This window comes from Schistocerca cancellata, chromosome 2 (assembly GCF_023864275.1).
Source record: "Schistocerca cancellata isolate TAMUIC-IGC-003103 chromosome 2, iqSchCanc2.1, whole genome shotgun sequence".
Taxonomy (NCBI): Eukaryota; Metazoa; Arthropoda; class Insecta; order Orthoptera; family Acrididae; genus Schistocerca; species Schistocerca cancellata.
In genome coordinates, this window is record NC_064627.1 from 855,636,644 (window position 1) to 855,780,822 (window position 144,179).

General features: G+C 40.1%; 2 protein-coding genes across 4 annotated transcripts; one reads left to right on the plus strand and one right to left on the minus strand.

The window, feature by feature from the left end:
• Positions 1 to 18,876: 18,876 nt before the first annotated feature.
• Positions 18,877 to 36,103, minus strand: LOC126162783 (serine/threonine-protein phosphatase 2A catalytic subunit alpha isoform). 3 transcript variants are annotated; one of them, XM_049919498.1, is made up of 7 exons: positions 35,958 to 36,103; positions 35,642 to 35,752; positions 35,028 to 35,237; positions 31,665 to 31,928; positions 30,575 to 30,747; positions 30,021 to 30,128; positions 18,877 to 21,267 (listed from the first exon to the last, which is right to left on the minus strand). In XM_049919498.1, exons 2-7 carry the CDS (start codon positions 35,741 to 35,743, stop codon positions 21,195 to 21,197), a joined length of 930 nt encoding a protein of 309 aa, XP_049775455.1. In that variant the 5' UTR covers positions 35,744 to 35,752; positions 35,958 to 36,103; the 3' UTR covers positions 18,877 to 21,194. The 3 variants fall into 3 exon arrangements, with proteins under 3 accessions (XP_049775455.1, XP_049775457.1, XP_049775456.1); XM_049919500.1 differs by having other exon boundaries at positions 35,855 to 36,006; XM_049919499.1 differs by having other exon boundaries at positions 35,826 to 35,964.
• A 193-nt stretch (positions 36,104 to 36,296) lies between these two features.
• LOC126162784 (guanine nucleotide-binding protein subunit beta-2-like 1) lies at positions 36,297 to 99,264 on the plus strand. The gene is made up of 7 exons (XM_049919501.1): positions 36,297 to 36,512; positions 36,982 to 37,190; positions 58,807 to 58,917; positions 59,724 to 59,822; positions 64,544 to 64,654; positions 83,833 to 83,973; positions 98,368 to 99,264. The coding sequence occupies exons 1-7, from the start codon at positions 36,404 to 36,406 to the stop codon at positions 98,548 to 98,550; spliced, it is 963 nt and encodes a 320-aa protein (XP_049775458.1). The 5' UTR covers positions 36,297 to 36,403; the 3' UTR covers positions 98,551 to 99,264.
• The last annotated feature ends 44,915 nt before the right edge of the window (positions 99,265 to 144,179 follow it).

Below are 144,179 nucleotides of genomic sequence, written 5' to 3' on the forward strand. Positions count from 1 at the left end.
TAACTCCAGTGAAGTGATCTCATATCGCTAGTGGTGTGCGTAGTTTGACGTTAGTATTTATGACAGGCAAAGTTGAGTGTAGATAGTAATTTTTAGTGTGCAGTGTATTGTAGATAAATTAACATATTTTGGTGTGCAAGTGGCAAAACTGTCAGATCTTGTGTTCGAGTAGGTAATTTATGAATATGGTTAAATTGCGTAGTCAACGTCCGAGCAATATGGATACTGAGGAACAGCCATTAGTTAGTGCAGGAAATGTAAAAACGGGTGCATTAAGCAGTACAAGTACTCTCTTTGAGGATATACCATGCGAAAATGTGGGGCAGGGGCACAGGAAATGGTGCCACCGCCCACCAGTGCTCAAGGAGATGTAGATAAAGAAATTGCACCACCTCCAGAAAAGCAGGAACCAGAGAGTGGTAATCTGCCTGGTGGGTATTCACTTCAGGCGATATTAGAGCGCGTGCTGGATTACCAGTCAAAATTTGCACAACAAGCTGAAAAGGACGAAAAAATTGAGATCTTTCTCGCACAGCAAGCTGAGCGAGATCGCCAGCAAGCTGAGCGGGATCGCCAGTTAACAGAAAATTTCCTTGCCCAGCAAGCTGAGCGGGATCGCCAGCAAGCTGAGCGAGATCGCCAGCTAGAGGAAAAGTTTCTTGCCCAGCAGGCTGAGCGGGATCGTCAGTTAGCTGAGCGGAATCAGCAAGTTGTGCAATCGTTAGAAATTATGAAAAAAGAGATTGCCTGTATGAAACAGAATTATGAGTCGATGCCTAAGGCCGTGCAGGAGTTGACTGTACAGGTCAACAACCTGCAAGTAGCAAACACTAACATGGTAGACGAGATAGGTGTCTTGGCCAACCGATTAGAAAAGCTAGAAATAGATTCCACACAGCTTGTAGAGCAGAAGTGGAACGAACAAGCAACTAAACTTGAAACCGAATTCAACTCTTGGCTAGAAGCAAAGGAGAGCGAGATCGACACAAATATTAATTCTAAGGTACAAGCAGCCATGGCAGATAGAGATTCCGAATCGTTCAGTACCGCAGTAAATAGTCAAGTACAGAACGACGTGCAAACCATCAAACAACTACTCAGTGAGGATATTCCGCAGTGGCAAGTGAATGTTAGCAAACGGATATCCGACTTGGAAAAGGGTTTAGCACAGAGCAGCAAACATCTTGAACGTGAAAATATGTCGCCAACAGCCAATGTTTTTGGCAACGCACAAACTTATACGCGACGCAACAATGGTGAATCTTTAGGCGATAATGCGAAGAGCTGTAGCTTCGGGTCGGAGCACACAGCCTATGTCCCAGGAGCAAACCAGTATAGTCCAAAAATATTGGTTGAAGAAAGTTTGATCAAAAATAGGCAGTTTCAAACGTTTACTACTGAACGGAAGTCAGTACACCCAGTAGTATTCATAAAAAGCTTTAAAAATATCTTGCCTAGTGTGTGGAACGAAGCACAAAAAATTCAATACGTCATGTCATACATTCAGGGTGATGCAGCGTTGTGGGCTACGGAAGTAGCGGACAGCTGCATGACGTATGAACAGTTCGAAAGGGCGTTTTTGTCGAAATATTGGTCGCCTTGTATATAAGAGCGGCTAAGAAAAGAAGTATACAATCCCGAACCGTACTCACCCCGTCTTGGAAATTTGAGACGGTATTTCGAAAAGTATATAAACAAGACGCGCTACTGGGATGAGCCGATCTCACCAAGAGTCATAATAAGACTTCTGAAATCACATTTACCGATTCATATCAAAGAGAAATTAATACACGTACCAGAGAGCGACATGGAACACTTCCTGACTGTTCTAGATTCAATAGACTTAATCCAGGAAGACGTAAAAGCAGCGTGTGATCACTCATGGAACAATGGATCAGGGTGTAAACATGACAGAAATAATAGTGCACAAAGCCACAATCATGGAAATGGTGGGGGTGGTAACAAGCGGCAAGAGCATTCGCAAAATGGTAATAATGGTAGAAGTCAGAACGGGTATGGGCAGCCGTCCCATAATAAAAGGCGTCGATTTGACGTCCGGTACGATTCCGGACTGCCAGGGACCAACCGCTGGAAAAATGCGCGAGGTCAGTGGCATAGCAATTACAGCGACAGTAATCGCAATTGGAATCAGAATCGGCGACCAAGCCCAGAACGGCAAGGTAATAACCGGTACGATAACAACAGACTACCACTGCAAGACGCGCCTATTGCGCAGTCGTGGCGGCCTACAAATCAAAACGTACACATAGTAGAGGTCGCGGACAATAGCCGTCCAAATACCTCGCAAGCTAGCCATCCAACAAACTAGAATCGGCCACGATATGCTCTCCATCGCTGGCCGAGGGGTGGAGTGAGAGCAACACAAATGACAATAATATCCCTGGAATACATATGCTGCGATACAACGACGGTATCAGTATGGATAAAGATCTACTGACCGAACCGCATGAATGTAAGAAAGATAACAACGAAAATGTGCAAGCCATAATAGATGCGAAAATCAATAATGTTGCAGTGAATATAATCATCGACACAGGTGCCTCAGTGAGTGTGATGAGTACAGAATTGTTTAAAGCGCTGGGGAAGGGACGTAGCATACCGACTTTCCCGGTTAATAATTGCAAGGTGTCTGGAGCTATAAGTGCACAGAGCCAATTAGTTAAGTACCAGGTGCAGGTGGAGATTTGTAAGGAGGGCGAAGCCATAGTGAGCTCGTTCCTCATTGTTAAAGGGTTAAAGGTGGCCTGCATTCTGGGAGTAGATTTTCACCGTGAGAGGGACGCAGTGATCGACCTCTCCTCGGGAAAACTAAGCATAGTTGATAAAGTTAGGGGGATTGAGTTGTCTATAATGAAATCGAAGGAGGTACTTGTGCCATGTTGCAACCGAATAAATATCAAATGTAGGAACCCCTGGGTACTACACCTCGATGATTATTCACATGTGGCAGATCTCTATTATCCTAGTATTGAAGATAGAAATTCTGAAACAAATGTTGATGCATTTCAAACCAAAGTACAGGAGTCTGAAAGTTTAAGCAACATACAAAAGCAACAGTTGACGCAGCTGCTATTGGAATATACCATGGTATTTACCGACCGACCAGGATTAATTAAGGGGCACCACTATCACATCGAGGTGATGCCCCACAAAACATACTGTCGCGCATCTTACTCCATCCCTTGGTCGAGGAGGGAAGTAGTGGCTAAAGAGATTCGAAAGATGTTAGAGTGGAATAGTAAAATTATTTATTCAGTGACCTATCAGATGTAAATAGTAGTCATTATGAGAAGATTTCAGTTGTGTTTTAGAGTATAAGTATGTTAGCTTTAAGAAAGGATTTGTGTGTATTTAAAATTTTGAGGAACCAAAACATAAATAACTAAGCATAGCATGAAAGTAGAATCAGTAAACTGAGCAATAGCATGCAAACTGAAGACTTTGTTTACAGACAATTAGGGCCATTAAAATACTATATGCTCATCAAGCAATGAATAATCTTTTTGTTGATAAAATAATGATTAATTTCTTGAATCATTTTTCATTTGTAGTAAGTAAGTACAATTAATGATGAAATCTCATATAGTAACGTAACAGGTGTGATTGTGTTAGAATTAAGGAACCCTGAGAGAGAGTCTCTACTGGTCAAAATTTGACTTTGTAGTACGAAACAATTATGTGATGTAACGTTTACTGCCAATAGTGATCTGAGAACGACACTGGAGCAGAATTCAATCAAAGACAAACCCGTTCCATGTAACCCACGCTTTGTATGTATCAATGCTTCAATTGAAGCCCGTGTACTTGGTACACGTCCTTGAATATTAATTACGCGGTACGCGAATCAAGTCAATCGACGCGGAAACTACACTGTAGTCCTGTAGGACAGATCATTTAAAAAAACAAAAAAATACTAATACTAAATGAAGTATTTATTGAGCAATATGCCCAAGTCCAGCTGTCATGCACATGGTAAAATCTGTTTGCTAGATGGGTGATAACCTGGCAAGCTACACCAAAAAAGGAAAACTATGTACAAAAAAAAATCACACACCTGTCAATTTACCTTCTAATTACAAAGAAAAAAGCCATGTATGCCTAGTAATAATACTAAAAGTGTGTAATGACATGGTAAACACAATGGACTCAATGTAGATGAGAGTGATTATGCTAAGAACAGTTGATATGCATTAAAAATAAACTGTGCGCATAAACAATCTAGGAAAGGACGGAATATTGTGTGTAGCAGGGACAGAAAATGACTGTTGTATCTGCACCAATATATACGTCGGTATAAGTCAAGTGTTGAGTGACTAACTGTCGTAGTGCAGTGCTCAACGAACCATAAATTTACTGTGTGTAAAAACGGTAGTTAGTGATCCGTTCGCAGTCGATTCAAACAAACATCGCTCGACGGAAACGTTTACAGTGTGTGAACCGAAACATTTTCGCGTGTTGAGATACGCTCTGGCAGCGTATCGACCGTGAGAAGAAATAAAAGTGTGTAGTACAACGTGCGTGTGACGAACCCTGAATACCAGTGTCACAATGCGATTCACTTGTGAAGCCACAAGAAACCCGTTATCACGCCAAAACATCCTGTGCATACCAGCGAAACGACGGCTTACTGAATAATAAACGCTTTTAACCAAGTTGCATTTTCTTCCACAGCTAATAATCTGTATCCTTAAAGACAGTACACCGTTGTGGAATATTTGTTTCATGCGTTATGACGGGGAGCCATGCGGAGAAGCAGAGACGAGTGCCGTGCCGACAGCCAGCCGGTCGCGGGAAACAACTGCAACACGCCGACATTGGTGAATGGTTCGGCGCGGTTCGCGACTGCACGGGCGCCACCCCAACACTCCGTCGCTGTTACGGCGAGCAGGTCGTCGATCCCAGCGGTCGTTGGCACGCCGCGTTCCAGACGACGCTACACAACAATTGCTTCGCGCTGCCCGCTCCGTACATTGTCGACATTCAACCGAAAATTACCAACTACGCTGTTAATGTACTAACATGAAAATGATTTATAGGACACGAAATTTCGTGAAACACGGTTTTTCTTTAGTTTACTGTGTATAAACTCAAAACATTCACTTGTTCGATGATATATGTTATGTGTTTTCGTCATATTAGTGAAGCAAACTGACACGAATGCCATACCATGGTAGAATATTTGTCGTGAGTAAGTGTAGAGACAATCCATTACACTACTGTAAAACTGTTTAATGATTGACTTTCAGTGTGACACAGAACACAAATATTACCACGAATGTGAAAGAGTGTAGAAGGTACATTTTTAACAAGGAGACTAAAAGTTTAACATTTTGTCATAAATAACCTTTATCTATGAACATTGGATAAATTCCAATCTTTTTTGGTGAACAATCAAACTGTGTTTTAAGACAAACCAGGTGAGATGACCATGGCTCCGGCGCAGTTTTCCCAGGTTTTCTGACCGCACGTAGCCCGAATGGGGGAGCCAGAAACTGTAATGACCCTGGGACTAGGTTTACGGTCACCTCGCAAAGTGTGAAAAAACCATAAAGAGTGTAATTAAAACTATAGTGCAAAAGAGCAAAGAAGTGAACAGTGAATATTCCAAATAAGGTGAAAACAAGGGCAAAACGGACGTTAGTGGCAGGTATCGAATATATTGCTTCCCCCTACTTATACCTCCCGAGGAGATCACGAATGTAAAATTAGAGAGATTCGAGCGCGCACGGAGGCTTTCATACAGTCGTTCTTTCCGCGAACCATACGCGACTGGAACAGAAAAGGGAGGTAATGACAGTGGCACGTAGAGTGCCCTCCGCCACACACCGTTGCGTGGCTTGCGGAGTATAAATGTAGATGTAGATAGATGTACATCAGAGGAAAAGACAACGTCTTAGCTGATGCTCTTTCAAGGCTACCGAACAGAAAGAATGATGAATGCGAGGAACGAACTATTGACTTTGAAGTCATGAATTTATCAATGCAGTTGAAAACAAAATGATAAGTCACTTTAAAGAACAGTATCAGTTAAAATCTGGACTGTTATACAGAAGAAATGATGAAGATGACGTTTGGACAGTTTGTGTTCCGAGTGAATAATTGGAATCATTAATCTGGTATACTCACTTAAAATGAGGTCATTTTGGTTCCACAAAATGTACAGCCGATTAGTGCAATACTGTTATCATCCACATTTGGGACGTTTAGCTACGGGTATTCTCAAGAATTACAAGACATGTCAGAAGGCAAAACCCATAAATTATTGTCATAAGATGGAACTACACCCGACAATTCCACAGCAGCGTTTGATGTTGGTGTCCTGTGACATCTGTCGACCGTGTTCTACGACATGTGGACAGTTCAAATATGTTTTGGCATTCTATGATCTTTTTTCAAAATATGTGAAATTATATCCTTTGAGAAATCTCCACGTGCGACCAATGTTACGCAAATTTATTGACAACTAATATAACTGAGCTTGGTAAACCTATGATGATTTTGACAGATAACGCTGCATATTATATAAGTAATGTATGGATAGACACTATGAAAGAACAAGGAATCAAACATATTTACATCTCACAATTTTACCATTGTGGCAATCCTGTTGAAAGAATATTCCAAGAGCTAAATCAATTCCTACATACTGAACCAACACTATAAGTGGATCGACTGGATTTACGTATTTGAAAAGGTGTATAATGACCTCATTTATCAACAGGCTATTCACCCAACCAAATAGTATTTGGTGAAAGTAGCTTGCCAGAATGGTTGAAGGAATTACCTCAAGTGGAAGGAAATAATATCAAGAGAGAAGATATTTTGAAGAAGATTTACAAAAACCTGAAGCACCAAGCACGACTGAGAAAGGCTAGGTTTGATAAAACTGTGAAGAAAGTAGTCACATAAGAAGTAGGAGAAGAAATTTTATTGGGAAATCACTCGAAAGCATCAACTAGAAACAGATTGAATAAAAAGTGGCAATATTTGTATACAGGTCCCTATATGATAATTAAAATACCACATGAAGGGAGCTACATCCTAGCAGATTGCGACACTGATGTGATTAGGGGCTTGTTCCTGCACCTAGACATTTAGAAATATTATCAATGATGAAAGAGATATGGATATGAGAAATACAGAATAAACCAATAGGACACTGTTAGTAGAATTCGACTACATGTCAACTGTAAGCTGTGCAAGTACAATATCAGTGGAAGGAGAAAAGAAGATGCTTATTATAAGATTATTATGATTTTATGAACTATGAAAAAATGGACCTTGAAACAGAATGTCTGTTCAATTTTGTAAGAGAAGAAATTATGAAGAAAGAATATATTTTATGTATACGTGTAAATGAGAATATTAGTACATAGCATATATATATGGTTGAAAATATTAATGTGTCAAAAGCTAATTAATGGCAAAAAGACAATACTGCATATCCTCACTGAACCGTGAATTTAGTAGCAATTCATCAAGAACATTAACACATTTAATCACACTATGTGAGCGTGGGGAAGTAGTTGCCAGTGGGTAACTATACTGTTTCTCCTGAGTGGACTTGGGGTTTTAAAAAAAACATAAGCTAAATATTGCGACAAATTTTATAAATAATCGACAAGTATGCTAAAGAAGAAGAGATAGAACTACAATGGACATGTTATTCCATGGACTCTTGCGCTTCTATGTATGAAATATCTTTCCTTTGTCATTCGCTTATCTTATCTGCTTGGATTCGGAACTAAGAGGACATTCTTGTGTAAAGCTCATCTTGCTGTACCAGCTGATAATGTAAGTTGTGCTTAAAACCCAAAAAATATAATGGTTATTTTGTGAAAAGAATTTGTGCATGTGGTCAATCTATTGTAAATCTGATACCTTTATTGTCGTAAGTAGATATGGGCCTTAACAAAGAATTTTCATTGTTAGGCGCCATATTAGAAAATCTTAAACATTTTTCTTTTAGCTCATCTACGAGATGTGCCGTCAGTTATGACAATTAACTTTATTTCAGATCCCACGAGACCGGAGGGCAGCTACTAATAATTTAACAATTTTACTTACAGATTTTCTTTATATAATGAGATAACATCCCAAGCAGAAAAGGACTGGTCACAGGATTCCAGTTCCATTATAGGATTTCATTTGTAGATGCTACTCTTGTTATCTTATATTGGGGAATCGAGACGAAACCACGATGTATCAACGATTACATAACTACCCTGAGAACTCAGCTAGTTTACTGACAACGAACCTTCCCATCGCACCCCCCTCAGATTTAGTTATAAGTTGGCACAGTGGGTAGGCCTTGAAAAACTGAACACAGATCAATCGGGAAAACAGGAAGAAGTTGTGTGGAACTACGAAAAAAATAAGCAAAATATACAAACTGAGTAGTCCATGTGCGACATAGGCAACATCTAGGATATTATGAACTCAACAGCGCCATGGTCCCGTGGTTAGCATGAGCAGCTACGGAACGAGAGGTCCTTGGTTCAAGTCTTCCCTCGAGTTAAAAGTTTTTTGTTTTCAGTTTATGTGACAAACTCTTATGTTTTCATCACTTTTTTGAGACTGAGTATCACATCCACGAGAAAACCTAAATCGGGCAAGGTAGAGGAATCTTTTTAGCCATTCGCCAAGTGTACAAGTTAGGTGGGTCGACAACATATTCCTGTCATGTGACGCACATGCCGTCACCAGTGTCGTATAGAATATATCAGATGTGTTTTCCCATGGAGAAATCAGTTGACCTATGACCTTGCGATCAAATGTTTTCGGTTCCCATTGGAGAGGCACGTCCTTCCGTCTACTAATCACACGGTATTGCGGTGCACTCCCAGAACACAGACACTAAACTTATTGCAGTGAACAGAGACGTCAATGAACGAACGGACAGATAATAACTTTGTGAAAATAAAGAAAGTAAAATTTTCAGTTGAGGGAAGACTTGAACCAAGGACCTCTCGTTCTGCAGTTACTGATGCTAACCACGGGACCACGGCACTCTTGAGCTCACATTCTCCTTGATGTTGCCTATCTTGCGCATGGACTACTCAGTTTGTGTATTTTACTAATTTTTTTCACTATTCCACACAACTTCTTCCTGTTTTCTCGATTGATCTGTGTTCAGTTTTTCAAGGCCTATCCACTGTGCCAACTTATAACTAAATCTGAGGGGGGTGCGATGGGGAGGTTCCCTTGCGAGTGCTTATACTCGTCGGGCTAAATTAAACAACATATTACACTGTTAATAATATTCCTACATTAGTTATTTCTCTTTCATGCTGAGCCATTGCATTAATGTGAGTTTCTTTTTATATAAGTCATGGCTCATATTTTATTTTATTACGAGGTGCATTCAAGTTCTAAGGCCTCTGATTTTTTTTCTCCGGACTGGAAAGAGATAGAAACATGCGCATTGTTTTAAAATGAGGCCGCGTTCATTGTCAATACGTCCCAGAGATGGCAGCACCATACGGCACATGGAATTTTACCACCAGCGGCGAGAATGAGAACTGTTTTAAATACTTAAAATGGCGACGTTTTCCTTACTTGAACAGCGTGCAATAATTCGTTTTCTGAATTTGCATGGTGTGAAACCAATTTAAATTAATCGACAGTTGGAGACATGTGGTGATGGAGTTATGGATGTGTCGAAAGTGCGTTCGTGGGTGCGACAGTTTAATGAAGGCAGAACATCGTGTGACAACAAACCGAAACAACCTCGGGCTCGCACAAGCTGGTCTGACGACATGATCGAGAATGTGGAGAGAATTGTTTTGGGGGATCGCCGAATGACTGTTGAACAGATCGCCTCCAGAGTTGGCATTTCTGTGGGTTCTGTGCACACAATCCTGCATGACGACCTGAAAATGCGAAAAGTGTCATCCAGGTGGGTGCCACAAATGCTGACGGACGACCACATGGCTGCCCGTGTGGCATGTTGCCACGCAATGTTGACCCACAACGACATCATGAATGGGACTTTCTTTTTGTCGGTTGTGACAATGAACGAGACGTGGATGCCATTTTTCAATCCAGAAACAAAGCGGCAGTCAGCTCAATGGAAGCACACAGATTCACCGCCACCAAAAAAATTTCGGGTAACAGCCAGTGCTGAAAAAATGGTGTCCATGTTCTGGGACAGCAAGGGCGTAATCCTTACCAAATGCGTTCCAAAGGGCACTACGGTAACAGGTGCATCCTACGAAAATGTTTTGAAGAACAAATTCCTTCTTGCACTGCAACAAAAATGTCCGGGAAGGGCTGCGCGTGTGCTGTTTTACCAAGACAACGCACCCGCACATAGAGCTAACGTTACGCAACAGTTTCTTCGTGATAACAACTTTGAAGTGATTCCTCATGCTCCCTACTCACCTGACCTGGCTCCTAGTGACTTTAGGCTTTTTCCAACAATGAAAGACACACTCCCGGGCCGCACATTCACCAGCCGTGCTGCTATTGCCTCAGCGATTTTCCAGGGGTCAAAAGAGACTCCTAAAGAAGCCTTCGCCGCTGCCATGGAATCATGGCGTCACCGTTGTGAAAAATGTGTACGTCTGCAGGGCGATTACGTCGAGAAGTAACACCAGTTTCATCGATTTCGGGTTAGTAGTTAATGAGAAAAAAAATTGGCTGCCTTAGAACTTGAATGCACCTCGTATATTACACTTGGCGCCCAACATGGGGCTGAAATTGAAACTGGAATCCTACTACCTGTTTCCCCTGTTGTAATTGATTACCTGTATGTATACCAAAAATAGTGAATTGTAATTAATGCATAAAATGTTTCCATGTCATGTACCATACGCATGGGAACTACGACAAGCTGATAGAAAACTAAATGAGTGATCGCAGACCAACGCTGTTTCTTACATCTGACATAGACCATAAGGTAAGGAACCGAATGCATGTGACCAGGTTTCTAATTAAAGCTAGTCAGTAGCACCTGGGCGCCTGCAATTAAAACAATCTGCACACATAGCTTTCTTCTAGTTTTTCAATTGTCACTATTAGTGTACGCAGTGTTGAGTAGTTATAGTTTGAATTTTGTGTGTGAACGGTTTAGTATCAGCTAGCAAATTGGTTAGGCCAAATACTAGACGTAACCATGTAGAGGTTGAGAATTATGAAAGTGATGACCAATTAGAGAACATTCCTGGATCATTAGCAGGAGGGTCGGGAGCTAATGAAAATGAACAAGCTACGATCCCACATGATAGTGTAGTATCGCAGATTGACATTTCTCAACCGAGTATACAATTGCTGGGTTGACAAGAGAATGTTGAGACTGTGAGAGAAATCAACTGCGAGAAAGCAGACGAAAGTGTTCGCGCGCAGGTCGACTTCGCAAATCCAAGCGATATGCTTCCACAGCTATTCTGGAAATTAGAATTAATGGTACAGCAGAGGAAAAGAGCGCGCGAGGAGGATATCCAACGCCAGAATGAGTTTTTCGAAAAAGTTGAGACTAGCCTAATCGCCACAGTGGACGAGCAGTTAGTCAAACTCAAACAAGTGTTGATACAAAAACTGAATCGTGCTCTTGACGACAGGGATCAACGCATATTAGAACATGTAACAGCGAGATATAAAAGGTTGAATCTGAGGTATCGGAAGTGAAGAAAAATTTACAAGAATTATCTGATAAAGTAAATACTTTGGCCGGAGAGGTATCAGAGGTCAAAGAGGTGCAGGAATCCCTCGATACCAAAGCTAGGCAATTAACCAAAGGCATCAATGAAATCTCTTTAACTATTGAGAAATACCTGTTTGTACTAAATTGAAAAGCAAGAAACAATGAAATATGTAACAATGTAAATACTGAAACTTAATGAGAGAGCCTATGGTATTGTATTAAACGAGTATTTTACTATAAGTTTATGTTGGTTAATGACCAGAACTAATTGAAGAATGATGTGAAATAAAGACGCAAGGAAATATTGAAAGAAATCGCTATCTTCACGTAAGAAATTACAGACCTCAGCGAATGAGATAAATTGAAGAGTGTTAAAGGTCTGAAAAGGGATTTAATCGAGGTGTATTACATATGCTATCTACCTATCAACTGTTAGTGAACAGTTAACGCAATTAAACAATTGTAACAGAAAATGAATAATCCAACAGTATTGCAGAAGTCATAGAAGTTTTAGCAAACTACTGTATTGAGAGAAATTCAAATTAACAAAAGCGCCTGAGGTAACTGAACAAAAACATCATGGAAGTCAGTAATAGTGCGAAAGGTACTCACATTAAGGCCAGGAGATGATTATTTCGTAAAGCACCGAAGATTTCCATCCAATAGCTTCTTGAGGAATACTTAGCTACAGTAAACAATCGACAGCTGAGCTGTCCTCCAAAGCGCGCTCTTCGGGCGACGCAACAGATAAAGTTCATGCGTACGAAATTGTGACAAACAATATAATGTCATAAATCAACCATTACAAGTACGCTAATTCAGAATTTTAATTTTTTTGTTAATGTGAAAGGAGCTGGCGTGACAGTGTGGCCCCGGCGGTCTCGTTCATAAATCATATGACCTCTCCCTCTTTTTTTCTCCTCCTTACTAAGATGGGTTCAGATTTACAAAATACTTATTTTTTCTTTGGCGTTTGATTTGACTTATCTAGAATGGTAGACGGGATCAATTTGACACCATCATAATTCCTCTTCTGAGAGTATGTAAATATTCTAATCATCAAGTGGCAAGAAACAGCAATTATTTTTGCATCTTGGCACCTGCTCATTCCAACGTGCCACACTTTATATCATCATTCTTTGTCCACGAAAGACATTATTGAACATGTATATGGGTTTAAGACTTTCTGATGAAGAAATGTTGTCTCTTCGAGAATTCCGACACTGAATCAAAATTTGACTTTACTGATGAAAATGATTTTATACTGGCAACAAGTAAAGACGAAGGCATTGTGAATGACAAGGTATTAGTGGAGGATTCAGATGCTGATCTACGCCAATCCTTACATCATCCATCAGAGCAGAAATAGTTGAATGACACTACAAAGATGGTCACTGGCTATGGAACCGCGTGGGATATTGTCAATTTATCCATCTTCTGGATGGACATCAGCTATGGACATTTTAAAAGAGGATTGACTACTTATGCTCCAAAGAGTAGACAACTTTGTCATCAATGCCTTTTATCTAATTTTTGACAAAGCAATGATGAAACCACAAAATTAAATGCTTGAAAAGCACTAAAAAACAATGATTGGACCATGTCACTTGAGGAAATGGAAAAACTGATAGCCGTCATATACACAGAGGTGTCATTTCTACAGAAGGTATGCCTGCAGATGATCTTTGGTTACATTCTTAGGGACCTACTTTCATCAAGGACATACAGCCTGATGTTTTCCCAGTATACTTTTAGAATTCTTGATATACCTGAGAATTCTAGGATGTTAAGTCAAACGACCTATTTCAGTTCTCGGATTTCTTCATTTCATTGAAAAATCGACCTGTGTTAAATGCCTGCCAGCCGAAAAATTTGCTCTATTATCTGAAATTTGGGGAAGTTCATGGAAAACAGTATTTATTCTTACCATCCTGGAGAAAATATAACCATACACAAAGCAACTATTACCAAGTAAAATAAAATGCTGATTCACAGACCTGACAAATGCAGTCTCAAAATTCTGAATTGCTGCAATGCAGCAGTAAAGTATATATGTCATGCTTTCCAATAACTTGGAATAAAGAGGACACCAATAGAGAGAAGCAATCACTAGGAGAATATGTCATTCTGCATCTCATGCACCCAATTCAAAATAAAAGAAGAAATGTGACCATAAACTTCTTCACGGGTCTGAAACTTCAACAAGAAGCACCTCAAAGTACAGAAAACTTCATCTGATGGCACAATGAACAAGATCTATCACAAAATCCCTGATGAGATAAAGAAACCAAATACACTCCACCAGCATCCTGCGTCATGACTGTATGCCAAAGAAAGATTAATTGAAATGCCATTCTTAGTAGTCTTCATCAACATCTTTGACATGGTGGCACCAACATCTTTGACATGGTGGCACTGAATACATGGTTCATCTAAAAAATAATAATGAACAAGAAAAGCAACTAGTCCATACTTCAGCTGGCAAATGATCTCAACGACAGAGCAGGAAAACAGAGAAAAGAAGAGGATACAGAATCAACATCGATTATAAGGCAGAAGTGCCAAATCAGTTTCTGCAATGGGAGCAAAACCAATGACAACTGTGTAAAGTGACACAAATCAGAAGGTGGATACTGTGCGCATGCAACACAAATCACCTGTGTGAAGTGAGCCTGATTACAATGACAGGAGTAAAAAGTACTACAAAGCCATATGTAGAACCCATGTGAGTATAATATATATACTCTCAAAAGAAAGTGGAACTAATATACACCAAAATAAATATGAAAATATTTTATGCAAGCTCAAAACAATCCTTTTCCACTGTATTAGAAATGTCACAAACTCTGCCATTCTAGTGTTTAGAAATTGATCTACAAAGTATAGTGCAGTGGGAAGGAGACTGAGTCCTCCTTATGCCAATCATTTGAATGATTTTATGAGAAGGAAAGTTGCTTCTCATGATATAGCGGAGACACTGAGTTCACAGATAGGCAGAACAAAAAGACACTCTCAATTACAGCTTTCAGCCGTTAAGGCCATATTGTTAAATTCCATCCTGGATTTTCCATTATCCTGGATTTTCCATTGTTCAATCATCTGTAGGGGTTACCTAGTTGTAACTCCACTAGTATCCACAAACTTAAGCCCCCTTATCTGCCGCACATGTATTGGTATTTTCACCTTTTCGTTCCATGATGAGGCTGTTTAATTTCTTAATTGGCTCTGAGCACTATGGGACTCAACTGCTGAGGTCATTAGTCCCCTAGAACTTAGAACTAGTTAAACCTAACTAACCTAAGGACATCACAAACATCCATGCCCGAGGCAGGATTCGAACCTGCGACTGTAGCGGTCTTGCAGTTCCAGACTGCAGCGCCTTTAACCGCACGGCTACTTCGGCCGGCATTAATTTCTTAATTATTTTAATTCATTTCTACATAGGAGATTAACCTAGTGTGTTTGTAATCTTGTAACAATTGATTTCTGATACTATTTTCTTTCGCATTTTAACATTACCTCACCTAGTCCTTCATTCGAGTAAGTTCAGCATCTGGTTCACTACGTGAATACACCAGTCTTGCTGCTTCCTTCATTTCTCATCACTACTCTACCAGTTTTGAACACAAGCCATTTCTCTTTGCACTGTAACCGCTCCTAAATAGGCCTCAACAATGCAACTCTTTTTTACACATTGTGTTACCTTCTAACACTACCTGTGCTTTGCTTTAAGCTGGCCACTGGAATGAGAGCTGTATGAGGCACTACTCTCCCTGCGATAGCTTCCCGTTACACTTAACACCTGCACAAGCTATATACATTCCTCTTCCCATTACACTATTACATGCTTCATTCCTTGTCACTACCCAGTTGCAAACCTTGTTCTGTACACCTACAATTACTTTCTACTCCATCACCATTAAGTCCCATATCATATTCAATATACCGCATTATTACCTACCAGATGTTACAAACCCATTTCAAATACAGGAAAAGTGATACACAAGTAATGTATGAGGCAAGGTAATACACACAATGTATGAGACTAGGTAAAACTGTCTGCCGTCTTGGGAAATAATGTATCAATCATGCCTTCCACAGGTAATGTAATACCAGTGTCATCCAAGCACAGCTCACAAAACTACTACAAATTTGAAGTAGTCATCCACTTCTTTGTCTACAGTGCATCCTTTATTTTGAACATATTTGTGTGGGAGAGACGCACAGTGGAAGATCCTCTGCACAGTTGGAAGAAACGAGGAAGAGGGCATGGCAGGTTGAAGTTTTGACCCGATCCAAAAGGTTTAAGATGGAGTAACTGGTGGCACATAGCTTCTGAGAGGCACGATCTAGGTTTGAGTATCACACCGGCACACAATTTTAATGTATCACACTTATTCAATAAAGCATTACTATTAGTGCACAATTTTTCTATCCAAATACAAAGGGTACCTGAAATACTGTTTATAGAACTTGAAAAAAACTGTTTACAGAATGACCCCAGAGGACTCCTTGTGAAACTAAACTGTAATTGTTCTACTTAGGGGTGGAAAAAAATGGTAAAAATTTAATTTAAAACAAGCAGTCTTCTTTCCTTCATGAAACACATTAAAAAAATTATCACATGGGAGAGAACATTGTATTTTAATTGAAGATCAGAATAATAGTGTGGATGTAGCAATATGAACCCTTTATAAACAATGAACAAAGTATCCAAATGAATTTACCTTTGCCTAGTATTAACACTTTCCCAGGAACCTTTTGACTTAAGTTTGGACTAATTCCATACAAACAGCCCTGAGAAATAAAGTTGGACTCAACTTACATAAAAAATACTGATGAATATATATGTCAATGCTGCAGATTCAATTGGTTAGTACAATAGAGGAAAACACACAATTAAAAGACAAGCTAGGCTAGAAACTTCCGTATAATCACAAGTAGTGCTGGCTACTCCAAGCAGGCTGTTCCAGCTCATGTGCCCATCTAGGGGCAGCCAGGCAGGCACCAACAGGCAGTTGCGTGCATGCGACTAATTTGCAGGCAGTCTTGCAGCTGCTTTGCAGAATATGCGATCATACTCCATGGGCAAGTGCAAATGGGCAGGGGTGACCAAGCAATTGGCACATGCAAAGAATGCATGCACTAGGGCTGTGTGGCAGGTAGCCTAGACTATCTGTGCCTGCACGAGCAAGATAAGGGGTGCCCTAACCCTGTAGGGCAGCACTGGAACAGCCTGCCCTACATGAATAGATGCCAAAACTATAAAAGACGAGAAGGAATGAGTGTTTACTGAGCATATTAGAACCCCCTCTATTTTGCTTACTATATAATATTGTTTGTCTCTAGACACAAATTTCAACAACGTATGGAAGAACTTAATACATGAAGTTTGAAGCTAGACCTGAAATTTTGTACAAACAAGCAAGACAAAATCTATAAAAATTAACAATAAAGTCACAGAAGTATTCAAGTGCTTCATGTTTAGGACAGCTGAAGACAACTAGATGGACTACAAAATGAGAATAGAAGAATAATGGCCTAATAGAGTTTTCAAGATGACTCTTCCACTGTGTTTGGAAATGAAAGTCACGAAGATTGCACTTCCCCAGATTTGACTTTGGACAGCTACATGTTATGAAGTTTCAATGTGAAAACCCTTCAAAAGTTGAGGGATGCTTAGCACGCAAGGAAGACGCATATTTGTAAAGTAGTACGAGAGACAAGGGGGGGTGAAACAAAAATCAAATGTGTCAGCAGACAGACTTGAGTTGAAGAAAATTTATTACAACTGATGAAAATCAAATGCAGACGGAAGGGAGACACTGCTATGGGGATTGGATGGTAGATGGACCAAGGAATTTCTTAGCTGAATTCCTAAAGAACACACTGTCACGATAACCTAATGGAAGGTCAGGAAAAGACATTAGAAATCATGGAGGAGCAACATGGGTGCCTATTGCTGATGGTAATGCATGAAATATTATGAAGGTAACTTTTATTTACCAACGGATTTCAAATAGCTGATGCTGTAACTATTACTGAATTACAGACCGAATCCTGTTACCAACCAAAGTAACCACCCATTACAATCAAGATTTACTGGATTTTATCATTATATACTGATTGCTGTTTGCACTCCACTGATCGAATGCTTTCTAAAATTTTAACAAGATTCCTAACATCCTCTAACCCTACCATCCTTTCCTCAGATGAACAAAATCTGATGAACATCAGGTTACCCTTTCATTCGGCAAGTAGGTGCACTCAGCGACTGTTATGTGACAAATTATAGACTGTAGCAATCAGTTTTTTTTTCTGTTTTTTTTTTATTTATTTATTAGGCAAATGCAGGTTTCAGCTAGTAGCTAGCCATTCTCAATGCACTATTTTCTATTCTCCGGATTTGCATAATAAAATCTAAAAAAGGATGATTGCTGCACTCTATAAAATCTGATTATTTTGTGGCTGTGTGTACATACCTACAGTGCTGCTTGGTAGGCAGACATTTAGCCCATAATTTATAGGCACCTCTTTTTTTGGACTGTTTTCCTTCTAGAGAAATTAGTACCAATATCAAAATCAAATCTTAACACACTAATCAAATATGGAAATACCTCAATAAAAATAACAGCCACAAATTTATTTCAATAATCCTCTATAATCCAGGAACTAACTGTCTTGTGAACAAACTAACCCCCTTCCCTCCCCAAACACAAAAAAATTTGCCTTTTCTTTACATAAAATAGAGCTTTGCTACCTTCATAACCTTTGTATTTGGCAAAACAGGAGTGGATGGTATAATGTGTTCTGCTTATTACACATTCTAATCCCAAGGAACTATTTTGTCTGTTCTTCAAATTTTTTACTTTGAATATTAAATACTGGTTTTCATTGTTAAAATGGGCATTTTAAAATGCAGCTTGGTGTCACGGCTTTCTCATTTTTGTTTATCCAGCAAAATGGCAGTAATCATATATACGCAAGTATGACCAAATGGTATAAGAGAAAAACAGTAGAAACTGCTGTTTACAAAATAGATTCTGAAAACAGATGGCACAGAAATAACTTCCAACAGTGGTCATCTAATTTCGTAACAACTAAAGAAAGTTTCAAAATTACAGAAGCCTAAAGCAAGTGTGTACCAAAAATCAGTTTTTCGGTGTGCATTTTTTCACCAGAGATGCCAATGAAAGTCCACAAAAGAGAAATATTTTGTAACATTGTATTTCAAATATGTTTCATGTTACGAAAAGACTGCTGCCTCTCCTTGTACAATAGTTTTCTATACAAGTTACGTGTCATACTGATCAGTCATTTTCTGATATGTTACTAAAATTATGTTATTTGCACTGAGGTTTAATTATGATACTGGTGTCATGGTTATACCACATCAAAAATATTGTGAAGCATGTGAATATCAGCTTGTGTTTTGCAAACTAATGTTTGCACAAATTATCACATCACCTGTTAGTGTGCAGTCACATTTTAACAAATCCATGCAAGTTACACCACTCGTGCATGATGCTCAAATACATATAAGGTCAGAATGGCTATTATCACACATCAGCCCATATTTGTTACTCCACTGTATGGCTCACTTGCGAACACTAATAAGCACAGCAGATGCAGAAAAAGAAGAGATATGAAGGAAATAAAAATCAAAGGAAGTGCAAGCAACAACCATAGTGATAATTTAAACGGTTTGAGAAGCTGTGCAACAGGTAATCATACGGTATGCTTCATAACAATGTTAAATGAGAAATGGAAAACAACAAATAACAAAAATTGCAGAGGGAGTGAAGATCAGTAACTCCCAACAGATCACATCAATTTTCCATATATGAAATGGTATTGCCACATCGATGGATAGATTAAGACAACGTGTGAATTTTCAACAGCAAAGCAAGCATTCAGTGAGCAGAATACATCAACTGTGCCCTTCTAATAAGAATTTCACAATTTATTTCCTATAATCTCTTTACCTACTTACAAATTATCTATGAACCAGAATTACTCTCCTAAAAGGTCACATTACAGTAACATGGCAGTTCAAGGAACTTACAGGGTGAGTCTATTAGGAACAAATACGAAACATGCTTCAAAACATACATTCCCATTCTCATCAACATGTTCATTCTGGGTTTTGGTACACGATGACTAACAGGTTAGAACTGCCAAAGCAAAAAATAGTATTCTTAATCAAAATTCACATAGTATTTCAATAAAATAATACAAAGAAATGGAAACATAGGAATTCTCAAAGTCAGAAAACATTTTGGAATAGCATGTCAGCATTTACCACACTGGATACTGACTGTGACAAAGTGCAAAACTAGTGCTGCAGAATAAAATATACCACATGAATGAAAATTTGACAGACGAAGTGAAGAAGTAGAAAAGATATTGCTTTGAGTAAAGGAAACATAAGTTTACAGTTTTCAGCATATTTTATAAACATTTATAACATTCTCAGCAGAGAAGACTCTGCCTTGCCAATTAATAAAATGATAAATTAAAACAAAATTATAAAAATATGAGTTCTTACATGAGGATAATTAATTATTTTTACAAAAGTAAACAATAAAGTAGGAAAACTGAGTCAAGGACAGAAAAAAATCATTAAATTCCTTCAAGGCAGGTAATACTTACAGCCTCTTGTATATAACAATAAAAACTGTAATGTGAACAGTCTGGATGAGAATTATTTAAAATACTGTCAAAATTATTTAAACAGGCTGTATTCTCAAGAAGAAAGGCCTAGGGCAAGGGGAGTTGATGTGATCAAGACACTGTGCAAATACAATAGATTTATTATGCATCATTATGCAATTTTAAAAAGATAGATAACTCTTACGAGTCATAATAACTAATAATACAATACGCAACACAGCGTTCAGTTTACAATACAATCAATACATGGAAAGTTTGTAGAAAACAAAAGAATGTGTGTCCACTTAGAAGGACTACTCCTAAAACACATCAGACAGGCAGGGAAATCAGCATTCCGCAAGACATCCCTCAGCCATGGGCGACTCTCCAGGTTGCTCAGAATGAACACAGCAGCAAACTCACGTATTATTTACCAGTCATATTTTGCTACTGGAGACGAATAGGTACAATCCTACAATGCTATGCAGATGGCCCCCTCCTTCCAGCATGGTTCAAAAGAGGCACATCAACATAATAGAGCCTCTGTAATTGCAACAGCACAGTATGATCTCGTTACAGCATCTCTTAACAAGTCCGTCACTCCTACTTCACCAGAAGAGTCGACTGTGGAAAAATGCAGTGGAAAGGAAAGGTGGAGACCTAACAGGAATTCCTAGTCCACACACTTCCAATACGAAATATTCACACAGAAGGAACAGGAGAAAAATAATCAGGAACACCATGCAGTAACGAGATTTTACTGTACCACCAGGGACACGCACAGTATTTATTTATATATGTATATATAATATGGTATGTATGTATGTAATGTATGTGACTGGATGAGGTGAAGTGCAACAGCAGCAATAGCAGCAACCTAGAGGAAGTAATCTGGTGTCCGCCGTGTGACATGAGGCTCTCCACGTCTCGGAGCTGGGTCAAACTGCAGGCTGCAAGAAAAGCAAGTGTTACACGGTACTATTCATTTTGCAAACTGTTTTTAAATCAGGTATTTACACATACTATTTATACACTATATGAAAAAAATTTCTTAAATAGCCGAGGTATCTAATGCACTGTGCAATAAAAAAATTTGTTCTCCTGCAGCATCCATCTTTATAAGAGACACAAGATGATGCAGTTTTTTTAACAAAGAAAGAAAAAAAGCAAACAATTTGAATAAAGCCTTTATGGAAACTTGGAGCTGCAAGTTTTGTTTAACAATGAGTTCATTAAACTGAACAATATGAAGTGTGATTTCATTGTGCCTGCCACATGACAAATGAATAAAAATAAAAACCTAATAAGGATTCAAATTTGGAGTAAAGCTGCCTACTCTAAAAGTCACTTTCCTTTCTAAAAAGAGCAAATCCAGCTATGGAAGAAAAAATTGACAATTACCACCAAATTTATTTTCTGCGCAGTTCCTATCTCAGCTTCAACTAAGTTGCAACTGTTATTTGGACTTATGCTAATCATGTTTTTACGTTACGCCTCCCAGGGTTATACCACACAGATCTCTACAATCAAGATTTATTTCAGGTGGGATCAGCATTACACACTGAACAAGCAACACATTTACTGATTATAGCTTGTAATGATTTGCATGAAGGTATTTAAAATATCAGTATGTTTTCTGAGTATTATGTAAGAAATGAGTCTGGTTTCCAGTCCTAGCCTAGTACAGTCAATCTTGCAGGAAGTTTCATCATTAAATTTCTTTTTTGTGAGTTATTCTTTATGAACAGATTTTATTTAAGAAAAGCTGAAACTTGGAGCTGCAAGTTTTGTTTAACAATGAGTTCATTAAACTGAACAATATGAAGTGTGATTTCATTGTGCCTGCCACATGACAAATGAATAAAAATAAAAACCTAATAAGGATTCAAATTTGGAGTAAAGCTGCCTACTCTAAAAGTCACTTTCCTTTCTAAAAAGAGCAAATCCAGCTATGGAAGAAAAAATTGACAATTACCACCAAATTTATTTTCTGCGCAGTTCCTATCTCAGCTTCAACTAAGTTGCAACTGTTATTTGGACTTATGCTAATCATGTTTTTACGTTACGCCTCCCAGGGTTATACCACACAGATCTCTACAATCAAGATTTATTTCAGGTGGGATCAGCATTACACACTGAACAAGCAACACATTTACTGATTATAGCTTGTAATGATTTGCATGAAGGTATTTAAAATATCAGTATGTTTTCTGAGTATTATGTAAGAAATGAGTCTGGTTTCCAGTCCTAGCCTAGTACAGTCAATCTTGCAGGAAGTTTCATCATTAAATTTCTTTTTTGTGAGTTATTCTTTATGAACAGATTTTATTTAAGAAAAGCTAACCTCCAGTATGTAGCCATGACCTCTGCTCATTCTTAATTTCATAACTGCAGCAATTTGCAAAACTGTAGTGTTGAAATAAAATGAATTATCACTCTGCACTGTAAAGAGCACAGTATCTTCTCCTGCAGACTACCATTTCACCAGAGTCATTCCATGTCAAATCAACACACCTATTTTACCTCACCCTCTTAGATTTTGCTGAAAGTTGGTATACTTATAGTGGGCACTGAGACTAAGAAAAATACCAAGTTTCAATTTTTTTTCTCAAACCATACCTGAAATATGGCTATGTAAACTTTTCAAAAACCAGCCAAATATGTGTGAACGGACTTTTTTTAAAATTGTCCTAGGAGCTGCCCTAATTGAGCTAGAGAACTGGGAAAGGTGTCATTTTGCATGCTCTTTCCAGGGATATACAACAAAACATACCTTCTATTTAATAACCTTTTTCAAAATACTAATTAATATTTTGATTTAATTTTAATTTTTTTTTTTTTTTTTTTTTTACAAAAAGTACATAATTGAAAATTTTCAAAATATTTCAATAACTACTTCATACTATTGTAAATCACATGGCAAAATATAAATCTGGGATGATTATGGGTTCATTGTTAAAAAAAATGGCCCTAGTTTGATCAAACTGACCTTCAACAAACAGGAATTTCTTTAAAATATACTGAAAGTTAAGTAAAAAAAAAGTATTAGAAATATCAAAACATCACCTTAGTAAACCAAAACTAATCAGCATATTTTATAATTAAGTTGATTGCTTATTTTAATTTCATACAACTTCACTAACAGTATATTAACCGATATAACAAAAACAAGAAATTGAGCATTTAACTACAAACTGAAATGAAGTATGAATAAGTACAAGTATTTAAATAATAGTTCTGGTCCATGATGTTTGAAATGGAACTATTAAACAAATTAAATACGTAATGCTTGTTTTTGAGTAACCGGTATCTGTACATAGCTAAATTTAACACAATAGGTACTAACAATAATTTTGAAACAACTTTCTATAAAATATACATTAACACTAACCTGAGACAAAATTAAGTTTTGAGTTGAAAGCAGTTTCCCAATAAATTGCCTTGGAACTTCACATATTACATTTTAATAAAGCTGACTGGGTTTGGTTTACATCACTTTCATTAAGAATGTATGTTCTCCCTGTCGGAGTAAATGGATTCACTTTTGTGAGAACATCAACAACTGACACCCACAGGACATCTGCATGTGCAGGATAAGAGAATGACTTAGCTGGTCCACATGGGTGAAGAAAAGTTATTTTCACGTCATCAAATTCTTCATTTTTTTCTAAAATGTACCCAAGCCACCAGTTTCTGCCATATACAGTGGTGACATAGCCTGATACAGTCTGGTGATGTAGTTACTTCTCTCTCCCAACTCTGCGTATCACCTGAGACGTATTTGACTATTAATTTTGATGTCGTGTTGGGAATGAAAGTGTGAAATTGCTGTGTTCCTTTTATTGTCAATGCCTCTTCAAGTCGGCTTTTTAAGAATATTTCTGAAGCAGCGTAGTCTTCTTGAGTGGAATATGCAAAATCAACATTTGCCATTATCTACTGCCCACTCAAATAGATCTCGTGCGGTTTGGATCTGATTTTGGTATGGCCTTTGCAAACTTGCACGAGCTGCCAGTCTCTTTACTGAACCCCCTACTCCATCACAAGGCCCTCTCCCATGTGCTGTGGCTGAAAAGTGCCACTCAGCTTTTATGTTGAAGCCTTCCTCATGAAGGCAAAGGTTCAGGAAGTTTTTCTTATTTTTATACTGAGCAGCAGAACCGTCAGAATAATAGTATATATTTTTTGGAATCTTTTGAAATTTATTTGTTAGATATGAAATTAGCTTCTTTTGAAAGGTGTAAACTGCAGTTGTATTGTGCTCCAGGCAATCAGAAACAATGACAAAGCTTATATGCTCAATTTTGTCTTCCTGTTTGTAATATAAAAGGATGAATGGTAATCTGTTGTCTTGTCCAGTGAAAACTCTGAGCTTCATCCTGTAGAACTATACTATAATTTTCTGAAAAATCACATATGACAACAAATTCAGATTCCATAAGGTTTTCTCTTGTGGAGTTAAGGAATGTCCGTTGTTGCTTGGCAATAAGTCATGCCGAATCAAAGTAGACACCTTACTACAAAATAAATCTATGAATTCTTCAGAAGTTTTCTGAACAATTTCCAGATTACATCGGTCAACTGACATCCACTGTCGGAACTGAACTTGTTCAATTAAGTTTTCATAAAAAGAGTCTTAAAATTTACGTATGACAGTTTCTCCTGGGCAGTATTCAGTTTCCCATGCACTGCTTATAATTGTTTAAGCTGCTGTTTGTTACTGTATTTAGTTTGGCATTTTCTATCATTAATTTTATGTTTTGGGCGAGTTGTGCACATCCAGACAGTGAGTGTGCCACTCCGGCCAGCTAATACATAATGTTTTGGTCTCAACTCAGCAAATTTATGGAAACCTATTTTTATGTTAGGAAACTTGTCTTTAAAATGTTTGTAAGCTTCTTTAAGGTTACACAAAGTAAATCTTTTTGATATGTTTTATTTACACTTGTTTCTGTAATTGTCACACAATCTTTAATACCTGGCATTGCCCTGCTAACTTCTTCATTTTCATAAAATGAATGTACAGTTTTGACAGTTTCAACACTTCCCTGATTTTTGTTTTGGACCTTCCATGAACCCTCTCTTTCAAAATTTTTTTGGACTGCCGAACAATGTAATTAGGAGCATCAAACTCCCTCATCATTTTCCTGACACTCCACTTTTCAGGTAAACTTGTAAGAATCATTAGTTTTTTGCTCTGTTATAGAATTTTTAAAGTTTCTTCTAAGATTTTCAAGAACGGATTCATCAGTATCAGTATCTGACGAAGAATTTTCAGGAGCAACAAAAAGTTTACGTGTTATTGATGAGGTTTTTCTTCACTTTTGATTTAGCGTAATGCCTAGATGTTAGTTTTCTGTTGTCAATTGGGGACTCATCTAGTTCTTGAAGTATTGTGTTAAATGTTTTAACAGCTACTGAAGTTGGAGTGAAGTCAGGGTCTCGGATGATTATCTCTGATCCAGAAGATTCTTCTTCAACACTTTCATCACTGATGGGCTCTGGTGTATTTTTCAATTTGGTTACGTCTTTCCTACATTTATCACAAATCTTGGCAGCACTTAGTATTTGAGGAAATAATCTGGGCATCCATGTTGTGACATTTCTCAGTTTTTTTCTGTCTCTAATAAAATGATTTGACTTCTTCAATGGATTACAACACTGCACTCTTACAGCACTGCACTTTTTACTTGGTTCCATATTTATACAAAAACCACTTATAAACTGTCCTTCAATGTATAGATTTACTTGAAAATGAACTATTAAATATAATAGATACAGACTGGTCAACAGAGAAGTAACAATTGATTTGCACTAAAACAACAGTGCACAATAATGCTGTAGGCACACAAAGCCTTAGAAGGTAACAATGCAGACTACATCATCTCAACAATGGCTCCAGTCTCTGAATTATTGTACAGACATCATGCCCTACATATACGGTCCTCTACTGACGTACTCCCTTAAAGATCAGTTTGGTCAAACTAGGGCCATTAGTGAAAAATAAGTCCGGAATAATTTTCTTTTAATAATGAACCCATCATCATCCCACATTTATTTTCTGCCATGTGATTTACACCAGTATGAAGCAGTTATGGAAATATTTTGAATTTTCAATTATGAACTTTTTGTAAAAGAATTAAATCAAAATATTAATTACCATTTTGAAAAAGGTTAGAGAGAGAGAGAGAAAGAGAGAGAGGGAGAGAGGGAGAGAAGCCGATAGTTTCTTCTTAAAACAAATAAATCACTCACCAACTCAGAAAAAAAATTCTAATGTTTTGTTAGTTTTCCTGTAATCACAAGAAGTATAATATGACAACATACTGAACCAGTTTTTAACCAGTGTACTCACTGTATACCAAGGTGCAAAATTTACATGCAGAAATCTTTGTAAAAGGTAGCCAGACTGAATCATTTGCACACATTACTAGAGGCAATTGGAAGGCTCAAATATCATTCAATTTACACCTCAGGTGTAGGAGATGAAACGAAGCAAATATTGACAAATATACCGTATTTACTCGAATCTAAGCCGCACTTTTTTTTCCGGCTTTTGTAATACAAAAAACTGCCTGCGGCTTAGAATCGAGTGCAAAGTAAGCGGAAGTTCTGAAAAATGTTGGTAGGTGCTGCCACAACTGCTGTCCAATATATGTAGCTCTACACAAAAAAAAAGAAAGAATGGTGGAAGACGAGCTTTTTTCCTCTGCCCCGAGTTTCCGTATTGTTTATCTTCGAATGTAGCAGCATTTCAATGTACTATGAAAATCCGACTGGCAAGACTGTTGGGATGTTGTCAATATTGCCAACTACACGTTCTGAATTTTTTCCTACCTGTGAGAAGAGATGGTTGCTAATAGGAACTTTTATGAATTGTTTATCACATGCAGTATTCTCTTCACCATACGAATAATATGAATATAAAGATTTTGTCATGTATTCTTTCGTGTTTGCTGCTATCTCATTTAACTCCCGTCTGCATAATAAATTACAAAACTAGAGTGAGACAACAGCAAACACGGAAGAATATACATGTCATGTCATGTTTATATTCGTATTATTCTTATGCCTAATAGTGAGAGAGTCAGAAATGAAGCACAGCAATTGACTAGATTTTAAAATCTAAGATGACTCCAATTTCTGTGCAGAATGTAATGTAGTAAAGAGGTGTCTGCAAAGATTTTGAAACAGAGAAAATTTTTCGCTACAATCTCATTCAGAACAGCTATCACATGCAGTCTTATTTCGTTCTTGTTGATCATTAGCAAAGAAAGCAGCAGTGTAAGTAACAACAAATAGCAGTCTCTTGCCATTGTTTCGCTAATGAGACGATTCCTCTCTTTTTTTTAAAATTGTAAGTGGCGGTAGCGCGCACAAAAGCAAGCCATGCCGTGAGCGCCGACAGGCAGTAAACACTCATTATCAGACTGCAACAAACAATGCACGACAGTACAGTAATGCATTTTTAGCTAAGAGTGACGTAAACACCTATAACAAAGAGAACGGCACTTATCAGATCAAAGAAAAATAAGCAATCAATTCAAACCAGACGAAGCACATGAAAAAGGAAGGGTACCTGTATAAATACGGACGGAGCGCCTGACGCATAGCAATGGCTACCTGGTAAAGCTTAACTGCTAATCTTACGACTTGAACCAAACTACTGTAGCTGTATCGTCATTCATTCGACCTAAATTATGTCTCATATTACAATGGACCAACTTGGTTCCGATTTGGAGGTGCGGCCTAAAACTTTTCTCTCCCCTTTAATTTCGAGTCTCAAATTTCAGGTGCGGCTTAGATTCGAGAATTTTTTTTTTCCCCTTGATTTCGAGTCTCACTTTTCAGGTGGGGCTTAGATTCGAGTACGACTTAGATTTGAGTAAATACAGTAAGGGCAGAAACTTATCTTCACTTTGTCGAACAAGAATTGCAATGGTTGCAGCACAACCATGCTGCAGTCTGTTGCAAATGCCAGTTCCCAAGACTTTCTCAATACTGTTTCACAAAAAAGAATTCCCATTGGCAGTTTGGAAGTGCTCCGAACTCTCTGAGAATTTCTGAATTGCAAATGTCTTCCTTTAATTTGACCAGGTGGGGATACCAGACACTCAAGAATGGGTCATACAAGTGTACTGCTCTTTTGTAGATGAGCTACACTTTCCGAAAGTTCTCCAAATAAATCACCTTTCCACATCTTATGTGCTTGTTTCATTTTCTGACGTTTTCCAACATTACAACTATATATTTCACAATGTCTGTTGTCAAACAGCCCATCATCAACTCTGTGCTCCAGTATACACGAGTATTTTTTTTTTCCTTTTTTTATACTTACCTGCATTATCTTACATATTTCCACATTAGATCAAGCAGCTACTCATCATAACAAACAGAAATTCTGTTCAAGCCGTCCTGTATCCTCCAACAGTCACTTGACAATGACAGTTTGCCACTACTACAGTGTCCTTAGTAAACAGTAGGAGAAAGCTTCTCATCCTATCTGACAGATCCTTCAGGTATACAAACTGGAACAGTCCTATCACACATCCCTGTAAAAATTCTGATATTTTCTTTGCCTGTGATGACCACTTGCCATTTAGGACAGTGTGTTGTGTTCAAAGTCCTAAATCGCTCACAATCTGAAAACCTATTCCATATGCTTCGGACATTCATCAACAGCCTGCACTTTGGAACTATGTCAAATGCTTTCCGTAACTCTAGAAATACAGAATCTGCCTGCTGCGATGGTTGCCATCTTATGAGGAAACCGCAAGCAAAGTTTCACATGTATGACATTTTTGAAATCCATGCTGATCCATGGACAGAAGCTTTTCTCTCTATAGGTGTACCATGATATTTTATTCAGTACAAAATAAAAAGACACACTGTTTGTGACAGGGAACTGAGCTTTTTCAAGAATTACGGTTCCTCAAAACTTACAATATATCTAAAGGAAATATATTTTATGTTCTGTAGGAGTGACCTCTTTTCAGAACATATAAGAAGGTGCATGTGAGAGCCAATGGTAGTATTATTTACTGTAATTAAAGTTACCTTTGAGAACTATCATGTATATACTAAAGGTCACATTTATGAAAGCATCAAATCACTGAGAAACAGTCAATTTCATGTAGAAGTAATAAATGAAAATAGTGTGACCTGTTCAAGTAAAATAAGAATCAAGCTGGCTACCTGGAGTTCGAAACCTATTCTTCTCAAAGTCCAGACTCCTCACGATTGTATCATCACAAGCATCAGGCAGGCAGCACACAACATTGTTTCATTAACATAATTACCACAGTATGTTGTGTACAATGCATTCCACAAATATTCAAAAATGTATATTGGAAACATGTGCAGGACACCCAGTTTGGCAAAAGAAAGTGAAGAGTCTTGTAAATGCCAGAACTTTTATACTCTAAAATGCAAGACTGACTAGCTTCTATGTAAATCTTCCACCCTGCTCTTTAATCTATTACTTTTCTAATTCTAATACCATTTTGTTTGAGAGACGTATCACTCATTATGTGGGGACTTTTAGTGGGCCTGAGTGAATCCTACTTCAACACACCAGTCTCTTCAGACAATTTCATTTAAGCCAACAACGGTATAAAGCATAGTCACTAATTTTGTGATTATTAAACAATATACGATTTTTTCAGAATAAAATAAATTCACTGTGTAGCAGTGATATACTTACAACGAGTACTTGAGAGCATCATCCAGTTCCATTATAGCAGCTTGATTCCCGCAACGATAACAGTAATTTGGAGCAGAGAAGATTGTAACAACATTGCGATCGTGACACCTGAAACACACAACTTTGATTCAGAAAGTATGTTTTTATTTCATTAAACTTAATTTATAATCATCAAATACCATACTCAAATTTGAAAAGTCCTATGCAGTAATCATCATCTCTTATCACACCCTCCAACCTATAAAATACGGTAGATGCGCATTTCTTCATCTCTCTATTTTGATCACAGTGAGTCTGACAGCTCTGGCATTTTCATCAGCCCACAATGCAGACAACTGCTACAATATTGCAAAGTATCCTGTATCAACAGTCCCCTCTGACCATCATGCAATTTAAAACTTTATCAACCACAGTTCATCTGGTATAGTCCATTTTGCATACAATTTTAAGATTTTTATAAATTATGGAATTGCTGTATTCAATTAATTCTACACAGTCAAGTTTTTGCAACACACAACTGGTATTACAATCTCCACCAACACAAATTTTCCTACCAGTTATAGCCTTCCATTACAAGTTGATGTGCACGAGACACCAGTGTCAGGCCATTTGAGTGATTGAATGTCTCCGAAATATCCTGTCCGAAGGTGTAACCGGCTCCACGAGGTGATATGCCCCAACCACCTCTGTCATCCGGATCAGACCAAAGCAAGTCGCACATTGGACCCTGTTAAATCATAAAGGAATGACGTATCACCAAACTTTCATACATGTAACAAGAAATGAATCCTAAATTTTTGATGTTGCAAAGTGAAGAGAAAATTTCATATACGCAACAACAAGTACATTGTAGTTGAAACAAGGATGGTCTACTATACATGTTGCATAAAAGGGGGGGGGGGGGGGGGAAGAAAGAAGGATGGAAGAATAAAGAAGAGGATATTATACTCTTCACAGTAAGAAGGCCACAGTGTTCAATTTTCATTTAACCTGATACTAGAAGTGGGAGCATACAATCTGCCTATGCTGTTTTACATCATTGTCAACTTTCATACAATCACCTTAATGTCCGATATTAAGTAGCTTTTGTAACATTTATTTCCATATTATACAATTAAACAACCCTTCAAAATGATACATGGTATCAGCCTACACTGGCCACCACCAGAAACATAAAATGAAAGATGCCATAACCATTTGTTCCTTTCCTTTTTTGATTCTGATGATGGTCAGTGTAGAGGGTTATTGGTTAACATTTTATGATAGTTTCAACCGAAAACAAAGTCGACGATCACATCTCATGACAAAATATTCTTTTCAGTGGCTTTTATATTCAGCAATGTTCTCTACTACTACTACTACTACTACTACAACAACAAACACTGCCACAACAGCCACCACCACCCAAATAATGCAACTGAGAGATGTAATTTAGAACCAATACACCACAATACTGAGATTCAATTTCATATTACAAACTTCTATTCAAAAGGTTATATACTCCTACAAACAACAGTTCAGGTTATCTCAAATGACGGATAAGCAATGATACTTTTGAGTTATAGCCATTTTCTGCACCACATTTTTCCTTCACTCATTAGATACTAATTAGGTAATTTCTATATCCAAGTTAATATCACTTACCTCATGTGGAACTTCCTGAAGGCGATCAAGTGCCCGTATATGATCAAGCGTATCAATTGATGGTGAAAGGCCACCATGCAGACAAAAAATCTGCCCATCAACAAGGGCTGTCAAAGGCAGGTAATCAAACAAATCCGTGAAGAATTTCCACACATTAGCATTACCATACTTGCGCAAACACTCATCATAAAAGCCATAAACTTGCGTAATTTGCCGTGATTCATGATTGCCGCGAAGAATAGTTATTCTTTCTCGATAACGAACCTGCAAGGGAGATACAGTCATATGCATCATTCGATTCTATGGGATGATTGTTTAATGTTCTAACCACTATGCAGCTCTTAATATGTAATACCGTTATATTTAAGTATCCTTAAAGGAATGAGACATCTGTTTCAAGATCCTTTTACACACACTTTTGGATAAAAAATCAATTCAATAATTTAAATCTCATATGTTTCTGTGAACAATCATTAATAAAGACACTTGCTCGTAAAGCTGGCAAATTATTAAACTACAATAACAATGCAAAAAATATACTATAAATTTAACTTGCTCCTTTTCTACAAAGATCTGTAGTTCCTGTGATTTCAACGGTTTTGTTATTCATTACACACTTGTAAAATTAACATTTATTACCCTCAACCCAAGTAATCCCTTTAGTATGTGACTGCAGTACCTCCAGCCACTTAATCTACTGTGCACTGTAAACTACCATTTCTTCACAGCTTTATCTATACTACTATATAAAGACAATGTTTAACATTTTTCCCAAAAAATGTAACACATTTCTTGACTGATTCACTTAAATTTTTACACAATACTATAATAAATATTGAGACAGATACAGATGATATATTTTTTTGAAAAACAATGTACAAATTTAAAAATGACAGAGAGATAAAATGCTGTGCTGTGAAAATGTGTGGTTTCATTTTCTGCGTCACAGTCAGTTTTAACAGAAAATAGAGAAGTTATGGCTTAGTGGCTTATGAATACTACTATGGAATCTGTATTGTCTGTAACTTTGTAATCCTAGCCATTCGCAGATTAAAACTAAGCAGGATACTGTCACTGAAGCTAGTATCGTAGCAGATCCAGCAGCTGGAGAGGCCTCTCTCATCCCCCCGTGTACTAATGATCGCAACCGATTTAACCATTAATTTTAAGCAACTTCAATTCACAATCTAGGTATTGTTTGCAATTGTAATAAACAAGGCTCCAGGTCAGAGAGAAGGGAAGAGGAGATGAACAGAGAGGGGTCAGATGGAACCAACAGAGATGGGGAGGAGATTAACAGGAGGGGGGAAGGAGAGAGAGAGAGAGAGAGAGAGAGAGAGAGAGAGAGAGAGAGAGAGAGATATCTTGCGTTTTTTATATGTTTGAAGGTATTAATAACACTGTCCACCACCATTACATTCCCACAGAAGACCTAATATTCTGATAGTAAAAAGGGTGATACTGTGACATCATTGTGACCACACAGGTTGATAGTCCAACAGCTACTTTGCAGAACAAGTAAGAACAACTGGTACTCAAAGACATGTTACCCACTTTGGTGTCACTCTTTATAAGGCACAGTCAGCATTCATGAAGATGTGCAAGAAGGAAACCTTTTTGAGCAAAGTTAAAATCATTTCTTATTAAGAAAAGCTTCAACATAAGCGAATATGTTAACATTTAGAATTACTAGCCCCCACTTACTGCTGAACAATTTTTAATCTTTGCAAAAGAGAACGTTTCTACTGTTGGTTTTCCATTTTCGCTGTTCCAGGTGCAGTGCAATACATTTCCTCAGAGAAGATGATTTAGTGCAAGGTTAGTTGCGAAGGGTATAGCATCAGCAGGTGTGTGCTATACTTTTCAGTAGTTTTATGTAATGTGTTGTGTGTTTACTTTATCAGAAGTGTAATATAAGAAAGTATTGTGTTCTAGTGATATCACTTTTTAGACTACTTTTGAAGTTAGTAATATCTTTACAGACAAGGTATATGTGGTTCTCTTTCCTATTCATGTACCAAGGTGGCTAAGCCAGTGAAAGTACTGGACAGGGATTCTGGGGAAGCAGTGTTTGTGCACAGCCTGGCCATCCTGACTTGCATTTGCCATGGATTTCTCTAGTTGCTAACACGAATACTGGGATGGTTCCATTGATCAGGCCATGGCTGAATTTCTGTCTTATCTTTGCCTAATTCTATTCTGCTTCGTTGTTTTACATATGTATTTATTATTTATGTACTGTGTATAACATACCCAATACTGTCGTACTGAATGGTTCAATGATGAATAAGTAAGCAGTACCACTAGCCACATGAGACATGTTATACAGTATTCTTCAATCCTTCCAGGGGAGGGGAAAAAAAACCACACTACAGTGTATACATTAAGATAATTGTACATCGTTAACCAAAATTGGAATATTTACATTCAGGAAACATGTAGAACATGTATTTCCAAAAGGGTAACTGAAATTAAGTTGTGTTGCAGTTAACACCTACTTTTCAATGTTCAGTTACTTTCATAAATAAATAAATAAATAAATAAAAACTTAACATTTTGATTCTGGCATGAAATGCATAAAATGGGAACCGAAAATTTAGACAGAAATAGACCAAAGTAATTAAGATAAATTGTGGCTACTGATTACTGGGCCTACAAGTGGGAAAACAACATTCAAAAACAGATCTATGACTACAGTCCTCCTTTCAATCATTAAGTGGTCATGGACTGATCAGTATGAAGCCCGAAGTCTAGGTTTGATTGTAAGATGATAAAGTTATCATGAGTTAGTAAAGCCAATGAAAGTCACTGCACTGAAGTGTAGCCTAATGTCTGCACCATATTTGATGCACTTTTCTTTATAAAAACTGCAAGATAATTTACAAAAAGCCTAAATCATATAATAGACAAGTCTACAATGTGTACCAAGGTAGGCGTACAATACACTCTCGTACCATCAATGGTTAGCCTAATGGAAGCACATTTGCACTATATTAAACAAAAGAACACTGTTTGCAATGTGTAACTAAACTTCACAGACAACTAAAATGTGTATGAAAAATTAGATGTACAATCCACTGATGGCAATCATAAAACAGACATTTTTGCTGAAAATGTGGCACTAATTTTACAGCTTAAGACTATGGTTCACATAAATATCACTTTCATTGTAATGTGTTGGATTACTTTGATACACTAAGTATCTGAATTATTTTTTTGTTTATTACAGGCTCTTATTAATTATGCCCTTGTGTATATTCTTGTAACAATTGCTATGTGTGTTAGGGTGATATTACTATTTTATTTTCAACATAACATTAATAAATTGTGCACAGAAATTTAAAAAAAAATATTAACACGTACCTTCAAAGCAACTAAAAGTGTCACTGTCTCCACGGAGTAATAGCCACGATCAACATAATCTCCCATGAAAAGATAATTTGTGTCTGGAGAGCGGCCACCTATTCGAAACAGTTCCATCAAGTCGTGGAACTGTCCATGGACATCGCCACAAACAGTCACTGGGCATTTCACTTCTTGAACATTGGACTCTGTTGTCAATATTTCTTTCGCCTGAAATTACAGTTGAAGATCACACCAAAATACATTTTCTGCGTTACGGGCTCAAAACAGTTAACTCTACGCAAGTACTAAAAATTATAGCGCAGACACTGAAGTCTTGACCACGAATTTCTAACACTAAACTAAGATCCGAACACGTTAGCAACAAGATTTAAATGCAAGAACCGTTAACACAGTTTCTTAAAGATGTCATGTAAGCAGTATCACACCAAACTAATCAGTTACTAGTACCACACTAAACGTAGGTCTAAATGTGAATGTTGCACGAACTAACGTTTTTCGGGCTTCATGTTTCGCTCAGGCCTTTAACTCAATACAGCTACGAAATAACATTGATGTTTGAATGCATCTATTGATTTCTTTACGCAACGGCATTTATGCTTAAATTCACTTACCTTTTCGCAGAGAGTTTTTACTTGACTTTCTGTCAGTTGTTTGCATTCATTTAATTGTTCTATCCATTGGTCCAATTCTTTCAACGATGCCTTATCTTCCATTGTGCAGGCCTACAGAAACGTAATCAATGTTACTACTTATAAACACTGAAAACAAACTACAAACACAGGTTAACAATACTACCAGCACTCAAAATGGCCGATGATTAGAACCTTGGGTGACGTCACTGTTTGAATGCTGACATTCGATTTTCGCGGAAATTGCTATAATATCGAATAAATAACGTAACTAAATAGCATGCATATGCTGGCTTACTTCGCGGAAGCGATCAACATCCGCTATTTACTGTTAGTAAGCGATCTTTCTTTCTGGTAGTCTTTTTACGAGCGTTTATTTCTTCGTCCGTTCCAGCAAAATTGAACCCAAAGATTATGTAACAAAGTGATTCCATATATTAGCCTACAGTTACAAATAACTAGCCGATAAGCGGTACTGCATTTACTCGAGGTATGTTAATACTTAATTTTGATTCACATTGTCATTACTCATATTTCTACAATATTCATGGACACATTAATAAAATGAAATTGTTAATGGAATGTGAAATATCTGTGGTTGTATACTTTGCATGTCCCAGTTCCCCCCACTATTAGCTCCGCCAAGCGGCATCTGACGTTATTCGGCACACTGCAGAGGGAATTCTGAAAGGTGGTAGCGTACGTGTCGCTTGTTGTTTCTTTAATGGTACAGAGAAAACGCAAATGACTGAATCTCTTGTTCTTCGTGGGACTCTAAGAGGTCACAATGGCTGGGTTACGCAAGTTGCAACCAATACAAAATACCCTGATATGATTTTATCGTCATCTAGAGGTAATGTAAAATTTTAGGTCGTTTTATTACTGGCTTTAAATATGCTGTTTAGAGCACCCCTGTTACAGGCGTCGCCAATTTTATTGTAGACAGTAGCGGCGTGGTAGTTCCGCAACAATCAGATTCAGTTATGGGAATGACCGAATTGCAGCTGTTTCGTTCTTTCAAACATTTAATATGCGCGCCGCAAACAAGCGCGACGGTGTTGTTTAAAGGAATTTAGTTCTCTTTTAGAAAATCAGCATAAAGATGATGAGAGGAGCCATATGGGACCCTTTCATTAATGTCCTGAGTTTTCGGTGGCACCGGTCGTTTGTATACTTTGCCTTCTATTTAAAATTAGGTTCTATTTTTGTAGGAAGTATTGTATTACAATAATAATTACCTCAGCGTTTGTTGCGCCCTTGTGTGATGCACCATATGATGCAGGCATATGGTAACTTGATGTTCTCGATCTCTTCATTTTCAGACAGGTCTTTGATTCTCTGGAAGTTGACACGCGACGATACAAATTTTGGTGTACCACAGAAGAGACTACAAGGCCACAGCCACTTCGTAAGTGATATTGTAATTTCGACAGATGGACACTTCGCTCTTTCTGGGTCGTGGGACAAGACACTACGGCTGTGGGATTTGTCCAAAGGAATAAGCACTCGTCAATTTGTGGACCATACGAAGGTATTTATAAATGAATGTTGTTGTTACTACGCAACGTACTTAGTTCCCGATGAACATTGCCCATTGTTGGGCATATGTCTCATATCTACACGCAGTTAAGATTGTATGGAACCTCGCTGTTGAAATATTAGTCAATGTCAACCCACAATAGGAAGAATGATTTTTATTAGCTAACAGGAAATGTGTGTCTGACAGACACAGTATCAAATGTTGCTTTTCTGCAAAGAGTTCGCTAACTGATTAGATCAATGAACAAACAGAACAACAATTCACTAATCACCACTATCAAGTAAGGTTTCCACTATGTAATACTTTTGTGAGTACTTGTTAATGAAACTACAAAAATACATGAATTACGAAAAAAAAATTGTCAGGGATAAGCTTTAAATTAAGATATTTTAGTTAATTAATCCATTACTCTCTTAACACTTTTCTGGAATGTTCCATGCATGCAGGTACATCACAATTCACACACTTGTATGCAGGGTCCATGTTCTAGTAAGGGCAGAGACTGGACTTCCTCTTTGTACATATCAGGAGATTTGTAGGCCTAATTACTTTGCTGATGTACTTTGATCCTGTTTCTGTACTGTTCCTGTTTAATGCGCATCTGTTTTACAACTAGTTCTAAGAGTTCATCAAAACCAATTATCTTCAATCTTAGGATTATCACCTAAATTTTCAGTATCAATTTTTATATCTGGTATTATGTTATCACAAAATATTCATCTAGCTTTATTTGGTTCTTTTGATTCCCAATCAAATAAATTTTTCTCTTTGTAAACAAAAGAAACTGAAACATCGTTATCTGCTTGGTCACCTGTGCAGGATACATGAACACCTGCAACAGCTGTTCAACAGAGGAAGTAGAAACTTTGTGTGCAGCCACAGTTGTAGAACTGCATCTTAAAGAAAAAGCTGCTTCAGCTGTACAAAAAATATTTATTTATGATCCAACTAGTTTTGTGGCAATAGAGCCCCATGTTCAGGGATACATTTTTATTTCAGAACCTAGTCTAACTGTTAATCAGTAGAATGGTTAACACTTGGACTGATCTGAAATAAACATGTGTCCCTGAAGATGTGGCTCTAATGTCATGAAACTAGTTGGATCATATATACATCTTCATCATATAGCTGAAGCAGCCTTTCTCATTATGCATAAGTGAAAGACCTAGAGGTTGCTTTTCCAGGAGAAAAGCAAGGATCACAATCAGAATGGTTGGGAAATAAATTCTCTGCGTCCATTTACTCTCCATCAGCTTCTCCTGCATCATAGCAAGATTCTCTTCAAAATTTGGATCATCCCGTACCTTACTTCTTTTTCATGACATAGATGAAGCCCGCTACCCATATAACTTCCTTCCTCTTTTTTTAAATGCGAGGTCTTTTAACTTAACAGAATGTCTAAAAGACGAGGCAATTAGATGTGCTTGCTTCTACTCACCAGAAATAAAAGATCACTTTTAGGAATATTTGTCTAATAGGAACGCAACAAAACTTTTGTAACTGGAAAAATTTTTTCACAGACATTGTAATATTTGAGGAAACAGTTATTACTTAACTTTTAACTGTCACTGTTAACAAAGACTAATGCCACAATACTGGCAAAGGAATTGTATGAAGCAACAGAGGCATTCCTGCCGACAGCACAGTGTTGTCAGTCCAACAAAACAAAAACGCATGTGTGTCCCTCGTGCACGTAATTTCTTTTGGAGTTAGGAAAAGGGGGTGGGGGTGTTGAGATGTGGCTGCCTCAAGGTTGTATTATTAATATATTCCTTAGGTGAACAGATACCTGTGGATAAATGTGATCAAGATGTTGGACTCCCATTGACCATTAAACTGATTTTCCGTTCACATATGTCTTTGTCTCACAGTAATATTTTGGAATATGTTAGTTTAATATGGTTTGGAGGTAACTTAATGTGCCAGAACAAAGGCTTTGTTAAAGGAATCCACTTGTATCACTCTTTGTTCTAGACTTAATTCAGGTATTCTTGGTTGACAGGGGACCACTTTCAAGTAGTTTCATTCAACCTAATAGGCCACTAACAGCGATCTGATGGCTGACTCTTTCGCCTTTGCAGTGACTTATTATTAAATATGTGTTCAGGAAGTTAAATATTCAGCTGCAATTTATTGTTTCACGATGATCTTCAGTCTGAAGACATCTCTGCATAAGTCTGTTCTTTGTAAGCCTGATATCTGTGTAACATCCTCTTATATCTGCTCACTGTATTCAAGTTAGGCTTTTCTCTATAATACTTAGCTCCATTGCATAATTGATTAATCATTGCTGTTTCCGGATGCGTCCTATCAACTGCCCCTACTTTGTCATGTTGTACTGCAAATTTTTCCCCTTAATTCGATTCAGTGCCTTTTCAGTAGTTTAATGATCTACCCATCAGTATTCTTTGGCAACACCACATTTCAAAAACTTTGACTCTTCTCTGGATTGACTGTCTGCTCTTCATTTTCATGTGTCTACAGTCAGGACAAATATTTTCCAAAGAGTTGTTAAAATGTCATCGCAATGGTTCTTGTGCAGTAAGTCTGTGTTGTGGGAGGAAAGGGGAAGGGGAGATCAGCAAATTCATTTATTAAAACCTCAGAGAAGACTGATTATCATGATGTGAGTGGCTTTCCATATTGCTCACCTGCCTCATTTTTGTCTACTTATTTCAGTTATTACATTTGTAATGATCAAATGGACAGATTGTACAACTCTCTTTGCTAATGGTCTTAAGTCATATTCTAACTTCAGTTGTATGGATAAATAAAACTTTCAGTAGCTCTAGGGAAGGCAGATATGGCAAATGAAAGGACAAGAAGTTAACGAAGGACAAGAAGTTAACAATATGCAGGAATTTGTTATTCACAGCAGTCAGTGTACTTGCAACATCAATAATATCTGAATGAATTACAATAGTTTCCTTCAGAAATATGAGGTATCTTGGTGTAAAAAAATGGGCACTTATCCAGTTTAGGGGATACATGCGCTGATCGCAAGAAAAGTAACTACATTTTAAGGAAATGCGTATTTCTGAAGGTATAAGCATATATATGCATGGAATACCAAAAAAGTTCTTTTTTCATATGGATGCAAAAAAAGAGATAAAGCTGGAGAAAACTACAGGGAAATATGGTGAAATTTGGTGCTGCTCTGTTGGCAGGGACTGTAGAAAGAAATGTTCAATCAGGAACATGTCATTTTTTGCTGGCAGTCATTTAGACATTTCTAAAATTTTGCTGCTGTCGTACATGTGGGCTTTCGAACTCAATAAGCAAAAGTTTTTAATGAGGGAGCCCAAAATTGACAGTGAGCACGCTGTGGTCGATGGGTGCCAATTTTGTAGGGCTATCTGCCATCAGTATTTCTTAATTGAGCCAATAGTTTTGGGTGGCCCTGGCCATCCTGTTGAAATAGAAGAGAGTTGCTTCGTCAGGAGTAAGTATCACTTGAGGTCATACGGTGCGGGAGCAATGGGTCTTTGGTGGTTATGATGATGAGACAAAGCAAAGCTTTATGGTTGCTGTGCCACGACATGATGCACCCATTTGCTGCCAATTTTGCAACAGTATGTTTTGCCTGGAACCACAGTAGTTTCTGATTTGTGGCAAGCTTACAATACCATAGGTAACTTGGGCTACAATCATCTGACCCTTAATCATTCGCTTTATTTTGTCTATCCCTTTACAAACACAAACACAAATCATGTGGAGTCAGTCTGGCAAAAAGCTAAAGAAAAAAATAAAAGGCATTTCGGAACTCAGTGTGCTATGCTGAATAACTACCTGGCGGAATTTCTCTGGCGTCAAACGTTCTGGGACCCTCAGGGAACTCTGCATTTAGTTGCTGGGTACGGGCTTGGCGAACCCAGGGTCCCTGAGCTGGGGACTGGGAAGCGCCACAAGTCCTCAATATCGTAAGCTCTGAGCGTGCTTCAATGACCACCATAAGGCACGACTGTGGAACATTGTATGGTACCACAAGGTGTGCTGTGTGCTGAGGAGACGCATGGCTGTTGAGGTAGAACAGTTTCTAGCGGGTGACCTCTGGGGAACCTGCCGCCCCCTGGTTGTATTAGGCTTGCCCAGGCAAGCGGGGCTCTGTCTGGGTGGACATTCCTTTCCCTAGCTGCTCGTGGGACCACCATGAAAAGAAATACTAATAGTGTGCAAGCATGAGTCTCTAAGAAAGGAAAGTTCAATGCTTTAACGTATGACCCCAATCGTTCCCTTCCCTGCCCAGACCAAGGTAGGAACGGCAGTCTAAATTACCTGATGAGACGTATTCTCCTCGATTTCTGGTTTGCAGCCCGACAGAGGGGGACTCTTTCTGACCACAAAGCCTCAGTTTTTTGTGGAAAATTTAGAGGACAAGTTTGGAGAAGTTGAGGGCATGTCTAAAATGAGGTCTGGAGCAGTCCTCATACAGACAGCATCCCCAGCACAGTCATGGGCATTGCTTGCTTGTGACAAGCTCAGTGATTTCCTGGCAGATTAAAACTGTGTTTTAATCTGCCAGGAAGTTTCATATCAGCGCACACTCCCCTGTAGAGTGAAAATTTCATTCTAGAAGCTCGGCGAATTTGCAGTCTCCATTATGCCTCATAGGAGCCTCAATACGGTTCAGGGACTTATTTTTCATTATGACCTGTTGTTGCAGTCTGACGATGAGCTCCGTGCAAATCTGGAATGCCGCAGTGTCTACTTTGTATGACATGTCTTCAGGGGACCTAAAGATAGTAGGGTCGCCACCGGCGCCTTCATCTTGGCTTTCGAGGGTGACACCCTGCCCGAGAAGGTCAAGGTGAGGATATATTGATGTGATGTTAAGTCTTACGTCCCTCCTCCCATGCACTGCTTTAAGTGATGGAGGTTTTGGGCATATGTCATAGAGATGTGACGCCAACTCACCTGTCGGGATTGTGGACGTGCCTTCCACCCCAGTGTCCCATGTTCACCGCCCCCTGTTTGTGTCAACTGCGGACAGAAACTTCACTTTGCTCGTCAGACTGCGCGGTTTATCAAAAAGAACGGAAAATTATGGAGTATAAGACCTTGGACAGGCTCACTTACACATGAGGCTAAATGCAAGTACAACCGACTTCACCCTGTGTGCATTTCATCGACATATGCTGCAGCAGCTTCGATGTCGCCATCCCTGGCAATGAGCCCCCAAGCTCAGCAGCTTTTTGTGGGCCCTCCAGCCCGGCCGTCTATTCCTGCCCCCGTGGTAGTTGGGAACACCCTCTTTCGTTGCTCCCGTTTTCAGCATCGGGAGTAACAACCCCTCCTTCTTTGGGGACTTCATTCCCCACCTCTTGAGTCGGAGAACTGCCTGCCGCCTCTTGCTCCCCTCGCGCGGAAGGGATCGCTTGGTGCCCTCCCTTCCACGGTTGCTGCTCCTCCAGATGTCGGCCAGTGGCTGAAAAAGCCCCGTAGGGCTTCCAGGTCTTCCTCGGTCCATGAGATTGGGTCGGAAAAGCCCACCCAGCTGGATAAACCGAAGGACAAATGGGACCCTACCAAAAAGAAGAAAAAGCAAAAGGAGAAGGACATAGAGACACAGAGTTCACCACTGCACCTGAAGATGATGTGAAGCGTCTAGTGTCCACTCAGGAGCTAGATGTTGCTCGACCCGCAGCTCCTATGGAAGTTGATCAGGCTACTTTGTAATCGGTGGCGGCAAGTGCTTCTAAGCTGTGACCTGTCCCCCCACCCCCCTCCCAGGTTCTTTCATGTCTTCAGTCAGATACCATTATCCTTCAATGGAACTGCCATGGTTTTTTCCACCACCTTGCTGAGTTGAAACAGCTTTTGTGCTGCTTCCCTGCCACTTGTCTGGCCCTGCAGGAAACCTGGTTTCCTGTTCGGCGGACCCCCTCCCTCTGTGGCTACCGGTGTTACTATAAGAACCACGTAGAATACAACAGGGTGTCCGTGTTCATGTTCTTGCCACTGTTCCTAGAGCCCCAGTGCCACTTTACACGACTCTCGAGGCTGTGGCTGTTAGAATCTGGGCAGGAATGGAGCTTACCATCTGTTCCCTCTACCTTCCCCCTCATATCTCGGGCCAGGGTAGGAACGCTGAGGCTCTCTTGGCACAGCAGGATATTTGCCTCCTTAACACTGGTGCTCCCACATATTTAAGCTTGACTCATGGCACATACTCGGCCAGTGACCTCTCTTAGTAGCCCAGGTCTTTTTCCATACTGCAGTTGGAGGGTCCATGATGACCTCTGTGGTAGCGACCACTTTCCTATCTGGGTTTCTCTTCTTCAATCCCAACCCCCTGACCAGCTGCCATGATGGTCTCTTTGTGGAGCTGATTGGGCAGCCTACACCTCAGCTACTATGGCCATCACTCCGCTTCCTGGTGACATTGATTTGGCAGTGGACGAGGTCATTATGGCCATTGTTTCTGCTGCTGAGGCAACTGTCCCCTGTTTTTAAAGGACCCTAAGGCGTAAGTCAGTCCCTTGGTGGACACCAGAGATTGCAGAAGCTATCCGGGACTGCCGGCGAGCCCTGCGACACCGGCGTCATCCTTCCCTAGAGAATCTGGTTGTCTTTAAACGGCTGCGGGCCCGGGCTCAGCGGTTAATCCGGCGGAGCAAACAGGACTGCTAGGAGTGATATGTTGCCACCAGAGGCTCTCGCACCTCCCCATCTCAGGTGTGGTCGTGAGTTCGGCGCATTTTGTGGCTTTCGCCCTCATGCGTCTGTCCCTTGCCTTTCTCTTCAGGGTAGACTTCGTACGCACTCAATCGCCATTGCCGAACATCTGGCAGAGTACTTCGCTTGTAGTTCCGCGACAGCAGGCTACAGCGCCGAATTCCGCGCCATTAAAGAGCAGGCTGAGTGTACGCAGTTGTTTTGCGCGCACAGTTGGGAATGATACAATGCCCCATTTAGTGAATGGGAGTTCCAAAGTGCCCTTACAGCTTGCCCGATACTTCTCCTGGTCCAGACCGAATTCACAACCAGTTTCTTCACCATCTCTCGGTGCACTGTCAGGGTGAATTACTCGCCCTGTTTAACCGCATCTGGACGGAGAGCATTTTCCCGACTCGTTGGCAGGATAGCGTTACCATCCCAGTGCTGAAACCTGGTGCGGATCCGCTGGTGGTTGATAGCTATCGCCCTATCAGCCTTACCAACGTTATGTGCAAACTCCTGGAACGGCGAGTCGGCGGCTCATGTTGATCCTCAAAGCTCAGGGCCTCCTGGCCCAGCAACAGGAGGCCTTCCGTCAGGGCCGCTCAGCGATCGACAATTTAGTCTCGCTAGAGTCGGCTATTCGTACAGCTTTTACTTGGTGAGAACATCTAGTTGTTGTTTCTTTTGATCTTCGGAAGGCGTATGATACCACCTGGCACCATCATATCCTTCCTACGCTGCACGAATGGGGCTTACGGGGTCCACTTCCGATTTTTCTACGGAATTTTCTGTCCAATTGCTTCTTTCGGGTTAGAGTTCGCACTTATTTTAGCTCTGCTCATATTCAGGAGAACGGTGTCCCGGAGGGCTTGGTTCTCAGTGTTCCCCTCTTCTTGGTGATGATTAATGGTCTTGCGGCAGCTGTGAGCTCATCGGTCTGTTCCTCTCTATATGCCGATGACTTTTGTCTTTATTACAGTTCCCCAAGCATCTGTGTCGCTGAACGGCAGCTGCAGGGAGCTATCCGTAAGGCTTATTTTTAGGCATCCAACAATGGTTTTCAGTTCTCAGCATCTAAGACCCGAGTGATGCATTTCTGTCACCGTCAAACGGTCCACCTCCATCAAGAGCTCTACCTTGTCAGTGAACTCCTTCGTATATGATGCTCAGCTCACTTGGACACCTAATCTTCGCGAGCTTAAACAATGGTGCTGGCGGCACCTCAACATCCTTCGCTGCCTCAGCCACACCGTCTACAGCTCTATAAGGCCTTAGTCCAGTCCCGTCTTGACTACGGGAGCATGGTGTACGATTCATCAGCACCTTCAACGTTGCAGATCCTCAACCCGATTCTCCATTGTGGCATCAGACTGGCGACAGGTGCCTTCCGCACTAGTACGGTGACTAGCCTTCTTGTAGAAGCTGTAATCCCTCCTCTACGATTCCGCCGACAACAGTTGCTTGCGTCATACATCGCCTGCATCCATGCCTTGCCCGACCACCCAAGCCGCAGGCTCCTTTTTCCATCTTCTGCACTCCCCTCCCCATGACGGTGGCCTAAGTCGGGTCTCCCGATAGCGGTCTACGTTCATTCCCTTCTCTCATCACTCGAGTGCTTTCCCCTTCCTCCATCCTTCCGGCCCTCTTCTTCTACCCCTCCTTGGTCCCTCCCTCACTTGCAGCTTTGCTTGGATTTGTCCTGCGACTCAGTCCTCCGTTCCACCTGCCAGTCTTCAACAATTCCTGGCTCCTCTTGCCTCATTTTGGGATGCAGATGTAGTCTACACCAATGGTTCTGTGGTCGATGGACGCACTGGGTTGCTTTCATCCACGGCGACTACATTGAGCAAAATTCCCTGCCTTGTGGGAGCAGTGTTTTCACTGCGGAGCTGGTTGCTCTTCATCGTGCACTCGCTCACCTTTCCTCCTGCCCTGGGGAGTCATTTGTTATATGCAGTGACTTCCTGAGTGGATTGCAAGCACTTGACTAGTGTTTTTCTCGGGACCCTTTGGTGCGCAGTATTCAAGATGCTGTTTCTGCTCTCGCCGAGTGTGGTCGCTCAGCAACGTTTGTGTGGACACGGGGCCACATCAGCATTCCAGGAAACAAATGTGTCGATCGGTTGGCCAAGCAGGCCACCACTTTGCTAACCCTGGAGCTTGGTCTCGTGGAAAGAGACCTCTGGTCAGCCCTACTTTGCATGGTCCACGATGTCTGGCACTCTGAATGGTCTTTCTTCAACACACCAAATAAGCTCCGCATGGCAAAGTCGTCCACAGCCGTATGGAACTCATCCTTGAGGAGCACGCATAGGGACTCCGTTGTTGTCTGCCATCTCCAAATTGGACATACGTGGTTGACCCACAGCTATCTCCTTTGCCGTGAGAACCCGCCCAAGTGTCGCTGTGATGAAGGGCTGACAGTTGTCCATCTTCTGATGGACTGCCCCCTTTTAGCCCCTTGCGGCACTCCTTTAATTTATCAGCTGCACTTCCTTTAATTCTAGGTGACGATGCTTCTATAGATGACTCAGTTTTACGTTTTATCTGTGCAGCTGGGTTTTATCACTCACTCTAGTGTGGGCGCTCTCGCACCATTTCTCAGAATATACCCACTCCAGCGACTTTTGTGACGTGGCTACCAAAATAGTGTCTTTTATGGTAACAAGTTGTTTTGGTACCTCTATCAATGCTTTCCAGCTGGAGGTTCTTCATTTGTAGTCGAGTGGTTGACCTTTTACCTGATCCATCAACCACTGTAGTCTGTTTTACTCTAGTCAACTATTTGCTCTGCTCATTTTAAGTGTCCTCTATTTTTTGTTATTGCAGTGTTCATTTTAGCTCTGTACCCCTTGGTGTTCCCTCCCTCTGGGTGCAGAGGTTACGCTTTTACTGTATAGGCCTTTTACAAGTATGTCCATTTGGAACAGGGGACTGATGACCTCGATGTTTAGCCCCCATCAAACCCCAAAACCAACCAACGAACGTTCTGGGGAAAATCCATTCCACAATTTCATTGAGCATGTTTGAAATATCTATCCTAATGCTGCAAATTAACTTGAGGTAGCTGTTTTTATCTAATCTGTGATACATGCTTTAATATATATCTGTGCAAAATAAACAAACATGATTTTTTGAGAAAATTTTGTTATTAATTCCATCTCTTTTACAAAAAAATAAATGTTTTTGAAATTCTATGCATACATATGTAATACATCATTTTTGATAAAGAAATTTTTGAGACAGTTAATTGATCTTCTTTTACTGTAGCACACAACTTTTTATGTAAATTTTTTTTGGTATTTCGTGCATATGTATGCTTATATCTTCAGAAATACGCTGTTTCCTTCAAAAATAGGTACTTATCTGGTGATCAGTGCATGTACCACCTAAACAGCATAATTGCCCAAAAATGTTTAAGGAAATGCTCTAATCGCAGAGTATCAGAAAAAAACTACTGTGAAATACCTTAATAAAATGTCACTATACTCACAGTCTGGAATTTTGATATTTTCTTCCCAAAATGTTAAAATAGTGTTCACGTAAGGTGATGGGTGGTGGGGTGAAACAAAGTGACAAAGAACAGTGTTCCATATGTCACTTCTGCCTACAGTGCCTTTCTTCTGCTTGTGTCTATAACATGTGCTTTGTGATGCACATAGGAATTTGTAACATTTTCTTGTTAATTTAGGTATGTTGAAGGTACATGGTCACTGCAATGTTTATGGGTGGCAGAAAGCAAACAAGTCAAGCATTCAGTTTAGAAACAGTGGCAATAGTTTTCAACACACATTTGTTTTTGTAGGGAGGCGGAAGCACACTTCGACCCAGTGTGGTGCTTACTCAAATTGCCAGTTATTGGAGTAGGCAACAGCTGGAGACTGATGTGTGGTACAGAGAGACAGTACACTGGTGAGCCTGCAACGTAACGCCTTTGGCAAAAAGAACCAGTCAGACATATCTGCAATCAACTGATTTCAAGATGGCTTCTCAGCTAAAATGTATGACGAAGTCCAATATCAAACCAGGCAAAAAATTGTGGCTGTTATGCAGGAAAAATTATTTTCTTCAAAATTCTCAGTAGTTGTTAATTCTGTATCAACCACGCGATGCTGAGGAGATGCTGATTTCTTAAGAGTAAAAGCTTAACAGATTTTGGAATATTGCTATTGATATTTCAGTAAATTGGTTAAAAAGGTAAAAGAGGCTATGCAAAGTCAAAGAAATGAGCCTGTTAGCTTGAAGAAATAATTATGAAAATTGCGACAGTTGGTGGCCCATATTCCAGCAAATGGGAACAACCTAGTGTAAGCAAACAATGGCATTGTAAGCTGCAACAGGCAGAAAACATGTTTTGTTGGTGTGTAGGTTCCTGCAATTTTGACTGAGATAAACTCATGTTGTTTTATTCAGCACACTAGTGTAAAAATTGGCACAGGAATAGCTATGTAAAAAAAATCCATGCAATTTTTACATTTATTTTTATGTAAAAGCTGACTTTGGAATTTTCTTTTGTGCGAGACCGTGTGTGCAAGATTCATATGTCAATTTGAAATTCTAGATTCACATATTTTACTGTTTGCGTCACTTAAGCATAATCTTTCATTGCTTGTATCATTACCTGTATGTAATGTGAAAGTTCTACCATTTGTCATATTGGTCAATTGTAGGCTTAAAGTTGTTTGTGGTCTTTTTAAAATGTTTGAGAACAGTAGGGGTATCCTCGTTCAAAATTTATTGTATAATTATTTAAGATATAGGTTGTTTTTAGAATTTTTGTATGCATATGAAACTGTATATTTGTAAGTTACCGGTACAAGTATTTCTGATAAATTATTTCATAGAAAATCAGCATTCGTGATTCACAGTTACTACCAAAGAATAGATCACTCTAAATTTAATTGTATATCGACACAAATAAATGTGCATTTTTTAGAATTTCCGAAGTTACTGTTTTCCTGTGCATAATTTAATTTTGTAGTACTGTAAATTCGGTATTTGTGATTTAGTTACTGCAGCAGATATTGTGACGTCCAGTTTTTTCCTAGAGAAGAGTGTATATGGTCCACATTTATCACAAATTGACTCCATTTTTGAGTTGGCTAACAACTGTAATTAAGCTCAGAAAGTATTCGGGAACTAATAATTTTTAATGCAGGTTTTCTGTTGCCTTAATAGTAATCCATCCAGTCCAGATAATGATTCCTGTAGGAAATCCAGAATGATCAGTGTAAGATCAGAAGAAATCCTTCCCACAGGTGAGAGTAGTGATGTGGGCTGGGCAAATGCTCAGTGGGCAGGACATTTATAAATGGGCATTTGCCCAGGAATTTGCTCAGAACAGTTTTAAAGGCCCAAAATCTGGGCAATTATAAGAAAAGTTACTTTTTTTGAGTTTTTGGTGGTAGAATATATAATTAACCATGGCAATGGAATGATACTCCCAACATTAAGTCAGTAAAGTTTACATTTGCCTTTATTACTAAGAACTAAAGGAAATAAGGGAGAAGCCTTTTTTATTTTTTTCTTACAACTTGCTGTACCAAGGATAACGACAGCGAAGTTCCAATTTTTACACCATACAGCTTATTTCAAAGTCCAGTCTAGCCACTGGCATGAATGGATGATGACGATGAAGATGAAATGATGAAAATAACACAAAGACCCAGTCCCAGAGTACAGAAAATTCAAAACCTGGCCGGGAACTGAACCTGTGATCCAGAGGCAGCAATGCTAGCCACTAGACCACGAGCTATGGACTCTGTACCAAGGAAGGGCACATGTTGCTGGCAGCTGCTTGTCATTTGTGATGCCCTTTTTATTTTCACCAGGTCTCTCTCTCTCTCTAAATATCTATTTCCTTACCTCTTCCACTCACCAATAGAGCAAGGGAAAAATGACTATCTATAGGCCTTGTAATGGTCGCCTGGTCGTAGATATTGCTAATTGCTATAATCGCACTATTCCACTCCCATTTACGGAGCTTGTTAGCACTTGATGTTAGGTTGGCGCCATTACAATGCATTGTAGTAATCACTGCTGCTTGCTGGATCGCTGCTGTGTCTCGATGTTGATGCTGGCTCTAAAACTGGTTGTCTAGGGTTAAAAACATGAGGTCCCGTGTTTTGTTTATGTGCTTTTGATGATAAAGGATGAACGAAACCACCAAATATGTAAACTTCAAATATTTATTTCTCTGGTGGCCATCTTAATTCCACTGTCCACCAAAGACTATGACACAACACAACTTCCTTTACATGTTCTTTGCATTGTTTATCCACCTCAAACAATAACACACAAACACACTGTACCAAAGTGACATTCCGACTGCTTTTTCGACCCTTCTTGCTGCTCGTATTTATAACATTGTCAAAGAACTACTAAAAAGAGATATAGTTTACAAGTCACATGTACATCTGTTATCATAATTTGTGCAGAAAAGTTATTAATTTGCATCGAGTGACATAATTTAACATGTTATTAAAATGACAGACAGATTTGTTGACTTGACAGAATAATTCTTTGTTACAAAAAGTCCGTTTTTTAGAAGTTTGTCAATTGACTTCTCTAATTTGCATAAATAAGTAATTAACATGAATTATTAAGAAATACATTGGTTTTCGTCTAAAACAGGATTGATTTCGTGAATACTAAGTGAAACCGCTCCTAGTGAACAAATAGGTTTCACTGGGTGATTTTTATTTGAGGAGATCCAAAATACCTAAGTTGTACACTATTTTTCGTACTTCATATTAATTATTTAAGATGAACTCAGTGTTTTTACATGATGACATTTGCTGTATCAGTGATCAAGTGATATTAACTTTTGTGTGCGTTAATTATTCAGTATAATTTAATGGGTTGACTGTTTATGGATACATGTTACGCAATCATTGTTAACATACACAATAACTTTTCTATAATCATAAATACTCGTTAAACTGGTTGAATTTGGAGGGTATCGCATACTTCGGTACAGTAAAGCCTTTAATATGTTCCGTTACAGCCTCCATATTAGCCCTAATTTCTCCTGTCTTATCTTCGTGGTCCTTAAGCTGCCAGTTCTCTAAATTTTTTCAATAGCATTTCTCGAAGAGAATGTTGCCTTCCCTCCAGGGAATCCCATTTGAGTTCCTGAAGCATCAATGTAACACTTCAGTTTTGTTCGAACCTGTCAGTAACAAATCTAGCAGCCCGCTTCTGAATTGCTCCTTTTTCTTCCTTCAGTCCAACCTGGTACGGATCCCAGACACTCTAGCAGTACTCAAGAATAGGTTGCACCAACGTCCTATATGCGGTCTCTGTTACACGTGAACCATTCTTTCCTAAAATTATCCCCATAAACCAAAGTTAACCATTGGCCTTTCTTATCTCAGTTATCACGTGCTCTTTCCATTTCATATAGCTTTGTGACGTTACCCCCAGATATTTAAAAGATGTGACTGTGTCAAGCAGGACACTAGAAATACTGTATTCGAACTTTACAGTTAATCAGCTTCACTGAGGAGTGGCAGACTTTGGACCAGTGGCCAGACTTTCCACATGCAAAACATTTGGCACAGCAGAAGCAACATTACTGCCACTCTAGGCTAACAAAATGTTGACTGCAGAACTCCACAGGGAGCTCACCACTCTTTAGCGAGTTCGTGTGTGATTACCATGGACCCCCAGCCTTTGCAGCATATTTTCCCTTCCGTGCTATTCTTTATCCCATCCCTTGGGGAAGACGTCTGGGATATTTTTGGGAATGTGTTCTGCCGCATTTCAGAACAGTCCCTCCATTCTTTTTTCAGTCTCTTTTCTGTCTTCATTTCCTTTCTCCTATCCTTTCTCTGCTTTGGTGTTCGATGTTCCTCTTTTTCTTCTTCCTCTGGTCCACGTGTCTGATGCGCAACAGTGAGTGGCTCGAAGACTTCTTAAGTACTAGAACTCAGTATGTTGTCCTTGATGGTGAGTGTTCATCGGAGGTGAGGATATCATCTGAAGTGCGCAGGGAAGTGTGGTAGGTCTGCTGTTGTTTTCTATCTACATAAATGATCTTTTGGATAAGGTGGATAGCAACGTGCGGCTGTTTGCTGTTGATGCTGTGGTGTACTGGAAGGTGTCGTCGTTGAGTGATTGTAGGATGATACAAGATGACTTGGACAGGATTTATGATTGGTGTAAAGAATGGCATCTAACTCTAAATATAGATAAATGTAAATTAATGCAGATGAGTAGGAAAAGGAATCCCGTAATGTTTAAATACTCCATTAGTAGTGTAGCACTTGACACAGTCACGTTGATTAAATATTTGGGCGTAACATTGCAGAGCGATATGAAGTGGGACAAGCATGTAATGGCAGTTGTGGGAAAGGTGGATAGTAGTCTTCGGTTCTTTGGTAGAATTTTGGGAAGATGTGGTTCATCTGTAAAGGAGACCGCTTATAAGACACTAATACGACCTATTCTTGAGTACTGCTCGAGCATTTGGGATCCCTATGGGAGTACTGCTCGAGCATTTGGGATCCCTATCAGGTCAGATTGAGGGAGTATATAGAAGCAATTCAGAGGTGGGCTGCTAAATTTGTTACTGGTAGGTTTGATCATCACGCGAGTGTTACGGAAATGCTTCAGGAACTCTGGTGGGAGTCTCTGGAGGAAAGAAGGCGTTCTTTTCATGAATCGCTACTGAGGAAATTTAGGGAACCAGCATTTGAGGCTGACTGCAGTAAAATTTTACTGCCACCAACTTACATTTCGTGGAAAGACCACAAAGATAAGAGAGATTAGGGCTCGTACAGAGGCATGTAGGTAGTCATTTTTCCCTAGTTCCGTTTGGGAGTGGAACAGGGAGAGAAGATGCTAGTTGTGGTAAGAGGTACCCTCCGCCAAGCACTGTATGGTGGATTGTGGAGTATGTATGTAGATGTAGGTGACTTGGTAACATGTAATTCCCAGCCCCAGGTCGACAAGTAGGGTTCACACGTACCCCTGGTACAGGTCAGACCGAGAGAGGGGCGATTGCCTGAGCTGTTACCTTCCTAAATTGCCAGTTGGTCCCTCTTTCAGATGTTTGGGAGGTCCTGAGGTATGAACAACCACGTAAGGCAGGTCAGGCCCCTCTGAGGGTTGGCCCCAGTTGGAGGGGCGCACCATTGGAGACATTGGCAGTCGTGGGGGATTTTCTTGCAATGAGCCAAACATTTTCATCTCAGTCTACTAAACAGAAACAGATTGAGGCTAACAGTTCAAAGACCCACCTAGCTGCACCTCAGTTCATTGTTGTTCCACTTACTGAAGAGTCAGTCCTTTGCTACGGTTAATCAATTTATTATTCAGAACGGTGTTGAGGCAATTGCCGGCCCTGTGAAATCTTGCTCTCATTTACGCAATGGCTCTTTGCTTTTGGATACTACTTGTGATTCTCAAACACAACTGATTGCATTTTTGCTCCTCCAAAGCTTTCCTGTTTGTGTTGAGGCCCATCAAATGCTGAATTCTTTGCATAGTGATATTTACACTAGGCTGCTAGATGGTCTGACCGAGGCAGAAATCCAAACTTACCTCTCTGATCCCCCTGCAGGTCCGGGAGTCGGAATAGGCCTGAGGTATTCCTGCCTGTCATAAGAGGTGACAAAAAGGACTTTCACATGTTTTGGCGTTATGTGATGGTCCCCTGTAAGGTTTGACATCCTATTTTCAAAATTTTCCCCAAGAGGGAGCTAATTGGGGAAGGGTGCCTTACATGGTGCATAGTGTCCATCATGTGCTGAGACCTCGCATCGTTCATCAACGTGGCTCTGCACTTCCGTTTATTCTCCAGCTATTGGGTGAGGTCACCCTCCTGGGTACATTTTCCTCCATCCTCTGTGATGTATCCTTTTCTGTGATGTCGATGATGATGGACTTCTTAGCTCATTTGCCCCTGGATCCCATCATGGCAACCAGTCCGTTGTGGTGGGGCCTTAGCTCATTTGCACCTGATACCTATCGCGGCAACCAGTCCATTGTGGTGGGGCCGCCATGTACCCTGATGGTTGTAGCCCCCTAACCACATAGGGATCGTCTGCTGATGCCTGCCCTGTTAACTCCCCATGTATGCCAAGGAGTAGATGCTTGTCACCCTGGGGCATCGGGACCCCCGGCAATGGCCATCCTGCCAGGTGGCCTTTGTTGCGGCTGGGTGGCGCCCTTGGGGAAGCCCCCTGGTTGGAGTGAGTGGCATTAGGGCGGATGAGATGCCATGAAGTGTAGTAAGTCATCTCTTGCCGGTGGTCTAAAACCAGCAGTCTCAAAGCGGTCAAGGTCTAACTTCAGTGCTAAAAATGCAACTCCATATCGTTTCCCTCCTGCCCCTCTGGCCACACCGTGGTAGGAACACCAGGCTAAGAATGGCAGCGAAGCTTATTCACCCTAGTACCTTGTATGTTCTTGTCAGTAAAATCTAAAATTTTTGTTGAGCATTTACAGGACAAGTTTGGGGAGTGGAGGGCTTGTCCAAGATGCGGTCAGGGTCGGTCTTTATCTAAACAGCATCCTCTGCCCAGTCACGGGCACTACTCACTTGTGACAAGCTGGGGGATGTTTGTTTCCATCATGACCTATAAGAGCTTAAATATGATCCAGGGTATTATATTTCACATGGACCTTCTTTTGCAGTCTGACAATGAGCTGCGTGCCAATTTAGGTGTCCATTTCACCTGGCGCATCCACCGGGGTCTGAGGGATAGATAATCAGGTTGCCACCAGTGCCTTCATCTTCGCTTTCGACCATCAACAGCCTAGCAGCAGCTGTAGGGCTGTTGGTCTCACTTTCTCTGTATGTGGATGACTTCTGCATTTCGTACTGCTCCTCCAGTACTGGTGTCACTGAGTGGTGCCTACAGGGAGCCATTCATAAGGTGCAGTCATGAGCTCTAGCCCACAGCTTCCTGTTTTCAGTTGTGAAGTCGTGTGTTGTGCATTTCTGTCGGGATTGCACCATTCATCCAGAACCAGAACTTTACCTTAATGATGATCCACTCACTGTAGTGGAGAAATGTCAATTCTTGGGTCTAGTTTTCGACAACCGATTGACATGGCTACCTCTCCTTCGTCAGGTTAAGCAGAAGTGCTGGCAGCACCTCAATGCCCTCCGCTGCCTGAGCAACACCAACTGGGGTGTAGGTCACTCTACGCTGCTGCAGCTTTACAGAGCCCTTGTTCAATCCCTCTTTGATCATGGGAGTATCATTTATGGCTTCTGGAGATGGGCATCTCCGAAACTGATCTGCGTTCTCTTATGCCGCAGGGTTTTTCGGCTTTGGGAGACAAAATGGCATAGCAGTACACACAACAAACTGCGTGTCATTCTGGAGATTATCAATGTATGGAAGACTTCCATGCGGTCCTCTCGCAGGGAATCAGTTGTCCTCTGCCGGCTCCGCATTGGCCATATGTGGCTAATGCATGGTTACCTCCTCCATCGCGAGGACCCACTTCAGTGTCTGTGGCTCACAAATGACTGTCGTCCACATCTTGCTGGCCTGCCCACTTTTAAGTTTCTCAGCACCCTACCTTCGGTGTTGGGCAACAATGCCTCAGGAGCAGCTTTAGTTTTACATTTTATTCATGAGGGTGGATCTTATCATTTGATCTAAGTTTTAGCGCATGTCCTTTGTCCCTCTGTGTCTTCCCACCTAGTGCTTTTAGGGTGGAGGTTTTAATGTGTTGCAGAGTGGCTGGCGTCTCCTTTTTATTCTCAGGGTCAGCTAGCCATGGTAATCTGCTCTGTTGTTTTGATCTCTTCTACATGTTTCTTGTGTCTCCCTGTGGTTTTCTTGTCTGATTTTGTCCATGTTAGTATTTGTTGCCCTTGTCATTCTTGTGGTTTTCTCCTTTCTTCCAGCTGTGTTTACTCCCACCCTTGCGGATTTATTTTACTTGGAACGAGGGCCCGATGACCTAGCAGTTTGTTCCCCCGCCCCTTCTAAAACAACCAACCATTACCTGTCTGATCATGGCGTCATTGCAGTCCATTGGGTGATGAAGGTAGATGCATCCATAGTGCCCACGTGGAATCATTTTCTCACTTATCATAGAAGCCCCAGGGGGCTCGCCACTCATTGGCGGGTTCTACTTGGCTACCACAGGGCCTCAGTCTTCGCAGCATTTTTTCCCCCTTCCGTGCTGCATGTCTATCCGCAATTCTTTTTCCACTCACTTGGGAAACATGACTGGCATGTTATTGGGAATGTTCTGCATTGTCTGTCACTGATGTAATAAGTCTCACTTTCATTTTTTTCTAAAAGTGGGCCCACACGTCTGACGTGTAACAGGTGACTGTGCAATGGCGCAGTTCTTTCTGTCCCTTGACGACGAACCTGCACTTAACCTGTGAACATTGTCTCAGCATATCATCAGTAGGGAAGCAGATTGAAACCTATTGTACTTAGACGTGAACCAGGCCGCAATTAAAGTCACTAATCTACATTTCGGGAGAAAGTTTTCATACAAAATGAAGGATTCAAAATTTTTTCCTTAATATATTCGCCAGCCAGCCCTATCTGGAATAGTCACGTGAAATTCTTAAAACACCTCATTGCCAACTGAAGTGTCCCGCCATGAGGCACAGTTCCAACACAACGCCTGATAACCACAAAAAGTTGGAGAGGGGTTATCACGGAAATGTGTTTCTTGAAGAACAAGACATAATGCAGAATAAGAGCTCTACAGCGACATAAGTGGCACCCTTCCCTAGAGCATCTGATAGCCTATAAGTAGCTCCGTGCCCATGCCCATGTACGCCAGCTGAGAAAACGACGGAAACAGGAGTGTTGAGAGGTATGTGTTGACCATTGGGTGCCATACGTCACCTTCCCAAGTCTTCCTGGGTACCAGACCCAAACAGGTGACCCTGGTGTTACCATCAATAGCGTGCTATGTAACAATGCAAATGCAATTGCCGAGCAATATTCTCGTGCCTCTGCATCGGAGAACTACCCCCCTCCAGCCTTTAGCATCCTCAAACGACGGATGGAAAGGAAAGTTCTCTCGTTCACTACATGCCACAGTTTTTCCGTAATTTTTTCACGAAAAAAGATGAAGTAAATATTCCATAATTCGAAACCAGAAAAGCTGTTAACATGAGTGACAAAAGTAGATATCTTAGGTGTTGCAAAACAACTCAAATCACTTAAGAAAGGCAAGTCTTCCGGTCCAGATGGTATACCAACCAGGTTCCTTTCAGAGTATGCAGACACAATAGCACCTTTCTTAGCAATCACATACAACCGCTCACTGTTCCTAAAGACTGGAAAGTAGCACTGGTCACACCAATATTCAAGAAAGGAAATAGGAGTAACCCATTGAATTACAGAGCCATATCATTGACCTCTATTTGCAGTAGGATTTTGGAGCATATACTGTACTCTTAACATTATGAATCACCTTGGAGAAAATGACTTATTGATACATAACCAACACGGATTCAGAAAATATCATTCTTGTGCAATACAGCTAGCTCTTTATTCCCATGAAGTAATGAGTGCTGTCGACAAGAGATCTCAGATCGATTCCATATTCCTAGGTTTCCAGAAGGCTTTTGATACCGTTCCTCACAAGTTACTAGTAAGCAAATTGCGGGCATATGGATTATTGTCTCAGTTGTGTGACTGGGGGGTGGGGGTGTTTCGGATACGGTACGTCATACCGTAGTAGCGAGTGGTGAACATTTGTGGTACTGAGTCAACATTGGTCAGCTAAGTTCACAAGTGTATTCAGGTTAATTATTAGTTCTGTGTTCTGATGGTCTTACAGTTTCAGTGTGAAATTGTAACGTTGAATTGTGGCATGTGGAATGCTACTAAAACTCAGTGTAATTAGTTTGAAGTTAATAACTTGGGTATAAATTATAGTCAGTGACCCAACAGTGACTGTTATCAATTGAACCTTTCATTGCCCACGTCCTAAAAATTACCAAATAATGAAAGTATATAAATAGATCCTTGAGATGACGACAAATGAATCATCATCTGCTGATATGACACAACAGTTGGTCATGTTACACACTTGCCAAATTTCACCTGGTATCCCCATACGATCACATTAACAAATTGTTGGTGAGGTTCAGTATCAAATGCCTACTGTGTATTATATCAACACTGTCAATGTTAACAGCACACTAAGAGTTCTTTACTACAATAAATACGTAATTTATATTACTCCCTCTGTTTGGTTCCCAGACACACATACGAGCATAGAAGTAATTGGTATATCATGAGAAGGTGCATAAGGAAATAGTAACTTCACCCAAATGAGGCACAGATTACCAAGAAGAAAGAAAAGTCGCAAATAACTAAATGTCAAGTATTGGGAATAACGTATGTTCATGGTATGCTCAGTTCTGCTGTCCTCTTGAAATTCTCTGTAAAGTTGTTCCTTATTGACTTTCATGCTCTAACATAACCTGTTCCAGTACTTCCCCACAGGTCACAGGTGCCCTTCAGTTCACCCATGGACAGGCACAGATAGTATAGGCTATGTGCCTGGTGGACCTATTACACAAGCTTTGCCTGCCAGGGCAGTAGGATCATGTGGCTATGGCCCAGCTTCCGGATAGCCCTTGCATCATCTGTTTGCTGACCCATGCCCATCTGTGCTAAAGAGTACATGGCTGCCAACAGGCAGGCACTCGAACTGGAACAGCATACTTGAATGGTATAAATGAGAGCTTCAGACATAATGTCTCAACTCAAAATTCCCAGAAAAATTATCACAGATCAAAACGAAACATTGCTGAAGTGTGTAAACGAATGCATTACATACAGTGGTGTCTTAAACAAGAAAAACTTAAGCTATGGCTGCATTTTGTATTACATGGATTCTATTTCTGTTGTAGGTAATAAGTGGAATGTAGAGTATTGTTGGTAATACATGCCATTTGTGAAACTGTCGTTATGTACTAAAAATTCGTCATCTGCTCCAGGATGTTTTGAGCGTGGCTTTCTCTGCTGACAACAGACAGATAGTATCTGGTAGTCGTGACCGCAGTATAAAGCTATGGAATACTCTGGCACAGTGCAAATATACAATGAAGGTAAGACACACTCTTCAGTGTTGTATATTTATAATCTGTTAATTGAAGCTTACTATTGTTATTGTTTGGGTTTAGAGTCTGCAACAGCATTCTCATTCATGGCCATTCATAAATGTAGAAAAAGCTTTTATGTCAATTACGTAACAAAATTGAGAACAATACTAATAATAAATGACATGGCTAACAAAAAGTAAACAAGAGAAGTTACAAAAATATATTAAGGGATCCAAAATTAGAAATACTTGTTTATTCACCATGAAGGGGAGACCCCCACCCCCCAGTGCCCACCTTCATCCCCACTAGGAACTCATGAGTGTCATAAACAGATGTCCCACATCATGAGCTCAATGCATTAGTTGGTTTCCTTGCTGGAGAAGTAATCCATGCTCTATTTGGCAAGACCTAATCTGAAGGAATGTTAGTTACAGTTAATCACTTCCATGGTTCAAAGGGACTCTCATGGCCCATGGATTTAGCTTCACCGATCACAACTTCTTGTACCTCAGTTCAGCTACTAATTCTGCTAAGACGATAGATTCAAGGACCAAATGTATAAATGTAGTTTTATTATCTGATTGTGGAGTGTTTGTGTGGTGCCAGCAGTCATATGCAGGTGTGATTACCTTCCTCTCCACAGTAATCATTATGCTGTTCCTTATTCTAACTCACATACATGCATTTTACTGTGCTATTTTGACTCTTCGTGTAATTTATATATTATAACTTCTAAAATAAGTAATAAAGCACTTGTTGGAGTGCAAATAAACACTTTGACTATCTCTCTCTGTAAAAATTCTCTGTTTCAGGATGATGGTGGACACACAGACTGGGTCTCTTGTGTTCGCTTTTCGCCTAATGTGCAGAACCCAATTATTGTCTCTGGTGGTTGGGATAAGAGAGTAAAGGTAGGCTGCATATTGCAGTGTTCTGAGTTCATTGTCTCTCTCTCTCTCTCTCTCTCTCTCTCTCTCTCTCTCTCTCTAACTGTATTCGCAAACAAAATTTATCTAATAATGAGACTCAAATGAAATCCGTTTTTTCTTGTGCATTGTCTTGTGTTGCTGACTTTGTTAGCCTGCACATACTACATGTGTCCTGTTCACTATTTATGGAAAGAAGTGTGTGTATTTGTGGTTTAGTTGGTGGTTTGATTGTGCAGGAAGTCTGAATCTGTTGTTGTTTTGTGTATTTCACGCACCTCTAGTCTTTGTCCTCTCATTTCCATCCCTAAGATTTAAGTTCTGATTCATTCAAATTGTCTGCACCACATAATGTTCACAATTTACATTTATTTTAATATTCTTTTGAATGAAGTTATTCTGCTTTAGACTGTTAAAATATTATTTATTGTGATAGCAATGTCAGCACATGGTCATTGTCAAGCATTGTGGGATGTTGTAACCTACTCGATAAGATAAAGCTCAGCAATATAAAAGAAAATGCATGTGGTGCTGTAAATTTATTTTGTGTTCTGTACATCCTGCCAGCACATGTTAGAAAGCTGGTGTAATAACAGCAGAAGTGATAAACACTAAAATCAAAATTTCATTTAGCAGGTGTGGTAGATCACAATGTACTTAAGATGACAGCATGTCTACAGGTCATGAAAATGAAAAAGTGGCCATGAAAGTAGTGAAAAGTTAAAGGTAATGAAATTAAGTGTATGGTCACGAATTTTGTTTTGTACGTCAGTCAGATGAGGTCTAGAAGGGAATAGTGAGTTACAGCTACCCCCAAAAATGTTGTAATCAGCAGACCACTTAATTAAAAAAATTATATAGAAGATTCACCAAATCACTTAAGTCTTTGTTATGAGTAGGGGACTTAGGTGTCCATATGTGCAAGCCATGTTAGAAATGCCTCTGCTACTGCAGTTTGCAAACTTGAGGGGAAATTGAGAAATTTAGATGTGTGACTTCGTTTGAGTATATGTGGTGTATACACCTGTGGGAATGACGTATAAATTGTAGCTCTTTCCAAGACAGTGTTGCCATCTTGTGTTGCTGGATGATTATCAGTTTGAACAGCTGTTTCTTTAATTCTGTCCACTCTCACTTCTGTTTAAATATCTTTAATCTGGATCTTTTTTTGGAAAGGCATTTCCTTAAAAGTTTCTAATAATTAGAATAAAACCATTGTAATGTTAATCTTATTTTCAAGGTGTTACAGATGATCAAAGTAAAATAGATTTCTAGCTAGCCAAAACTTTTCGTGCCCCATATGACTAATACTCGTGGACTGTAATTTGACATCTGGCGAGCATTTTGTGCAAATGTGACTTTCCATTATTGCTAGCAGCATTTCATGTGTAAAAATACATAAAAAAGGAGAGAGATTCAGATTTGGTTCATTCATTAGTTTCAAGGCAACAAAACAAGTTGTTTTGCTGTAGTAAAAACAGTGCAGCACACTCTAAAGTTTCTTCTGCACAGAATTTGAATGGCAGTACTGAATTACAATCACCTGTTTGTGCTACAACCTCCAGAACTTCAGTTGAAGAGTGTTCCAAAACAAATTCACTGAAACATTTTTTTAGTTATTGATGAGATAGTAAAATCTGAAATTAAATGGGCTGTGAATAGTCATGTCTCATTCTTCAGTAAGAAGTGCTGGAAACACAACAGACATACCCCAAATTATGTTTCCTGACGACATGGCTGCCAAAAAAGAAAACGGTTAAACCAGAGTAAGTTGTCATATATAATTACTTATGGAGTTGGCCCTCATTTCCAGAATCTCCTTGCTAATAAAGTCAGGGAAGTTGAATTCTTTTGTGTGTCATATAATGAGAGTTTAAACAAAGTTGTCCAAAAAGGTACAGATTGATTGGTGGTCCATTTCTGGGATCAACAAAATCAGTCTGTATCTAAAAGATCTTGAACATCTACATTTTTTTAATTCTACCACATCTTCTGATTTACAGTAAAGTTTCCTGGATGTTCTGAATGGTTTGAATTTGTCATCTGTGAATGTAATTAAAATTCCAATGGATGTGCCAAATGTGAACTTGGAAGTGCGTGCTTTGCCAGCATTTATCATCAGTGAAGAAAATGATCAGCCACAAATGTTTCATTGTGGGACTTGCTCACTTCATGTAGTGAATGGAGCTTTGAAAACTGTCTATAATAAAAGTGGTTGGAATGTTCATGAATTTCTTAGACGTTATCTAGTACTTTATGAAGGATTCTCCTCCAAATATCACTGTTCCGTAAGATGGGTTGGAAATATTGAAGTCATGAAAAGAGCACTTGAAAGTACACCACATTTGAAAAATTATGTTGCTGAAGTACATAAAACACCATCAGAAAGTAGAAGTTTCGACCAAAGCATGTAGTTATAAAACAAGTCGTCATGTAGATATCAGATTCAGTGCCACTGCTGCTAGTAAGAACCATACAGAAATATTTATCCTTATTTTCAGAAAATAGTGCACAGGTATTTTGCAAAGTCTGTACCTAAAAACTACTGAAAAGAGGTCTTTAAATTAAAGATAGTCAAAGGTCGCTCATGTTTATCATTAAAATTTATGCAGAGCTCCATTTTGAGTAACAATTCGGTTGTAAGAATTTGTATCAAACATCTGACTACTCCAATAGCTGACAAAGTGGAGAGAGAATATTTTAAATTTGTGAATATACTGAAAAACAAGTAAACAATTCAATCCTATGAAGGATAAACGTGATCACCTTCCAATAAATTTAGAATTTATTTGCCTTTCAGTATGTTTTCCATGCAATTGGCATCGTCAGTGTGTTCATACGTTTTTTAAAATTACAATAATTATAAGTAATATTGATAATACAACAATTATTCATTCACAATAGTAATAATAATAATATTACATCATCATGTTAAATATACAATAGTACCAAGATATATTTATGGTACATCTTATGTATCCATGTAAAAAGCCTTTGTTGGTACGTTACTGTCACAAACATATAGGTATAATTCATATGGCATTTTTTTGTTTTGTTTCATGCAGCATCTCTCTTGTGTGTCATTGTTTAGAAACTCATCAAGTGAGTACTATGGCATACATTTGAACCACACTTCTATTCCAGAATGAGATTTTCACTCTGCAGCGGAGTGTGCGCTGATATGAAACTTCCTGGCAGATTAAAACTGTATGCCCGACCGAGACTCGAACTCGGGACCTTTGCCTTTCGCGGGCAAGTGCTCTACCATCTGAGCTACCGAAGCACGACTCACGCCCGGTACTCACAGCTTTACTTCTGCCAGTACCTCGTCTCCCACCTTCCAAACTTTACAGAAGCTCTCCTGCGAACCTTGCAGAACTAGCACTCCTGAAAGAAAGGATATTGTGGAGACATGGCTTAGCCACAGCCTGGGGGATGTTTCCAGAATGAGATTTTCACTCCGCTGCAGAGTGAAAATCTCATTCTGGAATAGAAGTGTGGTTCAAATGTATGCCATAGTACTCACTTGATGAGTTTCGAGAAATATGTTCATATCACTGTTGTAGGACGTGGTTGCTATGCAGGCAGTGTCTTTATAGCATTCTTCTATGTCCTTAGTCTTTATTTCATTTATTTTTCCGGCAATATGACACACCAAGCACATATTATTACGGTAAACGCTGAATTGTTTGCACTTTTCACACATTTTCTAGGCTTACTAACAGGAATATCACACTCGTGATGTACTTCGGCTGCCATCTTTTACTTCAAATGACTTCATACAGTTGGTGTAGAAGCTGGTTTGCATGTTTCATGGAAACACTGCAGTTAAAAGAAGCTTTTATGTTAACAAAGATGTTTTAGTTGAAAACTTAGAAGAATCTAAAATTGTTAGAAGGGTTTACAATGCAATACAATCATTAGGTGGTTTACTTGATAGTGAGAAACAACTGAATGTGGACATTACAAAATAAGTTATACTAGCTGTGAAGCATGCTTAATCAAAAAGAGTTGAAGCCTTGAAAAAAGAAATCTAATGAAAATGAACAGGTCAATTCTAAAATAACAGTTCAAGAAATAAAGCTCAAAAATAAAAAAAATATGATTATTGAAAAGGCAAAGGAAGCAGCTGAAGTTTTATATACTGAAATTTTCTGGTTTTAGCTAAGAATCTTACACATTTAGATGTTTACTGTGAAGTTTAACATTAGACATAGATTTTGTACCTTCAGAATCATTATATTGTCTTGAGAAAAATTGTAAATTTTCATTATATTGATGTGATGATAAATATATCTGAAAATAGTCATACCCCATTCTGTGTGAGAGTTAAATGTTTTTATAGCATTTGATGAATGGTATACTAAAAGTCATACATAATTAAGTTATTCATGCTGACACAAGAATTATTGCATTCAGCTTTCATTTCAAACAGTTTCCAGGCTAACAAAATAGGTGTTTGTCATTGTACTAGCTTATTTTCGAGAGATCATGAATATAACTTAAGAGGTAATGAAAAAGTCATGGAAAATGTCATGAATTTGATCCTCTGAAAATCTGTAGACACCCCGAATGACCCTGTATCAAAATTGCAGTCACAGTAAATAATATTTTAGCAGCCTAAAGCAGAATGACTTCATTTAAAAATCTGATGAAGGCTGTGGACCCAGTCGTCACCAATATTTAATATAGTGTAATTTTTGCAGGTGTGGGGACTTTCTAATTGCAAGATTAAAGCTGACCACATTGGACACACAGGCTACCTGAATTCAGTCACCATCTCACCAGATGGTTCTCTCTGTGCGTCTGGGGGCAAGGTAGAAAATCCATGAGTCATCTTAAAACTTTGTGTCCTTTTTTCATCTCCCGCCCTCTCCCTCCCTCTCCGTGCTACAGATTATATTTTTATTTTATTATACAGTATTCCATAATAAATATAAAAACTGATAGTGTGAAATATCCTGCATAACATTTACTTCAAAAAGCTACAGCTATACATTGTTTTCTTTCTCTTCAAGCACTTAATTTTGCCAGTTTCTTTTGTAACAGTACCAGAGTTGTGAACTGTCTGCTTTGCTGGCTCATCTTTTTAGATATTATTCCCATTATTTTCTTTACTCTTTCATAATACTTGGTAACGGCATATATACCTTATAGGGTATTCATAAGTATCTCCAGGGTTTCAAAGAATGACTTCAAAAACTTCAAAATTTATGCAAAAAGTACCATATCAGTGGATAGAGCATCACTGTAAGTTTGCCTGTAATTCACTCCCTGGTTTAGCAGCTTAGTTCACCATTAGGGGTAGATGTCAGAACATGGTGGTATATAATGGAGTGATGAATGTGTTTGCTATGATGTCAGCACACACATTAGTTTGGTCTGTTGGTTCCGTCTACCTGATATTTGGTATGAAATAATCACTGAACTGTCATAACTGATTCTCATTTAGTGAGCTCAAGAACACAGAAAAGGCAAGAGTTTAATATCACATTATGTGATGTGTCACAAATGCCCATATTGAGTGTGTTCAAGTTACAATCCCCTGGGGTTTGTCTATTTTCTGTGCCTTGCAGCTTTTGCACAGTTGTCTACTGAAATCCTGAAGACACTTGTGAATCACCCTGTATTAACTCAAACGAGAAGTCTTTTTGCTTAGAAGAGTAATAATCTTAAGATAATTAGTTCGTAAGAAATTGCTTCAGATGTTCGTCTTCTTGTGGATTAGCTATTCATTGTAGTGCAGGAAAAAGTTTTGAATGATACTTGTAGTAGTTTCTAGAAATTTCTCTAACAAATTGTCCTATGTATTTGAAAATTTTCCTACAAAGATCACCTAACTTTATAAGTGACAGAAATAACATTTATAATATGGAACCTAAATGTAATTGTGATTTGTAGAAATGGAACTTCTGTGTGGATGAAACAGCGAACTTAGTCCATAATTTTGGCAAATGGTGTACTTTCTACTTGACATGTTACATTACCTGCTTTCATGCCATTCCCGGATATTTAAATTGTGTAACATAGTACACTCATTCAGCAGAATCTTGTCAAACATTTCACCAAATCCAAAAGAAATTCTGGTCATATACAAAGGCTGTTAGTGGCACCAGAGTTAGTGTCTAGTCCCCAGCAAATGAGACAGGTGCTGAAATTGAGGTTAGCAAACGTAAAGCTGAAATTCTTAACTCAGTTTTCAAATGTTCATTTACAAAGGAAAACCTGCCTCGATTTAATACTCTGCCATTGAAAAGGTGAATGAAATAAGTATTAGTGTCAGTGATGGTGAGAAACAGCTGAGATTGTTAAAGTGGAACAAAGCTCCAGGCCCTGATGGAATCCCTGCTGATTCTGTACTGAATTTGTCAGTGTTAGCCCCTCTTCTAACTATAATCTGTCTAAAACAAAAAACTGTGCCAATTTCTTGGAAAAAGGCACAGGTCACACCAGACTACAAGAAGGGTAGCAGAAGTGATGCCCAAAACCACCTTCCAATGCCAACTAGCATGAATTTTGAAAACATCATGTGAAATCCAACTCGTGCTTTTTTTCTCACTTGATATACTGAAAGCTTTGGAGCAAGGTAACCAGGTAGGTGCTGTGTTTCTTGGTTTCCAAAAAGCATTTGACTCAGTACCACACAAATGCTTATTATCAAAAGTATGATCACATGGGGTACCAAGTTAAATTTGTGACTAGATTGAGGGCTTTTTGGTAGGGAGGACACATGTTATCTTGTATGGAGAGACATCGTCAAATGTGGAAGTAACTTCAGGTGTGTTCCAGGGAAGTGTGAAAGTACTGTTTGAGAGAAGCTGCATGAATGTTAAGGCATATCTTGATAGGACTTTAATATGGTGCAGAGGTTGGCAAGATGCTCTGAATGTTCAGAAATGTAAACTTTTGCGCTTCACAAAACAATGAAACATTGTCGTAAGATATTATAATATTAATGAGTTATTGTTGGAATCAGCCAACTCTTACAGATACTTGGGTGTCACACTTTGTAGGGATACGATATTGAATGATCACATAGGTTCAGTTGTTGGTAAAGCAGTTGGTAGACTTTGTTCATTGGTAGAACACTGGGAAGTACAATCAGTCTACAAAAAATATTTCTTACAAATCACTCATGTGACCCGTACTGGATAGGACTAACAGGCAACATGATCACAGGTTTGTTTAATCAATGGAGTATTGTCACGGAGATGCTGAAGGAACTGAACTGGGCAGACTCTCGAAGACAGACTTAAACTATCCCAAGAAAGTCTATTAACAAAGTTTCAAGAATTGGCTTTAAATGATTACTCTAGGGATATACAACAATCCCCTACATATATATCACTCACATAGGGGATTAGAATAATCACTGCATGTACTGAGGCACTCAATCATTCTTCCCCCACTCCACATGTGAATGGAACACGGAGGAACCCTAATAACTGGTACAATGGGATGTACCCTCTGCCATGCACCTCACAGTGGATTGCCGGGTGTAGATGTAGATTCATCGTGTTCCACAGAGGAAAGAAGTATAATAAAGTGATTGAGTTACAAAATATGTCCTTCCTGGGAATGGAATGTGTTAGTCAAGAAAAGTTTCTTTTAAAATACCGTACATTTCCCACAAGACATTAAATATGCATTGCCAAAATAGTGTGTATATTTGAACACGTAACTGACTCTTTTTCTGTACTCATGTTAAATCCTTAAGTTTTCGATTTGCCCTTTATAAAGGACATAATTGACTACATGTGTTTTGAAAAAGTTGTCAAGATCCCAACATCCTTCAGTACTCTGGTGTTGATACTAGACTTGATTACATACTTCTGTATCCTAAATCCCCCCCACACACCCCTCCAGGATCCCTGGACTAGGCCAGTCGTGGGGTGGCTTGCGTGCCTCAATGATACAGATATCGGTACTGTAGGTGCAACCTCAACAGAGGACTATCTGTTGAGAGGGTAGACAAACATATCGTTTGGTAGCAGCCTTTTCAGTAGTTGCAGGGCCAGCAGTCTGGATGATTGACTGATCTACACTTATAACTTGCTGTCATGACGAAGCAAGCTGGGATATTTTTACTTCTCCTATTGTTTTGCCATCTGCCTCCTTAAAATTCATTTTTTTCATTTTTGAATTAATTACCATTAACATGTGAGTATAATCTGTATTTTCATAATAGAGAAAGGTTGATCCTCAGTTTTAAAGAATATAACACCAGGTGTAATTTTGTGCTTAGTTTTATGTATGTAATTGATTTTCTAATTTAGACTATTTCTAGTTAATACTTCCATTGTAGGGTGAAGTCAGTAATTGTTTGAAGAGTCACAATTGTTTCATAACTTAAATTCTATTGTTGACTTACAAAGAAATATAAATTCTATACTAATTATAAACATTCGGAGGAACAACTAACAGTATTCTTAAAGGATGTATTTGACTCTTTGAAAACATGTTAGCAAAGCCAACCCTTAATTAATTCAGAAGTAATTAACAGTTTTGTCAAAGTATTGTTTGCGTAACTATATGTTAATTTCGTGATTTAAACAAAATTTGGCTTAACCCTTGTAGCAGGAGAAACTGTTAAAAAGAAGGAAGTTTTCGATGTATTCAGTTGATGTAATAAGTTAAGTTTTAATTGTGATTTCTGCAAATTAAACATCGAACAATGTGTAGTTCCAGTACCTATTATTGTGAGGATATATAAGGGCCCAATTTTTGGTCCCGAGACAGTCAGTCCAAGGCTGAGTTTGACGAGAAACCTGTATTGATTAGAACAACAATGCTTCAACTTAACTGTGAAATAAGTGTTAAACAATTAGGCCATGTGTTAAAACAATGATAGTGTCTGCTCCATATGTACCTTTCTATTCTTCAAGAACTGTGAACTTTGTGGTTAAGTTTTTACTGCTCGTAAATGTTCAGTAGTAAACTATTGTAGCAGTGTGGAGGTTTGCCTGCATACTATAAATGAGGCTTATGGAAATTGAAAAAAATAGTGCACTGGCCTTATATAAATCTTATTATGGGGGGGGGGGGGGTTGTGAACAGTGGAAGTACCGTATTTACTCGAATCTAAGCCGCACTCGAATCTAAGCCGCACCTGAAAAATGAGACTCGAAATAAAGGAAAAAAAAATTCCCAAATCTAAGCCGCACCTGAAATTTGAGACTCGAAATTTAAGGGGAGAGAAAAGTTTTAGGCCGCACCTCCAAATCAAAAGAAAGTTTGTCCATTGTAATATGAGACACAATTTAGGTCGAATGAATGACGATACAGCTACAGTAGTTTGGTTCGAGTCTAAGCTTAGCAGTTAAGCTTTACCACGTAGCCATTGCTATGCGTCAGGTGCTCCGTCCGTATTTATACGGGTGCCCTTCCTTTTTCACGTGCTTCGTCTGGTTTGAATCGATTGCTTATATTTCTTTGATCTGATAATTGCCGTTTTCTTTGTTATAGGTGTTTGCGTCACTCTTAAGCTGAAAATGCATTACTGCACTGTGTCATGCATTGTTTGTCGCATTCTGATAGTGCGTGTTTACGGCCTGTCGCGGCTCGCGGCACGGCTTGCTTTTGTGCGCGCTACCGCCGCGTACAATTAAAAAAAAAAAAAAAGAGGAATCATCTCATTAGCGAAACAATGGCAAGAGACCGCAATTTGTTGTTACTTACACTGCTGCTTTCTTTGATAATGATCAACAAGAATCAAATAATAGACTGTGTATGATAGAACATGTTCTGAACGAAAGTTAGGCGAAAATTTTTCTCCGTTTGAAAATCTTTGCGGTCGCTTCTTTATTACATCAAATTCTGCACAGAAATTAGTCATTTTAGATTTAAAAATCTAGTCACTTGCCGTGCTTCATTTCTGACTGTATCACTATTAGGCATAAGAATAATACGAATATAAACATGACACGATACGTATATTCTTCCGCGTTTGCTGTTGTCTCACTCTCGTTTCGTAGTTTATTAGGCAGACAGGATTTAAATGAGATAGCAGCAAACACGAAAGAATACATGGCAAAATGTTTATATTCGTATAATTCTTATGGTGAAGAGAATACTGTATATGATTCAAATTTCATCAGGTTCCTATTAGCAACCATCTCTTCTCACAGATAGGAAAAAATTCAGAACGTAGAGTTGGCCATATTGACAAACATCCCAAACAGTCTTGCCAGTCAGATTTCCGTAGTACACTGAAATTGCGCTACATTCGAAGATGAACAATACGGAATTTGTATTTACTTCGTTGGATAATGTATGAAAATGCAGTGGTCGAAACTCGCGGTGGAGAAAAAAAAACCTCGTCTTCCACTTTTTTTTTTTTAATTTATTTACTGACGCTGAGATTTTGGCGCCAGTATTTATCCTTGTGCCTACAAAACATGCCTGCGTAGCGCTACATATATTCGGTGACAGAAGTTTAAGTTGTGGCGGCATGTACAGACATTTTTCATAACTTCTGCTTGCTTTGCACTCAATTCTAAGCCGCAGGCGGTTTTTTGGATTACGAAAACCGGAAAACAAGTGCGGCTTAGATTCGAGTAAATACGGTAAACTACCATGAAACGCAACTGCGCACCTGTCGGCCATATTATTTAAAGTAGTCAGTGTTGTACTTCCACACCCCATTTTTCAGCCAGTATCACAACGCAGTAAGTCGACACCGAGGACAACAAACGGATAAATAAAGCGGGCAAACCATCACACTGTGCTGGTACTGCAGGTGGCTGAAAGTAAGGGTAAACTACAGTCACAGGCCCTGCCCCAAGGGCATGCTGCTGTATTGTATGGCTAAAGGATGGCATTGTCTTGGGTAAAATATTCTGGGGTAAAGTAGTCCCCCATTTGGATCTCTGGAAGAGGACTACTTAGGAGGATGACATCATCAGGAGAAACAAAACTGGTGTTCTACATATTGAAATGTGGAATACTAAGAGCCCTTAATAGGTCAGGTGGGTTTGAAAATTTGAAAAGTGGTAGTATTATTTGAAGTTGTAAATTGTGGGAATTAATGAAGTTCAGTGGTGGCAGAATGAAAAGGACTTTCAGTCAGGTGAATACAGGGTTGCAAATACAAAATCAAATAGGGGTAATGCAGGACTAGGTTTAATATTGAATAAGAAAACGGGAGTGTGAGTAAGCTTCTGTGAAGATCATAGTGAATGAATTATCATAGTAAAGATAGACACAAAGCCCACACTCACCACAGTATCAAAAGTTCATATGCTAACTTGTTCCACAAATGATGAAAAGAATGAAAAAAATGTATGATGAGATAACACACTATTCAGATAGTTAAGGGAGATGAAAATTTAAGCTGTGGGGGACTGGAATTTGATAATAGGAGAAGGAAGAGGAGAAAAATTAGTTGGTGAATGCAGACTGGGTGAAGGGAAAGAAAGGGGGAGCCACCTGATAGAATTTTGCACAGAGCATAATCAAATTATTCCTAACAGACAGTTTAAGAATCATGAAAGGAGGTTGTGTATGTGAAAGAAACCTGGAGGCACTGGACGGTTTCAGATTTATTGTATAATGGTAAGACAGCTTTTGGAACCAGATTTTAAATTGAAAAGTTTCTGGGACCAGGTGTGGACTCTGACCACAATTTATTGGTTACAGGGTGTAGGTTAAAAGTAAAGAAATTGCAAAAAGGTAGGAAATTAAGGAAGTGGGACTGAGTGAAACAGGACATAGGAATACAGTAGATGATGAATGGGTAGCTTGGAAAGAGGAAACAGTGCAGCATAAAAGGATCAGAGAGGTAAAAAAAGACAAGGCACAGTAGAAATCCTTGGATTTAACAGGGGATATTGAACATAATTGATGAAGGGAAAAACACAAAACTAAGACTGGCAGGAAGTGCAAAATGGTTAAGCAGGAATGGCTAGAGGACGAATATAAGGATTTAGAAAAGTAAAGAGGTCTTCGAAGAAAGAGACAGCTGTCTGAATGTAAAATATCTCGGGTGGATAACTTGTAGTGAGCAAAGAAGGGAAAGTTGGAAGGAATATATAGAGAAGCTGTACAAAGGAGATCAACTATAAGGCAGTATTATAGAATGGGAAGAGGACATAGATGAAGAGGAGATGGGAAATATGATACTGCGAGAAAATTGCCAGAAGACCTAAGTCGAAACGAGGTCCCTGGAGTAGACCCAAGTCTGTCAGAACTACTGATAGCCTTTGGAGGGTCAGCCATGCCAAAAAATATTTGATCTAGTGTGCAAGAAATCAGACAGGTGAAATACCCTCAGACTTTGAGAGGAAGGTTGTTGTTGTCTTCAGTCCAGAGACTGGTTTGAAGCAGCTCTCCATGCTACTCTATCCTGTGAAAGCTTCATTTCCCAGTACCTACTGCAACCTACATCCTTCTGAATCTGCTTAGTGTATTCATCTCTTGGTTCCCCTACGCTATTTTTACCCTCCACACTGCCCTCCTATACTAAATTAGTGATCCCTTCATGCCTCAGAACATGTCCTACCAACCGATCCCATCTTCCAGTCAAGTTGTGCCACAAATTCCTCTTCTCCCCAATTCTATTCAGTATCTCCTCATTAGTTACATGATCTACCCATCTAATCTCCAGCATTCTTCTGTAGCCCCACATTTCAAAAGCTTCTATTCTCTTATTGTCCAAACTAGAAATTGTCCATGTTTCACTTCCATGCATAGCTACACTCCACACACATACTTTCAGAAACAATTCCCTGACATTTAAATCTATACTCAATGTTAAGAAATTTCTCTTCAGAAATGCTATCCTTGCCATTGCGTTTACATTTTATATCTTCTCTACTTTGACCATCATCAGTTATTTTGCTCCCCAAATAGCAAAATTCGTTTACTACTTCGTCTCATTTCCTAATCTAATTACCTCAGCATAACCCGATTTAATTAGACTACATTCCATTATCCTCATTCTGCTTTTGATGATGTTAAAGACACTGCCCATTCCATTCAACTGCTCTTCCAGGTCCTTTGCTGTCTCTGACAGAATTACAATGTCATTGGTGAACCTCAAAGTTTCTACGTCTGCTCCATGGATTTTAATTCCTATTCCAAATTTTTCTTTTGTTTCCTTTACTGCTTGCTCAATATACAGATTGAATAACACCAGGGATAGGCTACAACCCTGTCTCACTCCCTTCACAACCACTGCATCCCTTTCATGCCTCTTTGACTCTTATAACTGCAGTCTGGTTTCTGTACAAATTGTAAATAGCTTTTCACTCCCTTTATTATACCCCTGCCACTGTCAGAATTTGAAAAATAGTATTCCAGTCAAAATTGTCAAAAGCTTTCTCTAAGTCTACAAATGCTAGAAACATAGGTTTGCCCTTCATTAACCTATCTTCTAAGATATGTCACAGGGTCAGTATTGCCTCACGTGTTACAACATTTCTACAGAATCCAAACTGATCTTCCCCAAGGTCGGCTTCTAATAGTTTTTCCATTCGTCTGTAAAGAATTCGTGTTAGTATTTTGCAGCCGTGACTTATTAAACTGATAGTTCGGTAATTTTCACATCTGTCAACACCTGCTTTCTTTGGTATTGGAATTATTATATTCTTCTTGAAGTCTGAGAGTATTTCGCCTGTCTCATACATCTTCCTCACCAGATGGTAGAGTTTTGTCAGGACTGGCTCTCCCAAGGCCGTCAGTAGTTCTAATGGAATGTTGTCTACTCCCAGGGCCTTCTTTCGACTCAGGTCTTTCAGTGCTCTGTCAAACTCTTCACGCAGTATCGTATCTCCCATTTCATCTTCATCTACATCCTCTTCCATTTCCGTAATATTGTCCTCAAGTACATTGCCCTTGTATAGATGCCTTATATACTCCTTCCACCTTCCTGCTTTCTCTTTTTTGCTTAGAACTAGGTTTCCATTTGAGCTCTTGATATTCATGCAAATGGTTCTCTTTTCTCCAAAGGTCTCTTTAATTTTCCTGTAGGCAGTATCTATCTTACCCCTAGTGATACATGCCTCTACATCCTTACGCTTGTCCTCTAGCCATCCGTGCTTAGCCATTTTGCACTTCCTGTCAATCTCATTTTGGAGACGTTTGTATTCCTTTTTTCCTGCTTCATTTACTGCATTTTTATATTTTCTCCTTTCATCAATTAAATTCAATATTTCTTCAGTTACCCAAGGATTTCTACTAGCCCTCATCTTTTTACCTACTTGATCCTCTGCTTCCTTCACTATTCCATCTCTCAAAGCTACCCATTCTTGTCAATCGTTCCCTTATGCTTTCCCTGAAACTCTGTACAACCTCTGATTCTGTCAGTTTATCCAGGTCCCATCTCCTTAAATTCCCCCCTTTTTGCAATTTCTTCAGCTTCAATCTAAAATTCATAACAAAAAGTTTGTGGTCAGAGTACACATGTGCCCATGGAAATGTCTTAAAATTCAAAACCTGGTTCCTAAACCTGTTTCTTACCATTATATAATCTGTCTGAAACCTTCCAGTATCTCCAGGCCTCTTCCGTGTATTCAACCTTCTTTCATGATTCTTGAACCAACTGCTATGATTAAGTTATGCTCTGTGCAAAATTCTACCAGGCGGCTTCCTCTTTTGTTTGTTAACCCCAATCTATATTCACCTACTATGTTTCCTTCTCTTCCATTTCCTACTAATGAATTCCAGTCACCCATGACTATTCAGTTTATCTCCCTTCACTATCTGAATAATTTCTTTTATCTCATCATACATTTCATCAATCTCTTCTTCATCTACGGTACTAGTTAGCATATAAACTTGTACTGCTGTGGTAGGCATGTGCTTCGTGTCTGTCTTGGCCACAGTAATGCATTCAGTATGCTATTTGTACTAGCTTACCCACACTCCTGTTTTTTTTATTCATTATTAAACCTACTCATGTAGAATCCCTATTTGAATTTGTATTTATAACCCTGTAGTCACCTGACTAGAAGTCTAGTTCCTCCTGCCACTGTATTTCACTAATTCCCCCTATATCTAACATTTACCTATCTATTTCCCTTTTAAAATTTTCTAACCTACCTGCCTGATTGAGGGATTTGTCTGACCTCTCAACAGATACCCCTCCAAGAGGAATAATTCCAATTCCAAGGAAAGCAGGTGCTGACAAATGTGAATATTACCAAATTATCAGTATAATAAGTCAGGGTTGCAAAATACTGGCACGAATTCTTGATGGAAGAATGGAAAAACTGGTAGAAGCCAACCTCAGGGCAGATCAGTTTTAATTCTGGAGAAACATAGGAAAAAGCAAGGCAGTACTGACTTTGACTTCTCTTAGCAGATAGGTTAAGGGAAAGCTTACATTTATGGTATTTGTAGAACTAAAGAGAGCTTTCAACAATGTTGTCTAGAATACTCCCTTCAAAATTCTCTATGTAATGTAGGAAGAAGACAGGGAACGTAATGCCATTTAAAACTTTGGTGCAAACTGGATGGCAGCTATGAGTTGAGGGGAATCATAAAAGGGAAGCAGTTATTGAGAAGGGAGGGAGACAGGGTTGTAACCTATCCCAGTGTTTCTCAATCTGTACATTGAGCAAGCAGTAAAGGAAACCGAAGGAAAATTTAGAATAGGAATTAAACTCCAGGGGTGAAGAAAAAAATTGAGATTTGGCGATGGCATTGTAATTCTGTAAGAGACAGCAAAAGACTTTGCAGCTGAAAGGAGTGGACAGTGTCTTGAAAGTAGGATATCAATGAAAGCAAAACAAGGGTAATGGAATGTAATCAGATTAAATAAGGAGACGATGAGGTAATGAAATTAGAAAGTGAGACACAAAAAGTAGTAGTAGATGAGTTTTGCAATTTGATCCAGCAAAGTAGCAGATGATGGGTGAAGTAGGTAGGATGTAAAATGTATACTGGCAATGGCAAGAAAAGTGTGTTAGAAGAAGAGCTGTTTAACATCGAATATAGATGTGTTACGAACTCGTTCCTAAAAGTATTTGTTTTTAGTGTAGTCATGTATGGAAGTGAAGCATGGTTGATAAATAGTTTAGACATGAGAAGAGTCTTTTGAAATGTATTTCTTTAGAAGAATTCTAAAGATAAGATGGATAGGTCACATAACTAATGAGGAGGTACTGAATAGAAAAATGTAAGTTAATGTAGAAGAGTAGGAAAAACAAACCAGTAATGTTAGGGTACAGCATTAGTAGTGTGCTGCTTCACACAGTCATGTCATTTAAATGTCAAGGCATAATGTTGCAAAGTGATACAAAATGGAACAGGCATGTAATAATTGTAGAAGGGAAGGTGAATGGTAGACTTCGGGGAGAATTTTGGGAAAGTGTGATTCTTCTGTAAAGGACACAGCAAATAGGACACTAGGGCGGCCTATTCTTAAGTACTGCTCGAGTGTCTGATATCCACATCAGGTCAGGTGAAAGCAAGACGTCAAAGCAAGTAATAGGTGGGCTATTAGATTTGTTACTGGCAGGTTTGAACAGCATGCAAGTATTGCAGAGATGCTTCAGGAACTAAAATTGGAATCCCTGGAGGGAAGGCAACGTTCTTTATGAGGAACATTATTGAGAAAATTTAGAGAACTGGCATTTGAAGCTGGCTGCAGAATGATTCTATTGCTGCTGATGTATATTTTCGCAAGGACTGCACAGATAAGAGAATCAGAGTTCGTATGGAGTCGTGTGGACGGTTATTTTCCCTTGCCTAATTTGTGAGTGGAACAGGAAAGAAAGCGACCAGTAGTGGTATGAAGTATCTTCCATCAAGACTTAGTGGTGGCTTGCAGAATATGTATTTAGATTTAGATACAGAATTAGGAAGATAAGAAATTTGTCGTAAAACTTGACTAATAGAAGGGTTTGACTGATCGGATACTTTCTGAGACAAGAAATCACCAATTTTGTATTGGAGGGAAGTTGGGGTTGGGGGGAGAAGATAGAGGGAGACTACAGCATTATTATACGCCCGAAGTTGGGGTTGGGGGGAGAAGATAGAGGGAGACTACAGCATTATTATACGCCCTAAATATGTTATGTACAAGGAACTTGCTCCAAATAAATAACTCGACAAACTTACCAAATAATATTTCTTCGAATATAATTTTAAAAATTTGTTTTCGTATTCCAGGCCATTTGCTGAATTATTGCCCTATTTCATTTTAGAATTATAAGGCATTCTTATAGTGTAAGAATAGGAAAACACCACTTAAGTAAAATCACAATATTAAAAAAAGTGAAACTTTTACTTTAGTCATGACAGTAAAAATTTGTTTAGTTCAAGTTAAATTTTGGTGAGTTGCATTTAGCCATTATCAATTTCTCACAGAAAGAGACCTCTGGTCAGCCCTACATCGCAAGGTCCGCGATTTCTAGAGCTCTGAATGGTCTGTCTTGAACACGCCAAATAAGCTCCGCATGGTAAAGTTGTCCATGGCCGTATGGAACTCATCCTTGAGGAGCACGCATAGGGACTCAGTTGTTCTCTGCCGTCTCCAAATTGGACATACGCGGTTGACTCACAGCTATCTCCTTTGCCGTGAGAACCTGCCCAAGTGTCGCTGTGATGCAGGGCTGACAGTGGTCCATCTTCTGATGGACTGCCCCCTTTTAGCCCCCTTGCGGCAGTCCTTTAATTCTAGGTGGCGATGCCTCTATAGCTGACTTAGTTTTACGTTTTATCCGTGCAACTGGTTTTTATCACTCTCTAGTGTGGGCGCTCTCGCATGATTTCTCAGGCTACACCCACTCCAGCCACTTTTGTGACGTGGCTACCAAAATAGTGTCTTTTATGGTAACAGGTTGTTTTGGTACCTCTATCAATGCTTTCCAGCTGGAGGTTCTTTGTTTGTAGTTGAGTGGTTGACCTTTTACCTGATCCATCAACCACTGTAGTTTGTTTTAGTCTAGTCACCTATTTGCTCTGCTCCTTTTAAGTGTCCTCTATTTTGTGTTATTGCGGTGTTAATTTTAGTTCTGTACCCCTTGGTATTCCCTCCCTCTGGGTGCAGAGGTTACGCTTTTACTGTATAGGCCTTTTACAAGTATATCTGTTTGGAACAGGGGACTGATGACATCGATGTTTAGCCCCCATCAAACCCCAAAACCTATATCAATTGCTTTGTGTACTCCAGTTTGCTTTGTGTTGTGCCTACTCATTGTTTCCGTTCCGTATTTAGAAATGAGTGCAGAGACCAAACTTGGTGTGTCAAAGGATTTGAATAAGACATCACACCACTAGATGGGATCAGTAATCCATATGACTATTAGATCAGTTCTGCCTCCCAGGTACGCAGAATATGGTCGTAAGTTGCCAGCCCTGTGAGAGGGAGATGTGGCTCCCCACACCCCCTCCCCCTACTCACTGCATCACACTTTTCTTCTCAACTTGCTAAAGTCCTAGTTTGTTTACATTCATGCTTAACTGCCAGAATAACATCAAATACAACATAAACCCTGTTAGCATGAGAAATAATGGAGCATGCATAAATAATTTGAACTTTTAATTACATTTTGAGAAGCAAATTAATTAAATTACCAACATTTAAAATTGAAAGCATTTTACTTGGCAAACTACATGATTTTAGGAAGACAGCTTCAAAATAATTATAATATTGGAAATCTGTTTGTCACTCCTTCTTGTTTGCAAATAAATTGATCACTGTTGAACTGAAATTTTCAATTTTACACATGAATTACTTTTCACAGGATAGCATACCCAAGGCACTCAGTTGTTCGTATTTCATAGCCTTTCATAGAAACATTTTAATTTTCTTGAGCATCGGAAAGCATTAATCAGTATCTGATGTCAGCAAAGGCATTGTGAGAAGCAATTTCAAAACTTTGTGTGTCTCGAAAGTGTCCCAAAGCCCATCATCTAGAATCAGCAAAAGAAATGTAATTGTGCCAGAAACAGCTCTCAACTCAAGCGTAGGATAGAAGACTCGAAGCTCTCTCTTCAACTTTCTTTTCTGCGGAAGTAAAGATGTGTGTGTTATTTATACATACTTATTACGTGAAATTAGTTGGCTGCAGTGAGGTGTTCCTGTACTGAAAGCAAATTTTTTTATTAGAAAGGATGGCATTACAAACTTAAAAAGCATCTCTTCTTTTATAATCATCAAAAATCCTTTGCTTCTTGGCAGGCACTATTTCATCATTTTCGAAACTAATCTCATTAATCGTGGAGACAATGCCATTCCTTGTGTTTTGCATTACTGCTTCAAAGTTCTGAATATATTGTTTTGCTTTAGTCCTTTCAGTTACCTTCTTTTGAAACTGATTTAAAGGTATGTCCACATGAGGCATTATCTTCTGGAAAATTATAGCCAGAAAATGAATTCCTTATCTTATGGTCTTCTTTTGTGTGAACTAGCTTTCTCAATAGTAGAGAATACAGTCTCCTACTGTCACTGGTTTCAGTGGCTTCCGAGACAGTAATAAGGTCTTCCCTATTTCCATAAACATCCTTTACTACTTGCAAGTGCTAATTCCATCTCATTACTGACACACGGGGCAAACTTTTCTAAATAATGCTATCCATTACTTTTGATCTCTGTGGCGAATTTGAAAAGAAAGAAGAAATACCCGAAAGATGTGCTAAAAAGATGCGGCCATTGTGATTAACAGAGGCTGCTGTAGACATAATAATGTTAAACTAGTGCACAAAACAGTGACTGTAGTTGGCATTTGAGTATTTGTCTTAGTCAATTTCTGTACCGTATGTGACTTGCCACTCATAATGTTTGCACTATCATAGTTCTGAGCTATTACTTTTATGTAGTCGCTGCCAGCTAAGAGTTAAATTGATTAACCAAAGCTCCAAAATCATTCAGCGGGTTTTCCCTAAATCTTTAAATGGTTTTTCCCTCGACAATATATCAGAAAGCAGTAATCGACTGAAATTCGTAACATGCATCTGTGGTTTCATCTAAGATTATTGCAACATAATTGGCATGTTCTATTTGTGAACTTCCTCATGGTAAAATTCCAAGATGAGTTGCAGTAGTTCATTCCAAACAATCTTAGAAATGCCTTTGAATGCTGGTACCTGACTGAGATGAACTTGAAGATCTTTGTCCAGTTCTGCACTAAATTTAATTGGCTCACAAAAATATTTTGAGAGACATCAGATTCATTGTGGCCCCAGAGAACCAGTTCCGAAGTGCCATAGAACCAAATACAGTCTACAATTAAATTCAATATATATCTGTTCTTTTCTACTTGTTTGTTGTGGCTGTCAGTTGTTTGGACAGAACCATATTATCAGACATGACAAACATAAACAGAAATACTACACTGTTGTGATGAACACACAAGTTTCTTCTTCTGTACCAATAGCCCTGCTATGGTGAAAAATGCAAATATCAAAATAAAGCCTCTTACTTTCAAAATCCAAAACCATACCTGTATTAGAGTTACATGCAGCTATTAATAATGATATTTAAGTATGTGATTTCTGTATTTGATGAATTACGCATTAATTTGTGTTTCCAAATGTATTAGCATTAACTTGCAGAAAGAGTGTAGCACTGGATTACAGAAAGTTTGAGCCTGGAATGTATTTTAACATTGTTGCTGCATGGCAGAATCGTGCTTCTGTATACTCAGGCCACTGAAACTTTGTGCTTGACAAATGGGTTTCCGGTTGGCAGTGTAGCAGTTTAACAAAAGAACGAGAAGTGCTAGGCATGGGGGGGGTGAACCAGTCCGCATGTAGCAATTGCTTCCAGTCATGATGTCAAGCCTCCCATGACTCAGACTTTTATTTGTGTGAACATAAAAAATGTGGTTGGTTTCTGCTTTGTGTTTTATTGTACTGTGATGCAGGAATTCTGATATGTGGAAAATGCAACAGAAAATAGTTCATTCGCCTAGTGACAATCCTTTGCAACGAGGTATGCCGTTAAACATTCAGGTACTGGAGTTATTATGGAGAACTCGTGGGTTTTATTTGCAGGAGAAAGAATACATTAGTATTTCCTGCCGATAAAGTAGTGGAACGTTCCTTGAAAACTCTTAGAATTAATGCAAGGACAGTAATAGGAGTGTGTTACTGCAAAAGTTGAGGGCATCTCAATCAGATAATGTATTTCTATCAACTTCTGAAAAGAAGAGAAAGCAGTCTCACTCAATCAGTGACTCAGATTCTTTCCAGACAACACAGGTTACAGGCATATTTATGCTTACTGCAGTGGGAAAGAGTATCCTACCACTGCAAAGTTGCTAGTTTTGAAAAGAAAGTGAACTTTTCAGGGTTGGGAAAATGTCACTAAAAATTATGCTGAAAAATATGGGTTTCTGTTAAAAATCGCTTGACAGACACAGTCCTGTTAGAAAAGACGCATATTGTAATGGCTCGAAGCATATTATTGCGCAGAATTGTGGACAGAGACATTCATTCAATAATGTGGATGATTAGATAAAACATGGGTTAATGCCAGGGATGGCGTCAGCAATTGCTGGATAGATGACACTCAAAGCAGTAGCAGTCTTCGTCCGTTGGTAAGAGGAGCAAGATTAATTGTGGTACTTACAGGTTCTTCCAGTGGCTTTGTTCCCGATGCACTTTGTTTTTTGGTCCAAGAAGACAGGTGATTACCATGAAGACATGGACCAAACGAGATTTGTTGAGTGGTTTAGGAACCTCTTAAAACAGTTTCTGTCTCTACAACCGTTGTAATGGGCAGTGCTCCCTCCGTATCTTTCAGTGATTCTGAACAGAGCCTGAACCACAGATAATTGTAAAGATGCAGTTTAAGTTAAAATGAACAGTCGAGATAGCAATAATATTTGTTCATTAACCAGTTTCGGCTTATGTGCATGCCATCTTCAGAATTTTTAGCCCCCTGTGACTGGTGCTGGCAGCTCTTCGGATTTTTCGTGATTCGATCGTGGTATTGCAAGAAATCAGAGGAGCCGCCAGCACCAGCCATAGGGGGCAAAAAATTCTGAAGGTGGCTTGTACACAAGCCGAAACAGGTTAATAAACAAATATTATTGCGATCTTGATCATTCATTTTAACTTAAATATAGTATCAGGCCGCTGCTCTCCGTAGACTATTGTCAAAATTTATTAGGGTGTATAGGTTACAGGTATGAAACATTGCTGTGGATATGTGCATGATGAAGTCTGTTACATTCGCTCGTTAAAGAAAATACACCCAATGTGCCTGTATGTGTATTAGACAAAATCACCAAGGAGTAGCATCACACTGTAGTAAGGCGGCCACCATATCACTGCCATTTCAACCACATTGAGACAGTATGGAGAAATGTGAAGACATCAGGAACGAGTCCTTTATAGTAACAGAGGTGGAAAGGTTGTTACGTGAAGCTCATAAGACTGGATGCAGCCTTGTGGAAGGAAAGATCAGACGGAGCAAGAAACTTATTTGAGCAGCACGAGCAATGGAAGGCATCGTCAGTGACCATGAACAGCTAATGATTTATAGTGGTGGAGGTGATGGTGATAACTGTTTTGGTGCTGATTCCATTGATGACGGAGAGCTTGATGGAATTGCACCATTGTTGCCATAAATTGGTGGTGAAAAGTTATAAATATTGCATGATTGTCATTTTAAAATCTAGAGTGCGAAGTTACATTTCGGAGCGAATGTTTTCAAAATCTTGGCGAAGAATGTGGTTCAGTTTTTGAAATACTGGGTGGTATGAATCACAATAGTACTCCTTTGTGGGCAGTGATTGTATGGTGCTCTCTCTCTCTCTCTCTCTCTCTCTCTCTCTCTCTCTCTCTCTCTCTCTCTCTCTCTGGTATTCCTTTGCCCACCAAGCCTATGTAATACCCTTGCCCCTTCGTACTTCACCTCTGCCCCCAGGTGTGCACCCCAAGGCTCATGTCCTTGCAGGAGACACAGAGAACCAACACCAGTCCCAAACATCCTTCCCACTGCCACCACCAATTAAAGGCAGGGTTTCCTGAAAAAGCAGCCATGGGATTTACAAACATAGCTGAACTACCGCGCCACTTTCTTCATCAGCATGATAACTAACAAGCTGTCTACATGAATGGCCACTGCTAAGCTGTAGCCAAGAGACATCTAGAACATTTAGTTGCTGAACATGGTGCCCAAAATGATGTGCTTTACTTTAATGACAGCTTCACAGCATGTGCCATGTGGATTCTTCCTACTGACATCAGCTTCTCTGATTACACAGATGGAAACTCTCGCTACAATATATCCTCCCGTAACCCTTCTTGGCTTCAATCTTTGCTAGTCCCCATCCTCCTCCACCTACACATGATGTACCTGCTCCCACTCCAATACTGCACATGACCTCTATCCCACCCATAAATCTACTAGTGTTGTTGTTGTTGTTGTTGTTCCCCACCTCTCCTCCTTGGCTCTGTGTGATGAGTAGCAATCTATCCTTCCATATTTTTGTAATTCCAAATGTCACTTAGGGTTTACAGTAACATGTTCCATGTAGCCTTTGTATTTATGTCACAATGGTGTACTTAAATATTGTTGCTTTCTGACTAAACAAGTGAATTCGCCCAATCCAAAATTTATCATTGGTGTAGCATCCTTTTATGTCGAAAGTTAAATATGCTTCCTATATAGAAATGTTAATTGCAGAAAAGAAAATAATTTTTTAACCACATTACTAACTATATCATATGTTGCTGTATGTGTTCTGGGATCAATACTTCTATTACATGCATAAATAACTAATTTTGCCTTGTGTATGAAATGGAAGGTCATTTATGTATAAGAAATGACAGTAGTCTTAGGATTGGACATTGTGAGGCTTTATTATCTTTTTCATTGATCATAAAACTATCCCCTTTTCTACAGTTGGTTAATTATTTGACTATTGAGTTAGGAATGTACTGTAGAGAAACAGAATATTGTCAGAAAGAATTATTTATAGCGCCTTCCTTCCTTCCTATCATTTTTTCCATCGTCTTAACTGAGTATGTATTAAAGTCATTTATTATTTTACTGCCTCATTGCTGGCACGATTGTTGTAAGTTAATTTTTCTCTTGCAGGACTGGACAGTAATGCTTTGGGATCTGAATGAAGAAAAGCACTTGTATACTCTGGAGCACAAGAGCATCATCAATGCACTTTGTTTCTCTCCAAATCGATACTGGTTGTGTGCTGCTACTGGGCCTTCAATCAAAATTTGGGTCAGTATCTTTGCAGTTGTTAATTTACTGACAATGAGATATAAGCTAAGGTGTTCTTCACTCTTGTGACATTACATATTATGACTTAAAATATAAACAAAAGTGAGGAAAGGCATCTACTCTCTGTAGCCAGTCGATATGTCTTGCGCACATTTCTAGTTTGTGGGCTATCATTGTGCCTAGTTAAAGTATATGCGTGCCCTCAAAGGAAGGGTTTCCATTTATGGGCATGCTTAAACTAGAAAAGAATAGTAGCTTGAAAGCTAGTAGTACGTCAGTGCATTGCAGACCAATCATCTGCAAGACAGTGGTTGCGTTTAACAATTTTCATTGTTTGTCACCCAGATATTGTCTTATTGTAATAAATTAAAATTACCTTAAAGTACTATTCCATTAATCTATTTACAAGGCAACCAACTGTACATCCAGCAGGTCACAGCTCCTCTCTCTCTCTCTCTCTCTCTCTCTCTCTCTCTCTCTCTCTCTCTCTCTCTCTCTCTCTCTGGTCCACAGAGTTGCCACAAGTTCGGGAAACAGGGAATTTCAAACATGTCAGGGAAATTTGAAAAGGGCATTGGAAAAATCTCATTTTTGTCTCAGTACATAAAAAAGTTGGTTTACTGAGATGTTTCATGCATAGCTACCGGCTGGGTGCAGCTGAGTACGTGCACCACTTCCCTACTCCCTCATTGTTACTGCTTCTCCCCTTCCTACCACTCCCCTCAGCTTGCAGTAATTGCTGCCACCACTTCTTGCCACTAGCCTAGCAGCTGCTGACGAAAGGCAGGGAGGTGAAAGGAATGGTGTGTTTGGATCTGATTCTCAGATTGTTGACACAGCAGCCAGAGATGCCAGTCATGTATGCATGAGTTGTGTTTGAGTGACTGTGAATGTGTGTATGCTCTTTATTTTCCGACAAAGGCTATGGCCGAAAATTTAGTTGTGAGAGTGTGAATCTTTTCTAGGTGTGTGTCTGTGGCACAGTTATCATCTTTACAGTGAGCTGATATCTATCATCATTAGTATTGATTCTCAGAGTATTTGTGCAAGTTATCTGTTGCTTGGATTGATCAATGCGGTCTCATTTCACCAACATGGTGTCTGTGACACGTGAATAGCAGGCCACACGAGTGGACTTCCACGATGGGCCAAAACCGCAGGCCATTCCTGTGGTTCTCTCTAATGGATTGGGCCTGCCAATCAGAAGCGCATCATTTCCGACTAATGTGCAAGCCGTGCCTATTGTATCTAGTCTCACCAATCTGCCTGCAGTCATGGTCTGTTTGTGTGGGCATAATGCAGCAGATTTTTACGGTTTATCCAAGGACCTAGGACTGCGGTGCACCTTGGCAGGCCAGAGGCCATGGCCGATGGATTTGAGGAATTGCAACTGTCTCATTGCAAGCACATCGTACAGTGTGGCATTTTATAGACATGTTATTTATTCTAGTACATTTTGGCACTTAATAATTTGTGTTAGAAAGTGTGGGCAGTAAGAAGATAATTGTGGAAGTTGCTGGTGGTTTTTTATGTTATGTACTCGTCTGTCTCGAAAGGAAAATCTCACAATACCTGTAAAATAATAGACATAACACTGACTAATAATGGGCAGTAACAAATGTAGTAGAACCAACATTTTATTAATGGTCACTTACAGTGTTGGTTTGCACAACTCTTCCCTGCCCTAAACTCTTCTTTCAAGAGGCCATCATCTTTTTTGTGAGGTTGTTTCTGAAACCAGTGAAGGTATTTTAAATCTGTCTTCTGACGCCAAGGAAACATGTGTTTTTGTCACAAATGTGTTCAGTTTTATTGAAATAACAGTAGCTTTAATGAAACATACATACCATTTGCCTTGCTTTCTCCGTCTAAAAATTGTTCATTACAAACAATGTTGATGTTAGTACTTAAGATTTTTGTTCACACAGGAGAGAAATCTATGATAGGGCCTCAGCGTTTGCAGCATCTTTTTCCCTTCCGTGCTGCATGTCTATCCTCTATTCTTTTTCCCATCCTTTATTGAACATGTCTGAGGTGCTCTTCTGAATGTTATGTTCCACACTGTCTGTAGCTGACATAAGAACAGTCTCACCACTGCCTTCCTTTTTCCTTTCTTTTTTCACCTTCTCCTATCCTTCCTCCATTCGGCACTTGGGCTCCTCTTTTCCCTTCTTCCTCCCTGTGCACTCCTGAAGGCTGGCCCATACGTCTGATGTGTAACAGGTGACTGGGTAACACGTAATTCCCAGCCCTGGGTTGACAGGTAGGGTTTTCACGTACCCTCTGGCACAAGCCAGACCCAGGGAGGGGTGATTGCCTGAGCTGCTACCTTCCCAAATTGCCAGTTGGTCCCTCTGTCATGTGTTCGGAGGGGTTGATCTGAGTTGTGAACAATCACCTAAGATGAGTGCGCCCCCTTGTGGAGGTGGCCCCCAGTTGGAAGGAGTACACCATCGGAAAGGCTGGCAATCGTGGGCGATTTTCTTACAATGAGCCAATCATCTTCACAATCAACGTCTACAAAATGTAAATGGAATGAGGCTAACAATTCAAAGACTCTCCAAGCTGCACCATGGCTCTTCGTGGTTTCACATACTGAACACAGTTAGTCCTTCACAACAGTAAATCCATTTATTATTCAGAAAGGCGTTGATGGAGGTGCTGGCCCTGTGAAATCCTGGTCTTGTAGAGAGATGCTTCTGCCCAAGATCAAAGCAGGCTATGAGGGTCTCTCAGTCCAGCAGTACATTCTGAACCCGAAGTGCTGCTACCAATGTCATCATTTCACCCACACTCAAATGTCTTGTCGACAACCGACCAAATGTGTAACCTGTGGTATTGATGCGCACGGGGGCGATTGTCTGACTCCTCCTCCCTGCTGTATCAACTGCAATGGCAACCATGCCACCTCCTTTTGAGATTGTCCCATGTATCTCGATTAGCTGGCTGTCCAGGAGAGCTGGGTAAAGGAAAAAGTTACTTACCAGGTCGCTCGCAAGTTATTGGATTGTCGTAAACCTTGCGCTCTATCGTCTGGCACATGCAGTACTGTTCTTATTACATCCTGCTCCATGATAGATATGGCCACGCAGACATGCGACCTCAAATTCAGCTCTGAGGTTGTGAAACCGCCCAGTGTTATGGTAGCATCGCAGTCCCCTCGTCCAGGTGTGCAACAAGCCATCAAACTCTGGCCTCGTGGGGCGAAGTCACTAGCTAAACAACTGGCAGGACGGAAAGGACAGCAGGAATAAGCCTGTGAAGACTTCAAACATCTCTCCAGCCAGCTAACACTGGCGTCTTCCACTGCTAATCGGAAAGGCTCAAAGAAATCCAACGAAGGCAAACATTCTTCTCCTTCACTGGCTTGAAGATCCTCCACGACTGTGTTGCCACATGATAGCTTCGCTTTCCGGCCTTCGTGTAGCTGGTGCACACCACCAACTGTTTCTCTGCATTGGACTCCGCAGGCCGACAGCAGAACAAAGTTGACACATCTTCGGACCTCATGGAACAGGATCCTCCTGCCTCTGTGCCCTGTAACAGCAAGTCTTCACTCGTCAGACTCTCCTCCAATGGAACACTCGTGGCCTTTGATCCAACAAAGAGGAATTATGGCTGCTTTTAGAATTGCAGCATTCACTTGTACTCTGCCTTCAGGAAGCAACATTGCATCCTCACAATCGCTTTGAACTTTATTTCTTCTTTTCCATTATGACCTTCCGCCCGAGGTCGACATTCCATCTCTTGGGGAGTTATGTACCATTTACATCCCTCCGTCATTCGATGTTGCCAGGGCCGACTTCTTACAGCTTATTGGGCAGCTATCTCACCCATTTCTGCTGCTCAGTGACTTTAATGCTCACCATCCGATTTGGGGTTCTCCCAGAATCTGTCGAGAGGAGCACTCTTCGCTGACTTTCTTAATCAGCTTAACCTTTCCTGCCTTAACATAGGAGCAACCACGTTCCCTTCAGATTCCTCGCGCACCTATTCCCATTTGGACCTATCCTTCTGCACTCCACATCTTGCTCATCATCTCAAATGGCCTGTTCTTTCTGACATCTACTCGAGCAACCATTCCCCATTTGCTATCCATTTGCTGACTCGTACCCCACCTCTGCATTTTTAACTGTCATCATATGATGGCAAACTGCATTCATTATAAACAGATGTGTGCACAGTGTTGTTGTGTTCTTCAGGATAACATAAAAGCTAGCTGGGTTTAATTCAAAAGCTTTTTTTTAAACAGTTCCACACCCCTCTTCCTGTCAGACGGCTCTCTGGAACCAATATCCATTCTCCAATTTCCGGCCTGACAGTAGCAGACGATGTCATTGTGGACCCTATTGCTATCTCCAACACCTTGTGCTGCCATTTTGCGGAAATGTCGAGCTCCTCCCACTATAACCATGCCTTCCTCCATTGGAAATGAGTTAAGGAGGTTAGGGCAATACCCTTCTCTTCTCAGAATCATGTTAAAATGCCACCTTTACTATGAGAGAGCTAGATCATGTTTTCCCTTCACCCCAATCCTCTGCCCCAGGGCCAGACGCTGTTACCATTCAGATGTCGCAGCACATTTCTTTTGCAGGCAAGCACTTACTGCTTCATACATACCTGCACAACAGCGCGGAGGGCATGTTTCCGGACTTCGGCGTGAAGGCACTGTCATACCTGTGCCTAAGCCTTCTAGCCATCGTCCCATCTCTCACCAGCTGTGTTTGCAAGGTGGTGGAACATAACTCATGCCCAGCTGGTATGCTGGCTCGAGTCTTGTAATTTATCAACCACTGCACAATGTGGATTTCGAGTGCGCCATTCGACAGTGAACACCTTGTCACTTTGTCCACCCAAGTCATGAATGGTTTTCTGCGGAAATCCCAGACTGTGACGTGTCTTTAGATTTGAAGAAAGCCTAAGACACCTGCTGAGGGACAGGTACCTTACATACTCTCTAAACGTGGGGCTTCCGTGGCCACCTGCCCAATTTCCTTTAGAAATTTTTAAAAGAATGACTTTTCAAAGTATGTTTGGGTTTTGCCTTCTTGGACACCATTATCCAGGAAAACGGTGTGCCTCAGGGTTCCAGGGGCATTCATCTCCTTGCTGTTGCCATTTACCGTATAATGGCCTGTCTCCCACTGGGTATCTCTGGCTCCCTTTTTGTTGACAGTTTTGTCATCTGTTGCAGTTTTTCACGGACCTGTCTCAGTTATGTCTCAATTGTCTTTACTCATGGAACATCAACAGTGGCTTTAGTTTTTCCACTGACAAAACTGGCACAGTTGGCTTCTCCCACCATCTTTACATCTTGTGCCTGTTGCTCTTCCATTCACTGAAACTATGAAATTCCTGGGGCTCCTGCTCGATAGGAAACACTCTTGGTCCTCCCACGTCTTACCTGGCAGCCCAAGGTACGCAGTACCTCAGTGTCCTATGTGTCTTAAATAGTACTTCTGGGGTGCAGATCGAACCACCCTCCTTCATTTATAATGGTCCCTTGTCCGTTGGAAAATAAACTATGGGAGCTTTATTTATGCATTTGCACATCCATCCCTCGTATGTTGTCTCAATACTATCCACCATTGTGGCATCCATTTGGCCACTGGTGCCTTTTACACTAGCCCTGTTCAGAGTTTCTATACAGAAGGTGCTGAACTACTGCTGGACTTTCTCCTCAGCAGGTATGCATGCCATTTGTCTGCCATGTATGGCCACCCATCCTATGCTGCCTCCTTCGATGACTCCTTTGATCGCCTGTAGGGGGCATGTCCCTCTTCTGTTACCTCCTGGACTTCGCTTTCAGCTCTTGCTTCACCAGGTTAACTTCACGTTCCCTGCAACTTTCCCAGTGGGTTTGAACCCTTCACCACCTTTGCTTCGTGCAGTGGCCTGTGTTCACCTCGTCCTTCATTCGCTTTATAATGACGCTACACCAACCTTGTTCTATCGCCTTCAGTTTCACAACCTTCACACAGAATTTCACGATAGTACCTTTGTGTACACTGATGGCTCTTGGACTGATCGTGGTGTCGGGTGTGCCTTTTTCATTGGCGCCGACATTTTTCAGTATCGACTTCCGGCACACAGTTAAATATTTATGGCAGAGCTGTTTGCCCTGTATCAACCACGGAGTGCATCCGGCGACACAGGCTTTTCAACTGTGTCATCTGCTCACTCTCTGTGTGCTGTACACCGTCCATTCCTTAGTGCAACAGGCCTAGGAAAGCTTTCACTTGTTCACCTTGATAGAGCCACTGCAAGAATATACACACCAACAGACATGCTGCATGTGGCTGTTCCTCAGTTTGTGTCAGACACGGGCATGACTGTCTCCATGTAGAATCGTGTGCTGCTGCTAAAGTTCGCTTACAGGAATGGTGACTGTGTGCTAATAGCCCTGTAGAAGTTCTTGACAATATGGGGTATGAAAAAAAGGGATTGGTCAGATGTCTTCCAAGGGCTGGAGAAAATGATTACAAAATTTGAAAAGACAGGTTCTTTCGAAGTGCAGTGTTACAGAGGGAAGAAAGTAGTTGGCAGACATCTGTTGAAGATGTGGCCACAGCATTGCAAGAGAGGTCGAGCAGTGGTGTGCAAACATGCAGTGCACAGAGAACTGTCCAAACATTGGACATGCCTGCGAGCACGCTGCATAAAATACTATGATACATCCTGCATTATTATCCGTACAGAATCATCCATGTTGAGGAGTTGCTTCGTGCTGACCTGCCAGGAAGACAAATGTTCGCTCTGGAATTTCTTACTCACATGGAAGTGGACCATGAATGGTCATGGAACATTCTGTGAACAGATGAAGCCCATTTACATCTCCAAGGACATGTCAATATGCAGAATATGAGCAATGGAAAATCCATAACTTGAATTGGTACAACTTCACTCTGCAAAGGTGATTGTGTTGCGAGGGTTGACAGCATCTTTTCTAATAGTGCAGTATTTTCCAAGGAGGTGAGTCCTCATGTTCCGTTACCTGTTTTGTCACTAGTAAATGCTATGAGTCTTTTGCACACAGTCATTCCAACCCTTCAACCGCATAGACATGTGGATAAGATCATTTTTATGCAAGATGGTGCCCATTATACAGCTAGTGAAGCAGCTGCTGCAGAGGCATTTTAGAAATGATAGAATTATGTCACAACTTCCCTACAGCCTGGCCTTCCAGATCACCTGACCTTTATTCTGTGTAACTTCTGCCTGAGGCATTATCTGACAGATGTTGTGTTTAGTGCTCCAACTACGAACATAACTGAATTGAAGGTATGCATTGCACAATGCTTTCTGAATGTGATCCTTGACACTCCTATCTGTTCTGGAACATGCTGCTTCTCAATTTCAACTTACGGCAAAAAATGGTGGATAGTATATTGAAGATGCCTTGTGTAAGTCTCACGGCAATTTGAAACTGATGTCACTTCACATTTTCTATGGTTTTTGGCCTTCGGACATTTAAAAACTGATTTTTCCCATCCATTGTGATATGACCTTGCTGTTTTGGGTGGACTTCAGTACCACAACTGTTGACTGCCGAACTTGTGCAGTCATGCACACTGAACAGCACGGGTGGTGTAATGTGCAACTCGAATTGTAGTAGTCGTATTGAGATTCCTATCATTTGTAGCTGGCCCCATTTACGTTAAGCGGCTTAAAGTGCCATCGGTTTGTAAGATTTTCATTATTTTTTGTCCCCTGGCATTTCCCCCTGAGTCAGAAATATGCTGTTCAAATGTCTGTCTACAGTGTTTTGAAACTGGAGCTTTAATTATGGGCATCTTGTACATCAATTCTGTATATATAATTGACTTTAACTTAACATATCCTTCTCTATGTGGTGGTGGTGGTCTTCAGTTCAGACACTGGTTTGATGCAGTTCTCCATGCCACTCCATCCTGTGGAAGCATCATCTTCAATTAACTACTGCACCCTGCACGCTTCTGAATCTGCTTACTGTATTCATCTCTTGGTCTCCCTCTACAATTTTTACCCTCCACGCTGCCCTCCAATACTAAATTGGTGATCCCTTGATGCCTCAGAACATGTCCTACCAACCGATCCCATCCTCTAGTCAATTTATGCCACAAATTCCTCTTCTCCCCAATTCTATTCAGTACCTCCTCATTAGTTATGTGATCTACTCTTAAGCATTCTTCTGTAGCCCCACAGTTCAAAAGCTTCTAGTCTCTTATTGTCTAAACTATGTATCGTCCCCCCCCATGAACCATGGACCTTGCCGTTGGTGGGGAGGCTTGCGTGCCTCAGCGATACAGATGGCCGTACCATAGGTGCAGCCACAACGGAGGGGTATCTGTTGAGAGGCCAGACAAACATGTGGTTCCTGAAGAGGGGCAGCAGCCTTTTCAGTAGTTGCAGGGGCAACAGTCTGGATGATTGACTGATCTGGCCTTGTAACATTAACCAAAACGGCCTTGCTGTGCTGGTACTGCGAACAGCTGAAAGCAAGGGGAAACTACAGCAGTAATTTTTCCCGAGGACATGCAGCTTTGCTGTATGATTAAATGATGATGGCGTCCTCTTGGATATAATATTCCAGAGGTAAAATAGTCCCCCATTCGGATCTCCGGGCGGGGACTACTCAAGAGGACGTCGTTATCAGGAGAAAGAAAACTGGCGTTCTACGGATCGGAGCGTGGAATGTCAGATCCCTTAATCGGGCAGGTAGGTTAGAAAACTTAAAAATGGAAATGGATAGGTTAAAATTAGATATAGTGGGAATTAGTGAAGTTCGGTGGCAGGAGGAACAAGACTTCTGGTCAGGTGAATACAGGGTTATAAATACAAAATCAAATAGGGGTAATGCAGGAGTAGGTTCAATAATGAATAAAAAATAGGAGTGCGGGTAACCTACTACAAACAGCATAGTGAACGCATTATTGTGGCCAAGATAGACACGAAGCCCATGTCTACTACAGTAGTAAAAGTTTATATGCCAACTAGCTCTGCAGAAGATGAAGAAATAGATGAAATGTATGACGAGATAAAAGAAATTATTCAGGTAGTGAAGGGAGACGAAAATTTAATAGTCATGGGTGACTGGAATTCGTCAGTAGGAAAAGGGAGAGAAGGAAACATAGTAGGTGAATATGGATTGGGGGGAAGAAATGAAAGAAGAAGCCGCCTTGTAGAATTTTGCACAGAGCATAACTTAATCATAGCTAACAATTGGTTCAAGAATCATAAAAGAAGGTTGTATACCTGGAAGAATCCTGGAGATACTAAAAGGTATCAGATAGATTATATAATGGTAAGACAGAGATTTAGGAACCAGGTTTTAAATTGTAAGACATTTCCAGGGGCAGATGTGGACTCTGACCACAATATATTGGTTATGAACTGCAGATTGAAACTGAAGAAACTGCAAAAAGGTGGGAATTTAAGGAGATGGGACCTGGATAAACTGAAAGAACGAGAGGTTGTAGAGTGTTTCAGGGAGAGCATAAGGGAACAATTGACAGGAATGGGGGAAAGAAATACAGTAGAAGAAGAATGGGTAGCTCTGAGGGATGAAGTACTGAAAGCAGCAGACGATCAAGTAGGTAAAAAGACGAGGGCTAACAGAAATCCTTGGGTAACAGAAGAAATATTGAATTTAATTGATGAAAGGAGAAAATATAAAAATGCAGTAAATGAAGCAGGCAAAAAGGAATACAAACGTCTCAAAAATGAGATCGACAGGAAGTGCAAAATGGCTAAGCAGGGATGGCTAGAGGACAGATGTAAGGATGTAGAGGCTTGTCTCACTAGGGGTAAGATAGATACTGCCTACAGGAAAATTAGAGAGACCTTTGGAGAGAAGAGAACCACTTGTATGAATATCAAGAGCTCAGATGGCAACCCAGTTCTAAGCAAAGACGGGAAGGCAGAAAGGGGGAAGGAGTATATAGAGGGTTTATACAAGGGCGATGTACTTGAGGACAGTATTATGGAAATGGAAGAGGATGTAGGTGAAGATGAAATGGGAGATACGATACTGTGTGAAGAGTTTGACAGAGCACTGAAAGACCTGAGTCGAAACAAGGCCCCGGGAGTAGACAACATTCCATTGGAACTACTGACGGCCTTGGGAGAGCCAGTCCTGACAAATCTGTACCATCTGGTGAGCAAGATGTATGAGACAGGTGAAATACCCTCAGACTTCAAGAAGAATATAATAATTCCAATCACAAAGAAAGCAGGTGTTGACAGATGTGAAAATTACCGAACTATCAGTTTAATAAGTCACAGCTGCAAAATACTCGCGTATTCTTTACAGATGAATGGAAAAAATGGTAGAAGCGGACCTCGGGGAAGATCAGTTTGGATTCTGTAGAAATGTTGGAACACGTGAGGCAATACTAACCTTACGACTTATCTTAGAAGAAAGATTAAGAAAAGGCAAACCTACGTATCTAACATTTGTAGACTTACAGAAAGCTTTTGACAATGTTGACTGGAATACTCTCTTCCACATTCTAAAGGTGGCAAGGGTAAAATACAGGGAGCGAAAGGCTATTTACAATTTGTACAGAAACCAGATGGCAGTTATAAGAGTCGAGGGGCATGAAAGGGAAGCAGTGGTTGGGAAAGGAGTGAGACAGGGTTGTAGCCTATCCCCGATGTTATTCAATCTGTATATTGAGCAAGCAGTAAAGGAAACAAAAGAAAAATTTGGAGTAGGTATTAAAATCCAGGGAGAAGAAATAAAAACTTTGAGGTTCGCCGATGACATTGTAATTCTGTCAGAGACAGCAAAGGACTTGGAAGAACAGTTGAATGGAATGGACAGTGTCTCCGCCACACACCGTTGGGTGGCTTGCATAGTATAAATGTAGATGTAGATGTCTTGAAAGGAGGATATAAGATGAACATCAACAAAAGTAAAACAAGGATAATGGAATGTAGTCGAATTAAGTCGGGTGATGCTGAGGGAATTAGATTAGGAAATGAGACACTTAAAGTAGTAAAGGAGTTTTGCTATTTAGGGAGTAAAATAACTGATGATGGTCGAAGTAGAGAGGATACAAAATGTAGACTGGCAATGGCAAGGAAATCGTTTCTGAAGAACAGAAATTTGTTAACATCGAGTATAGATTTAAGTGTCAGGAAGTCGTTTCTGAAAGTATTTGTATGGAGTGTAGCCATGTATGGAAGTGAAACATGGACGATAACTAGTATGGACAAGAAGAGAATAGAAGCTTTCGAAATGTGGTGCTACCGAAGAATGCTGAAGATAAGGTGGGTAGATAACGTAACTAATGAGGAGGTATTGAATAGGATTGGGAGAAGAGAAGTTTGTGGCACAACTTGACTAGAAGAAGGGATCGGTTGGTAGGACATGTTTTGAGGCATCAAGGGATCACAAATTTAGCATTGGAGGGCCGCGTGGAGGGTAAAAATCGTAGAGGGAGACCAAGAGATGAATACACTAAGCAGATTCAGAAGGATGTAGGTTGCAGTAGGTACTGGGAGATGAAGCAGCTTGCACAGGATAGAGTAGCATGGAGAGCTGCATCAAACCAGTCTCAGGACTGAAGACCACAACAACATGTATCGTCCATGTTTCACGTCCATATATGGCTACACTCCATACAAATACTTTCAGAAAAGACTTCTTGACACTTAAATCTACACTCGATGTTAACAAATTCCTCTTCTCCAGAAAAACTTTTCTTGCTGTTGCCAGTCTACATTTTATATCCTCTCTACTTCAACCATGATGAGTTAATTTTGCTACCCAAATAGCAAAACTCGTCTACTACGTTAAGTGTCTCATTTCCTAATCTAATTCTCTTAGAATCATCTGATTTAATTTGACTACATTCCATTATCCTGGTTTTGCTTTTATTGATGTTCATCTTATATCCTCCTTTGAAGACCTGTTCAACTGCTCTTCCAGGTCCTTTGCTGTCTCTTGACAGAATTACAATGTCATTGGCAAACTGTAAAGTTTTTATTTTTTCTCCATTGATTTTAATTCCTACTCCAAATTTTTCTTCTGTTTTCCTTACTGCTCGCTCGATATACAGATTAACATCAGGAATAGGTTACAAACCTGTCTCACTCCCTTCTCAACCATTGCTTCCCTTCTGTGCCCATTGACTCTTACAACTTCCAACTGGTTTCTGTACAAATAGTAAATAGCCTTTCGCTCCTTGTATTTGACCCCTGCCATCCAGTCAAAATTGTCAAAAGCTTTCTCTAAGTCTACAAATGCTAGAAACGTAGGTTTGCCTTTCCTTAACCTATTTTCTAAGGTAAGTGGTAGGGTCAGTATTGCCTCATGTGTTCCAACATTTCTATGGAATCCAAACTGATCTTCCCCAAGGTTGGCTTTTACCAGTTTTTCCATTTGTCTGTAAAGAGTTAGAGTTAATATTTTGTATCCGTGACTTATTAAGCTGATAGTTTGGCAATTTTAACACCTGTCAACACCTGCTTTCTTTGGGATTGGAATTGTTATATTCTTCTTGAAGTCCGAGGGTATTTCGCCTGTCTCATACATCTTGCTCATCAGATGGTAGAGTTCTGTCAGGGCTGGCTCTCCCAACGCTATCAGTAGTTCTAATGGAATGTCTTCTACTCCTGGGACCTCTACATGCTCCTTCCACCTTTCTGCTTTCCCTTCTTTGATTAGAACTGGTTTTCCATCTGAGCTCTTGATATTCATACAGGTGGTTCTCTTTTCTCCAAAGGTCTCTTTAATTTTCCCTGCTTAGCCATTTTGCACTTCCTGTCGATCTCATTTTTGAGGTGTTTGTATTCCTTTTTGCTTGCTTCATCTGCTGATTTTTATATTTTCTCCTTTGATCAATTCAATTCAGGATTTGTACTAGCCCTCGTCCTTTTACCTACTTGATCCTCTGCTGCCTTCGCTATTTCATCTCTCAAAGCTACCCATTCTTCTTCTACTGTATTTCTTCCTCCTGCTCCTGTCAATAATTCTCTAATGCTCTCTCCAAAACTCTCTACAACCTCTGGTTCTATCAGTTTATCCTGGTCCCATCTTCTTAAATTACCACCTTTCTGCAGTTTCTTCAGTTTTAATCTACGGTTCACAACCAATAGATTGTGGTCAGAGTCCACACGTGCCACTGGAAATGTCTTAAAATTTAAAACCTGGTTTCTAAATCTCTGTCTTACCATTATATTATCTATCTGAAACCTTCCAGTGTCTCCTGGTCTCTTTCACGTTTACAACCTTTTTTCATGATTCTTTAACCAAGTGTTAGCTGTGATTAAGTTATGCTCTGTGCAAAATTCCACCTGGCCACTTCCTCTTTCATTCTGTACCCCCATTCCATAATTAAGGGTATTATAATTATTTAGCTGATTCACGTTGAGCTAACATGATGCCATCTACCAGTCCCTGATCATACCCCGACCGCTTCAAATAGAAGTTGTTGTCTCTTCCCCCCTCCCCCCGCCAACACGAGGCACCACAATTGTCCCTTTCCACATCACTTGGCCAATGCAAATTGCATAGTGTTAATGGGAAAAAATCCACGTGTCAGAAGCTGAAATGTAAAGAAAAAATTAATAAAATAAATTTGATTGAATTACAGTTGTCCTTCACAAAGTATTTATGTGAACATTAGGAAAAAAAAAATCTCTGATGATACTTGATTTCAATAATCGCAAACCTCTAGTCTGCCACTAGGTTTCTGGCTTGGCTTGTAAAAGTTGGAGAACAGATTTCTCAAACACTTAGTGCATTGTGCTATAGCAGCATTTAGTACATCTAAGTAATCTAATCGTGCAAGAGATGAGCAAAATCGATGACCTGTTGGTTGCATTCTTCCCTTGATAGTCATGAAGTGTTGATTAAGCCCAGTCAAAGAACTTCAGTTCTTATTTATTTCAGTTGAAGACTCAATATTGCTTTTTTTGTCTGTGTGTCCCGGGTTCGATTCCCGGCGGGGTCAGGGATTTTCACCTGCCTGGAGATGACTGGGTGTTGTGGTGTTGTCTTCATCATCATCATCATCATCATCCATCCATCCATCCATCCATCCGTCCTCACTACGGTCAGATGAAGGCAATGGCAAACCACCTCCACTAGGACCTTGCCTAGTACGGCGGTGCGGGTCTCCCACATCGTCCCCTACGCTATGTTACACAGTATGGGACTTCATCATCAGTTCTCAGTAGGTTTAGGTTCAGAAAGTACAGGTGTTGCTAATGTCAATTACATAAGAATATGGACGTAGACTCATGACTAACACAATTAGTGTTTATGAAAGCTTTAAAGTCTCATGAAGAGTAAATACCTAACATTCATTAGTTTTAAAAGTAGTTGTGATTTTGTTTTGTCAGTGGTGTTGTTCTAGTTCTATCTGCATGTCATTCCTCTAACATAAAATTTTTATGAAATTCCAGGATCTGGAAGGTAAGCTGTTAGTAGATGAACTGTGCCCAGAAGTGCTTAATCAATATCAGGGAGTGGACGCAGAACCACCGCAGTGCCTGTCACTCGCATGGTCAGGTGATGGACAAACTTTGTTTGCGGGCTACTCAGACAACCACATTAGAGCATGGCAGGTCATCACCACTAACTCGTGAGGCACACTGGAAATTTGCTGTTTTTTGGTTCAGTTGAAAGTTCCTATTTTTGTTGTCAGTTGATGAGTTCCTTCATTGCCTTTTTTGTTTGTTGTTATTTTGTTATGGTTAGACATTCTGTGATAAATCAAGGCAGTGGACATCTGCAGTACCTGTTTTATAATTGAAATTGCCTTGAGCTTCATCTTACATGTTAATGCTCTACAGTAAATATTTTTGTGTGTGTTTTCATATGAGACTGATTATGTGCCATAAATAAGAGTAATTGATTTCATGTCTGTTACTGGGAAGAAATTTTTCCAGAAGTCATTTGTTTCAGGTAAGATGATGTTACAAATTTTTCTTTGTGAAAATTCAGATTACGGTTCCTGTGGTTTTATTGAAGTACAAACTTTTTCCTTCGTTTTATTTGCAATTGATTTCTTCCTTCAGTGAAGTGATATGTTTCGCTGTGATTTTCCTTCAGTGTTTCTGTCCTGATGTAACATGAATTGTTAGTTAGCATGTCTTATGCTTAAAGTGACATAAGTTGGGGTGAAATGTTCACCCACAACATTTTTTCATTGCCAGTCTTGTTGATTTTGTTATGTTCCTATATATTTGTTCAGCATTAAAATTTTGCACTGTGATAAAACTGTTTAGATTAAGTGAATTGTTACAAAAATGTTGATGTATCAATTGCTTTATTTTGATAATACATTGTGTTTGCAGAAATTCTTTTGTTATGCTGCTTTATTCATTTTATATCCTGAAACCTAGTTGAAACATAGTAAGTTGTAAACTCATCCAACTTATGTTTTCTGTTCCTTTCATTCTGTATCTAAATTTTACAAATAGTGTCTGGGGAGGGCAACCACAGCTAGGAGACTTTGTGAATAATAATAAAAAAAATCCATAACCATTCAAATTATCTTAAAATTCATCACAATTAAAAAGTCAAGAATGATAAGGTAGCTCCAAAAGCCGCGAAGCTGTATGAAGGTGCTTAAATCACAACTACTGATTTTGCATCAGTATAGACCCATCTTCAGGTATTAGAATGGTTATGTTTCCATAATATAGATGGACAATTATACAGTCCCAGAATTTGGGAAATCATCCACATTAAGAATAAAACCACATCGATTGGTTGTCATAATAAAATTGAGAATCCCAAAAGATGTTTGTTGAAAATGAAAAAGTGACAGCTAAATGAGCCAGGCTGGTTACCACCCCTTATGATATAACACAGGATGCAGTGGCGAACAGCTGTATAAAACTGATGTAAATAAAACTTAAAATCGCTGTATGATGTGCATACATCTGCAACAGCTGTTGGTGTGTTGACTTCATTTTCCTCGTCAGCACTTTCCAGTGTATTCTTGTCTCCATGGGTGGCTTTCACCACATTGGCCTGTGAGCAGTAGAACAGATGTGTGCACATAAAACAAGATTTTAAGCTTTACTTACATTGGTTTTATACAACTGGTGTCAACCTGATCCTGTAATGTATCATTCGGGTGTTAACTGGCCTGGCTAATTCAGCAGTCATGCTTTGTACATTTCTGACAAAAATCTTTTGGGTGTAGTCAATTTTATTATGACAAACCACCAATGAGGTTTGACTCTTAACATGGATAACTTTCCAAATGCTGGAACTCCGTAATTGTCCATCTACATTAGGAAAATGTAACCATTATAAAACCTGAAGATGCACCTCGATTGATGGGAAATTGGTTGTTGCGTACGAAGCACCTTCATATACCTGTGTGGCCTTTGGGAACAGCTAATCATTCTTGACTTTCTGTTGTAATTTTGATGACAATTTGAATGGATATTGAGTATTGAGTGTCTTCACTATTATTCAGTTGGTTATATTTATCTTCCTGATTCCAATGATATAGTTAGTTTCACTAGAAGTTGAGTTCATTAAAAGTTACGGCTAAATGAAATTTTGACTATAGTAAATGATGACATACTTTTGTCATAAACCAGATAACAGTAAAGTCATATAATCCATACAAAAATGATAACATCCAATGTAGCCGATTTTTCAGAGCATTAAGCAAATTCAGAAATTGTGCCATATTCTTACGCCTGTCTGTAAATAGTTGCCCCATCCCCAAAATCGCCAGTTTGCAACCAGAAAGAAAATGCAGGACATCATTGTCGGTTTGTGTTCATCCAGTTTTAGATACAAACCTTCTAACACCTGTGTTGAAAGAGGTTGTGACCTAAAATTAAGGTGCAATAACTATGTCAATCTATATGGGAAGATTTCCTGTATTCAGTCTGGTAGACACAGTGTTAGTTAGTGCCAATATGTTTTCACTGAGAAGTTGTATTTGTGATGTTTTTCGTCCAACCTAAAAAATCTTGTTATTCTGGCAAAATTATTATGCCATGTAACATTGTGACTGTGCGTGTGATAATTGCTTGTCCTTTGCCACACTGAACTGTCGTTAATTATTTTGTCAAGAGTATGTTGACTGCACAAAAACTTGATGGTGCAGTATTGAGTTCTCCCTTCCCTGCTTACAACAGAATTGTGAAACCTTGGCTGGCCATTGTTCGTGAATATGTCGCAAGTGGAAGTTAAATTTATTGATTTCCAACAGTAAATACTGTGCCCCCCCCCCCCCCTCCTCCCCAGACTGTTCTCAGCCTGTTAGGGCAATCGAGAAAGGCGTCAGCTTCCAAGAGTGTCAATTTGGTAAAAGGGTTAGCTACAAAACACACACACACACACACACACACACACACACACACATATATATATATATATAAATGATCAATCAAAATTTATATGCTTTTTAGAATACGTGGTTTAATAGAGCAGAGAACTTGTTACTTTTGAGGTCATTGTTAGCATACATTGTATGAAAGACAAACATCTGCCCCATAGTTCCAGTCTGGCAAACACTTAACTAGTCTCTCACAATAAAAATTGCAGTGCATGCAATAACTTAGGAAGACTGTCAGTCAAATTCTATTAAAATGTTTCATTGGAGAGCTGTTTAAGTATCCTGTAAAAGAGATATCATGAAACAACACAAATCCTAGTTAGTCTACAGGACAAGAAAACCCATCTTTCATATCAGACACCCCTTCGCATCACCTGCTGATAATGGCAGAGCTTTTCTTTCTGATGTCACTACATTATATTAAGAGTGGCCAGAACACAGCAGACATATGGGCAATGATTGGATTTCTTTTGATAGTTGCTCCACCTTGTATACAGATAATGCAATGTGATCTACAATATAAAGTTCAGAATAAGAAATCCTACTTGCATGTCTACCTTAAATGTGAATATTTTAATGATAAAATCGACAAGAAAATTTGAGACATCCTAAATTAGGAGGAGATAGAAAGACTGACCACTGCTTGCCTTTTAGAAGGCAAAAGTACTAGCATCGATGATAGAAACTAGGGAAGAAAGGAGGGGCAGCCTCCAGACTAAGAGGGTCTCCCCTCGTGAGGACCAGCGGAGGCAAAGATGGAAAAGACCTCAGACAGCAGCGACTCTCTGATGTCTTCTCTCAAACATGGAGCTGAGTGATTTGTTGCTAGTTTCCAAATTCGTCAACCAGTCAGTTTTCTTCCCAGAAGAAAAAAATGAGAAAATTCCAAAAGCTGTGATTAGTATATTATGCTATATCTTCCTGTTGTTGGTGCTAGGAATTTCACTTCCCTACAGTGCACGGTTTGGAATCTGTTAAACTGTCTGGGTAAGTCAGTTCAAAGGTCAGAGGCAGTTGATAGCATACCATCGCCAACAGGAACATCCCTATTAAAACATTGTGATGACAAAAAAATCTACAAATTGATGGGTGTTTTACTTGAAGTAAGCAGTTGCCAGCAATTCTGTGTCATTGTAATTTAACACAGAGTATTAGCAAAGCTGATAGAAGCATAAAGAAAAAGGTGGTAAGTATAATTCAGTCAAGTGTCCTATTTTTTTGGTGGGGTGGAGGAGGAGAAGGTTGATCCACACACATGTAGACATCGTTGTAGTAAATGAGCGGAAAGCTAAGGCAGTTTTTACTGGGGAAAAGGTGGTTTGTGCAGTTTGAAAGATGCTGACTGGCTGTTTCCTGTAGTCGGGATTATTTATTTTAATGTTAGCTTTAAATAAAGCAAATATTGATAAAACACCATTTGCTCTTTAAAATGCAATTATGATAAAACCAAGCAAGCAGAAGTAGAACTAAAGTTAAAGAAAAATAAAACATAAAATTTCTACAGAATTCTTAGAGAAGAAATATCAACATATCAGGCACCCAGTGTCAGTCTTCTGATGCCCATATGGGACTGAAAATAAATAATAAAGGTAACTGAAAACTCTTAACAAACTACTTCAAAGATCTTTTAAATTATGAATTTCTGCCAGTCAAATTCACATTTCAAAAACCTGAGTCACACAGAATCACAACCCCCAACAATAGAAATTGACAAAAAAATAACTTAGACAATAAAGCTCTAAAGGCAGATGGTATAACAGCAGAAACGTGAGAAATAAGTGGAAAGCCTTTGCCAAAAATTTAAGTTCTTAGAGATAGAGGAAACGGTCCCTAAGGAATAACAGTGTGCCATAATCCACAAATTACACAAGAAAGGTGATAAAACATATAAATGAGTACCAAGGGATTTCTACATCCAGGTCTACATCTGTACTCTGCAAACCACCATGGGGTGTACGGCAGAGGGTACATCCTGTTGTGCCAGTTATTAGGGTTTCTTGCCATTCCATCCACATACGCGCAGGAAGAATGAGTGTTTCAAAGCCTCTGTGCATGCAGTAATTATTCTAAGCTCATGCTCCTAATCCCTGTGCGAGCAATACTTTGGGTGTTGTAGTATATCCCTAGAGTAATCATTTAAAACCGGTTCTTGAAACTTTATTAATAGACTTTCATGGGGTAGTTTACGCCTGTTTGAGTCTTCCAGTTCATTATCTCTGTGACACTCTCCCATGGATTAAACAAATCTGTGACCATTCATACTGCCCTTCTCTGCATATGTTCAGTATCCTCTGTTAGTCCTATCTGGTATGGTTCGCACACACTTGATCAGTATTCTAGGATGGGTTGCATGAGTGATTTGTAAGCAATCTCTTTTGTAGACTGGAGGGGGGGGGGGGCAGGGGGGGGGGGTAATGAGGCTCTTCCATGGCAATGTAGATTATGTAGAAAGAACAGGAAAAATCACTGAGCAGGAGGCAAAAATTTGTGCCCTTAAGGCTGGACCATAGACCATGGACCTAGCCGTTGGTGGGAAGGCTTGCGTGCCTCAACGATACAGATAGCCGTACCGTAGGTGCAACCACAACGGAGGGGTATCTGTTGAGAGGCCAGACAAACGTGTGGTTCCTGAAGAGGGGCAGCAGCCTTTCCAGTAGTTGCAGGGGCAACAGTCTGGATGATTGACTGATCTGGCCTTGTAACATTAACCAAAATGGCCTTGCTGTTGTGGTACTGCGAACGGCTGAAAGCAAGGGGAAACTACAGCCGTAATTTTTCCCGAGGGCATGCAGCGTTACTGTATGGTTAAATGATGATGGCGTCCTCTTGGATATAATATTCCAGAGGTAAAATAGTCCCCCATTCGGACCTCCGGGCGGGGACTACTCGAGGACGTTGTTATCAGGAGAAAGAAAACTGGCATTCTATGGATCGGAGCGCGGAATGTCTGCTCCCTTAATCGGGCAGGTAGGTTAAAAAACTTAAAAATGGAAATGGATAGGTTAAAATTAGATATAGTGGGAATTAGTGAAGTTCGGTGGCAGGAGGAACAAGACTTCTGGTCAGGTGAATACAGGGTTATAAATACAAAATCAAATAGGGGTAATGCAGGAGTAGGTTTAATAATGAATAAAAAAATAGGAGTGCGGGTAACCTACTACAAACAGCATAGTGAACGTATTATTGTGGCCAAGATAACCACGAAGCCCATGCCTACTACAGTAGTAAAAGTTCATATGCCAACTAGCTCTGCAGATGACGAAGAAATTGAAAAAATGTATGATGAGATAAAAGAAATTATTAAGGTAGTGAAGGGAGATGAAAATTTAAGTCATGGGTGACTGGAATTCGTCAGTAGGAAAAGGGAGAGAAGGAAACATAGTAGGTGAATATGGATTGGGGCTAAGAAATGAAAGAGGAAGCCGTCTATTAGAATTTTGCACAGAGCATAACTTAATCATAGCTAACACTTGGTTCAAGAATCATAAAAGAAGGTTGTATCCATGGAAGAACCCTGGAGATACTAAAAGGTATCAGATAGATTATATAATGGTAAGACAGAGATTTAGGAACTAGGTTTTAAATTGTAAGACATTTCCAGGGGCAGATGTGGACTCTGACCACAATCTATTGGTTATGAACTGCAGATTGAAACTGAAGAAACTGCAAAAAGGTGGGAATTTAAGGAGATGGGACCCGGATAAACTTAAAGAACGAGAGGTTGTAGACAGTTTCAGGGAGAGCATAAGGGAACAATTGACAGGAATGGGGGAAAGAAATACAGTAGAAGACGAATGGGTAGCTCTGAGGGATGAAGTAGCGAAGGCAGCAGAGGATCAAGTAGGCAAGAAGACGGGGGCTAGTGGAAATCCTTGGGTAACAGAAGAAATATTGAATTTAATTGATGAAATGAAATGAAATGTCATGTGGCTAAGGCCCCCCGTCGGGTAGACCGTTCGCCTGGTGCAGGTCTTTCGATTTGGCGCCACTTCGGCGGCCTGCACGTCGACGGGGATGAAATGATGACGATTAGGACAACACAACACCCAGTCCCTGAGCGGAGAAAATCTCCGACCCAGCCGGGAATCGAACCCGGGACCTTAGGATTGACATTCCCGTCACGCTGACCACTCGGCTACCAGGGCCAGACAATTTAATTGATGAAAGGAGAAAATATAAAATCGCCGTAAATGAAGCAGGAAAAAGGGAATACAAACGTCTCAAAAAATGAGATCGACAGGAAGTGCAAAATGGCTAAGCAGGCATTGCTATAGGACAAATGTAAGGATGTGGAGGCTTAATGTCATGAGGGGTAAGATAGATACAGCCTACAGGAAAATTAAAGAGACCTTTGGAGAAAAGGGAGCCACTTGTATGAATATCAAGAGCTCAGATGGAAACCCAGTTCTAAGCAAAGAGGGGAAAGCAGAAAGGTGGAAGGAGTATATAGAGGGTCTATACGAGGGCGATGTGCTTGAGGACAATATTATGGAAATGGAAGAGGATGTAGACGAAGATGAAATGGGAGATAGGATACTGCGTGAAGAGTTTGACAGAGCACTGAAAGACCTGAGTCGAAACAAGGCCCCGGGAGTAGACAACATTCCATTAGAACTATTGACGGCCTTGGGAGAGCCAGTCCTGACAAAACTCTACCATCTGCTGAGCAAGATGTACGAGACAGGCGAAATACCCTCAGACTTCAAGAAGAATATAATAATTCCAATCCCAAAGAAAGCAGGTGTTGACAGATGTAAAAATTACCGAACTATCAGTTTAATAAGTCACAGCAGCAAAACACTAACGCGAATTATTTACAGACGAATGGAAAAACTGGTAGAAGCTGACCTCGGGAAAGATCAGTTTGGATTCCGTAGAAATGTTGGAACACGTGAGGCAATACTGACCTTACGACTTATCTTAGAAGAAAGATTAAGGAAAGGCAAACCTACGTTTCTAGCATTTGTAGACTTCGAGAAATCTTTTGACAATGTTGACTGGAATACTCTCTTTCAAATTCTAAAGGTGGCAGGGGTAAAATACAGGGAGCGAAAGGCTATTTACAATTTGTACAGAAACCAGATGGCAGTTATAAGAGTCGAGGGGCATGAAAGGGAAGCAGTGGTTGGGAAAGGAGTGAGACAGGGTTGTAGCCTCTCCCCGATGTTATTCAATCTGTATATTGAGCAAGCAGTAAAGGAAACAAAAGAAAAATTTGGAGTAGGTATTAAAATCCAGGGAGAAGAAATAAAAACTTTGAGGTTCGCCGATGACATTGTAATTCTGTCAGAGACAGCAAAGGACTTGGAAGAGCAGTTGAATGGAATGGACAGTGTCTTGAAAGGAGGATATAAGATGAACATCAACAAAAGCAAAACAAGGATAATGGAATGTAGTCGAATTAAGTCGGGTGATGCTGAGGGAATTAGATTAGGAAATGAGACACTTAAAGTAGTAAAGGAGTTTCGCTATTTGGGGAGCAAAATAACTGATGATGGTCGAAGTAGAGAGGATATAAAATGTAGACTGGCAATGGCAAGGAAATCATTTCTGAAGAAGAGAAATTTGTTAACATTGAGTATAGATTTAAGTGTCAGGAAGTCATTTCTGAAAGTATTTGTATGGAGTGTAGCCATGTGTGGAAGTGAAACATGGACAATAAATAGTTTCGACAAGAAGAGAAGAGAAGCTTTCGAAATGTAGTGCTACAGAAGAATGTTTAAGATTGGGTGGGTAGATCACGTAACTAATGAGGAGGTATTGAATAGGATTGGGGAGAAGAGAAGTTTGTGGCAGAACTTGACTAGAAGAAGGGATCGGTTGGTAGGACATGTCCTGAGGCATCAAGGGATCACAAATTTAGCATTGGAGGCGAGCGTGGAGGGTAAAAATCGTAGAGGGAGACCAAGAGATGAATACACTTAGCAGATTCAGAAGGATGTAGGTTGCAGTAGGTACTGGGAGATGAAGGAGCTTGCACAGGATAGATTGGCATGGAGAGCTGCATCAAACCAGTCTCAGGACTGAAGACCACAACAACAACAAGGCTGAATTAGAAAACGCGAATTTAGAATTATCTAGGCTAACGGAGGAAAGTGATGGAGTGCTGGAAAAAGGTAGCAATCAAAGGGCAAAAAATGGAAACTGTTGAAAATACTTTAGAAATTAAACTAGTACATCAGTTAGGCTTGCCATCTGAAGTAGTGGAGGAAGGGCCTCATCCAGATATAATTGAATATAGGTTGAAGCAGAATATTAGCTTAAAGAAAAAAGACAGGGTCAGGATCAAATGGCAATAGGAAAAGTATTCTGCTTCTAGGCAGCAGTAATGGGAGGGGTGTAGGCCAGCAGCTTCAGGAGGAATTAGGTGAAGGGTACCAGATCACAAGTTTTGTGAAACGATGTGCTAGCCTTAGCCAGGTGATAGAAAACTTAAGTTAGCTATGCCGGGACTTTGATAAGGAAGATCAGGTAATTATAGTTGGGAGCAGGAAACAACCTGGCTATAAATCTTAAGATATAGTATTAGGAGTGACCTGGATAAAATAGGAGCAGAAAATGGGCGCACAAAGGTGGGGTTCGTGGAGTTCTTTTAGGACCATGATTGTCCCTGGGTAAACACTGTGTAAGGCATGTTAACACTGAGCTGAACGGGTTGCTCCAGATACTGGCAAAATCTCGCGAGTGGTGTTCCAGTGGATGCTATTAGTAGGTGGGGATACACTACACATAGTCTGCACTTGAATAGGAAGGGAAAAGATAAGGTAGCTTCTTTGTTAGCAGTTACTTTGGGGAGGGGGGGGGGGTGGCACAGTCACACAAGGGATGATCACTGTGGTTAATGGAACCAGGCAGACAGGTTTTTTAGATTAATGCCAAAGCCCAGACAGACAATAATCAAGAAAAATAGAATAAAAGGAGCTTCATGTACAGTAAATTAGGGATAAAGCTAAGGGTAGTATCAATGTACTTCATCAGGATACCAGGGGAATAAAAAATAAAGTAGATGAGCTGTTAATGTGTTTAGATGATCTCAAAAATAAGAATGAGATTGATGTACTTCATCTGAACACCATTTAACTGTGGGGATGGAAAGTGTCAGCATAAATGGGTATAATTTAACATCTTACACTTGCAGATCTAGCATGGGAAAGGAGCAGTTGCTATTTACACAAAACAAGTGTGTAAGTACAAAATTGTAGAAGTAAACAAATTTTTTGTCCAGCAGCACTTCGAAGTTTGTGCATGTGTACTACAGTTAGATAATGTAGTGTTGATATTAGCAACTGTGTACAGGTCCCCATTAGGAGATAGGGAGCTATTAATGAAAATGAAAATGTTTGTCTATTATGCTGTCTGTCAGACAAAAAGAAGTTATTAAATTTTGGTGATTTCAATGTAAACTTTGTAAGCAATTCTGGTAGGAATAGTGAACTAGAAGTGTTATTAATGACATATAATTTAGAATCAGATGATCAATTTCCCTACACGTATAGCTCAAGACAGTAGCACTCTAATAGATAAATGTATTTGTACAGCAAGAGGATGTAAGACTAACACATGCTTTCCCTGTGATAAATGGATTAACAGACCATGATGCACAACTGATTAACTTACAAAACTTAGAATGATGTAAAGTTCAGAAACCATTAAGTAAAAGTGTAAGGCTGGTCAACCCAATATCTATAGAGCACTCCAGAGAAAGTTTAAGAAATGTTAATTGGGAAGATGTGTATAATGAGCCAAATGATAATGATAAATGCAACATATTTCTTGATAAATTTATATCCCTTTTTGAACACTGTTGTGCCCCCCCCCCCCCTCCCAACGGAAAAAAATTACCAAATGTCACACCAAATAGTTTTCAAAGACCCCTTGGATCACTACAGGTATTAAATTGAATTGTTAATTGTGTTTTATTCATCTCCTGACATACATTTGCAATCCATTTGGTTTGCATACAGAAGACATGTCAAAAATTTATAATACAGTTACAAGGATTTTTACATTAATAAACAATAGCACTACAATAAATAATAACACTATAAGGATATTTTTTGGAATGCGTAACACATTGTATCAAGCTCAGATTTCCAGTTTGTCCCACATGAATTCATCCACTGAGTAATAACACTTCAGTGCCAGTACCTCATATAGCTTTCTTTTAAGTGAACCTAAATTCGTCTGCATCAGCTTGTTCCCTTTTAATTTATTACAAATTTTCATTCTCATGTATTGAGGTCCCTGGGCATACAGTCTGAGGCGGTGGGTGGGGAGCATAAAATTTTCTTCAAATAATTCATGTCTGATGTACAAAAAATTATAATCTCATATACAGAGTGTGACTCAAAAGTTTCAAGACTTAACTCAGAACTGGAAATTTATTGGACATTTAAGTACAGCGGACTAAAATTCCTCAAAATATAATCCAGCATCAACACAGCGCTGCCAGAGGGTCTTCCACTGTTAGTAGCCTTTCTGGAAGGCCTTGGGGCTCATCCTGTCAAGGGCTCTTGTCAAAGCCTGCTGGATGGCATTGATGAAGTCGAATCACTTCCCTTTTAGGCCTGCCTTGATTCGGGGGGAAAAGGAGAAAGTCACTTGGAGCCAAGATGGGGCTGTAGTGTGGCTGCGGCAGTGTTGTCACTTTGAACTTGACCAAAACTTCGGTGGCGGCGCGCAACGTGAGAGCGGGTGCATTGTCATGTTGGAGAATCCAATCGCCCTTGATCGCTGGGCAGATGTGGCAAACTCGATCCCTCAAGCGGTGGAGCACTCACACTAAGACGATGTTCATTGTTTAAAAGTTCCCACGCACTCTCCACATTTTGATCCGTTCGGCTTGATAATGGCCTCCCAGAGTGATCGTTGTCTTCAACATTCCCGCAGCCGTCTTTGAAACGTTTGTGATACAATGAAAACCATTGCACAGGACATGGCTCCTTCCTTAAAGGCCTCTTGAATCGTACGGAGAGTCTCTGTGGCAGTTTTGTTCGGTCGCACGCAAAACTTAATCCCGTAACGCTGTTCCATTTTGGACTATCTCACTTTTCAACCGAGGTCAATGACACGCATTCATACTGCAAGCGATGCGCGCCCTCCAGGGTTCCAGAGGCAACTGCCGGGCCTGAGACCCTCCACTGGCAGAACTGGTCCGCGTGCACTCCGCTACTCAGAAATGAATCGGTCTTGAAACTTCTGAATCACACCTTGTATGTGTAAGGATGGCGGAATTAATATTTTAAGTTTCCTAAATAATGGTCATCCTGTTCTTTGTCATTTGCAGTGCACATATTTCGAATGATTTTTTCTGTATTTTTACTATCCGCACTATGTTTGTTGAGTTACCCCTAAAAACAATACCACACCTAATAATGGATTCGAAGTAGCTTGTATATAACAGTTTTCATGTGTCCATGCCAGTTGCAGTTGATAATATTTGCATTGCAAATGCAAAGCTGCTCAGTTTGTTTGCCAGGTATTCAGTGTGTGCCTGCCACCTCAAATTTTTATCTATATTTAAACCTAAGAATTTGACTGAGTCAACTTCTATATCTTAGTTGCTGTGTACAATTGTAATCCGTTCACTTTTTGACTGTTTGATTTTGAACTGCATCACGTGAGTCTTAGATATGTTTAGATTCAACCAATTTAGCTGGAACCGAGTTTCTGAAGTACTGAGGGTACTGATCACAGATTTGGGAATTTTTTCCAAATCCTGATCTTCAACTAAGACAAAAGTATCATCTGCAAACAGAACTAATGGGGAGCTGATATTTAATGGTAAGTCATTAACATAGAAGAGAAATAGGACTGGGCCTAATATGGAGCCTTGTGGAACACCCTGAGATATATTTCTTTTTTTCCAATCAGAAAAATAATATGTACCATTTGAAGAGATGTTATCAGTGTCTTCAGAAAGAAAAAGAAAATTGTATGAGGCAGCAAGAATTAGTAAAGACCCAGAAGTAATTTTACACTATAAAAATTATTGTAACATACTGAGAAAAGTTGTCAGAAAGTAAAAAAAAATATGTATATTAGAGATGAAATTAACTACTCGGGCAATAAAATCAAATCAGTATGGAATGTTGGTAGAAGAGACACAGGAAAAGTAACCACTGGCGTAGGTAGTATTTCTATTAAAGAGAATTACACCATCTTAACAAACAGTACACTAGTAACCAATGTATTTAACAACCATTTCTGAAGTATAGGTGAAAAAATTGGCGAGAATAGTTTAAAAGGAAAAGCCAAGCGGTACATGAAGAGTAGTTTTGAGAAACCATAGTCAGATTAATTTTCATCTAACCCCCTCTTGTGAAATAAAGAAAATCAATAACTCTTTGAAAAATCGATGTTCTGTTGGAGTAGATGACATCTCTGTCAAGGTATTAAAACAATGTGTAACAGTTGCAGCAGATGTTCTGAGTCACATCTGTAATGCAACACTAACTCAAGGTATTTTCCCACACAGGTTAAAATATGCCATTGTCAAGCCTCTCCACAAAAAAGGGGGACACTGCAGATGTCGATAATTACCGACAAGTATCGTTGGTTACAACATTTTCAAAAATCATCTAGAGAGTAATGTACTTGAAAGTGGGTAGCCATCTAAACATAATGGGATACTTTGTAAATCACATTTGGATTTCAAAAATGCTGTTCCACTGAAGACAGCAATATAAAATTTCACTGCCAACATAATAGTCTTTAAATATGTAATAAAATGTCACCAACTGGAGTTTTCTGTGACTTATCCAAAGCATCTGATTGTGTGAACCATGACATTGTTACAGAAATTAGAATTGTGTAGTATAAATGGAACAGCATATAACTGGTTTAAGTCATAATTACAGAACAGGAAGCTAAAAGTTTCTTATAAGATTTACACTTAAATCATCTTATAAGAAACTTTTTGCTTCCTGAAGTTTCCCACTTCATCTAACTGGGGTGTTCCACAGGGTCCGATCATGGGTCTCCTTCTGTTCTTCATACATGTGAATGATCTCCCTGATTATCTGAAAAAAGAAGCTAAACTGACACTGTTTAATGATGATACAAGTATCATTATTAATCCAGTAAAAGAAACTCCAATAGAAAATGATGCAAATAATGTTTTTGGAAAAGTTGTTGATTGGTTCCCTGCAAATGGTCTTGCTTTGAACTTCCAATTTTCTACTGCAAGGAGTTCAGTTCCTTCAATAAATATAACACATCAACAGAAGTCAGTAGCTAGGGTAGAGCGTACTAAGTTTTTGGGTGTACATATAGATGAGAATCTTAATTGGAAAACTCGTATTTTGGATCTCCTAAAGCAACTAGGTTCAGCAACTTTTGCAATCAGAATAATTGCTAATTTTGAGAAACCAGAAATTATCAAACTAATACACTTTGCAGACTTTCACTCTCTGATGTCATACGGAATAATATTTCGGGGTAACTCAACACTTAAACAAAAAGTATTCACTGGTCAAAAGAAAGTGGTTAGAATAATGTGTGGGACTTATAGTCACAAATCCTGTAGACATTTCTTTAACATGTTCGCTGCCACTGTAATTGGCCCTGCGTTGCCATGTAACCAATTATTTTTTTAATAGAATCTCAAACTGTATTGCTAAAAGTAACATAAAATGTATTTATTTTATAAGTAAAAGATAAAATTTACTCCTATGAATCAAATTTTTTTTGGGCCGCACTAAGGCATCAACGGCATATCAGTCCACATTCTGTAGTGGGTGGCCACTGACACGCTAGTGCGTCTCGTTTATTTTTCCTGAAAATTGTGACAGTTTGAAGTACTAAATTTTCATTTTATATTAAAAAATAAAACGAAACATCCTACTGACAAACGACAGTTATTGAACAAAAAATATAGTAGAAACAGCATTCAAAAACAAGCACAAGATCTTGAAGAAACTTATGAAATACAATGTATGTCAAATCTCAGAAGATATACAATCAAGAACTTTATTGCTTACACTCAAACAAATAAAATAAATACAAAGTTCGAGAGTAGTACCTACACATAACTGTCGAATAATGAAAGAACAACGAAAGTGCTATCTGCCTTTAGAGGTGGTGAATAACACAACAATTCAAAAAATACCCTGCTTTATTTGGGCAATCTGGGCACTCGTAAATCGTCTGTTCAGTGTCCTCGGCTGGCGCATGATCTGCACTTTTTTCTCGGTGTTTTTGATTTTCCATTTGAGTCTCGTTTTACCACAATATGTTGGGGATTTGTGACTGGCCGTTCTACCTGCTTTTGTGGCAATAGTGCTCTTATAATACTGAATCTGAATTCTTGGAGGGGCATTTTTGCACCAGAATATTTATTGTGTAGGGGACATTCGTTTGTCAGCATCATTTCAGTAACGTGGATAAAAAGTTTCTTGTACCAGCGTATGGTTTTTCGTTCCCAGAGGTAATATGATAGGATCTGATCGTGCCGATCAGCTCCCGACATAAATTTATTGTAGTTTACAATGGCCAAGGCCTTAGATTTCTTCTCCTTTCTTTTGTTTTCAACCTCAACCATTTCATTTGTAAATGCGTTAGAAATGCAGCAAACCTCCATCTTATCACGCCACTTACCTATCGTAACTCCTTCTACAAATCTGGTAACGGCTTCACCTTTTTGTAATTTTGCCTTCTGTTTTCCCTTGGGGGTATCCTTCCTATTCGCCCTCAGAGTTCCCGTTGGTAGAATTAGCAGTGACTCATTTTTTATAAACGGGCAAGATACCATTCCAACTGGCTCGCTTTCCCATGCAACACTTGTATCAGCTACGTTACCACTCCTTCTGCTCTTTCCCTGTCACTTGGATTCACAGCTATTTCTACAGTCTCATCTAAAGCAAACTTGGCTCCTTCAGACTCTTTGCTGGATTCCCACCCGTCCTCCCCACTGGCTAATTCCATTTCTGAATCACTTTCTTCTAATATTTGTAATAATTCTGCATCCATTAGTTTTTGTACGTTTACGGTGTCCCGTATTTTACATTTCTTAGGTGCTGAAGGGCCTGCCGTATCACGATTGTTTCCCATTTTCAGTCCCACAAGAGAGAAAAACTGTAGGGGAAAAAACGCGAACTGCACCCATAAAAATTGAAAACAATACGTTCTTAGAGTGCCTGCATGCAATAAACCATATCGAATGGCTGTACCCGACTAAACTGTGGTGCCTCGCAAGAGCTGAGATTCTCGCCGCGCCCGTGCGTCCATGGCATGTGCACCAGTATCAGCCGGACGTGCTGCTGCGCCGATGGCAGCGAACGTGTTAAAAGTTTAGGAATTATTACAACATCCTCACAGTACATTTACTCAGTAATGAAATTTGTTCTCAGCATCATGGACCAGTTTAAAAACAACAGTGACATTCATGATTGTAATACCAGAAGAAAGACTTACGCTATCCTCTACTTAACCTACCTTTGGCACAGAAACGGGTAAAATATTCTGCTGTAAAATGTTCTGATAAATTACCAGATGAAATAAAATGTCTGACAGACAGCAGTAATAGTTTTAAAAGTAAATTGAAACCATGTCTCCTTGACAACTTCTTCTATTCCATAGATGAATTCTTGAATAGGAATAAATAAATCTATAGGTATAATATATGCATTTTGTGCCAGTTAGGGGAATGGGGTAGGTAATAAAAATTTTAAGGGTTTTTTTTTTTTTTTTTTTTTTTTTTTTTACGTGTACATTTCTTGTGCACCTGAAATGTTCCACATCATAAGTTACCGTGAGCTCGATTGATGGAACACGTAACTAACTGTGAAATATCGTTTGGCAATATTTCGCTATGTTATTCATTGAAAGTTTCTTACATTGGTCTCTTGACAGCCAAACTCATTTCATTTAGCATCTCTATATCTATAGCCGTATGCTTTGTTTTACACCTATTATGCAGTAATCTGTTTCTTTAGAACTTTCTTTACAGTGACTATACTGTGGAGGTTCCCTCCCATTTTGAACTGTTGTACTGTGTACATATCTGTCCAGTGCATGATCAACTATTCTTTTAAATGTGACCCAAAGTTCCTCTACATGCTCCTGACCTGTGCTGAAAGTTTCAAGTTCCTCATTGATATAAGACATTACTGATCTTTTATGTAGTTTATTGAGCATATATATCTTTCTGCTTGTTTTAGTTGTTCTTTGTTCTAGAGTAATCATTGTTGCCACAACTGCGTCATGGTCACTGATACCAGTTTCAATGTGGACATCCTCAAAGAGGTCAGGTGTATTTGTTGCCATTAGATCCAATATATTTCCATCATTAGTGGGGTTTCTAACTATCTGTTGTGTTTGTTTTCAGAGAAGGCATTCAGTAAAGTTTCACAGGATGCATTATCACACCCACCACTAACAAAACTGTAATTTTCCCAATTAATTGTTGGATGATTTAAGCTTCCACTGATGATTACTGTATGATTGGGGAAATTAAGTGCAAGTGAAGTAAGGTTTTGTCTGAAGTTTTTGGTTACATCAAGAGATGAGGTCTGGTGGGTGATAGGATCGATTTACAGTTTTATGCATGCACTGATACTGAGTCTTGCACAAACATTCTCACATGCAGCTTCAATTTCTATCTCAATGGATTTGAGTTTCTTGTCTACTGCGACAAATACACCACCTTTGCAAAAACAGACATGATGTCTTATGGGATAACAGCAATCAGTGATTTTATAATGTTACTTAAAATCCGTCTTGATTGCAAATTTTTTAATTTTTTTAATTTTTAATTTTTTTATTTTTTATTTTTTTATTATTTATATGACCGGTTTCGATTCATTCAGAACCATCTTCAGATCTGATATTTCAGTTACAGGAGTAACTGGACGGGTTACTCCTGTAACTGAAATATCAGATCTGAAGATGGTTCTGAATGAACCGAAACCGGTCATATAAATAATAAAAAAATAAAAAATAAAAAAATTAAAAATTAAAAAAATTAAAAAATTTGCAATCAAGACGGATTTTAAGTAACATTAAAAAAAATACACCACCTCCATTTCCTGTTTGCCTATCCTTTCGATATACATTTAAATTTTCCCCAAAAATCTAACTGCTGTCAATTTCAGGTTTCAACCAGCTTTCTGTACCTAGTATTATGTGAGCTTCACTGCTTTTCATGAGCACTTCAAACTCTGGCCTTTGTTAAGAACGCTTTGGCAGTTTACCATTAGGGTTTTAATACTCTTACCTGTGGGAGGCATTTCTTTCGATTTCATGCTGATATTTCTGGGTTTCATACAGCCATCATTATCTGGATTGGATGGAGAGTTACCTAATCTAAAAGAAACTGTTGTGTGCACCCGACACACAATCGGCTACCTGGGTAGCAGCCTCAAATGTGTAACGCACAACTGACCTATTTAGGGGGACACTGCTGTTCTCAGCCCTATGGCGCAAGTCCAGGAAGTCACAGCCTAACTGATCACAGAACCTTTGAAGTCTCTGGTTCAGTCCTTCCACTTGACTCAGAACCAAAGGGCCACAAATTGTTCTGGGAACAATGCTGCAAATTGTGAGCTTTGTTGCAACTCCACGCACAAGGCTGATTTTCTTAACCTTCTCTGCCAGTCGCTGGAATGACTCAAGAATGACTTCGCAGCCCCGATAACAGGCAACATTTGTTAAAACGTGCACCACAATCTGCAGTTGGCTGCACCCTGTTCCGCCAGTGGCTTCTGGAATAGCCTCTTCACCATGATGATTGAGGCCTCCAGGCATACATACAGAGTGCACATGGTGTCCTCTCCTGTTCCTTGCTGCCATTTCCCTAGGGATTTCATTGCTGCCAGTTACTTGCTTTCTTTCACTTTCAAAAATCATATTTAAAATGCTTGAAGCATGAACAGACCATTTAATTGGCAGACATCAAGCATGTTTCACACTAGCTAGGTCCAGTGTTGAACCAATTCTCAAAGTCAGGATTGGCAAGGACAGACAAATGATAATCAGCTTCGTAGACTTCAAAAAAAAAAAAAAAAAAGCATGTGATTTAGTAGATAGCTGTGCACTATTTAATATTTAACTGATACCAGCTCAAAAGTTAGACAGACTATCCCTCTTACTGTTAAACCTTGTACTAGAAAAAGTAATTAGGACATGAGAAAAAGAAACAAAACAAATAACCATTGGTAGGTTGTGTGCAACTAAAATTCATTTATGATGTTCAGCTTATGCAAACAATCTAGCTATCTTTCCAAATAACAGAGAAGCAGCAATTAATTCCCTTGAAAAATGCAATGAAATGGCAGTTAAAATTAAACTGAAAATTTCTTATGGAAAAACCCAATATGTAGAATGGTCTCCTAAAGAGCCATGGAGGACTCATGTTTACACACACAGTTTGGCAAGATTATCAAATATCTAAATTTGATACACAGGAAAAATCACCCACCATTCAGATTAAATCATGGTGCAGACAGAGAGGATTACAGAATTGCAAAAAGCTTAGAGAATTGCATGGGATAGGTACAATAAAAATCAATATCTCATAAGGCAAAATTAAAACATAACATCAAAGTAATCAAACCTGAAATATTATATGCATCAGTGGCTGTAACCAGTGGAGATAGCTTATCAGTTAAAGACATAGAAAAAGAAGGTAAAATTACTGGCCCAGTTTGTGCTGAGGGTCTCTAGATGAGAAGGAAGTCCAACAAGTTACATCAAAATCTGGAGAAAACCTGTAACACGTTCAGGAAAAGAAAATAGAAATTTTATGGCTACATTCTCAGAATAAACAATATGATTGACCAAAAGGATTCATTACCTTGTCCCCTCAATGAATGTTAAAATCAGTTGGGTACTTAAAATTAATAAAGATACTCATGGACTACATTACAAGAAAAAATCTACAGGACACAGCTGTATCCAAAATTTTGACAAGCATCAGTCTGAAGTTAAACATAGTGTTATTAAGAGAACATGGACAGACTGTAACAAAAACCAGTTAGAACATGAAGAGATTTTGGGAGAAGAAGAAAGCAAGCACATCAGGAAAATAACTTCAATTGCGCTCCATATTTTCCTTCCCCATCCACATCATGTACTGCAACTGTGCACCACTGAGCCCCTTTGTGGCACTTGCACCCCCCCTCTACCCAAGGTTATTCTCTCTCCCTCCCCTCTCCCCCTCCCTCTGTCCCTCACCCTATCACTGCCCACTCTCCCTATCACTGCCCCCCTCTCCCTTTTTATGTATCTCATACACTCCTTTTTCTGTATCTCTTACATGCTCTACTACCTCAAAACTCCTTTCATCTTAGTGTGCAGCTGCTGACAACTGTCTTTTCCGCTCTGCCTTGCACTACCACAGTATCCTCTACTTGCCTCATGTGTCCTTACCTACCTTCTCCCCACATGCATCACCCCTGGTAATAGCCGTTTTCCCGCAGTAGTGCACATTTTGGTGTCTGTGTGGTTGTATGTGTGAACGTGTGTACTTTTCACTTGAAAGAGAGTCACTGATCAAAAGATAGTGAACACTGTTTCCTATTGCAGAGAGAGAGAGAGAGAGAGAGAGAGAGAGAGTGAGTGAGTGAGTGAGTGAGTGAGTGAGTGTGTGTGTGTGTGTGTGTGTGTGTGTGTGTGTGTGTGTGTGTGCTGCACATCAGTTTTACAGTTTCCCTTATTTTAAATATTGTCCAATCCAGGGATTTGCATTATTGCTATTAATACAATGGGACACACATGCACTCAACAATTTTTGTCGTTTGTGAGATCTTTCCCAAATTGGAAAGACTGTTCAAGCTGCATGAAAGTAGCAACAGTTCCTTGATAAACAAGTAATTAAAAGTATTGCTCCTTTCTTGCCGTCCAAGTAAATACAGGGTGTGTGGGTGTTACGAACTTGAAGAGAACAGAACTAGTTAGCCCACTAATAAAAAAATGGCAAATAATTTACAATAGAGAGTCTGTACAGAAACTGTGCAAATGGTGCTGATTAGGATCTCCCGACAAGAAGCCAGACTTAACTGCAGGTCATTTGACAGGATTGTGGTGAAGATGTTGGTGTGGGCAGGACTGGAGCATAAGAGGATTAGTCTACATTGATGATGTCTTGTTTTCTTTCATCATCATAATACGACAATCCTTTACCAAAGACTATTTTATTATCTCCTGAAAAAACCTTCTTGTGATATCATACATTACGGTGCTGGACTTGAATAAGAATAGTGTGTAAGATGTGTCACAAAACATTTTATTTAAAAATATCAAAAAGGATAGATTGCTACTCTCCAAAAAGATAACATCTTTCACCTTCTCATCTTTACAAGTTGAGCTGTAGTCCATCCTTTTCATAATATTGCTAATATTACAACACGTACAAAATGTTCTATTTGCTGTGTAGTACAGAGTGATATCTGCTTGAAATTACTTCTGTAGTCAAAACAGAGCTGTGCACAGGAACTTAGGGATGGTCTAGCACAATGGGACATCTCAGGTTGTGCACACTGGCATGGCTCAGTGCTATGTAACTTGTTCTCATTTGCAACAAAGTACCAGAATTTGGGCATGCCACAGAGCTCACTTAATACTAAGTACAGGAAGCTGGCAAAAACTTGAAATTGGCATCAGAGAGAGTTTTTAGGTAAATCGAAGTGTATAGCAAAAGGATTACTATGAAAAGAAAACATTCAGCATGTATAAAGATCAAAGAAATCTTCAGAGAAACAAGAAGCAGCTGTATATACATAGAGCTCGGTTTGAAAGCCGGTGCTAAGAAAACTAGACAAGGCTGAAAACAAAAATGGTGGGGGATACATAGGGCTATACGAAGTTCACAAAGTTGAAGATATTGTCATAATCAAGGAAGTGACTTGGATGAAGGTGAGATGGGGAGATCATACTGTGAGAGGAATTTCAGAACACTGAGTGGTGTAAATCACAAGAAGTCTCCTGTGGCACACATTGTCAGAAAATCATGATACTTTAGAGAACCATCCATGCCAAAACTATTCAACCTGGTATGCAAGTTGCAGGACAGAAAGAATGTTCTCAGGCTGCAAGAAGAATGTAATAGTCCCAAATACATAGGCTGCAGTTACTGACAAATGTGAACATTACCGAACCTTCAATTTAACAACTTATGGTTGCAAATACTGACACAAGATATTTACAGAAGAATCAAAGGCTACCAATTAGGAGACAGTCAGTTTAATGCTGACCAAATATTAGAACACTCGAGGTAATATTGACCTGAGGACTGATCTTAGAAAATATGTTGAAGAAGTAAGACAAATCCACATTTATAGAAACAGCATTTGGTACTTGCAGAAATACACCCTCTGAAAGTCTAAAAGTTGCAGGGATAAAATACAGAGAGTGAAAGAGTGCGATGAATCCATAATTTCTTTATTGGTGTGAAAGGAAGATTACCTGAGAAGGGAGTGAGGCAATGCTTGTAGCCTGTTTCATGTCACTCAATCTGTGCAATGAATACGCAGTAAAGGAAACAAAATAGAAATATGGAAAGGGAACTGAAGTCCATAATAAGGAAAATTTAAGGTTTGCCAATTACATTGTAACTCTGTTAGGAAAGGGAAAGGACTTGGAAGGTCAGTTGAATGGAATGGATAGTGTCTTGAAAAGAGGGTATAACATGAATATCAACAAAATAAAACAGGTAATGTAGTGTAATCAAATTAAAATGAGTGATGCTTACAGATTTACATCACGAAATGTCACACAAAAACAGTAGATGTGTTTTGCTATTTGGACAACAAACTGACAGTATCCAAAGTAGAGGGGATATAAAATGCAGATTGGCAAAAGCAAAAAGATTGTGAGTCTGATAAAAGGAAATATTTTAACACATAATAAAAATTTAAGTGTTAGAAAGTCTCTTGTGAAGGTAAATGGAGTGTGGCCTAGGACAGAAGTGAAATATGTAGGATATATATTTCAGCCAAGAATAAAATAGCTTTTGAAATGTGCTACAGTAGAATGGCAAAGAGTAGATGGATAGGCAGGATAACTGGTGGAGGTGTATTGAATCAAACTGAAGAGAAAGAAATCTGTGGCATAATTTGATTAAAATAAGTCATTTGTTGTTAGGACATGCACTAAGGCGTCAAGGAGTAGACAACTTGATGGTGAAGGAAGGGAAGTGTGGCATGTAAAAAATTCAGAGCAAGACCAAGGTTTATTGACTATAGTGGGAGGTTCAAATGGATGTACCCCCTGTGGGTCCAGCAGTTAGAATAGGCCCAAGATATTCCTGCCTGTCATACGAGGTGACTAAATGGAGTTTCACAAGTTTTGGCCTTGTAGGGTTTGACCTCCGTTCTTCAAAATTTTCCCCAAGAGTGAGCCAACTGGGAAAGGGCGCCGTACAAGGTGCATCGTTTCCATCGTGCATTGACATCTTTAGCCCACTTTCTCATCGTCGCATTGCAGTCCTGTCCCTTCTCCATCTATTGGGCGAGGACACCTTCCTGGGAGCGTTTTCCACCATGCACTATGCAGTGTCGATTTCTGCGCTGATGATGACCATGGACTGCTTTGCACCTGATATCCAGCACAGTAGCCAGTCCGTTGTGATGGGGCCGCCATGTACCCTGTTGGTTGTAGCCCCCTGACCACATAGGGATCACTCTGCTGATGCCTGCGCCGTTAACTCCCCACGTATGCCAAGGGATAGATGCCAATCCCCCTGGGGCATTGGGACTCCCAGCAATGGCCATCCTGCCAGGTAGCCTTTGCTGCGGCTGGGTGGTGCCCGTGGGGAGGGCCCCTGGTCAGAGTGGGTGGCATCAGGGTGGATGACACGCGATGAAGCGTAGTCCATCATCTCTTGCTGGTGGTGATACACCAGCAGTCTCTAAGCGATCACGAGCTCAATTCAATGCACAGGAGTATGACCCCAAATCATCCCCCTCTCTGGCCACATCATGGTAGGAACGTCAGGCTAAGGTTGGCAGCGGCTCTTATTCACCCCGGTACCTTGTATGTTCGAGAGCTGATGAGGAATCTTTCAAGACGATGAAAATTCAGTTTTTTGTTGAGCATTTAGAGGACAAGTTTGGGGAGGTGGGGGACTTGTCCAAAATGAGATCTGGGTCAGTCTTGATCAAAACAGCATCCTCTGCCCAGTCACGGGAGTTACTCACTTGTCACAAGCTGGGGGATGTTTCTGTAACCATCACGCCCCATAAGAGCTTAAATATGGTCCAGGGTATCGTATTTAACAGAGACCTTCTTTTGCAGTCTGACAATGAGCTGCGCGCCAATTTAGAGCGGCAGGGTGTACGTTTCATCCGGTGTGTCCACCAGGGTCTGAAGGATAATCAGGTTCCCACCGGTGCCTTCATCTTGGCCTTTGAGGGTGATACATTGCTCGAGAAGGTCAAGGTGATGGTCTACCTGTGTGATGTAAAGCCCTATATCCCTCCCCCCGATGCGGTGCTTTAAGTGCTGGAAATTCGGCTCTATGTCTTCCTGCTGTACTTCCAGCATCACATGCCGAGGTTGCGGACGCCCATTACATTCCAATACTCCATGTGCCCCGCCTCCCATCTGTGTCAACTGTGGAGAGCACCATTCACCTTGCCCGCCTGACTGCAGGCTTCTCCAGAAGGAAAGGAAAATAATGAAGTACAAGACCCTGGACAGACTGACCTACACTGAGGCTAAGAGAAAATTTTGAACGCCTGCATCCTGTGCATATGAAATCGTCTTACACCTCCTCTACAACAGTTCTGGCACCATCAGCTCTGCCAACCCAGGTCACCTCTCAAAGCCGGAAGACTACACCTGCCCCCTTTGATGGTGTGGGGGCATTTCCCTCCCTGTTGCTCCTGCACCACCTACCATAGGGGACGTCAGTCCTTCTAAGCTAGAAAAGCATACAAGTCTTCTTTGGTTTCTCTTACTAGGAACAGGTCCCACGGGTCACTCCCTTCCCATGTTTCTTCTTGTGGGAAAGACGACACACACCAGTGGCTGAAGAGCCCAAAAGCAGCTGGTTGTAGGGCTCCATGCTCATCCTCAGTCCCGGAGACTGAGCCAGTGAAGTCCTCTCAGCCAGGGTAACCAAAGGAGCAGCGAGAGAAATCCAAAAAGAAAACCCCTAAGACAAAGGAAACAGTGGTGGCACCCACATCGCCAGTACCTACAAGCTCTGCGGCTGCGGATAGGGTGGAAATTTTGGCGTCTGCTGAGGACCTAAATCTCGCCAGAACCAAAGACACAATGGATATAGACTGCTCAGGCAATAAATTGGTGGCAGCAGGTGACTCTGAGGTGTAAATTGCATCATTGAATGTTCCATGCCTTCCCAGTCTCACAATGTCATCCTCCAGTGGAAATGCGGCGGTTTTTTCCACCGCCTGGCTGAGCTACGGCAGCTGTTAAGCTTTACACCTGCTATCTGCATTGCCCTCCAGGAAACCTGGTTCCTGGCAATGCTGACCCCTGCCCAGATGGAGTTTGTGTTTATGTCCTAAACTCAGTCTGTAGTGAACATGTGACCCTACAAACCCCTCTTGAAGCTGTGGCTGTCAGAATAAGGACGACACAGGAAATAACAATCAGCAGTGTGTATCTTCCTCCAGATGGTGCAGTACCCCGAAATGTATTAGCTGCACTGATTGATCACTTCCCTAAACCTTTCCTACTTCTGGGAGATTTTAATGCCTATAACCCCCTTATGGGGTGATACCATGCCGAGGCAGAAATGTCGAAACTTTACTGTTGCAATTCGACCTCTGCCTCCTATACTGGGGCCCCCAAACATTTCAGTGTGGCTCATGGTAGTTACTCGGCCATTGATTTATCAATTTGCAGCCCAGGACATCTCCCATCTATCCACTACCTGTGTGGTAGTGACCACTTCCCCATCTCCCTGTCACTGCCCCAACGTCAGGCGCACAGACGCCTGCCCAGATGGGCTTTGAACAAGGCGGACTGGGGAACTTTCACCTCTGCTGTTACCACTGAATCTCCCCCACATGGTAACATTGATGTGATGGTTGAGCAGGTGACTAACACAATTGTTTCTGTGGCAGAAAACATGATCCCTGGCTCTTTAGGGTGCCCGAGGCGTAAGGCAGTCCCTTGGTGGTCGCCGGAAGTCGCTGAAGTAATTACGGAGTGTCGGTGAGCTCTACAGCGGCATAATCGGCACCTTTCCCTGGAGCACCTCATAGCCTTTAAATGGCTCCGTACCCGTGTTCACTACCTTATCAAACAACGGAAGGTGTGTTGGGAGAGATACATCTCCACCATTGGGTGCCACACGTCACCTTCCCAAGTCGGGGCGAAGATCAAACGTCTTTTCGGGTACCAGGCCCCAACAGCTGTCCCCGGTGTTACCATAAATTGCTAGTTATGTACCAACGCAAATGTGATTGCCAAGCACTTTGCTGAGCACTTTGCTCGAGCCTCTGCATCAGAGAATTACCCCCCAGCCTTCGCACACTCAAACGGTGGCTGGAAGGGAATGTCCTCTTATTCACTACACGCTGCAGTGAATCCTGTAACGCCCCATTTACAGAGTGGGAGCTCCTCAGTGCCCTTGCACATTGCCCCGACACAGCACCTGGGCCTATTCGCATCCACAGCCAGATGATTAAACATCTCTCATCTGACTACAAGCGACATCTTCTAGTCATCTTCAACCGGATCTGGTGCGATGGTGTCTTTCCATCGCAATGGCGGGAGAGGACCATCATTCCCGTGCTCAAACCCGGTAGAAACCCGCTTGATGTGGATAGCTATCAGGTCATCAGCCTCCCCAACATTCTTTGTAAGCTGCTGGAACGTATGGTATGTCGGTGGTTGGGTTGCGTCCTGGAGTCACATTGCTTGGTGGCTCCATGTCAGGGCAGCTTCGGTCAGGGTTGCTCTACTCCTGATAATCTTGTGTCCATTGAGTCTGCCATCTGAACAGCCTTTTCCAGGCGGCAACACCTGATTGCTGTCTTTTTTGACTTACGTAAAGCATGTGACACGACTTGGCGACATCATATCCTTGCCACACTGTATGAGTGGGGTCTCCGGGGACCACTCCCAATTTTTATCCATAACTTCTTGTCATTCTGTACTTTCTCTGTCCAAGTTAGTGACTCCCATAGTTCCATCCATATCCAGGAGAATGGAGTCCCGCAGGGCCCTGTATTGAGCGTCTCTCTATTTTTAGTGGCCATTAGCGGTCTAGCAGCAGCTGTCAGGCCCTCCATCTCACCTTCTCTGTATGCAGACAACTTCTGCATTTCGTACTGCTGCCCCCAGTACTGTTGTTGCTGAGCAGCGCCTCCAGGGAGCCATCCACAAGGTGCAGTCATGGGCTCTAGCCCACGGCTTCCAGTTTCCAGCCGCCAAGTCGTGTGTCATGCACTTCTGTCGGCGTTGTACTGTTCATACAGAACCCGCACTTCACCTTAATGATGATCCACTCACTGTAGTGGAAACGTATCAATTCCTAGGACTGGTTTTCGACACTTCATTGACATGGCTCCCTCATCTTCGTCAGATTAAGCAGAAGTGCTGGCAGCACCTGAATGCCCTCCGTTGATTGAGCAACTCCAATTGGGGTACAGATCGCTCTACGCTGCTGCAGCTCTACAGAGCCCCTGTCCAATCCAGGATTGACTATGGGAGTGTGGTTTATGGTTTGGCAGCGCATTGCAGTTACTCGACCCTGTGCACCACTGTGGGGTTCGTTTAGCGACAGGAGCTTCTAGGACGAGTCCGGTGACCAGCGTACTGGTGGAGGCTGGTGTCCCTCCACTGCAGATCAGACATGCGCAACTGCTCACCAGTTACACAGCACACATTCATAGTTCCCCTGAGCATCTGAATTACCGTCTCCTTTTCCCGCCCGCGGCAGTCCATCTCCTACGTCAGCGGCCCAGATCGGGGCTAACGATTGCAGTTCGCGTGCGGTCCCTTCTTTCCGAACTGGAGTCCTTCCCTTTACCACCTCTACTTGTGGTCCGTTCATGTACTCCTCCATGATGTATGCCTCTGCCGCTGCTTCGACTGGACCTTTTGCATGGCCCTAAGGTCTCCGTTAACCCCGCCGCTCTCCACTGTCACTTCCTCTCAATTCTTGATGTGTTCCGGGGCTCTGAACTGGTTTACACCAACGGCTCAATGGCTGATGGTCACGTAGGCTTTGCATATGTTTTCACTGCAGAGCTGGCGGCCATATCTCGTGCTCTTGAGTACACCCACTCGTGCCCTGGCAAGTCAATTCTCCTGCATACTGACTCATTGAGCAGCCTACAAGCTATCGACCAGTGCTACCCTCACCACCTTCTGGTAGCATCCATTCAGGAGTCCATCTATGTCCTGGAAAAGTCCCGCCGTTCCCTGGTGTTTGTGTGGACCCCAGGACACGTCATAATCCCCGGCAACGAACTTGCCAACAGGCTGGCCAAACAGGTGACGCAGGAACCATTTCTGGAGATAGGCATCTCTGAAGCTGACCTGCATTCTGTCTTACCCCGCAGCATTTTCCGGCTTTGAGGATGGAATGGCATAACAGCATGCACAACAAATGTGTGTCATTAAGGAGACTATGAATGTGTGGAAGTCTTCCATGCAGGCCTCTCGCAGGGAATTAGTTGTCCTCTGCCAGCTCCACATTGGCCATACGTGGCTAATGCATGGTTACCTACTCCCGTCATGAGGACCCACCTCAGTGTCGCTGTGGCTCCCAAATGAGTCGTTCACCACTTTCTGGATGGCCCACTTTTAGCCGCTCTGTGGCAGACTTTTAACTTTCCCAGGATCCTGCCTTTGGTGTTGGGTGACAGTGCTTCCACAGCAGCTTTAGTTTTACGTTTTATCCGTGAGATTGGGTTTTATACTTCTACGTAGGTTTTAGCGCATGTCCTTTGTCCCTCTGGTTTAATGTGTTGCAGAGTGGCAGGCTTTCCCTTTTTATGCTCATGATTGGCCAGCCACTGTAATCTGCTTTCTTGTTTTACCCTCTTCTGTTTCTAGCGTTTCTCTGTTGTTTTCTTGCCCTCTTTTGTTCCTTTTAGTGTTCATTGCCTTCCCTTCATTCTTGTGACTTTCCCTTTCTTTCCGTCTTGTGTTATATGTTTCATCCATTTTATTCTCACGCTCGTGGCATTGTTTTATTAGGAACAAGGGACCGATGACCTTGTAGTTTGGTCCCTTCTCCCGTCTTTAAACCAACCAACCAATCAAATAGATGTAGGTTACAATAGTTACATAGTGATGAAGCAGACTGTACAGGGTAGACTAATGTAGAGAGGTGGAGCAGACAAGAATTCAGACTGGAGACAATGACACCATCAAAACCATTGGCTAATGGGAAATGGAGCTGTATTCAGTGTGGTAGATGACACTCATATGCATCTTGGTTTCAATTTGAGGTGTGTATGAGATTGATTGGGCAAGACTCTGACTCAATGGTGAACACACGAGAGTGGTTTGGTAAGCCTGGTAAAAAATCAAGAAAAAATATTTTTCGTAAACATCTCACTTTTCTTCGCAAGATAGTGTCCTTTGAGGAACATACACTTGGTCCAGTAATTCCCATCTTTTTCATCTAATCGGAAAAATAAGTTTTGTGAAACTCGGAAAAATACTCGTTGAGTGTTGTTATCATTTCCTGTTTTGATTAAAATTTATTTCTGGCAAGCCAGACTTTCAAGTTAGGGAACAGGAAGAAGTCACTTGGGGCTAAGTCTGGTGAATAGTAATGATGAGGAGCTAATTCAGAGCCCAGTTCATGCAGTTTCACCACCGTTACCGCTGATGTGTGGCATGATATGTTATCCTGGTGAAAGAGCACTTTTTTGCGTGCCAATCTTGGTCTTCTTTCATCCTGTGGAAGTTTTAATGATGCAACAATGTCACCCACCTTGCACGTTCTCCATGCAGAATATTATTCACTCACTCAGTTAAAATGTCTACAGTCTCAGCAATCTCATGGATTTTTATTCTGTGCTCATGCATTTCCATATAATGGATTTAGTCATTGGGTTTCCTTTGTTGTGATGGCAACTGGACAATCAGTGAGCACTTTGATTTCAGTGGTTGTCATACAACATTTAAATTCATTAATCCTTGTACAACATTTAAATTCATTAATCCTCATACAACATTTAAATTCATTAATTCAAAGGTAAATAATCTTCAATGATGGTGCAGAGTCCAATTGAACTTCATTCACTTCTGTTTTGATTTGTGTGGCAGTGCAACCCTTCAACTGAAAATGTTTAATAACAGTACGATACTCTGTTTTCTCCATTTTTCTGTCACATTCAACACACTGACCAGTTCATATGGCTTTTGCCAATGGAATAATTAAACTTAATAGCTATGAGGGTGCAACAAAAATGTTCCATTCTTTCTTGGAAATTTACCAGAGCTATCAAGCCACCCCCATAATCTTTCAATTGAGACATTCTTTTGACCAAAAGACTTGCCCCTTTAGACACACTGTCATCTTGATTATATATGTTCCCCAATCATATTTTCATCATTGGAGTAGACTTAAGTCATCCAATTGACTGTGATAATTAGTTTTATGAGCACTGAGCGTGACAAGTTATCCTGCGTAACAATACTGAATACTTTCTCTGGAAACTAACATGAAGTTCGCAGCCCCATGAAAATATATTATCTAATAGCAAGAAAGAGACCTGACATCTTCGAAGATATCCATATTTAAAATGTTATCAGTGACCATCAGGCAGTTGTGACAATGATGACCAAAATACAAAGGGCAACTAAATTGAGTAAGAAGATTCTTGTGTTCAGCAACTAGACAAAGAGGCAATAGTGTCATATCTCAAGTAGGAGCTCAAAACACGGAGCTCTGGACACGAACACATAGAAAAATTGTGGTTGAAGTGTTGAAGCACTGGATAAACATCTATGTAGCAGAACAGCCCATGAAGGGACAAACTTTCCCTCTCACTTTTCTTGTCCCTTTGACCCATATCATTGTAAAGTTAACATGCTTATTAATGGCATTAGCATGGTTGGTTAAAAGGTGTCCAGATGCCCTTGCTTTTGGCACCCCATTACTCTCTGCGATGGAAGATGTGTATCCTGTCTGTCTGTGTGTAGTGTAATTTCTGTGAAAGTTTTTCCAACTGTTTGCAAATTGTGTAACGGAGGTGTCACTGAGGTACCCACCCACTATTCACTTAGTGGGATGTGGAAAACAGCCTGAAAACCACACCCAGGCTGCCAGCACACCGACCCTCATTGTTAATCTGTTGGGCAGATTCAATCCGGGTCCAGCACACCTCGTCATCCTAGAAGCGGTGCTTTAGCTTGTGTGGCTAGCAATGCAGGTATGGGAGAAAACTCCATGGTATACTGTATCTGTAATGAAACTTCTAAAAAAAACAGCAGCTACTGGATAATAGGTGTAAAACAAAGCATAGCTCTATAGAGAATGAATGCGATGAGTTTGGTTGTCAAAAGGGTAATGCGTCATTCATTTATTCACATGTTGTTTTCTGTAAATCCCACCATTAATAGCTAGAAGCAGGCACTGCTGACTTTTTCTGTGAAGTATATCGACTGTGCCTCAAAGGTGAAAGAATCAGTAATGATCAACAGTATGAGATTGCAGAAGGCAATGGAAAGCATTGCAATAAATACTCACAATGTATATTCACAGACCATGTGAGCTGTAATTTAAAAAGTCTCATAACAATCTTTCTGTTGGCAAAAGATTCTGGCTATGCTCACATTTGGACTTCCAGGAGGGGACTGCCAAGGGGGAGGTGAGCACCGAAAAAGATTGAATAACCAACAAGAAAGTAACATTCTACAATTCCTTACGTGGAATGTCAGAAGTCTTAAATGTTGTAGGGAAACACCAAGATTCATTCTGTGTGTAGTGGGGGCCAGTGAACTGAACTGAAGTGGGAAGAAGATAAGGATTTCTGGTTAGACGAATATAAGTTAATATCAGCAGCAGCAGAAAATGGTATAATGCTAATAGGATTCACCATGAAGAGGAAGGTAGCACAGAGAGTGAGTTACTGTGGACAATTCAGTGATAGGATTATCTTCATCATAATGGAAATAAAACCAATTGCAGCAACAATAGTTCCAGTATACACGACGTGTTAAATAACAGATGAAGACAAGAAAATATATATAGACATTTGAATGAGTAATTCAGTGAGTAAAGGAAGATGGAAATCTAATAATCATGAGGCACTGGAATGCTTCAGTATGAGAGGGAATGAAGACGAGTTATGGGATAATATAATCTCAGTAGTATGAACAAATGAGGAGAAATAAATTTCAGCTAGAAATAATAAATACACTGTTCAAAAATCAAAATCATAAGAGAAATGGTATACTTGAAAATGGCATGAACACACAGGAATATTCCTGCTGGAGTATAGCATGATGAGATAGTTATCTAAGCAGATATTGGATAGTAAGGTGTACCCAAGAGAAGATATAGATTCAGTTCATAATTTATTAATGGCAAAGAGTAGGTTGTCCAGAAGAATCATTATGGAAAGAAGCTGGATACTAAAGTACTGAAGAATGATGAGATAGAAATGAAGCACACCAAGACTCTAGATATGTTCATAATAAACACCACAGTTGACAGTTGAGTTGGAGAAGAGTGAAAATGTCTCATCATCTTTGTGTCTCCTTTATTCAGTATCAGGTCAGTTTGAGAAAATTATGGTACTCCTCCGTCTTCCCATCAGTCTTCTTCTACAACTCTTTTGTTCTGGTCCAGATTCCTTTCTCTTGAACTCATCTTTATTGAGTCAGTCTATCTTGCTCTAAGTCTTCTTCTTGCTCTCAAACTTGGCCTCCGTCATTTGATGTGGTACTTTCCCATTTTCCATTCTTTTTACATGTCCAACCAATTTTAATCTTTTGTTGTCAGTTGTCTCGCTCATCTTTCCTATTCCAATTTTGTTCCAAGCATGTCTAACACGGACAATTGCACAAGATTTACAGACAAATATAGGTACAAGGAAGGTACTGCAAAGAAACCTTGGGTAAAAGAAGAAATACTTCAAGTGATTTACAAAAGAAGAAATTATCAAAATGCTCAGGGAAAGACAGAAATACAGCACCATAAATCATGTAGGAATGAAATAAGTAGGAAGTGCAAAGAAACCAAGACAAAATGGCTGCAGGATAAATGTAAAGAAATTGTTGTAGGAAAGACTGATTCAGCATACAGAAGAGTTGAAACAATCTTTGGTGATATTAAAACAATTGGTGTCAAGATAAAGCACGCAACAGGAAATGCACTGTTAATTGCAGAGGAGAGAGTGGATAGCTGGAAAGAGTACATTGGAGGCCTTTATGAAGGTGGGAAATGTCTGATATCTACAAACATACTCCACAAATCACTATACAACTCATGGCAGAGGGTACCACACACCTATACTAGTCGTATCCTTTTCCTGCTCCACTCGTAAATAGAGCCAGGGAAAAGTGACTGTCTATATGCCTCCATATGAGCCCTAATTTGTTATGTCTTATTTTTGTGATCCTTATATCAAAAGTATACTGAGGTGACGAAAGTCATGGGACAGCAATATGTAAATATACTTTCGGTGGTAGTAATGCATACACGAGGTATAAAAGGGCAATGCATTGGTGGAGCACTGGTGACTCACGTGTAAAGGTCTCTGATGTCAGACATTGAATGCAGAATGGTAGTTGGAGCTAGACACATGGTACATTACATTTCGGAAATCATTAGGGAATTCAATATTCCGAGATCCAAAACGTCAAGAGTATGCTGAGAATAGTTCAGGCGTTATCTCTCACCACATACAACACAGTGGCCGACTGCCTTCACTTAATGACAGAGAGGAGCAGCATTTGTGTAGAGTTGTCATTGCTAACAGATAAGGAACACTGTGTGAAATAAGCCCAAAAATCAATGTGGGACTCATGATGAATGTATTTATTGGGGCAGTGCGGTGAAATTTGGGATTAATGATCTATGACAGCTGATGACCAACGTGAGTGCCTTTACTAACGGCATGACATTGCCTGCAGTGCCTCTCCTGGCCACGTGGACTGTGTTTGCATGGAATTGACTGGGTCCTGTCATCCGACTGCACCAATCATTGACTGGAAAAGTTTGTTAGGTTACTTGGAAGCATTTGCAGCCATTCATGGACTTCACATTCCCAAGCAATGAAGGTATTTGTAAGGATGACAATGCACCATGTCACGAGGCCACAATTGTTCACAGTTAGTTTGAAGAACTTTCTGGACAATTTGATTGCATGATGTGGCCGCCCAGATTGCCAAACATGAATCCACCCAGTATTTATGGGACATAATTGAGAGGCCTGTTCGTGCACAAAATCCTGCACCGGTTAAATTTCCACAATTATGGACAGCTTTAGAGGCAGCATGGCTCAATATTTCTGCAGGTGACTTCCAATAACTTGTGTCCATGCTGCACTACACAGTGCAAAAGGAGGTCCAACACGATATTAGGAGGTATTCCATGACTTTTGTCACCCCAGTATATGCTGGTGGCAGCAGAATCATTCTGCAGTCAGCTTCAAATGCCGGTTATCTAAATTTTTTCAATGATGTTCCTCAAAAAGAACATCATCTTTCCTCCAGGGATTGCCATTTGAGGTCCCAAAGCATCCCCGTAATACTTGTGCATTGTTCGAAACTACCAGTAACAAATCTAGCAGCTAGCCTCTAAATTGCTTCGATGTCTTGCTTTAATCTGACCTGTTGCAGATCCCAGACACTAGAGCAGTAATCAAGAATAGGTTGCACTAGTATCCTATGTGCAGCACCCTTTACAGAAGAACCACACTTTCCCAAAATTCTCCCAGTAAAATAAAGTTGATAATTCGCTTTCCTTACTACCAACCTGACTTTCTGGTTGCATTTCATATTGCTTTTCAACATTACACCTAGATATTTAATAGATGTGACTGTGTCAAGCTTCATCCTACTAATACTGTATTCGAATGTTACAGGATTGTTTTTCCTACTCTGTGCATTAACTTAAGTTTCCTACATTTAGAGCAGGCTCCAATTCATAAAACAAACTAGAAATTTTGTCCAAGTCATCTTGTGTAATCAACTTCATCACCTTTCCGTAAACCACAGTGTCGTAAGCAAACAGCCATAATTGCTGCTTGTAACATAGCAACTACATTACTTAGTACTGTATAAATATACCCACTCTATTTTGCAATTTTATTTAAAGATTTCAATAGTAATTTTAACAACAACAACCCAAATTTAAACCAAAGTAATTCACGCTACCCGTAAGGTGACATGAATTAATATATTTTCGTTGTTAATCAGTGTGAATGTAAATCCGAGTATGCAGAAGGCAGTGGACACACATACATTGAATGGTCAGCATAGGAGACTGAGTCATCTCGAGCCAGAAGGCGCACTGGTTGATGTGGCTGGATGTAGATGGGAGAGCCAGTTGGGCGGGAAAATGATAGGTTTCTAGTACCTTCTAGAACAATTTCAGTGTAGTAATATCGTTCTGGTATCAGAAAGTGAGCAGGATTGTGAATGCCGATGGGACCCCCCCTCGTAGAACCTCAATATTGTGAGATATTGGTGTCAAGAGAAAATAGTCCCACTTATTCTTAACCCTTCAGGTTAAGAAAAATATTAAGAAAATCGTTTCCTTTCTTACATGCTATTTTCCTTCATTAGTTTATAAAATGAGGAATGGAGTGATTACTCATTGCCGCAGAGGTACGAATAAAGCGGAGGGGAGTGCTAGTTTTGGCTTTGGCCCTTTTGCTCTATACAGTCGCTCTGGGTCCTTATGATGGACAGACCAGTATCTGACTGCTCCGATTAAATGCTAACTTTATTCAATCAGTAAGTACTTTTACAGTACAAATGGCTTTCCAGGCACTGCTCAAAGTGTCTGGAACAGCAGTTGAGTAGCAACAGCTTAATCCGCAATTTAATATGCCAGTAAAAGCATACATGAGGCAGTGATTTTGGCTGTGTGATACGAAGTCACATTGGAACTGTGATGAACTTTAGAACAATGGTAGAACCACATATTGTAATCAAGATGCAGTTTCATCATTATGGGTAAGTGATTTCTTGCATGGTCCGGCGCTGGTATGAATTTCTGATAAGTCTTCAAGGATTTATTGTATACAAGATGGCCGTTGAGTCGAGTGCAGTTATACAAATCTAATTCAGGTGTAATGTCAGGTAATGTTCAGACAAGCAAATGTTTGTCGTAGTTGCATCATTAGAAGTCCCGCGTAGCTGTGAAAAATTAATTTTTTAGCTCTGAGTGAAACCGGTATCTAAATTCTATGTACATAAAGAGAAAATAGATTGCTCTAGAAGGATAGAGCCTGATTCATTGTGAAGATAATTTATGCACATAAATGAGAAATGTGTCATCATAAGGCACATAAGAGAAGACATAGGACTGGTACTCAGCCAATTGTGTGCTCTCAGATTAACTACAGGTGCCAAACATTACTGTAATAGCAATCCCTTGCAGTTTTAACATGTGCTTTATTGGATTACACTGCGCCTTTGAATTACATTTTATCTATCAAGGTAGGTCCATGTTCTTATTTGTTGCAACACCCTTTTCATTACAGTAGTACTTGTTTGATTTGTTGTTTCCCAGGATTGCTTACAGTAAGCAGTATCAATATTGGGAGAGCAGAACTATCTTTGAGAGCCAAACATCTTTGAGAAATATAAAGGTCGTGATCTGTGGTGCTTATGACATGTAACAAATGACTGACCACTGGTACAGATTCATTAATAATAGTATGCAACTCATGTTACATCACATTCCAGCATTCGGTTTAGTCATAATAGCAGTCAGGTGGAATAAATCTCAGAGTAATAAACAGCTCCACTGACCCTGCTAACTTCCGTGCTCACTCAGTCCATCAGATAATTTACATGCATAGAAATAAGAGCAGCCCTATCCTAGTTCCTGGGGGTACTCCTGACGATGCGCTTGTCTGTGATGAACACTCACTGTTGAGGATAACGTACTGGGTTCCAATACTTCAAGTTACTCGCATATCTGGAAATAGAACTGTATGCTCAGACCTTCATCTAAGAGTCTGCAGTGGGGCACCATATCATACGTTTTCCAGAGATTTAGAAATACGGCATGAACTGTCTTTCGCATGAGCAATGCTTTCTAAATCCATGCTGATTTGTGGACAGGAGCTTTTCTGTCTCACTGAAATAAAATATATTCGAACTCAGAATGTGTTCACGAATTATGAGCAAACGGATGTTAAGGATATAGATCTGTAATTATGTGAGTCTGTTCTTTTATCTTTTTTATAAGGAGTCACTTGGCTTTTTTTCAGTCACTTGTGACTTAACACTGGGTGAGAGATTCGAGATAAATGCAAGCTAAGGAAAGGGCCAGTGTCGCAGAGTACTCATTGTGAAATGAATTGGGAGTCTGTCAGGACTTGGCGACTTATTTGTTTTCAACTCGTTCAGTTACTTCTCTATGCCAAGGATGCCTATTTCTAAGTCGTCCACACAGAAGTCTGTGCAACAGTCAAACGGCGGTATGTTTGTAATATCCTCCTGCATTATTGATTTCTTAAATGTGAAATTTAAAATTTCAGCTTTCTGTTTAGTGTCTTCTCTTGCCACCCTAGACTGCTGAACGAGTGACAGTATAAAAAACCTTTGCCCTGCTTAGTTATTTTATGTATGATCAGAATTTTGTCCATAAGATGGGCAGGCCAGGAACTTCAACTTCCTCCGACAACGGTGTAGCATGTTCTGAAATGACACCTGCATATGATGCCTTAGAAGTTGCAGTTATCACAGCAACTGCATACTGGTGACCATAACAGGAAGTACAAATTTTGCATTTCAGTTCTCCATGATATTGGAGAGAACACTTTTTCCAAACAACTCACTTTTCTGATGAAATTATGTTTCCTCTACTGGGTAAAGTAAACTACCATAATGTAAGAATTTATAGGTCACGAAATCCTGGCATCATTGTCAAACATGAGACTCACCAAAACTGAATGTGTTTTTTGCCGTTTCTGTTCACAAAGTTAATGGACTTCATTTTTTGTGGAGGAAACTGTGTTAGGGATGTCATACATGGACATACTGAAAAACTGGCTGTTCCCATGATGCTGGATTGGAAAAGGTGGACAAGATCATCTTGTTCATTAATTTTGGCCTTCCAGGTTACCAGACCTGACACCTTGTGATTTTTTACGTGGGGCACATAAAACTCAGAGTCTTTGTCCCAGATATAGCAGCTACTGTGCAAGAGCTGAGAGATCGACTTATTTATTCAATAAATAGGGAGTTGGTTCATGTGTGGAACGAAATAGGCTACCTTTTCGATGTTGCTCAAGCAGTGCATGGTGCTCGTGTTGAATGTATGGTATAGTGTATGTGCGAACATAAAATGTACAACCTTTGTCTATCCAGTACATGCACACTGTGTTTCTATCTTTCATGGTCTTTGTGAAATAAACAATTGAAATCTCTTCTTTCATTTTGAATCACACTGTATTTCTGTTGACATTAGTAAACACTCCCCCATCCTGTGAAGTCTGACCTGTCCTTTCCATAAACATTCCATCCCCCACTAAATATTTCAGAGCTTTCTTCTTTGGGTTTCACTCAACTCTCGGTTACCATGTCAATTTGAGCGCAACTACTTTCCGGAAGGGCAGTAAGTTCAGTAACTTTGTTACGAATACTTCAACAATTTACTGTTAAAATCTATAGAAGAAGAAACGGGAGTCAGTATGCAAGACAGAGGATCCACCATAGAGTCAGAATTGAACAGAGCTTTGGAAGACTTGCTGATCAAATAAGGTACATGGCATAGATAACATTCCTCTGGAATTTCTAAGTTCATTGCGGAAAGGGCAACTAAACATCTATCAAAGGTCGCGTGTAGAATGTATGTGCCAGAGATATAGTATAAACTCTTGCATTCAAAAGTCATTCATTTTGGGTGACATTCCTTACACTTGCAGCACCATTTAATATTATTTGTGCATATGTCTGATCGTTGTAGCCAGGGAGGTGTTGCTACAATTCACAGAGGCTATACTTAATCTGCAAACAATGTAGGCACAGCATGCACTACATTTACATGCGACAAGGATGAAAACCAAATTTCGGAAACCATTTTTTGCTGTAGTGTTTACATATTTAGGTCTTAGCGGATTTCGTAGTCTATTTAAATATGGCGTCTGGAAAACAGCCAGTTTCCCATTTAGGTTGTGTTGACAGTGGCACTGACAACAATTGTCGGACACTGTCACCAGAAGTCGCCCAATAGCATCAGCCGACAGCATGGTCATAGAGCATCCGATCCCCTTTGTCAGTTTCTGGCAGGATCAAGGAGGTTAGGTTAGATTATGTTAGGTTAAGTTAGAACCTATTCTATGTATGAAGTTCATTAGATTTTAACTTCTTAGGGTGGGGTGAATACCTCAAGACCTCTGTGCTTGGATACAAGCTCTGCATAGTGGCTTCTGCTATTAAAGAGATGCTAAATGGATGTAAATGAGGTATCCTGTCTTATAAAGAACATGGCAAGTAATACACACTCAGTCCTCAATTATCAGAATAACCGGACAAGTTTTATGAATATATGAGATGACAGGATAAACATTGGTACATACTCAAGATAATTCGTGATACCCTTGAAAAGCATGCTATAAAAACACTGTTTAACTGTATTTCAAAAAAGTTGTGCAGATGTATGTCAGTTAATGTTCAATTACTGTCATTTAGCACACAAGTGAAAGACAAGCTTAAAGTGGAACAGAAGGTACTCTGAAAACTAAAGCACTTAATAACTGAAATACATTCTGTACACCACATTTGCAAACCATTTCATATTAATAGAATCACTACTGTACTGGCATAAAATGCCAGAAAGCAGTAATAACAATTTGCAGACAACTAATGACAATCTACCACAAAAAAGATCCAGAACAGTAGCTATAAGCATATAAGATACGTTACCCTTTTCACTTGAACAAATTAGTTTTGAGGTTATAATCTATGCCTAAAATTACCAATAAAGATTTTCCCTGTTTGAGGTTTCGAGTAAACCTATGATTTCAGTCGATGGTTTCCAAACTATATCCTGATCATGATATTTTCATCCTCAGCATGAGACAAACTCACCCTTTCGTGGACTAAACTTCTCAGTTTCTCAAGCTCTATATTTCGTATGTGAGAATGTCGATTGATTTGACCACAGAAAACAAACTGATATTAATTTCACCATTAGTCATCAAAATTCTGTACATTCAGGAGATAAGATCGGAATACCACTGTGTGGGGGTGGGAAGGATAGTGGGTAGGATATTCCTCACTTCAGGGCATGATGAGAGGTAGTCAAAACCCTGGCGGAGAATGTGATTCAGTTGTTCCAGTCCTGAGTGGTACTGAGTCACAACGGAATGCTCCTCTGTGGCTGGATAGAGGGACTTCGGGAGGTGGTGGGTGACTGTAGAGATAAGGCATGGGAGATCTGTTTTTGTACAAGGTTGGGAGGGTAATTATGGTCTATGAAGGCATCAGTGAGACCCTCGGTATACTTCGAGAGTGACCGCTCGTTACTACAAATATTATGGCTGTGGGTGGCTAGGCTGTATGGAATGGGTGGCAGCTGTCGAAGTCGAGCTATTGTTGGTAGTTTTTAGGTTTGATATGGTCGGAGGTACTGATGTAGCCATCTTTGAGCTGAAGGTCAACATCTAGGAAGGTGGCTTGTTGGTTTGAGTAGGACCAGGTGAAGTGAAAGGGGGAGAAGATGTTGACACCCTGGATGAATGTGGATAGTGTGTCCTCACCCTCGATCCAGATCATGGAGATGGCATCAGAGAATCTGAACAATATGAGGGGTTTGGGATTCTGGATGTTTAGGAGGGATTGCTATAGATGGCCAATGAATAGGTAGTATAGGATAGAAATGGGAACAGGAAAGGGGCTAGATGGGCTGGAAATTATTAATGAAGGTTAAGGCCACGAGGGTTACGGGAACATAGGTTATACTGCAGGGGTTTTCCAATGTTTGATTTTGCCTGACAGCTTTTCTTCCATCCTGTAACCCAGAACTGTTTTCTTTTGTTACTACTTTCTAAGGCATTACTATACTCAGTCTTTGTTCTTTCTCTCCTTTCGCGTATTTTTCTTGTTGCCTTACCAACTCCACTGCATGCTATACTTAAGAGCCACACTGTATCAACCGTCTCGGCCGTTCACAGGCTACAAGACTGCTCTGATTGTTGGTGCAGCATTTTGTTTCCCCCATTACTCCTCCTGATATAGCTAATCCTAGACCTTCAAACTGATCACTCTTCCTGTGCCACTTTCGCATATTGTTGGGTGTTATTTCCTGTACCTTCCTGTGCCACATGAACTCGTATCTCATCCTGCCAACCTCTTCCTACCCCTTCTCCTCTCTATTCCAGTTTGCACATAACTTCACCCAGTCAAGTCACATCTGCCATACCTTTTCTTCACACTTATTTACTCACAGACCTGCAACCCACATTACAATCTTTATATTTACTTTTTATTATTTTTTCTTCGATCTGATTGTGTCTTCATGCCAATTTCAGTTAGTTTTCGCCTTTCATTATCGGCCTACTCGCTCAGATTCCACCTTCTTTCCCCTACTTCAACCATTTCATCAGTTTCATGATTTTCCCCCGATGTTTGGGAGTATTTTAGTGAATTTTTTGGGTATATTTCTACTTTATTTATGTATATTTATGCATTTTGCTGCGTTTTTATTCTCTACTATAGAGTCTTGCTCATTACATCTGCTCCTTCCCTAGCGAGATCCCGGTTCTGCATTGTTTGGCTCATGTAATCCCCCCCAAATATTCTTACCATCAAACTACCCACCTTCAGCTGCCACCCTTCCTTCCACAATAACCTCCATCTGTTCAGATTCCACCAATCCTTAGCCCTCATCAACACAGCTCTGCAAAAACATATCTTCAGGCCCAAACCTGCATGTAGTACCTTCTCTCTATCCAAAAATTCTCATGCTATGCAATCCCAAAAACTGATCGCAACCTTATTATCTTACTTGCTGACAAGGTTTTGAACCGCAAGGGTAACCTTGCCGAAGCACTCCACAAGCTGTGAGATTCATCCACCTACAAACCTTGCCACATAGAACTTATTCCAGCATTCCAGCAGGATCTCAACTCTCTCCTCAGATGCTTAGGTCCATTTCAGAAACCCTCCCAAGAGTCCATCTCTCTCCTAACCTCTACCACTCCTTGCACTCACAACTTCTACATGCTTCCTAAAGTCCATAAACCCAACCACCTGGGAAACCCCATTTTGGCTGGTTGCTGTGTCCCTTCTGAGAGAATCTCTGCTATCATAGACCAACACTTTCAGCATATTACCCGCAGCCTACTCTCCTATATGAAAGATACTAACCATTTCCTACCAACTCTCCACAGTCATTTACCACATGGTGCATTGCTGATCACTATTGATGCCCCCTAATGCCCATGGCCTTACTGCTATTGAGCACTACCTTTCCCAACACCTGATGGATTCCAAACCTAAAACATGCTTCCTAATCGCCACAACCAAGCTATATCCTTACCACAATTAGTTCTCCTTTGAATTCATTACCTTCAAACAAATCGAGGGTGTGGCTATGGGCATCCACATGGCACCATCCTATACCAACCTTTTCATGTGCCATCTAGAGAAATCCTTCCTAAACATCCATAATCCCAAACCCCTCACCTGGTTCAAATTTGGATTGAAGGCGAGAACAGACTGTCCACATTCCTCCACAATCTCAACACCTTCTCGCTCATTCTCTTCACCTGGTCCTACTCAAACCAACAAGCCACCTTCCTTGTTGTTGACCTCCACCTAAAAGATGGGTACATCACAACCTCTGTCCATATCAAACCTACCAACCACCAACAACACCTCCACTTCGACAGCTGCCACCCATTCAATACCAAGAAGTCTCTTCCATACAGCCTAGCCATCTGAAACCATAACACCTGTAGTGACGAGCAGTCCCTCTCAAAATATACTGAGAGTCTCATTAAAGCCTTCACAGACTGTAATTACCCTCCCAACCTTGCACAAAAATAGATCTCCCATGGCTTACCTCTCCAGTCACCCATCACCTCCCATAGTCCTTTCGTTCGGCCACAGAGGAGCATTCCCCTCATGACTAAGTACCACCCAGGACTGGAGCAGCTGCACTAGATTCTCCACCAGGGTTTTGACAAACTCTCATTATGCCCTGAAATGAGGAATGCCCTACCCACAATCCTTCCTAACCCCCTCCCCCCCCCCACACACACACACAGTGGTATTCCACCACCCACCGCACCTACACAATATCCTCACCCATCCCTACACAACATCTGCTCCCAACCCCTTGCCTCATATCCCTGTTATAGACATAGATGCAAGACCTGTCCCATACATCCTCCCACCACCTCCTACTCCAGTCAGGTCACAAGCATCCCCTATACTATCATAAGCAGGGCTACCTATGAAACCAGTCATGTGCTCTACAAGCTAAGCTGCAACCACTGTGCTGCATTCTACGTGGGCATGGCAGACAACAAACTGCCTATCAGCATGAATGGCTGTCAAAAATCTGTGGCCAAGAAACAGCTGGACCACCCTATTTCTGAGCACGCCACCCAACATGACGTTCATTTCAATGTCTGCTTCAGAGCCTGTGCCATCTGGATCCTTCCTACCAACACCAGCTTTTCTGCATTGAGCATCATAATATTGTTACTTTCTGTCCTGGATTTTCTATTGTTTGATAAAGTTACTTCTTCTTTATGACATACTCAACGTCAGCAAGTAATTGTCTAGTAGCCATTTCTAAGTGCTATGTGCACTCCATTTTGCTTTACGTTGTGTGTTGTGCAATGCTTTATTTTTAATTTTTTATTTATTTATTTTCTTTTAAACCCCGCAAAAGTTTACACCTTAGTATGAACTGGTAGTATCAAATTTTACAGATGTAAACTTACCATCATAAGAAGTCCACTAATTAAAATATGTACAGTATTTCAATACCTCCATCATTGTCATAAGAACACCATATCATATTAACTTGATGGGCTATTTCCAGCAGACAGCAGTACTTTTTAGGTCAACATTGTATATGATGCTCATGGAATATTAACCTTTTGTAGTATCTGGTAGAAGGAAAATAATAACTTCACTGTGATATGCATGTACTGTGTCCATTAATATTTCTGTCATGGTCACACCTATGTATTACCCTTACTTACACTTCTTATAATTTTGTTATCTGTTTAGGAACTGTCAAAAATGAAATATTGGATTGACAGAAGTTACACATCAAAGTCAAATCAATCTCTTGCTTTCAAAATTTCCCATGCCTTCACCCAGTGAAGAGGCAGGAGGGTGTATCCATTGATTCAGCTTTCCGGGTATTGGCGAGTTAGACTTCTCTACCTTCAGAAGTGACACTCATCGATATTTTCCACAATGTGATTAGAGTTGCTCCCGAGCACGATGAATGTACTTTAGGCATAACAACCGAATTTATAGTCACTCTATTGATGGAAACAGGAAGGTGTGTAAATAAGCCTTCTGTTTTAATTACTCAAGTCAGTTGGCTTCCTAAGTAGAGGGGCAAAATAAAACAAAATGGTAGATAATGACTGAGCATGACAACCATGTGTAGTTGTGAAGACAGCTGACCAACTGGCAGTCATTAAAATCAGTAAAAAGTGAAACTTGGTGGAGGATATTGTAGACAAATAAACAAATGAAATAGACAGCAAACAGTGTGGTGTTAATGGTCCATATGAGAATCAAAGTTTTGATCTGTGTAATCTGGAGAGGTTAAGCTGGCATGCCAGAATTTGTGAGAAGGCGAATTGTTGCTGTTTAGAATATCATGTGGAGGGTTGGAATGTTACTGGTAAGTGGTACTACCAGGGCAGTTAAGCAGCAGATTTTGAAAAAATTTTAGGTGAAGATCTTGTTGACACATCATACACAGTTCCACTCAGTAGTGCTTGAGGAACAGACAAGAAAACTTTTAACTAACAGAAAAAAATAAATTAGACATTTGGTTTCTAATTTGTATGTTCAAGAAGTGATGCTTTGAATGAACTGCATTTGTGTTATTTCACTGTTCCTTGACATTCTGATGTAACAGTAGTGTGAATCTACTTCTAGATCTCCTATGATAGTCAAAAGGTGCAGTCTTCAGTAACTGCACAAAAATTTGTCTGTTGTAAGGATGTCCACCTGTGTAAATACGCACAGCTGGACACGGTTACTAAAATCCAGGTTGTTGGCGACTAAAATGAGGGCATTTTGAGCAAGAAACAACCTGCAGGTCAAATTGAAGCAGTTGTTGCTATCATTTTTCTGTGGCTGTTTTCTGGCCGATCCCCAGGTATCCTGGTATGGAAACCAAACCAGATAGTGTAATGGTTCAGACACTGGACTCACATTTGAGAAAACCAGGGTTAGAATTGCCCATTGATTCAGGCCTTCAGAAGACTGCAGTTTTTCCTTTACCCTGTTCTTACCCAGTCCAAGCTCATGTCAATCTCTTTTCACTTAGAGATTGATGGAACATAAATTCGAGTTGAATGCTAATGTTAGCCTTCAGATCATTTGACCCTGTGCATCTGCTTGCACTTCAACTGATAAAGAATTAGAAGAATTCTATGAAGATCTGACACCAGCAAAGAAATCGGAAACCACTACATTTTCCTTAATACTCTACAATAGTAATACAAAGGCAGGAGTGAAGTCCACAGAAAACCATCCTTATATTGCAAATTTTGCACTTTCTACATGAAACCAGAGAGGGGCAAATGATGGATTTCCTTAATAACCAACAGAAAGGTAAAGAGGAACCAAACTGAATGA

What these genes read in the sequence shown, in the direction of transcription:
- LOC126162783 (XM_049919498.1), bottom strand. Translation starts at nt 35,743, where the DNA reads ATGGAAGATAAGGCATCGTTGAAAGAATTGGACCAATGGATAGAACAA. An exon ending in TTCAGGAAGTTCCACATGAG is followed by an intron (nt 30,748 to 31,664) that starts GTAAGTGATATT and finishes ATGATTTAACAG; the next exon opens with GGTCCAATGTGCGACTTGCT. An exon ending in GATGCTCTCAAGTACTCGTT is followed by an intron (nt 21,268 to 30,020) that starts GTAAGTATATCA and finishes CTTTTCTTGCAG; the next exon opens with CCTGCAGTTTGACCCAGCTC.
- LOC126162784 (XM_049919501.1), top strand. Translation starts at nt 36,404, where the DNA reads ATGACTGAATCTCTTGTTCTTCGTGGGACTCTAAGAGGTCACAATGGC. An exon ending in AATTTGTGGACCATACGAAG is followed by an intron (nt 37,191 to 58,806) that starts GTATTTATAAAT and finishes CATCTGCTCCAG; the next exon opens with GATGTTTTGAGCGTGGCTTT. An exon ending in GGCCTTCAATCAAAATTTGG is followed by an intron (nt 83,974 to 98,367) that starts GTCAGTATCTTT and finishes ATGAAATTCCAG; the next exon opens with GATCTGGAAGGTAAGCTGTT.